General features: G+C 43.0%; 3 protein-coding genes across 3 annotated transcripts; all 3 read right to left on the bottom strand.

The window, feature by feature from the left end:
• Nucleotides 1–29,743: 29,743 nt before the first annotated feature.
• Nucleotides 29,744–54,460, bottom strand: LOC308611711 (uncharacterized protein; the record flags this gene model as incomplete). Its single annotated transcript, XM_081260391.1, has 6 exons — nt 53,641–54,460; nt 48,698–48,747; nt 45,974–46,054; nt 39,940–40,011; nt 32,141–32,259; nt 29,744–30,120 (listed from the first exon to the last, which is right to left on the bottom strand). The coding sequence occupies exons 1-6, from the start codon at nt 54,406–54,408 to the stop codon at nt 29,744–29,746; spliced, it is 1,467 nt and encodes a 488-aa protein (XP_081116517.1). The 5' UTR covers nt 54,409–54,460.
• A 555-nt stretch (nt 54,461–55,015) lies between these two features.
• LOC308611710 (uncharacterized protein) lies at nt 55,016–80,334 on the bottom strand (the record flags this gene model as incomplete). The annotated part of the gene is made up of 7 exons (XM_081260390.1): nt 79,153–80,334; nt 74,199–74,248; nt 71,475–71,555; nt 65,463–65,534; nt 64,841–64,915; nt 57,658–57,776; nt 55,016–55,635 (listed from the first exon to the last, which is right to left on the bottom strand). Exons 1-7 carry the CDS (start codon nt 79,825–79,827, stop codon nt 55,016–55,018), a joined length of 1,692 nt encoding a protein of 563 aa, XP_081116516.1. The 5' UTR covers nt 79,828–80,334.
• A 195-nt stretch (nt 80,335–80,529) lies between these two features.
• LOC308611709 (uncharacterized protein) lies at nt 80,530–98,089 on the bottom strand (the record flags this gene model as incomplete). Its single annotated transcript, XM_081260389.1, has 7 exons — nt 80,530–81,149; nt 83,163–83,281; nt 90,328–90,402; nt 90,949–91,020; nt 96,919–96,999; nt 97,410–97,606; nt 97,715–98,089. 7 exons carry the CDS (start codon nt 98,087–98,089, stop codon nt 80,530–80,532), a joined length of 1,539 nt encoding a protein of 512 aa, XP_081116515.1.
• Between the last annotated feature and the right edge of the window lie 34,319 nt (nt 98,090–132,408).

Below are 132,408 nucleotides of genomic sequence, written 5' to 3'. Positions count from 1 at the left end.
CTGATCTCCTTGAAGTCTGAGTCCCAGAAGCACTAGGGAAGGGGGCGCTCCCTTAGCCTGGGGTGGTGGTATACAGATCCACCTCCTCTCCCGGCAGGTAGTATTCAGAGTGTGGTGTTACCTGAGATGAAGGAGATGCAGGTAAACAGTTGCCACAGTGGCCAGGAACCCTAAGAGGAAGCCATTGTCTTCACCCTTTCTGGAGGGTCTGTCTTCTCCCAGGAAGAGGCTCAGAGAGATTCCTCAAGGCCTTGGTTCCATAACCAAGACATACCCGGGTGAGAAGTGGCCCTTCACTCCTGTTTCTCAGACAGTTCCTGCTCTCTCCCCCATCCCCTCACCTCTTTGCCCTCATTTAGCTCTTTGGCGAGCAGAAATATCCCATCCAAAAGGGCTGGGATCAGGGAACAGGGCACAGAGCCTGGTCGGGGGACAGGACAGCCGCCCCAGTCATCATCTGGAGATGGTCATGTTGTTAGCAGTTGACCCACAGAGAATATGACGGGGCCTGGTTTCTCACACAAGGACACAGACTAACCAGAGGCCTGGGGCTCCTTCCTGCCACACTCAGGTCGGAGCTCACCTATGAGCTCACTTCCGGGTGGTGTGGTGATCCCAGCCTTCTCACAGAGCCCTTTTTCCTTCTCCTCCCCAGTCCCATCCCACCAGAGGTCATGCCCACGCTGGGGCATCTCCTGGGCACGGATCCACACACGTTAAGACATCTCACCTGGGGAGAGTTTGTGTCCTGTTCACCTGACCTTGGCATGCTGCTTGCTCACTTTGCTTTAGGATCTGCACACCTACTGTGTGTAAGTATGTGTGTACTGTTGTGCCAGCTGTGTACCCCTCACACCCTGGAGTACACTCATGGGCACACGACAGTGGGGACGTCAAGGATGCAATATTTATGGACTGCTGCATGATTCTTAAAAATGAATAAAACTGTTCACAAGGGAAGGAGAGCTATTAATTGTGCAGTTGGCTTATTTGTGAAAGTTTCTGTCCGACTTTCTCCAGCACACTTTTAATACTTTGACTCAATAACAACTCACACTGCAGAAATATAGAAGATCATGAGAGATTACTACAAGAAACTCTATGCCAATAAAATGGACAACCTGGAAGAAATGGACAAATTCTTAGAAATGCACAACCTGCCAAGACTGAATCAGGAAGGAATAGAAAATATGAATAGACCAATCACAAGCACTGAAATGGAAACTGTGATTAAAAATCTTCCAACAAACAGAAGCCCAGGACCAGATGGCTTCACAGGCGAATTCTAACAGACATTTAAGGAAGAGCTAACACCTATCCTTCTCAAACTCTTCCAAAATATAGCAGAGGGAGGAGCACTCCCAAACTCATTCTACGAGGCCACCATCACCTTGATACCAAAACCAGGCAAGGATGTCACAAAGAAAGAAATCTACAGGCCAATGTCACTGATGAACATAGATGCAAAAATCCTCAACAAAATACTAGCAAACAGAATCCAACAGCACATTAAAAGGATCAAACACCATGATCAAGTGGGGTTTATTCCAGGAATGCAAGGATTCTTCAATATACGCAAATCTATCAATGTGATACACCATATTAACAGATTGAAGGAGAAAAACCATATGATCATCTCAATAGATGCAGAGAAAGCTTTCGACAAAATTCAACACACATTTATGATAAAAACCCTGCAGAAAGTAGGCATACAGGGAACTTTCCTCAAGATAATAAAGGCCATATATGACAAACCCACAGCCAACATTGTCCTCAATGGTGAAAAACTGAAACCATTTCCACTAAGATCAGGAACAAGACAAGGTTGCCCACTCTCACCACTTATTCAACTTAGTTTTGGAAGTTTTAGAAACAGCAATCAGAGAAGAAAAGGAAATAAAAGGAATCCAAATTGGAAAAGAAGAAGTAAAGCTGTCACTGTTTGCAGATGACATGATACTATACATAGAGAATCCTAAAGATGCTACCAGAAAACTACTAGAGCTAATCAATGAATTTGGTAAAGTTACAGGATACAAAATTAATGCACAGAAATCTCTGGCATTCCTGTACACTAATGATGAAGAATCTGAAAGTGAAATCAAGAAAACACTCCCATTTACCATTGCAACAAAAAGAATAAAATACCTAGGAATAAACCTACCTAAGGAGACAAAAGACCTGTATGCAGAAAATTATAAGACACTGATGAAAGAAATGAAAGATGATACAAATAGATGGAGAGATATACCATGCTCCTGGATGGGAAGAATCGATATTGTGAAAATGACTCTACTACCCAAAGCAATCTACAGGTTCAATGCAATCCCTATCAAACTACCACTGGCATTTTTCACAGAACTGGAACAAAACATTTCAAACTTTGTTTGGAAAAACAAAAGACTCCGAATAGCCAAAGCAATCTTGAGAATGAAAAACGGAGCTGGAGGAATCAGGCTCCCTGACTTCAGACTACACTACAAAGCTAGAGTAACCAAGACAGTGTTTTACGGGCACAAAAACAGAAAGATAGATCAATGGAACAGGATAGAAAGCCCAGAGATAAACCCACGCACATATGGTCAACTTATCTTTGATCAAGGAGGCAGGAATGTACAGTGGAGAAAGGACAGCCTCTTCAATAAGTGGTGCTGGGAAAACGGGACATGGACATGTAAAAGTATGAGATTAGATCATTCCCTAGCACCATACACAAAAATAAGCTCAAAATGGATTAAAGACCTAAATGTAAGGCCAGAAACTATCAAAGTCTTAGAGGAAAACATAGGCAGAACACTCTAGGACATAAATCCCAGCAAGATCCTTTTGGACCCACCTCCTAGAGAAATGGAAATAAAAACAAAGATAAACAAATGGGACCTAATGAAACTTCAAAGCTTTTGCACAGCAAAGGACACCATAAACAAGACCAAAAGACAACCCTCAGAATGGGAGAAAATATTTGCAAATGAAGCAACTGACAAAGGATTAATGTCCAAAATTTAAAAACAGCTCATGCAGCTCAATAGCCAAAAAACAAACAACCCAATCCAAAAATGGGCAGAAGACTTAAATAGGCATTTCTCCAAAGAAGATATACAGACTGCCAACAAACACATGAAAGAATGCTCAACATCATTAATCATTAGAGAAATGCAAATCAAAACTACAATGAGATATCATCTCACACCAGTCAGAATGGCCATCATCAAGAAATCTAGAAACAATAAATGCTGGAGAGGGTGTGGAGAAAAGGGAACACTCTTGCACTGCTGGTGGGAATGTGAATTGGTACAGCCACTATGGAGAACAGTATGGAGGTTCCTTAAAAGACTAAACATAGAACTACCATATGACCCAGCAATCCCACTACTAGGCATATACCCTGAGAAAACCATACTTCAAAAAGAGGCATGTACCAAAATATTCATTGCAGCTCTATTCACAATAGCCCGGAGATGGAAACAACCTAAGTGTCCATCATCAGATGAATGGATAAAGAAGATGTGGCACATATATACAATGGAATATTACTCAGCCATAAAAAGAAACGAAACTGAGCTATTTGTAATGAGGTGGATAGACCTAGAGTCTGTCATACAGTGCAGTCAGAAAGAGAAAGACAAATACCGTATGCTAACACATATATATGGAATTTAAAAAATGTCATGTAGAACCTAGGGGTAAAACAGGAATAAAGACACAGACCTACTTGAGAATGGACTTGAGGATATGGGGAGGGGGAAGGGTAAGTTGTGACAAAGCGAAAGAGAGGCATGGACATATATACACTACGGAACGTGAGGTAGATAGATAGTGGGAAGAAGCCGCAGAGCACAGGGAGATCAGCTCAGTGCTTTGTGACCGCCTGGAGGGGTGGGATGGGGAGGGTGGGAGGGATGGATATGCATGAGGGAAGGAATGTGGGAACAGATATATATGTATGACTGATTCACTTTGTTATAAAGCAGAAACTAATAAAAAATAAAAATAAAATAAAAATAAAAACAATAAATACTTGGGAAGAAAAAAAAAAACTTTGACTCAAGACAAGCTGGACATGGAGGAGTGAGAGAGGGCAAGGGGTAGAGGGAAAGACATGTTTCTGAGTGGGAGCTGGTGTACCATCCCCTGGGCACAGCTCCTGCGCAGAGGCCTGATAAGGAGCCCTCACCTCCACCCACCCCCTTCAACCAGAGAACTTCCAACTGCTGCTCCTCAATCATTGAAGAGCAGGAAAGCTGGTGACTAGAGGGAGGCTGGGGGAGGGGAGGAGGAAGGACCACAGTCCACCGTTAGTCCGTCACTTAAAGGCTGCTGAAATTAATGGGGCAAATGACCCCAGTCAAAGAATTTGGCAAGTCCACGGCTTTCCTGGGTTTCACCCACCGGCTCTGTTTCCTCGGCTCTCTGGAAAGGAGGGAGAGCACTTGCGAAGAAGCATCTGGAATGTCAGCTTCTGGGAATCTTGCTGAGGACGGGGCGGGGAGGGAGTGCTTACCGGGAAACACTGGATTACCCTAGCCGCCTTGGGGTGTCTGCGACCGGGGCTGCGGTTTCTGCGGACCTGAGCGGCAGGTGGCATCGGAGAGTCAGACCTGCTTGCGGGCACCAAGACGACACTCGGTCGGGAGACAGGGACAGGCCGCAGAAACGTGAGGAAGTGCCACTCGCAGCCCAGAGGAGAGGAAAGGAAAGCCCCAAGCATGGACCCAGCCCTGGCCCCCGCGCCACGGGCTGCGTCCCAGGAGCCGTCGCCACCTCTGAGCAGCGCAGATGGGAAGGGGGTGGGGCGGAGTACGGTTCCCGCGGCGAACTGCTCGCCGAGGGCCCCGGGGCCTCTGCAGGAGCGCCGAGCCGCGCGCCTCTCCGAGCCCGGCGCGGGGCCGTCGGGCGGGAATGCGCGGAGCAGGGACGCGGTGGCGTGTAGGGGACTGGGTCGCGCGCGGGAGAGGGCGGCAGGAGGGAGTTGGAAGAGAGTTACCGCGTGAGAGAGCGGTTAAGAGCCCGCGGTCTCTTTGGAGACGCCCTGGCCAATGGCAGAAGCGGAAGCTGTTTATATGGGCGGGGCGCGCCACGGCAGCAGGAGACGCCTTGCGAGCGGCTACTGAGGGCCGGTCCCTGGCCGCTGGCTTTCAGAGAGGCGCCGGCGGGCGTGAGTGGCGACGAGGATTGCTGGCTGGGCCCTCGAGCTGGGAGCAGAGAGCCGCGGTGAGGGTGGGCGGTGGTTGGAATTTCTTTGAGAACCTTCCTTTGGCCCGGGCTGCTCTCTGAGCCAGGTAAGGGACGGGGAGGGCTGCAGGCTGTGGGAAGGGAGGGCGTCAGTAGCAGCCCGCTCTCCCATCCGTCCCCGACGGAAGTGGTGGGCCCGGGGACTGACATCAGAGGCGTTTGGGGGACACTCACTTCCCGCCCCCTTATAACTCTGTATTGTTTCCTTCCTTCCCCTTGATCCCCATCCTAATATCCATTTTCAAAGATCAGACGAGCTCCCCCGACCACGACCCGTCGTACTGCCCTCCTGGACTCTCTTGCCACATTTCCATTGGTTGTGGACGGAGAGAGGGGGGTTAATTCCCCGCTTTGAGGGAGAAAGTGGTGGCCTCGCATGCCCCTACACTATTCCCTCGTTTGGCTAATTAAGTCTCCTCTAAAAGATCCAAGAGGAAAAGAGCGAGGCGAACCCCATGTGGGTCGAACCCCCGGGCACACCTTCTGTTTCCCAGACCTCGGCATTAAAAGTTCCTCCCCAGCTGCAGGAAGGATTTTAGTAAGAGCCTACCCCTCGCCCATACTCTCCCCTCGGGTGTGGGGAAAGAGGGCTCAGTTCCCACTCTGGTCCCCGCAGGCACCACATTCCGTTTGGAGGAGGCTACCCTCGGATTGCGGGATGGAAGCCCGCTTCCGGGAGGCTGCGTAACTGAAGCCGCGGGAGTCAGCGGGCCGGAGAGCTCGGCGGCCACCCTCGGCTCGGCTCGTGGATGTTGACAGCCCCCTAGGAGAGTCCCCGCAGATATGGCGGAGAGCTGGCTACGCGTCTCGGGAGCAGGGGCAGCGGAGGAGGCCGGACCGGAAGGCGGCCTGGAGGAGTCCAACGCCCTGAATGACAGCCTGACCAGCCTGCAGTGGCTGCAGGAATTCTCCATTCTCAACGCCGAGGTCCCCGCCCTGCCTTCGGGAGACACCGACCCCCATGGCTACCACGAGCTGTCAGGCTCGGCCGAGCCGGGGTCTCCCCTGGCGGCGGACCCCGCCTGCCTGGGGCAGCCGCACACACCCGGCAAGCCCACGTCCTTGTGCACGCCGCGGAGCGCCCCCTCGGGGCTGCAGGCCTGGCCTCCCGACGACGTGGACTACGCCACCAGCCCGCACGGGAAGCCGCCCTACTCGTATGCCACGCTCATCTGCATGGCCATGCAGGCCAGCAAGGCCACCAAGATCACACTGTCGGCCATCTACAAGTGGGTCACGGACAACTTCTGCTACTTCCGCCAGGCTGATCCCACCTGGCAGGTAGGGGAGGCACTCCCTCCCTCCCTCCCCATGCCCGCGTGGACAGGACTCACATCCCAGATCCGCAGGCCAAGTAGGCGCGGTACGGCCAGGGCCCCGAGAGAGGAAGGCCGTCCAGGAAGGACCTCAAGGGAGCCCAGTGCTTGGACTGCTGCCCCTTTGACTTCAGAGACGGAGGAGGGAGGATGTTCAGAGGGCTGCAGGGGTGCTGACATAGAGGTTCAAGTTGGAAGAACTTGTCCCTCATCCGGCAGGCTCAGCCCAAAGACCAGGGCTGAACTATGCGTGGACACAGCCCCCCAGGGTAGGTTGATGGACTGAGGGACACATTTGTGTCCCAAGTCCTGGAATTCCTACACACTACCCTCCTCAAGGTCAGTTTGTCAGGGCCTGACTGGAGGCAGAGCATCTTTCCTGCCAGGCTCTGCATCCCGCCTGCTTTCAGTTGGCTGCAGGGGCTCTGGGAGGGGAGAGGGGCATGCTGCGGGGTGTGGAGGCCATCTGTGTCCCAGTGGAAGGGCTACAGGGCCTTCCAAAAGCTGCTGTGCCAGCTCCCACACCATACCCTCCCTAGTTTCCTGCCTACACTCCTCCCCCTCTTGTCATCAACCTCCCTGTGGGGACAATTACCTCAGCCACGTGCTTTCCACAGGGGCTCTTTCCTCCCACACTGGCTTCATGTTCCAAGTCTCCGGAACCTGGCACAGAGCAGCCAAGGGGCCCAGGCCACCATGTAAACCTCCCAGTCTTGTCAGGGGGCACTACTCACCTGCCGGCCCCACCCACCAGGCCCCAGACCCCTGTGCCCCAGCGTGGTTTGGACTGTGCACCCAGGCGTGAACAAGGCAGGATGGTGATTCAGGCTGGGCACACACTGCCCTGAGCCTCTTCGACCATCAAGATCAGGGGCTACTTGGGGACAGAGACCCTGAGGATGCACAGATCCTTCCCTGTGGCACAGGTCACAGGATCAAAGTTCCTGTGATCACAGCTATTCCACGTTTGCTTGGGCCCTGACCCTGGGGCAGGTACCATTTGTAACCTTGGTGAGAAAGCAGAGACCCTCCACCACCCCCCACCCTACCCCAAGGCTGAGAGGCCCCAGGAATGAGCGCTATGCTCTTGGCTGGGTAATAATCAACTGAGGCCTCAGAGCCTGGGGTGGGAGGAGGGGGACATGGTGGGTGAGGGCCGAGGCCAGCAGCCGGCTCTACAAACAAGGAAAGTCATCAGATCCTCCCACACTTCATCCCCCCCCCACCACACACACACCCTCACACCCACTCACTCATTTCACAAACAGAGAAGGCCAGCCAGGCCCAGGCAGAGGGAGATGGCCGTCCAGGCCCTGGGGGAGTCAAGGCCTTTGACCAGAGGCCGTAAGCGGTGGGGTAGGAGAGGGAGGGAAGGACAGGCTGGCACTGAGAGCCACCCTGCGGCTCAGGGCTCGGATGACTGAGCAGGCAGATATCCTGGCAAACAGGAACAAAAGCCTCCGACAGCACTCCAAGGTCCTGGTGCCCCGTGGCTGGTGTCCCAGAGCCTCCCGCTCGGAGCAGCGCCTCTGTCTCCTTGCCCCCATTGGAGAGAAGGTGGTGGTGGGACTGGCAGTGGCACTAGGAACACCCCATCACTGACCCCACCCACTCTCCCAGCAGTCTTCCTTCTCTCCTACATCCCTGTGGCCAGAACTCCATCCGCCACAACCTATCCCTGAACAAGGGCTTCATCAAGGTGCCTCGGGAGAAGGACGAGCCAGGCAAGGGGGGCTTCTGGCGCATCGACCACCAGTACACCGAGCGGCTGCTGAGTGGGGCCTTGAAGAAATAGCGGCTGCCTCCAGTCCACATCCACCCGTCGTTTGCCCACCGGGCCGCGCCAGAGCCCAGCGCCGCCCCATGGGCCGGGCCACTGACCGTGAGCACCGAGGCCCAGCAGGTGCTGCGGGAGTTCGAGGAGGCCACTGGGGAGGCGGACTGGGGTGCAGGCGAGGGCAGGCTGGGGCGTAAGGGTCAACAGCTCTGCCCAAGCAGGAGGCCAAGGTCCCGCGGCCCTCCAGCCCCCTGCTGCTGACCCAGGAGGAGCAGGGTGAGCAGGAACCCCTCAAGGGCAACTTTGACTGGGAGGCCATCTTGGACGCTGGCACGCTGGACGGGGAGCTGGGCATGCTGGAGACCTCAGAGCTGATCCCGCCGCTGAGCCCGGCCTCACACGGGGATGTGGACCTCACCATCCATGGCCACCACATCGACTGCCCTGTTACCTGGGGGCCTCCAGTGGAGCAGGCTACCGACAGCCTGGACTTTGATGAGACCTTCCTGGCCACATCCTTCCTGGAGCACCCCTGGGATGAGAGCACCCGTAGCTCCCTGCCCCCCGAGCCCCTCTTTGAGGCTGGGGATGCCACACTGGCCTCTGACCTGAATGACTGGGCCAGCCTGGGCGCCTTCTTGTAAGAAGCCAGGCCCTGCCCCACCTCCAGACAGCACCGAAGTCTGGGCCCAGACTGCCCCCCTCCCCGCCAGTGCAGGCCCATGGACACCCTACCGCCCAGGCAGGGGCTGGGCCAGGTCAACCCACCAGGCCACACGGCCCCCAGCCAAGGCCATCCTCAGATTCTAGTCCAGCAGGCTGAGAATTGGGGCCCAGGACCAAAATTGCTGCCTCCGCTCCCCAGCCCCCCATACACACAGTGTTTCATTGATCCACTTCTTCCCTGCCCCAGAGACACGCTAAGGGCCCTGCACTATGAGAGCTGCAGCTTGGAGGGGCCCTGGCCAAGCTGGAAACATCAGTACAGGGCCCGCCCCAGAACACCTTAGCTTCGAAGCTTCTCTCGCTCCTGCTCTCCTCCCCAGGTCTCTATCCAGAGCAAGTTCCCAGGTACAACAAATGCTGATTAGGTGACTGCAAATTAACACCCAAGAGGCCTCTCCCGGCAGTCTGTGAGGAGGAGCAAGGCGGAGGGGGGAAGAGAGAGGAGACAGAAAGGAGGCCAGGGTGCTGGGTGGAGCCAGGAGATTTTCTAAGGCCTCTGGGATCTTCTGGCTTCATCCCTAGAGGTGGGGCAGAGGGTATGTGTCCCTAATCTTTGAGCCCAACTTGAGGCTGAGAGCAGCAAGGAGTCGGGGATCTGGGGGTGAGGGGCAGGGGCAGCCAAACTGCAGAGGGAAAGGGGACAGACAGACTAATGTAGTGAGTGTAGCTACAGCTGAGGCTTAACTGGGAGGGACGCAGTGCTTGCTAGAACCACTGGGACCAGGAATGGGGGGATGGGCCCATGCCCTTGCTTGCAGTCCTGCTCGGGAGTGTCTTGCTCCACCATAAACCCCCTGGGCTGCATCCCACATCCACTCTCCTAACCCTTCGGGCAATTTAACCTTTTTCATAGAAAGTTATATACAATCAAAACATTTTTAAAACTAAAGTTTTAAAAAGTCTCAAAATGGACCTGCTTGCAACTTTCTCTGGGGAAAAGCATGGGCCAGTTTTGGGGAGGCCAAGGCCCAAGGGGGAATGCCTGGGAGCAAGATGGCGGGCACCAAAGGCCTGCAGAGTGTCCCCTGATGCACTCCTCATGATCTCTGTGTCCCCAGAGAGAAAGGGGCTGAGAGGTGGCCCTCGGGTGTCCCCTGCAGCCAGGGCCTCAGCACCTTTATAGGTGCAATGGGGAGACTGTACCCACAGCCCCGAGGAGCAGGCGGCAAAGGAGGCACAGCCCCCTCCCTGGCCCTGGGGACTCACTCACAAAGGCCGTTCCTGCCCAGGGCTCGGCTCACGTTCCCCACCTCGCCCAAGTTGAGGGCCTGCCCAGACTCACCTGCGGTCCTCGCCTGGGCCTGTCTCCAGCTCCTCCCTCCCTTGGTCCCTTCCTGAAGGGACAGGGTGTGAGGTCAGAGGGCCCCAGCCCCTGGGGCCCCACTTGCCAACCTGGGTTTCATTCACCCCACCCAGGGCCTTCCCTCCAATGCAGGTTGGGGCTGAGGGAGGCCATCAGGGCAGATGGAAGATGGGGTGCCTAGACCCTACAGCTCCAGCCTGTGAGGAATCAACGTACCAGAGTTCTGATGGGGAAACTGAGGCACAGCAAATATGTGACACTCAGCAGGCACCTTTCAACCCCCTCACCCCAGCTTTGCCGGGAACCCATCTCTCCCCCGAGCCCACACCTGGCCCCGCCACCACACCCTTGTGGTGCGCAGCCCCTTCCCCCAGCACTCACGTGCACGTGCGCACAGACACACACACACACACACACACACAAATGGGCACTGTCCTACACAATCCTGCCCAGCCTCCACGGGCCCCTTTCTCCTGAAGCCCCTTTCTTTCCTTGCACTTGAGGCTGGCTCCAGGACAACCTGGCATTCCCCCGCCAACTTGCTGCTTTCCCTTGCTAATTATTCCAAATATTTCAGAAGGGTGCACACACTGCAGGGCCAGCCGGGTTGGGGCCTTACAGAGCTCAGGAGGCAGCCCATCCCCTTCCCACCGCTTGCTGAGGAGGCTGCCCCAAACTCCCTCTGAGACTCCCTTCACCCCCTAAGCAACGACTCCCTCCCTCTCCCCACCACCCTCCGGCCTTCCTGCCCACGCTCCCCAGCACTGGGGGAACATGGGGGCTCCAGCCTCTCCACTGGTCCCCAGGCTCAGCCTCCAGCCCCCGCCAAAAGGGGTACACCCTGGATTGACAGGTGGGGCCGGTCACTGTCCCCCCTACTCACCCTCTGCCTGGGCCCATGCTGGGGGAAGAGGGGCAAGGTCAGGGGCTGGCAGAACTGCCTGCCAGGTAAGGAAAGGCTGAAGAAGCTTCTGGCTGCCAGGAAGAATCCCCAGGAGCTCCTGAAAATCCCTATGCTTGGGACTAGCGTCTCTGGGGCTGGGACCCAAACACTGGCACTTTTAAGGGTCCATGGATGCTGCCGACGAGCAGCCAAAGCTAAGAGGGGGCTCCGAAGCGGCCAGAACACAGGGCTTCACACACCCTTTCAGCAGGCAGCGTTTGGGGGTTGGCGGTGGAGGGGGCGGGAAGCGTGAGTGGATCCTGTCCCTCCTATTCATCCCTGCCCCGGCCCTTGGCTGGGTGGCTTTTTCAAAAAACGTTCAGTGACTCCGTATTTATTTAGAGATTCAATGTAATCCCAGTCAATATATAGTTTGCGCCCTTAACAGTAAGTTGCAGACAGGCTGCCCCATTAGCACTAGATACTTTAGTGTGTGTTTCCTTAGAACAAGGACACGCCTCCATAATCCCAGTACCACCATCACAATCAGGAAATGAACACTGACCTGGTAATCCCATGTAACCGCAGACCCCCTTCACGTCTTGCAGATCACCCCAGTAATGCTCCTCTCCATTCCAGCATCCCAATCCAGGACCCCATGTTGCACTGAGCTGTCCTTTCTCTTTTGCCCTCTGTGGCTTTGAGCCCATGACTCAAGCTCTCTGCGCAGGTTTCGCATTTCCTTTGATCTCCACTTTTGAGGTGAGAAGCCCTTCAGCCACTTCACCCTCAGGTGTGGTACAGTCCCTTCCCAAATCAAGAAGCCAGCTTTCTGTCTCCTCACTTTCCACCTCTTCCCTATCCTCCCTCCCCCATGTATCGCCAGCTAGGAAAGGGTTGAGGGGCAATGTTCAAGAACTCAGTCTTTGGGGAACCTCGCCGTCTGCCCACGGGACAGGCCACCCCCAGCTCCAGTGACGGGAAGGCCCCCGGGATGGGATTCCATGCTGGCCTGAAGCAAATGCGCCAGGCCTCCTGAAGAGTTGAGCTGAGGGCAGGAAACACTCACCTCCCCGCTTGTGCCCCCCTCAACATACTGGGGACCCAGACTTGATGAAGGAAGGTCATGTCCATGGTGTCCTCCCAGATCAGCACCGACACCGTCTCCTCCATGTCCGGCTCCTACATCGCCCCTGGCACGGAAGAGGATGGGGTGGCTCTCCCCTGCCCCCGGGCCACCAGCAGGACCCCCTCAGAAGAAGCAGATGTAAGAGAGGAGCATGGGATCGCCCTCGCCGCTCTGCTCTGCTGTGTACTCGAGTCCCAAGGAGCTCAGTCCAGGGCCTGCCAGGGAGACCAACAAAGCCCCCCATTGCTCAGGAGGGGAGCCCTGGAAAACAGGGTACAGTGTCATTGAATCAAAGGTTCCCTCAGATGTGATCTTCCATGTGGCACCACTTCTGTCCTGAGGACTTGGTTTGCGTTTGCTGCCAGGAGAGCTGGGTAGGAGAGCTGGTGGTATCTGCACCTTGACTTCTTTTGCTCCTTTGCAGGTGACGCCAGCGGCGTATCCAGACTGCAACTTTGTGGGCCTCGCCGGCACCGCCGAAGAGCAGGATGCAGAGGTAAGAGCAAGGTGGACGCTGGTGCCCCTCCACAGTCAGAGGGACTGCCGGCGCTGGCACACGATGCAAATAGGATGGGGACTCTTCTGGAAGAAGCCTTCCATGGTGGTGCACTTGGATCTCTTAGAGGCAGGGTGCAAGCAGAGGGACTGTCCGATTAGCAGAGGGTGCTGGTCTCAGCATAATAGGCGTGGGGTGAGTTCTAGAGGGAAGTCTTCAAGGCCAGACCCTTGAGAGAGTGTTTGTCCTCCAATTCACTTAGTATTTACCTGGCACAGGCATCTCACATCTTCCTGGCACTGGGGGACACAAAGACCGAGTGACGTGGCTTTTGCCTGCCCATGCCCCCATTCCACCCATCCCACCCATCCCGGAGCTCCATCTGATGGAGGAATCAGAGTTATAACTCAGCGTGAGAAGTGCTCTGATGGAGGTGTGACCGAAGTACATGGAATGCCCAGCTCCCAGTGGGGACTCTACAACTTTCTCTTGAGCCAGATGTTCTCAAAGGATTATCTGGATGGGATTGGGGATCCTAAAGGGTTGCTGAAAGTTTTATGATCTCACGGTTTGCTTTTTCATTTGACAACTTTTATTTCCACCTGAGAGAAACAGTGTGAGCTAAACTATTACCAAGGCTATTCCTGACAGTCCCACGGTCCCTCTGTAAGGAGCCTCAGACATGGTCCCTCTGTAACGTGCCTCAGACCTGGTCCCTATGGGCTGATCCTCCTTCGCCAAGCAAAATCTGCCTCTGCTGGGACTCCCAGCCATCTCACACGGACAGGAAATGTATGGATACCATGAGGGTGATTAGTTCTGTCTTCTGACAATCAGTAGACTCATTTCACTGCTTTACGGCCTCACAGTGCCTTCCTTCTGTCCTAGGGAAATGATGTTCTAGAAGAAGAGGATGGATCACCCACACAAGAAGATGGAAAAAGACCTGGTCTTTTGCTCACTTTTATTATATTTCTTTCCCGGGTATTCTCTGAAGGGTAGAGAAAGGGGCACTGGTGTGACTTGGTGGCACTGCTCAAGGGTGTGGCTTTGGGGAAAGGTTGTCTCCTTGATGGAATATCAAAGCAAGCAGGGTATCTGAGGACCTCAGCAGCCTTCCTGGCTCTTTCTGGGCCTCTGAGCCAAGGCTGCAGTAGATACATGGAGTTCTCCATCTACGTTGAGTAGATCCTGAAGCTTCTTGGGCAACTGCCATCACCTTCCTTCCTGCTTCAGCTTCTCAGCTGTCTCACAGAACTGCTCTAGCAGCCCCAAAGTTCATCTGCAGCAGGAGAACAGCTTCCTCCCCTTGGGGGAACCGACTGTTAGGCAGTAGGTTTTCCTGCTTTAGTGAAGAAAACGGCTGATGTTACAGTAGCAGAAGGATCACAGCCCTGGCGGCACAGCAAAGGTGAGGTGAAGAGACGTTAGCAGCTCAGCGTGCACTAGTGTTTGTAGGCTATTGGAACGAGTCTCTTTACCATCGTTCAGGCCTCAAGTAGATATTTTTTTTAATTGCAAGTGTTGGTTTACAATGTTGTGTTAGTTTCTGCTGTACAGCCACGTGAATCAATTATACATATACATATATCCACTCTATTTTTAGATTATTTTCCCATATAGGTCATTACAGGGTACTGAGTAGATTCCCCTGTGCTCTACAGCAGGTCCTTATTAGTTATCTATTTTATATATAGTAGTGTGTATATGTCAATCCCAATCTCCCAATTTATCCCTCCCCTCCCTTGCCCCCCGCCATAACCATAAGTTTGTTTTCTACACCTGTGACTCTATTTCTGTTTTGTAAATAAGGTCAATCATAGCTTCAGTCGGAAGAATTTTGTTTCTAGTAAGCCGAGAAGCGAAGGAAGGACCTACATATAGAGCAAGGAAGTGGCGGGGGGGGGGGGTTAGGCGAGCTGGGAATCCCACCTGGGATTGTAGGACCAGGCGTCCCAGGAACCGGTGTCTCTTCCGTCTGCTCCTCTGAGGTGCCTCCACAGAAGGGCAACCTCTAGAGCAAACCTGGATCCCAGCCTGGATGCAGATGTCATGCTAGTCGCTTCTGCTTTGGCCATGGCAGTTGCTTGGTGGGTGGTGTGGTGTGCAGGGGGTGCACATGTGCACATGACCACTCTCTCCTGGCCAAGTAGTGCCGGAGGAGGGGTGGTCGCCCAGGCTGTGCCTCTGTCGCCCGCGCACGCCAACAAAGCCGGGGTTGGGCGCTACCTCCCCTCGGTTGATGTCTTCAGGGAGCAAGGCTCTGAGTTCTCCATTGTGATTGTCGTCCCCAGTAGAATATTTGCTTCTAAAAGGCACAGGGCAGTACGTGGTTTCCGCCTGACATTCCATATGTGGTTTCCACCTGACATGCTGTACACAGTAGATGTATGTTTCTTCCTCTGCCTTTCACCAAGGAAAAAAAAAAACCGGGTGGGGGGCTTGAAAAATAACATCTAAAACTGTCCCCTTCCCATCTTACAACACTGTAGGTTTCTGGTCAGCCCCTTTAAACATCCTCAGAATAGCAAATTAAGTCTCAAAGAAAATAAATCATAATTTTGCAAGTGATGCGATTCTTTGATTTGAGGTGCAAAATTACGGGACAAAAGAGCTTTAATTGCCATTTTATGTATTAGTCATTACGCAGAGCCTTGTGGTCATAAACACACCCCACGTGCACCGACAGACACAGGCCGGAACCCGGGGTCACTTCCCCCGTGGCTCTCCTAGCTCTTCCAGCCTGGCTTAGCTCTGCTCTGGGCCCGGGTCTGTGTGTGCGAAACCCACAGACCTCCCCAGGGTCTGATTTCCCTGGAACGAAGGCTGGAAAGGAGTCAGTTAAGGAAACAGAGCAGAACAGAGCGATAACACAAACGTACCCACGCAGTTTCCTTTATTGTCCACACTCCCCACTTAACTACTGTCTTTTTTTTAACATATGATTTGATGTTTTTTGTCTCCATCCCTACCCCTGGGTCGCAGAATGGAAGCACGCTTACTGGAGGCTGTGTAACTGAAGCCGCGAGAGTCCGCGGGCCAGAGAGCTCGGCAGCCACCCTCGGCACGGCTCGTGAATGTTGACCGCCCCCTCGGAGAGTCCCCGCAGATATGGCGGAGAGCTGGCTATGCGTCTCGGGTGCAGGGGCAGCGGAGGAGGCCGGACCGGAAAGCGGCCTGGAGGAGTCCAACGCCCTGAATGACAGCCTGACCAGCCTGCAGTGGCTGCAGGAATTCTCTATTCTCAACGCCAAGCCCCCGCCCTGCCTTCGGGGGACACTGTCCCCCACGGCTACCACGAGCTGTCAGGCTCGGCCGAGCTGGGTTCTCCCCTGGCAGCGGACCCCGCCTGGCTGGGGCAGCCGCACACGCCCGGCAAGCGCACGTCCTCGTGCACGTCGCGAAGCTCCCCCTCGGGGCTGCAGGCCTCGCCTCCCGACGACTTGGACTACACCACCAACCCGCACGGGAAGCCGCCCTATTCGTATGCCACGCTCATCTGCATGGCCATGCAGGCCAGCAAGGCCACCAAGATCACCCTGTCGGCCATCTACATGTGGATCACGGACAACTTCTGCTACTTCAGCCACGCTGATCCCACCTGGCAGGTAGGGAGGCACTCCCTTCCTCCCTCCCCATGCCCGCGCGGACAGGACTCACATCCCAGATCCGCAGGCCAAGTAGGCGCGGTACGGCCAGGGCCCCGAGAGAGGAAGGCCGTCCAGGAAGGACCTCAAGGGAGCCCAGTGCTTGGACTGCTGCCCCTTTGACTTCAGAGACGGAGGAGGGAGGATGTTCAGAGGGCTGCAGGGGTGCCGACATAGAGGTTCAAGTGGAAAGAACTTGTCCCTCATCCGGCAGGCTCAGCCCAAAGACCAGGGCTGAACTATGCATGGACACAGCCCACCAGGGTAGGTTGATGGACTGAGGGACACATTTGTGTCCCAAGTCCTGGAATTCCTACACACTACCCTCCTCAAGGTCAGTTTGTCAGGGCCTGACTGGAGGCAGAGCATGGTTGCTGCCCGGCTCTGCATCCCGCCTGCTTTCAGTTGGCTGCAGGGGCTCTGGGAGGGGAGAGGGGTGTGCTGCAGGGTGTGGTGGCCATCTGTGTCCCAGTGGAAGGGCTACGGGGCCTTCCGAAAGCTGCTGTGCCAGCCCCCACCCCAAGCCCTTCCTAGTTTCCTGCCGTCACTCCTCCCCCTCTTGTCATCAACCTCCCTGGGGGGACAATTACCTCAGCCACGTGCTTTCCACAGGGGCTCTTTCCTCCCACACTGGCTTCATGTTCCAAATCTCTGGAACCTGGCACGGAGCAGCCAAGGGGCCCAGGCGAACATGTATACATCCCAGTCTTGCCAGGGGGCACTACTCACCTGCCGGCCCCACCAACCAGGACCCAGATCCCTGTACCCCAGTGTGGTATGGACTGTGCACCCAGGCGTGAACAAGGCAGGATGGTGATTCAGGCTGGGCACACACTGCCCTCAGCCTCTTCGAACATCAGGATCAGGGGCTACTTGGGGACAGAGACCCTGAGGATGCACAGATCCTTCCCTGTGGCACAGGTCACAGGATCAGAGTTCCTGTGATCACAGCTATTCCACGTTTGCTTGGGCCCTGACCCTGGGGCAGGTACCATTTGTAATCTTAGTGAAAAAGCAGAGACACTACACCACTCCCCAACCTACCCCAAGCCTGAGAGGCCCCAGGAATGAGCGCTATGCTCTTGGCTGCGTAATAACAACTGAGGCCTCAGAGCCTGGTCTGGGAGGAGGGGGACATGGTGGGTGAGGGCCCAGGCCTGCAGCCGGCTCTACAAACAAGGAAAGTCATCAGATCCTCCCACACTTCATCCCCCCCCCCACACACACACCCTCACACCCACTCACTCATTTCACAAACAGAGAAGGCCAGCCAGGCCCAGGCAGAGGGAGATGGCCGTCCAGGCCCTGGGGGAGCCAAGGTCTTTGGCCAGAGGCCACAAGCGGCGGGGTAATGGAGGGATGGCAGGACAGGCTGGCACTGAGAGCCACCCTGCGGCTCAGGGCTCGGATGACTGAGCAGGCAGATATCATGGCAAACGGGAACAAAAGCCCCCGACAGCACTCCCAGCTCCTGGTGCCCCGTGGCTGGTGTCCCAGAACCTCCCATTCAGAGCAGCGCCTCTGTCTCCCTGCCCCCAATAGAGAGAAGGTAGTGGTGGGACTGGCATTGTCACTAGGAGCGCCCCATCACTGACCCCACCCACTCACCCAGCTGTCTTCCTTGTCTCCTATCTCCCTGTGTCCAGAACTCCATCCACCACAACCTGTCCCTGAACAAGGGCTTCATCAAGGTGCCTCGAGAGAAGGACGAGCCAGGCATGGGGGGCTTCTGGTGCATCGACCCCCAGTACGCCGAGCGGCTGCTGAGTGGGGCCTTGAAAAAGCAGCGGCTGCCCCAAGTCCACATCCACCTGGCCTTTGCCCTCCAGGCCGCGCCGGAACCCAGCGCCGCCCCATGGGCCGGGCCACTGACTGCGAACACCGAGGCCCAGCAGCTGCTGTGGGAGTTCAAGAAGGCCACTGGGGAGGCGGGCTGTGGTGCAGGCGAGGGCAGGCTGGGGCGTAAGCATCAACAGCGGCTGCCCAAGCAGAAGGACAAGGTCCCGTCGCGCTCCAGCCCCCTGCTGCTGACCCAGGAGGAGCAGGGTGAGCTGGAACCCCTCAAGGGCAACTTTGACTGGGAGGCCATCTTGGACGCTGGCACGCTGGACGGGGATCTGGGCACGCTGGAGACCTCGGAGCTGATCCCGCCGCTGAGCCCTGCCTCACACGGGGACCTGGACCTCACCATCCATGGCCACCACATCGACTGCCCTGTTACCTGGGGGCCTCCAGTGGAGCAGGCTACCGAAAGCCTGGACTTTGATGAGACCTTCCTGGCCACATCATTCCTGGAGCACCCCTGGGACGAGAGCACCCGTAGCTCCCTGCCCCCCGAGCCCCTCTTTGAGGCTGGGGATGCCACACTGGCCTCTGACCTGCATGAGTGGGCCAGGCTGGGCGCCTTCTTGTAAGAAGCCAGGCCCTGCCCCACCTCCAGACAGCACCGAAGTCTGGGCCCAGACTGGCCCCCTCCCCGCCAGTGCAGGCCCATAGACACCCTACTCCGCAGGCAGGGGCTGGGCCAGATCACCCCACCAGGCCACACGGCCCCCAGCACAGGCCATCCTCAGATTCTAGTCCAGCAGGCTGAGAATTGGGGCCCAGGACCAAAATTGCTGCCTCCGCTCCCCAGCCCCCCATACACACAGTGTTTCATTGATCCACTTCTTCCCTGCCCCAGAGACATGCTAAGGGCCCTGCACTATGAGAACTGCGGCTTGGAGGGGCCCTGGCCAAGCTGGAAACATCAGTACAGGGCAAGCACCAGAACATCTTAGCTTCGAAACTTCTGTCTCTCCCGCTCTCCTCCCCAGGTCTCTACCCAGAGAAAGTTCCCACGTACAACAAATGCTGAGTAGGTGACTGCAAATTAACACCCTAGAGGCCTCTCCCAGCAGAGCTTCCCTGGGGCTGTGGCCAGCAGTCTGTGAGGCAGAGCTAGGCGGAGGGGGGAAGAGAGAGGAGACAGAACGAGGCCGGGGTGCCAGGTGGAGCCAGGAGATTTTCTAAGGCCTCTGGGATCTTCTGGCTTCATCCCTAGAGTTGGGGCAGAGGGTATGTGTCCCTAATCTTTGAGCCCAACTTGAGGCTGAGAGCAGCGGGGAGATGGGGATCTGGGGGTTAGGGGCTGGGGCAGCCAAGCTGCAGAGGGAAAGCGGACAGACAGTCTAATGTAGTGAGTGTAGCTACAGCTGAGCCTTAACTGGGAGGGACGCATTGCTTGCTAGAACCACTGGGACCAGGAAGGGGGGATGGCCCCGTGCCCTTGCTTGCACTCCTGCGGTGGAGTGTCTTGCTCCACCTGAGGCTTCCTCCTGGGTTGCAGAAGTGTCAGCTTCTCCAAAAGACTCTGAAAGCTGAGCTGGGGTCTCCTGCTTGCTTGTGGCAGGTATAATTTCTTCTCCAGGATGCTCTGGATACTGAGCTGGGGTCTCCTCTTTTACTGAAGGTTTATTATGTGAACTGGCTTCTGGAGTTTGGGCTGGAGCCTCCTGTTGAAATGGCAAAGTTTCAACCTCCTCAGATGGCTGTGAAGGCAGCGTGCGGGCCTCATGCTGGGTTGTAGAAAATTCTGCATTAGTAAGGGGCACTGAGGGCTGAGCTGTAGGCTTGTGCTGATTTGGACAAGGTCCCACCTCTGGAGTGGGTTCTTCTGTGATGGTAAGCTCCACATCTGCAGGTTTGACAGCGACACTGGATAACTTTGAATGCTGAGCATGAGGGTGACTTGGAGGTGAAACTGTCATTTCCTGATGCTCTGGAGCTTGAGCTGGCTGCTCCTGTTGAGTTGGAGAAGGTTCCACCTCCCCTGAAGAAGGCTCTGGAGGCTGAGCTGGTTGCTCCTGCAGGGTTGCAGAAGGTCCTATCTCCGGAGGAGACAGAGCTGGGATCTCCTACTGGGTTGGAGAACATTCTGCCTCATTAGGAGGCTCTAGAGACGGAGCTGAGGCTTCCTGCTGGGTTGCAGAAGTGTCAGCTTCTCCAAAAGACTCTGAAAGCTGAGCTGGGGTCTCCTGCTGGGTTGCTGCTTTCACCTCCTCAGGAGGCTCTGTAGGTTCCGAAGGCCGAGTCGGTTGTTCTTGTTCCCTTGGAGAAGGCTCAGCTTCCACAAGAGGCTCTGGAGGCTGACCTGTTGGCTCCTGCTGGGTTGGAGAAGGTTCAACTTCCCCAGGAGGCTCAGAAGGCTGAGCTGGCTGCTACTGCTCCCTTGACGTCTCATCCTCTCCAGGAGGCTCTGGAGGCCTAGCTGTGGTCTCTTGTTGGGTTGGAGAAGATTCTGTCTCCTCAGGATGCTCAAGAGGTGGAGCCAGGGCCTCCTGCTGAGCTGTAGGAAACTCAGCTTCCGTAGTGGCCTCTGGATTCATGGTAAATTCCAAATCCAGAGGTTGCAGTGGAACACGGGGCAAGTTTGAAGGAGCGTGACGCTGAACGCCAGGTAGAGACGCTACCTCATCAGTCACTGGAATTTGAAGTACATACTCAGTAGGGAAAGCTGGAGCCTCACTTGGGGCCTCTTGATGGAGTAGACAAGGATCAATCTCCTCAGGGTGCTCTGGAGGCTGAGATGGGGTCTCCTCCTGGACTGGAGAAGGTTCAACCTCTTTAGTGACCTGTGGATTTATGGGAAGTGCCAGAGCCAGAGATTTAACAGTGCCATTGCACAAGTGTGACTGCTGAGCTTCATTTACCCCGTGATGTGCTTCTAGTCGAACTACAACCTCCTTAAGTGTCTCCAAAGGCCGGGCAAGGGTCTCCTGAGGACTTGAAGTTTCTAGTTCCTCAGGGGCCTCTGAAGGCTGAGATGGAGCCTCCTGCGGAACTGGAGGTGGTTCTACCTCTTGAGTGGGCTCTGCATGCTGAGCCTGGGCCTCTGCCTGGGGTGAAAAAGATTCAACGTCCTCAGGGGTCTGTGGATGCTGAGCAGGGCCCTCCTGCTGGGTAAAGATTCAGCCTCCTCAGTGAGCTCTGGATGAGGAGTTTGGACCTCCTGCTGGGATGAAGAAATATCTCATCCTCATCAGAAGACTCCCTGTCGTGTAGCTTTTGTGCCATGTGTTCCTTGCGTGTGGCGCTGAGAGGCCTATACATATCCCTAAGCCAAAGTGGCCGCCTTCTCCCGAAAAAGCCCTCCTAGAACACAGAAAGGGAAATATTAATTCTGCATCTCCCCTGCAGTACTTTACCCTCCTCACATCTAGCTGACTCTCACTTTCCCCTGAGCTTCTCTTATGCAGCAGAAATCAAAAAAAGGCCCTTGGAGGAAAACACACACAGTTAGTGTTACATGTCACTTTTCATCTCTCTCACAATGTGTCATGTCTGCTTTCATTAGGACTAAATGGGTACCTCAGTTCATAATCACAATGAGCAAAATCACCACAGACCCGGGATCATGAAAATCATTGCATGCATGCTGGCCTTCCAGAAGTTCTCTGTGTCTGTCCAAAATGGACCCCAAGTGTCTCTGGGGAGACGTTTGTATGTGGCTTAGCATGGAGCATAGGCAGGATTTTCAGCCCCGTTCACCTTTCTTTGCCCTTGGCCAACTGCCCTCGTGCAGTGAAAACACTGCACAACGGCACTGGGCAGAAACTTGTTACTCCCTTAGACGCGCTTCACAGCAGTCCGCTTCGCACTTAGTCGCACATGCAGCATTTGCTGGGGGTGTGGGTGTGGGGAGAAGGTGATTTTATTTTCCTGGCTGCTCTATCCTATAAGTTGAATCACACCAATTAAACACCTGAACCCAACGAGCAAAGTCATCTATAGCTCTCTGACTTTCACTCTGCAGGCTGTCACTCAGGTGTCAGTGAATTGTGGAATCCGTTTAAAGGCCATGACCAGCAGGGAAGCACAAAATACTCTTTTTGAATACAAATAGAACAGAAAAAATTCACAGTGCACAATAAGTTTGTTTCAGAAAATACTTATGTCCATATATATGTGTCTACTCAACTGTGACATAAAACGTAGCTCACAGCCCAAGCATAATGTGATCAGCGGAGAAGCCCTCAGTGGAAATGGACCATCTTCTTCTTGGTAATCACTAGCAGTATGACCATGGGGCAAGATAGTTTCCCTTTCTCTTTCTCCATTTACTTATTACAAAAGGAAGAGACAAACTAGTGTCTAAAGTTTCTCCCGGTTAAAATCCTATGAGGTTTGGATAAAGGGAATAGAGAGTAGGGGCCTGAAAAACAGTAGGATGAGAAGGGAAGTTTTCTTGCCACTTTCCAGGAGGGACTCATATGTTCTACCTTTCGTCAGCTTTGAGTGAGGCCAGCCCCTAAATCCCCAACCATGTGGCCCTCCCTACCCCAGAGCCTCCTAGAAGGCCTCTGGCCTGGCCTGATGCCTAGGAACCAGGCATCAGCACAGCAGGAACAGGTACAACCAAAACCTCTCCCCGTCCACCCTCTTTCCTTAAAGGACTAGTGAGAGCAGATGAATGTGTGCCACTCCTCTTCTAACTCAGCTTGGGCTGGGGAGCTAATTCTGCTGATAAATAAACTAGTGTAAACCTTTAGGGTAATTAAACATTCCTCCTGCCTTTGGTGAGGAAACTGAAATAGATGAGTTCTAAGTTCTCCTCTAGTTGTAAAATTCTGCTTTCAAAGACCAATATTTACCTTCTGCTTCTTTTTCTATCTTCCTCTTTTGCAATTCTATGAGAAGAAATCTGTTTTGAAAGAAAACAGGATCATGATTATCCATTACAACTATTTCCAAATCCTTATTCATTCCTTTTTACTTTAAATCTTATCTATCCAGTAAGATGATAACTCTTTCAAGGAAAGGAATTCTACCCTGTTTAAGAATCCTTTGACTCTTCCACAGTACCTAACTTAGGGTCTTGCATGCAGCTGCTGATATATTTTATTGACTGTTTTAGATAATGTTCAACAGATAATTCCTAATAAAAACTCTTAGAAGTAGGAAAAGAAAATAAAAGTATCTGGCAGAAACCTAAGCATTGTTTTAAAGTCAAGAACAAGAGTAGGATGCCCAATCATTACTGCTACTATTGAGCATTGTGGAGGAGGTCTTAATCAGTACGATAAGAAAAACGAAGCATTGGAAAGAAGAGACAAACATATCTGCATATGAAACAAGGGACCCCAAAAGACCAGAAGAATCAACTGAAATTTTATTGGAAGTAACATGAGTAAGATGGCTCCATACAAAATCAAGAGATCAACATATTAGCCTCAATAGCTTTCCCATATACCACAAATAAGTAAATAAAAAACAGAAGAAACATCCCATTTACTATATCAATAAAAAATGCATAAAGTACCTAGGAATAAATTTAGCCACAAATTTGTAAGACCTATGTGATGAAAATATAAAAACTTTTCAGAAAGACATTAAGAAGTACTTACATGGTACGAGATACCATCCTCCTAGAATGTTTTAAAGAGGACAGTTCTGAAATGAAACTAAAAATTCAATGTAATCCATTTTATAGCCAAAATAATTTCTAAATAAAACCTGGCCTGCTGACATTTGATAGAGAATATATGTTAGAATAGTTATGAAATGTATGCAAAAGAAGGTCAAAGAGTAGGAACTTGCCCTACCAGATATAAAATATGTCAGAGAGCAACTGGAATTAAGCAGTGTGATATCAGTACTGGTACAGGACAAGATAACTGGATCACAGAACAGCATCCAGATGAAGATAGCATATTAGACCAGGGAAGAAAGAATAAACCATTCAGTGAAAGATTTGAAAAGAATCAGATCTTCATGTAGGGGGAAAAAGTTAGACCCCCTACCTCAACCACACGAACAAACAAATACAACAAATTCTGGACAGATTATAAAAGTACTTGAAGAAAATATTAGAGATGATTTTTACGTCACGAGGTGACAAAGGCCTGGCTAACAAAACCCACCCCACATGAGCCATGAGGAGACGACAGGCAGATATGGTGGCAGACTGTCAACACACCTCCTACTCTTCACAGCCCTTGCCCCCTTTTCCCCTGGACTGTTTGTCTTCTTCTTGTTGACTTATAAAAGTCTTGGGAGTTCCCTGGTGGTCCAGCGGTTAGGGCGTGGCTCTTTCACTGCTGTGGCCCAAGGTTCAATCCCTTGTCAAGGGACTAAGATCCTGCAAGCTGCACAGCATGGCCAAACCCCACCACTTCGAAACAAACAAACAAAAACTCTTTATGGTAAAGAAATACTGGCTTTCATTGAATTTCAGTGTTTCGAATATTTCCAGTGTTTTTGTCTCTAAGGAGACAAGACAAAAGAGTGGAGGAGGGAGCACCAGCTTTGCAGTCGGGTGAAACTGCCTTCTGCTTTTGGTTTGGCCGCTGGGGCCTTACACTGATCTCCTTCATCTATGAGGGGGGGATAGTAATATTATCCTCACAGGACTGTGGGCTTTAAATCAGACAATATATGGAAAACTCTTCATCTTACGCTTGGCATGAATCAGTGCTAAGCTGGTGTCACAGACAAGATGGTGGAATATATCAAAGGCTCTGCTTGTGGCATCAGCCTCTGCAGGCTCTTTCCCACCAGAAGATTATAGAAATATTACTTTTATTTTCTTCTAATACCTTTATGTGGTCTTTTTTCACATTTATGGATATATGTTTATTTAACATGAAACATGGGGATCTGCTATTTACCCCCCCAAATAGTTAGGCAGCTATTCTATCACCATTTATTCATTTTCTTCCGCTGATTGCAATATTAAAACATGACATTTCAAAAGTCTTAAGAACACAGGGGTCTATTGCTGGACTCTATCCTACTTCAAATAAATATTCGGTTGCATTATTCCTCACTGTGGAATTGACATAACGCCTCATCTCTCTTCCGCTGAACACCATTATTGTCTACCATAGGAAGAACACTGCATGGCCCCTGTCCTCCAAAAGCTTATCGTATATGTGGGGAGAGGAAATAATGGTTAGGACTCCTCACTTTCACTGCTGAGGGAACAGGTCCAATCCCTGCTTGGGGAACTAAGATCACACAGGCCCAAACAAAACTAAACAAAACAAACCAAACACAAGAAGTTAAAAACAATAAAAAGGGGACTTTACAGAAATTCTAAAAATGCCAAAGGCCATATGCCACCTGAGATGTAGAGGGTACAGTCTGGGCAATGGCCAATGACTAGCAAGCTAGTCCCCAGCCTCCTAGGCTCAGAAATCACACTCTTCCTCACCAAGCGAGAACTGACGTCTTCCTGTTGTGGCAGTCTCACTTTAGCAATATCACAGGATGGATCAAACATCAGAATGCCAAATTATTACTTGACAATGAGAAATACATCTGTTCTACACACAGGGCATCTGTGTCTACACAATCAGAGAATTACCTTCTGTGGGGACAGGCCTCCGTGGCACACTAAAGCACAATCACAGAATCGAAGGCCACTTGGTGACAACAGAATTAGAAAAGGAATCAGCTGAATCCAGAATTTAATGGGAAGGCCTGAGGTAACTGGATCCATCCATCTCCTCAACAGGCAGCCTGGCTAGTGGGCCTGACTCTTCAGTTATGCTGCCTAAGGTGCCATCTCTACTCTTGGGCAATGTGAGGATGGGCACTGCCCATGTTGGTCTCTCCTCACCTTTTCTATGCTTTCACTAGTGACCAACCCTCCTGCAGATAGACACATTTCTCTTTAGAAGTTAGTACATCATGCCAGGTTTGATTCAAGTGTGATAGGCCAGGAAGCCATTGGTCCTTACACGTCTCTGCTCAGCTCCATGATGTGCTAACCTTGGTGGCTCTCTCCTGGGGGGCTGCCTTTCAAAACACTGCTTACCACTTTTGTGAGTTCTGAGGGGAGGGGACTGCTTTGCTATGGCCCCTAAGAAATGGTGACAAACCTCACAGGACTAGGATCAGGAGGGCTGGAGTATTCAGGGAAGGCTTTACAGAGAAAGATATCTGAACTTGAGTTGGCTTTTCAGAGATTCATAGGAGTTCCACAGGCAAAGCAAAATAAAGGAATTTTCGATGGACAAAGGCACAGACAAAAGTAGGAATGGGTATGGTGTAACTAGCGTATAGTGAGGAGCTGCTTTGGCTGGAATGGAGGGCTGCCATTACAGGAGAAAAGATAACTAAAGTAATGTGGAGTGGTAGGGTAGAATCAAGACTGTCAGCCTATTAAAATCACTCTTTTAATGTTAGCAACTGCCTGCTGGGAAAAGTAATCAACCACTATGTAACTGAACAAAAGGTAAACAGGCTAGCTCCACGAACAGGCTACTATAAATATTTGAGGGTAGCCTGCTGCAAGATTTTACTTGCAGTGTTTTAATGGAACCTATCTACACAATTCCTAATACACCGGAGAAGAAAGCTGCTAAGTAAACCTGAGGAATTGACGAGATCACACTTTTGTCTTTCAGGCATGTCCTTTTAGCCCTCCCAGGGTGACTGATAGCTCCTTGAGTATGGAGATCCTATATCTCTCATCACTTCAGCCAAGAAGGAAAGAAATCAACGGTAGAATGAGAGTGACTGGTGAGTACCTCAAATCAGCATACTTTGTTGAGTTGAAGAAAATTTATTATCATGTCAACTCTGGCCTTCTTATAAACTTCACTTGTCAAAAGAGTCCAATAGCTTGTTATCAGGGATCCAATTCCATAGGGATCTCCTGGGAGTGAAGTTCCTTTTAAAAATCCTGTGGGGACTTCCCTGGTGGTGCAATGGTTAAGGATCCGCCTGCCAGCACAGGGCACACAGGTTCGACCCCTGGTCTGGGGAGGTCCCACATGCTGCGGAGCAACTAAGTCAGTGTGCCACAACTCCTGAGCCCGTGCATCTACAGCCCGTACTCCACAACAAGAGACGCCACCTCAGTAAGAAGCCCATGCACCGCAATGAAGACCCAACGCAGCCATAAAAAAAAAAACACACACACACAAAAAAAACATCCTGGGAATATACTTTTCATTAAAAGAACAAAGTGTATGTCAGTCCTCATGGCTAAAGGGAAGAATCAGGTAGTAGCAGGTGGAAAGGTGGATTTGATTCTCAGTTTCTGGGTTCTGAATCTGAATTAATTATTGTCCTTACCTCAATGAGACAGAGAATTGTAACACAAATCGTCACTACTACAGGTACAGATACTGCCAAGATGAGTTTGTTGTTATAGTCATAACCTGGAACTTCTTTTGTGAGCTAAAGAAATATATCACAATTTTTAAAAACAAGGAGATAGAAGGGATGAAAACTTACGATTCTTAATCCTATTCTAAACGATAGCTAACTATTCTTAAACTACTATGAAACCCAATCCTTTCAGGCGAGTAGCTTGTATAAGAACAAGCCAAATTTAATGTTATTAGTCTTATCATTAGCATTTTCTTCTACAATTTATCTACAATTTATTTATCTTGTGTTATGTTCTTTTCGCGTCTACCCTAGGAATAGTGACACACGCTCTCAATGAGCAAAGTTGGAGATCACTGTCTTAGCCCGTTTCATGGCTGAAGATAAGATACTGACTAGGAGCCCGTGGTATTCCCGCTTGGGCACGTTAATGGCATGTCCTAAACTCAGTAAAAGTCCAAGTCCCATGTGTCAGGGGTTATCCTCACCTCACTTGACTCCTGCTCTTTCTGCTCACTCTGGGCTTCTGTGCTCTCACTGATATAGCTGTCAGCTTTCCACTGGTCCATATCCCATTCCGCTTTGGACACATTTACTTCTTGCTGCTTGCTGAGAAGCTTCATCAGGAGTCCTGTTCTAGAGATGAGGTTGGCACAGGCCAGCTGCACGTGGGTGTCCGAGCAGTCTATTTTCAAAGTCTGGATAACATGAGAAATGAGCCTTTGCACGTCATTGTTGGGGATGAGGGACCAGAGCTGCTGGTTTAGCTGAGTTTCAACTTGATCACCCGGGGATGCGAGCCCTGGGAAAGTGAAGCCTGTGGGCTTAGAGGATAATTCAGTGACCATGTTGTGGTGCTCCCATTGTGTTTTGTTGCTGTGTTGAACAGCTGGCATACTATTGCCTGCAGCAACAGTAGAATGTGCAGTGGAGACGTTCCTATGGCTAGTGTTTCCAGGGCCGGTTCCTCCTGGCAGAGTAGCGTTTCCTGTAGAAATAATTGCTTCAGAAACATTTTGTGCAGTATTGTTTTCTGAAGTAGTGTTTTCTGCAGAAGGGTCTGAAAGAGAAAATAATTCTGGAAAAGGATTTTCCTGAGAAGTCACTTCTCCTGAAGATGAAACAGCCTCTTGTGGAGGGGAATTTATGAGACTCCTCACGACAGAGAACAGAGGGCTTGCAAGCATCATTCTATCAAGTGAAGTTTTCTTTCTGAACTTTCGACTCCCTTTTTTCTTTCTTTTTGTTTCTTTTTGCAGTACATAGGCCTCTCACCATTGTGGCCTCTCCTGTTGCGGAGCACAGGCTCCGGACGCACAGGCTCAGCGGCCATGGCTCACGGGCCCAGCCGCTCCACGGCATGTGGGATCTTCCCGGACCAGGACACGAACCCGTGTCTCCTGCATCGGCAGGAGGACTCCCAACCACTGTGCCACCAGGGAACCCCCTCGATGCTTTTTGAGTTTTCTGTGGACCCGATGAGACCTAAGTTTATGCAAGATGTATTTTTTTTCCAGAATGTGAGATTAATTCGAAGTCCTTAATATTTCTAACTCTTGCCTTTGCATCTTCGAAAACATGAATAGCGTTGGATAAGTCTTTTGATTTGCTTTTAACCTCAGATGGGGATTTTGGCGGGATGGAGGCACAAAGCCTGCCCTTGAAGTACGGTTTCAGGGAAGAGGAGCCTGCGGCCTTGTGTTCCTTTATGAATGAAGACTGCATTGGAGGACTTTCCCACCAGCTTCCTGGGCCTCTGCACCATGAGGAGCTGTTTCAGCTTTCTTGGGGATGGCCTCCTGAGCTTTCATTCTTTGGCAGTGTTCACCACAGATGGCCGGGCATTCTGTTTCCTCCTGACGCTCTCATCTCCCACTGCTTTGAGGTGCATTTTCTGTATGCCCCTTGAGGACCTTGTTCACTCTCAGCAGCTTTTCCTCTATACTCTCCATCTTTGCTAGGCTGTCTTTCTGTGGTTGGGCAGCTTCTAATTTCTTTTGAAAGATGTAGTGTGTAATCATGGCACTTAAATGGTTGGAACGCGTACACGTGGCAGGTTTTTCTTCCTTTTTAACCTCATCAATTTTTTCTTGAGTTTCTGCATCTAACAAATTTTCCACAAAATGGAGTTCCCTCACTTGTTTTTATTAGTTGAATTGTTGGGTACAGGTTTAACAGAAGGGCTCCTTGTATTGTTTTTCAAAAGGCCCCGTGGCATATCTCCATCTTGTGTATTTGAAAAAAGAAGTTGAATGAATGGTAATAATGTTGATTCCACATCTCCTAGATTTCCCTCTGAGATATAAGGCAGTATGTAACTTAGTGCACTGATAATATCACTTTTATTATTAGAGTCCAGCTGCTCATTCATGAAGCCTGACAGGCTGACAGCACTGTTAGGTGAGGACATCCTCTCTGACGCAATAGTCCGCTCGGTGCTGTTGTTCTTCTTCTGGGCTTGTAACACCTTCATCAACGATCCTCCTGCATTCTCTATAGATGTTTCTTCATCTGTCAAAAGAGAAGGGACTGTTTTTGATCATTGAAGACTGATGGGACAGCCTTTTGTCAGTCCACAGCCAAAGAAATTAGGAATCAGTCAAAGTTTGAGTGCCACTTAGGAGAAAAAGAAACCCACACTTAAGCCTATGACTGGCAACAACAAAATGTGAGAAAGGTCTCTCTTGAAAAGGGGGCTATCTACTCAGAAAATTCTGTAGCGTGAAATATAGGAACTATATTCAGGATTACTCCACTGGTTCCCAGGGGCCAGTACTCAAGAAAAGCCAAGGCTGCAAGACAAATATTCCCCTAATCAGCTGGACTCTCTGCAGATCTACTGTGACTCCTCACATTCATATACCCCATCCTGTCCTGCCTCAAAGGCACAGGAGTGTGAGGCTTCCTCTCTCCACCTCTTCAGTGTGCTTGTGTTCTTGCTGCTATCACAGATCTCCACGACAACCACCGCCGCTAACAGGTCGTCATCTGGACATGTCCTTCTCCAACTACCCACTGAGTCCTTTGCTTAGTCCCTGCTTCTATATATCCCAGTCCCCATAACAGAAGGCTCTATACAGAAAAAAACACTATGTCCGCCCTGGCTCTTTGCTAAACTTTGGGCAGGGATCTCGGGTATAAGTTTAGAGATTTGCCAGATTGTATGCCCATGTGGAATGTTCAACAAGTCAATGGAATAATACTTGAGGCCCTAAAATGTAGACGGGAAAAAGCAACTTCTGTCAGATGGCTACTTTGCTTTCAATTCATTTTACTTCTAATATTTCCAGCTCTACTTGGGGAACCATCCAAATCTTCTGACTGTGTGAAGGTAATGTGTACCATTGTGTAGCTGGGCTTGTCGTCCAAAAGGATTAAAAGTATTTTTGGTGAGGGTCAAAGGAGGAGGGAAGGGTCATGAGAAAGGAGGAGCAGAGGCTAGCAGAGAGCCCCAAACTGGGCACAGGAGATCGGGGCACTAGGGTCATAGCACTTAACACCTCTGATCTTCTTTTTCCTCACCTGTAAAAGGAGAGTAAAAATGCCTTTTCTGCCCACTTCTGGGGGAGAAGGGAGTAATATAATTAGTAAAAAAAATGTTTCGGGGAGTTCCCAGGTGGTCTAGTGGTTAGGACCCGGCACTTTCCCTGCTGTGGACCGGGTTCAATCCCTGGTGGGAGAATTAAGATCCCACCAGGTTTGTGGCCAAAGGGAAAAAAAAAACTGTGTTGAAAAATCAGCAATATTGTCTTTATATAAGTGGCAAAGTGTTATTATTTATGATGTGCTCTAGATCACTGAAAGAGACCTGTATTCAAGCTACCTGGTTATGAAAGCACATTTTGGAAGTCATCAAGTTAGTGCCCATAAATCTAATGTATAGAAAAATAGTTGAAAGCCCCTGAGTGTTTTGTGGATAGAAAAACTTGAGATTCAGAGCAAGTTCAGAGCTGGACAGTCAAAGAAATAACTAGCTCTCCCATGCATTAGAAGGGCTTGGTAGCAGCTTCTGGTTATGGAACCAGAAACTCTCAGGCTCCAGATAGGACATAAAACAGCATCACTTGTACTCTTTATAAAATTGCAGAAACAAACCAAATAAACAAAAATATATTTACACCTGTCTTATAAAACAAAGGGTACTTGAGACCTAATGTATATAAAATCAGTTTACAAACTGTGATGTACTATGTGAATAAGTTGTCATTTGCAGAGAGGGAAGCATAGGATATGTGGCCATTAATGTGAATTCCCTTCCCCCTTCCATTCCTTTCTCTGGTTCCTTTATATATGCAGATCAGTTACATTATGAAGCTAATAATGTAACTGAGCTATCATTAGCTTAATAATGTAACCAAGAATCTGATTTTTAGCAAGGGGGTAATTCTTAGAAATTTAGGGAGCTGGAACTCTAAATGAATGTATTAAAATAATGTAATTACATCATTAGTTTTAAAATGTATCATCCTTGATTAAAAATAAAAAATTAAATTAAAAATTAAAAATGTATTATCCCGCAATTGAGACTCACCACAACGTGTGACGTCCCTCAGGCGTTCACTGTCACAACGCAGCTTGACTGTCTCACAGACAACCTCAATAGTATTTTTAAATTGGCAGAGGCAGCAGGCCCTACGGCTGGGTAAGATCCTATAAATGGAAACACAGGTAATTAAATTCGTGGTAAAAGAGTTACCTGAGTAGGTAGAAGAGGTAGGCCAAGGCCACCACAGACCAGTGCAAAAAGGAGTTCTTGGGGCATATGGACTATAGAACTGGATAGGGGCCGGTTGGCCAATTGCTGTCCTTGACTGTTGGAAATAAATATAGAGGAGGAGAGAGGTGCCCAACAGAAGGATTAGGATGGCAGTAGGTATGATATGCCTAGAAAAAAGGGAATAGCGATTAGAATTGGGTGACACTGAACTGTAGTTTAATTCAGAAGTATCTCCTTCCAACCCGAAAGCCTCACTTTGGGTTGAGAGTACACAGGAAGAAGGCAGACTTCTAAGAAGAGTATGAATAAGACCGCACATTCTGGAGTCACTTTCTCAGTTCCTATTTGTGAGGAGTAATATATTAGAAATTATTCTAGTAATAAAAAAGCATCATGTGGCTAAACAATAACAGAGATCGCATTGACCAAATCTGGACAAAAGGAACATTCCAAAGAATAACATTATCATTATAATAAGGTATAACGTAGTTAATTGAAAAAAAAGCACATGAGTTCATAATGATACTCCAAATGAAAAGTGGGGGAGCTCTTCTTTATAGAATAATGTCAGCTAATAAATGCAAAAGGAAGGATAGAATTAGGAAAGTGTTATTTTGCAACTATCAATGTAATAATCGATTCAGTCAAGGATTATCATTGATGCACAGTTGGGTGAAGAGTTGTTTGAAAGTAGGATCTTCACTGATCCCAAGGATCACCCCACATATTATTTATCAATTACCAAGGGGAAAAATAACTTTACAATGGAGAGATATGGAATAGACCACCTTAACCAAGTGATCAAACTTAGCAATGGGCCACCTCAAGTGATGAAGTATGAAGAATACATGACCTATATAGTATTCTTCCCCAAAATGTTTACTTTGAATCTAATGAGGAAACAGACAGATACAGGTTGTGGGGCAATTTACAAGACAACTGGCTTAGACTCTTCAAAAAACCCAATGTCATAAAAGACCAAAAAAAAAATACTAGGGAAAAATTCTAGATTAACGGAAACACAGACATGACATGCAATGCCTAATCTTTAATTGGATCCTGAATCAAAACAAAACAGACTTAAAGAATGTTATTGGCTTCTGGCCAAGATGAAGTACAAGGGCCAACTTAACCTACCACCTGAAACAAGGAAAAAATCAGATGGAACATAATGAAACAACAGTTTTCAAGAAACTGAACCTCAGGCAATAAATTTCAGTGATTCCCAAGGAGATGGGAAATAAATGAAGTGATCCCTATAATTGCCCTTACTTCTCTGAGAGAGTATTCACGTCATGGTACAGGGAAGAGAAGTCCAGACAGAGACTAGTGGGCTCCCTGACAGATGAAATGGAGATAAGAGTCTGGGAGAACCAAGGTAACTAGAGTTCACAAAGCAGAGTATCAGAGAGAAAAGAAGTGCACAGACAGAGAACTCTGGAGATATGCAGAGGGAGCTCTTGAGAATTCAACAAAGTATTGGTCAGTACATTTGTGTGAGGAATAACTTGATGCCAGGAAAAGAACCACATGAAAGGATTAATAAGAAGAACAACTGGATATCACACAGGGTTGTAGGAATAGTACCTGTTCCTACAAGTCAGACTGGAAAACCTCATGATACTCAGAAAGGACTTGTCTCAGTAGTTGCAAATAATGAGCTCCAGACTAAAGGCTACTTGGACTCCTACCCAACGAAACTTAAAAGCTATACCTAAAAGAATACAATTGTTTTGAGTAACCTAATTTCACCCAAAACAAAGCCCAGGCATTTTACAGGAATATAAATATACACAGCACACAATAAACTAAAACTCACAATGTCTGTGATCATATGATAAATTGCCAAGCATGCAAAGAAGTAGGAAAATATGACCCATACTGAGGAGAAAAGGCAATCAATCAACAATAACCCATAATCTATACAGATGTTAGAATTGGCAGAAAAGAACTTTTAAAAAGATATTATACATGAAGAAAAGTTATTATAACTGTATTTCATATGTTAAAACACCCAGACTAAACACTGAAAATGTTAAGTACAGGCATGGATAATGTAAAACAGACCTAAACTGAGCTTCTAGAGATTAAAAACAATGTCTAAATGAAAAAGATATTGCAGGAGGTTAAAGGCTAATTAGACACGGCAGAAGGTCAGTGAACATTAAGGCATAGCAACAGAAACTATCCAAAATGAAACAAAAGGAGTAACAAAACAACAACAAAATGAATAGAGCCTCAGTGACTTGTGCAACAACTTCAAGTGGCCTAATACATGTGTACTTAGAGTCCATGAAGGAGAGGAGAAATATAAAAATTTGAAGAAATAATAGCCAAAAATTTTCCAAATTGGTAAACACTATAAACCCACAAAGTCAAGAAGATCAATGAACTTTAAGCATAAGAAACATGGACAAAACTACACCAAGGCACAGAAAATAATCGAATTGCTCAAAACCAGCAATAAAGAGAAGAATTTAAAAGGAGCCAGAGGAAAAAAATTATACACTACATACAGAGGAACAAAGATAACAATGACAGCAGAATTCTTGCTTGAAAAATCGTAAACGAGAACTCAGTGGAATAACATCTTTAAAGTAGTGAATTGAATTCTATCAAGCTAGAATTTTATACCCAGATCTGTCAAAACAAAAGCAAAATAAAGACTATCTCAGACATACAGAAGCTGAAAGAATTCATTGCTAGTAGACTTTCACAATAAGAAATGTTAAAAGAAGTATTTTTAAGCAGAAGGAAAATGACACCAGATTGGAATATGGATCTACATAAAAGATTAAGAATACTGGCTACATACAACAATGAAGACCCAATTCAACCAAAAATAAATAAACAAATTAAGAAAAGAAGGGAAAAATCATATAATCACTGCAGTAGATGCAGGAAAAGAATGAAAACATCTAACATACATTCCTGATTAAAGAAAAAAAAACAGCCCTCAGTAGACTAGGAATGGAAGGAGACTTCCTCAACTTGATAAATGACTTCTACAAAAAACCTAACATCATACTTAATGGTGAAGGACAAAGTACTTTCTCACCAGGATCAGGAACAAGGCAAGGATATCTGGTCTCATTGCTTATATTTGACATTGCACTGAAGGTTCTAGCCAGTGCAATAGGGCAACAAAAAGAAAAGACATATTGAGAATGGAAAGGAAGAGGTAAAACTATCTTTATTTGCAGATAACATGATTATGTAGAAAACCTGATAGAAGCTACGAAAATGCTACTGGAACTAATAAATGAGTCTATCAAGTTTGCAGGGTACAAGATCAACATACCAAAAGATGAATTTGTCTCAACAAACAATCAGAGATCCAAGTTTTAAAATGCTACTTATAAAAGAATCCAACATATAAAATACTTAGAATAAATCTGACAAAAGACTTGCACACTGAAAACTGTAAAATATTGCCGGGGGAAATTAAGAAAGACCTAAATAAATGGAGAGATATAAAGTATTCATGGATCAGAAGATTCAATATTGTTGAGACATCAATTCTCCCCAAATCGATTTATACATCAAAACCCCAGTAGGCTTTTCTATAGACATTGACAAGCTAATTCTAAAATTCATATGGAAATAAAATTTAGAATAACTAAAACAACTTTGAGAAGGAACAAAGTTGAAGAACTAACAGTAACTGATTTCAAGGATTATGAAGCTACACCTTCAAGACATTGTGATAGTAGTGTAAAGATAGGCAAAAAGACCAAAGGAACAGAATACAAAGTTCTGAAGTACAGAGATGTGGAGAACTGACTTTCAGGTTCAAAGGCATTTCAGTGGAGAAATGATAGTCTTTTCAACAACTGATGCTGGAACAACTGAATATCCAGGTGCAAAAAGAAAAAAAAAAGAACTTCCATCTAAACCATATACAGAAGTGAACTCAAATTGGTTCAAAGATCTAAATGTAAAACATAAAACTATAAAACGTCTAGAACAAAACAGGTGAAAAATTTTATGACCTTGAGTTCGGCAAGATTTCTTAGATACAACACCAAAAGCATAATGCATAAAAGAAAAAAATAGATAAATTAGACACCATCGAAATTAAGAATTTCTGCCCTGCAAAAGACACTCCTGAGTGAACGAAAAGATGAGTCACAGAATGGGAGAAAATACCTAGCAACTTACCTATTGGATAAAGGACTAATTTCCAGAATATATAAAGAACTCTTAAAACTCCAGAAACATATAGATAAAAGATTCAAAGATATACAGATGGAAAATAAGCATATGAAAAGATGTTTGACATGATTAATCATTAGGGATGCTACAGTGAGATACAACTACACACCTATTAAACTATCTAAAATTAAAAATACTGAGCATAGCAAATGTTGGCCGCAACGTGAAGAAAATGCAGCTCTCATAGACTGCTGGTAGAGATGTAAAATGATCAAACCACCATGGAAAATAGGTATTTTTTAAAAACTTAAACATACACTTACCAATGATGCAGCCATTCTACAGGCAGGCATTTACCCAGGAGAAATGGAAGTAAACATCCATACAAGACTTGTACACAAATATTCATAGCAACTTTATCTGTAATAGACAAAGACTCAAACAACTCAAATGTCCATCAATGGTCAATACATAAATGGTGGTACATCCATATAAAGGAATGCTATTCAGCAATAAACAGAAATGAATTGCTGATATATACCACAATATGGATGAAGATTAAAATAATCATGTTGGGTTAGAAGCCAGTTAGAAAAAAGTATACACTGCATGATTCCATTTACATAAAATTCTAGAAAATGCAAACAGAAAGCAGATCAATGGTTGCATGGCGATTGGGAAGTGCAAGGAACGATGGGAAGGAAGAATTACAAAGAGACATTAAGAAAATTTCTGAGATGATGGACATTTTGATTTTTGTGATGTCTTCATGGTGTGTATGTATGTGTGTGTGTGAACACAGATTATTGCATGTCAATTCTACCTCAAAAAGCTGTTAAAAGAAATGATATTATATAAGAGAGACAATTGGGGAAATTTGAATAGCAACACTTTATTAGGTAATATTATTGTGTAGGAATTTAATTTCTTCAATACTTTGTATTAACAGTATCGTCGTTACACAGGGAAATAGTTTTTAATATCCAGAGAGGAGGGCATCTAGCTGACAAGAGAGGGATCGCAATTGTGGCAGATGCTGTGGGATGCTGAGGAAGATGAGGCTAGAGCAGTGACCAATGCGTGACGGCACGGTGAAAACAGTCATTTGTCAGGTGATCTGACAAAGACGGTTGGAACAGACTGCTAAATGCAGGGCCGTTTCCGCATACTAATCTCACGCAATCCCCTCAACTAGCCTTGGCGTAACAGAAAGTTTCTAGTAGCTTGCCATATTGGAGGGGGGATGGCACAATTTAAGGTGCAGTAGTTTGTGTAATAAACTGTCACAATAGGGTCCTACAGAAATAGTTTCTTAAACCGCAAAAAAATAAAACTTGACCCTTCCCTCACAACGTATATGAAAATTAACTCAAAATGAATCATAGACCTAAATGTAGCTATACAACGTCTGGAAGAAAACGTAGGAGAAAATCTTTGTGATTTTGGGTTAGACAGTGGGGTCTCAGAGAAAGATTTCTTAGATTAAGACGCAAAAAAGCAGAAACCATCTAAGAAAAATTGCTAAGGGACTTCCCTGGTGGTTAAGACTCCAAGTTCCCAATGCTGGGGGCCCGGGTTCGATCCCTGGTCAGGGAACTAGGTCCCACATGCATGCCTCAACTATGAGTTCGCATGCCAGATCTAAGAAGCCCATGAGCCGCAACTAAGGGGCCCATCTGCTGCAACTAAGACCCAGCACAACCAAATAAATAAATTAAATAAATATGAAAAATTAAGAAAAATTGCTAAATTAGAGTTCATCAAAAATTTAACACTTCTAGTTTTCAGAGACGCTTTAATATAATGAAGATAAGTCACAATCTGGGAGAAGATATTTACTAAACACATATCTGAGAGCAAGGACTTTTTCCATTGCTTTTTATATAAAGCACTCTTAATTCTCAATACAAATATCCAATTAAAAATGGATTTGAACAGACACTTCATTTAAAAAGATATTTGCACATGAATAGACACTCAACATCATCAGCTATTACAGAAATGCAAAATGTGGCAAAACCCACGAGATTCAACTATACACCTACCAGAAAGGCTAAAATGTTTTTTAAAAAACAAATATAAGGATCAGGTGAAGATGTAGAGCATCTGCAACTCTCATAGACTGCTTGTGGGAAAGCAACATGGCACAGGCACTTTAGAAAACAGTTCAGCAGTTTCTTAAAAAGTTCAATAGGCACTTAGCATATGATGAAGCAATCCCACCCTGAGGTATTTTACCCCAAAGAAATGAAAACATATGCTCACACAAGACATATGTTCACACACACATGTGAGTGTTTTCAGAGGCTTTGTTCATAATAGCCAAAAAACAAGAAGAAACTCAAATGTGCATGAAACAATGAATGCGTAAACAAACTGCGTATCCACACAACTAGAATACTGCTCAGCGCTCAAAAGGAATGAGCTACTGACAGGTGCAACAAAACAGATGAATCTCCAAAGAGACTGGCTAAGTGAAACAAGACAAAAACAAAAAGCTACATACCACATGATTTCACTTATCAAATATTCTGGAAAAGGCAACATTATATGGACAAAAATCAGATTGGTGGTTGCCAGGGGCTGGTAGTGACAGGAGGATGGATTGACTACAGAGGGACAGGAGGGGTCTTTTGGGAGTGCAGAAGTTTTCTTTACCTCAAATGTGGTGGTGGCTATAGAACTATACGTTTGTCAAAACACATCACACTGTATATTTAAAAAGAGTGAATTTTGTTACATGAAAATTATACATAAATAAACCTGACTTAAGAAGATAATCAAACAAACCTAAAAATACAATTGAGTGAAAATCAATGTAAGAAAAATCAACTTACAGTGTTTCCAATTCAAGGGTCACCATGAGGATGCTTTCAATTGCTGTAAGTGACACTTGTGCTGCTCCCATGTCTCTGAAGGAGAAGCCCAAACATGTATGATATAAAACCCAAAGACAAAATTTCTAAACTGAAGAAGATACTTAACATGTGATTACTTCCACTTTGGCTTCTTACTTGCCATAGATGATAATTCCAAAGAGCTCTTTCGGAAGAAATTTAAATTTGCATCATCAAATTAATGACCTTGGTGCTGAACAGTACAATCATTTTCTATTATCCTCACTTCTCATTTTCAATTGCATCTACCTCTTTGGATCACTCTTTTTTTAAAAAAATAATGTACTCCTTATTCCTTTTTGCTTTCTTGGATAAATACTATTCCTATATGCATCTTCATGTTCCATATCTATATGTGTTCTTTAACACTGTTCTCATCCTCTGCTGGCTCTCTTACCCATATATATTCTTTCTTAATCCTTTTCTTTGCCAATAACTCTTATTTTCAATAACCCAGTTAAAATCTAAATTATGACTGTTTAGCCAAAGTACTCAATTTTTGACGAAAGTAAAAAGGAGCAGAAATTATCTCATGAGCCATGAAACTGTTACAATAATTACAAATAGTTTAATGCTGGCACTTTAAAAAGACAAGAATCTTCAACTGTTGGCAAAGGATTACGATTGAGAATTCTGAAAAATGGAATGGAATTAAAATTATCTGCATTTTCAATTACTTCCATGAAAGTTTTTATTCATTTTTTTTGGTATGGAACTTGAAGGTTAAAAAAATCATTTTCTGTCTTTACCTATATATCACCCTTAGAATCTGTAAAGCACTCTTTCACTGGGAACTACCCAGGTCTCTAGATGATAAAGTGGAGAAGAGAAACAAACAAACAAACAATAAAATAGAAAAAAAGTGGCTAGCAAAGAAAAAATATGCCAGAGTACTTTTCACGTTAAAAACCCTTGAAGTGACTATGCTGGTAGGAAGCCCTTGCTCTGTAAAAAAGTACTATTTCTAGTGTCTTCCATAATTCAAGGTGTTTTTCTTTCATCTCTACAAATTTTGAAAAATTTCAAGATTTAAACTACTCAGCTAAAGACAAAAATAAGGCTAATTCCTTAGTTCTGGAGCCAAAGAAGAGATAAATCCAAGAGCAACTGGTGAAAGCAATACTCTCATCACATAGTCCCGTGTGTATTCTTGTGCCATAGCCTTTGTTACTGTGTATGTAATCAACTGTTTACTTGTCACTCTCCTAGATTGTCAGCAACTGGAGAGCAGGGACCGCACTTTATTGTCATTATTATTCCTGTGCCTGACATAGTGCCTAATATTTACTAGGCATTTAATAAATGTTTGCTGAATAAATAAATAACATTTTATTTATATATCAATAAAATAAACAAATTAATTTTGGGGAACAAAATTTTATTCCAAAATGTTGGAATAGATTTTCTTCATAGTTCTTTCTTTCTTTCTTTTTTTTCCCCTTAGTTCTTTAAAACAAATAAGGGGGAAAAAAAACAGAAAAGAAACAGGAAGAAAGAAGAGAATATCTGACTTTAGGTTAACTCTACTCAAGAATTATTAGTGTACTTTTGCAGAATATTATAAAGATAATTATCAAAACTAATATCTTTTGGGTTGCCATGCATATGTGATCAGCATTTAACATTTCATCCTCACAGTAACCTTATGTGATATATATATTACACAATTGTACAAATGAGGAAACTGAGGCACAGAGAAGTTACATAACTTGTCTTAAGTCATCAAGCTCGTAAGAAGCAGAGCTGGAATTTGAACTCAGTTCTAACTCTAAAGCCTGTGTTTAACCTGAATGAAAAAAAAGGGTTTTTTTTTTTTTTTGACACATCTGTTACTTTAACCTTAATTTTGACAGCACTAAATATAGAAATACATTTTCAAACTTCATCTACCCATCTGGGAAAGCCTCTATGAGAATTATATTTTCTCTTTCTATTTATTTATTTATTTATTTCTCTTTTTATTTATTTTTTCCTTAATCATCTCTCGTGATAAATATTTAATCAGCCTACGGCCATTGAGACTTTATAGATTTTTTTAAAAAATTGCAGGAAAATCAGTAAAAATGATGGAGGAAGGACATCTGAAAATTCATCCCTGCATAGAAGCAACAATAACAACAACAACAAAACTGGCAAAAATGGTCAGAATCAACTTCTTCTGAACTCTGGAAACTTAACCAACATGCTGGCAGTAAATGGGGGAGCAATTTATTCAAGGAAAACAAATTAATTTCTGTAAGAACAACGAGATCTGTGTTGCTTTAACTTGCCCTCGACCTTTGGTCTCCATGCCAGTGGTAGCCTTGAAAAACAGCCCACATCCCTGGTACCAGAATGAGCAGCATGGACTGGGAGGTCCTTCAAAGCCTCATTCCCAAAGAACTGTCATTGTTTTACATGTCTGGTGGTCCCCTGGAAGACCTCACTTGAAAGGCTTGCCTTTGACCTGACTGAGGGCTGTCTAGTGAGAAAAGCCTCTGCTCAGGTGGCATTTCTGGAAAACATTTTCAAGCAAATATTTTAACATGGCGGTGGCATGAGGCAATGGATAACAGTTTGGGGCAAAAAACAACCCAACCGCAAAGCTTTAAAAGAAAAGCTGAGGAATGAGATGTCCACAGACACTTTGAAATATTCCAATGTATTCCTGGGAAACTGGAAGACCACAAGACATATTCCTGGGCATCTAGGAAAATAACTGTTAGCATTAATAAATGAGTTCAGCAAGGTTGTAGGATATAATATCAATATTATTTCTACACACCAGCAATGAGTAATCGAAAAATGGAATTTAGAAAACAATTCCATGTGGAACAGCATCAATACAAATATAATACTTAGGGGAAAATATTACCAAGTAAGTGCAAGATTCACACTGAAAAGTACAAAACTGTTGAAAGAAATTGAAGAAGATCTAAATAAGTATAAAGACATGCTGGATTCATGGACTGGAAGATAATCTTATTAAAATTTCACTACTTCCCAAATCGACCTACGGTTCCATTGCAATTCCTATCAAAATCCCAGCTGACTTCTTTCCAGAAATTGCCAAGCTGTTTCTAAAATTCCTATGGCAATTCAAGGAAACAGAATAACCAAAACAATGTCAGTAAAGAACAAAGTGGGTGGACTCACACATCCTGGTTTCAAAACTCAGTTCAAAGCTACTGCAATCACAGTGTGGTACTGGAATAAGAACAGACATGGAAATCAATGGAACAGAATTGACAATATAGAAATAAACCCTCATATTTATGGTCTATTGATTTTCAACAAGGGTGCCAAAACAATTCAATGTGGAAAGAACAGTCTTTTCAAATGATGCTGGGACAACTGTACATCCACACACAAAATAATGAAGCTTCACACCGTATATGAAAATTAACTCCAAATGGATCAAATATCCAAATGTAAATGCTAAGGCTATAAAACTCTTAGAAGAAAACACAGGAGTAAATCTTTATGACCTTGCTTTAGAGAACAGTTTCTTCGATATGATACCAGAAGCACAAACAACCAAAGGAAAAATAGATGAATTGGATTTTATAAAATCTAAAAAGTTTGTGCTTCAAAGGACACTATCGAGAAAGTGAATAAACATATAGAATGGGAGAAAATACTACAGATGGGAAGAATAAGATGCAGTTGGGAGAAGAAAAGTATAGTAGTTGCTAGGTGTGACAATCTCAAAATTTTGACCTATTACAAATAAAACAGCCACCCTGAATCACCCCAAAGGGCAGACCCAAGTTATTTTTGCTTTTAGTGTTTATGCCTTTCTAAATCTGAGAAGCTGCCAGGATTCTAGTACATAGCAAAAAGTGAGGACAACACCCTCAAGTGTGTAAGCTTTTGTGTGTACATAGCTATGTAAAGGAAACCAATGCTAGCTGACTGGGGGAGCATTAGGGCGGCTCTGTGACCGCAGCTCAATTTGCCTTCATAGTGTGGCCACACCTCCCACACTGATATTCTCAACAATGGGGTAAATAATTCAATAGGGATAAGGCTTTGATTTTCCTCTTATTCTCTCTTCGTGCTTATGTTTTTGGTACAATATTGATGTACCACGGACAAGCCAGCATGTGAATGTGCTCTGTCTGCTCAAGTTATATATAGCCTTTCTACATTGTAGAGTCCTTCAGTTTCTAAAATCATGGAGCTTGTATTGTTAGATACAATGAAGTGACTAAAAGAATTTTTAAAAATAAGCCATCAGTCTGGACGTGCATAGGTGAATGAAGGAGAAACACTTTACAGTCAGAGAAAAAAAGCATACTTAACATTTAGGATTATCAACCACTGCCGGTTTTCCATAGTATATTTCATTCCTGATTTTATCTGAAAGAGATATGATTACTACCACCATTCAAAAAGTGGTACTTTATTAATAAGATCTTGGCTCATTTTTGAGGGAGATTTCGGATTTAAAATAGACTACCACACTGCTAACTACTTCACCTGATATTTCTCAATAACATAGAGGCTTCATTCAAGAAACCTACTGACTTATAATTACCTGACACCCGGTGATGAATCAAGGATTTGTGGGGCCTGAACCTCATCTACTTTGGGAAATCCTATCTAATAAAAACAGGCAAAGTTATAAATCGAAAAATCGCTAGGACCCCTCTCAAGACCTTGGAAGTGACCTATGCAAGTGAGGAGCCCTGAAGCCTAAGGTTCATTGAATTCATGATAAATCCACCTCAGCTGGGGCCCTTTTCCAAACTTATTTAATGCAGGCAACTTATAAACACCCCAGTAATATGTCATTATAGGTAGTAAAATGATTTAGCTCGAGGGTGGCATCTTCCCTTGGTGGCTTGCCTTTGGTAAGAGATGCAATAAAGTTTAGATCTCACCATGGCAAATGTTTCCTAAAGCAAATTAGCTTTGTCTATTAGAAAGACTTAGTCCAAAACAAAGACTTACTCTACTGTGACAATCTTTTGAAAGTAACTGTGAATGAGTTTTCGGAGTACAGTACTAATTTATTTACAACACCAGGTAGTTCTGATTCTTTCACTACCTTTTTCTGTCATTTAAGAGGAGCACAAATTCCAAAGGAACAAGTTGGTGCCTCTTCCATTACAAATCTTTTCTAACCTACCACCCATTTTCTACTTCATCACACCCCTCCCTCTCCTTGTTACCCTGCTGCATAGATGCTAGAATGGCTCTCATATATGTTTTCCCATCAACATCCATATTTCTCCTTCCAGTATGAAAGCTTCTTGGGGACAAAGTCCCTGCCCTATGCGTCTTTGTATCCCCAGCACTTAGTACAGTGTTCACAGACAGTGGGCAAGGCACTCAGTGAATGTTTTGGAATGAATTCATTAATTTTTAAACTGTGATTTATTTATTTATTTCCACAATGTATTGTCCTGTGTTGCCTACATAACTATAGTGAAACTCTGATTCTTATAAGGAACTCTTGGTGTTCTAGGATGTTTAGGAAAGGTGGTGAGTTTAAGACGTTGTACTGACGCTACTAAAACCTCCTGGTGAAGGGACCTCACGAGCCTGCTCTCCGGTGTGCTAACAGAAGAAAAACCGACCCTTGGTGCTCTCTCCCCAAGGTAGGCGTCAGCAAACTAACAAGGGAAAGGAAGGAGGCCGCTAAAGATAGGCATCTGCAGGAATTGTTAATCCAGCTCCAGACACAGCCTCAACACCTTCATTAACCCAAAATGTGGGAACTGTGTGAAACTGGATTTCTGAACCACAAGACAGGTAAGAGAGTCTTTTCCAAAGCCAGGTGTAGAAGAGCTCTTTACCTTGAGTCTAAAATCGCCTTCGGGCCATTGAACGTACCCACTATCATTTCCTTGTGTCATGAGAAATCATAGAAGTTTTGAGCTGAAGGGGTGTAAAACCCACACTTCTTATTGAAGAGTAGTCAGCAAAGAAAACATATTGAATTAGGCCACAGCAAAGTATTTTCTTTATATTTTTCACACTACAGCTGAACACAAACAACGTCTTTTTCCATACCTGAAAGGTTCCTATTGGCCACAGATAATTCACTTCAGCAATATATGCTTTTTTGAAAAATAATGTTCTGGGTGGCTGGGGAGAGCCCTGTGGTGGGTGTTCAGGAATTCTTTCTGCTTTACCATTTAAAAGAGCTAATGATGGGTGGGGAAGCACCCACACCCACTGAACCACACCCTGCTAAACTTAGTTCTCTGCAGCTCTGTGTTGCATACATTTTAAGCAGTTAGGAACTTTGCACATGAAAAGGAATCAAAGTGAAATTCAAAAGTGGAACTTCCTGGACCATTCGCATAATGGAGAGGCATCCGTGGGATTCCATGACAATGCTAATCTGAGTGTTTTTCTTTGGTGCCTTTAATTGACCATGCCAAAGATCAGTACTATGGAAAGCAGAGCCTTTCATATATATGAGTTAAACAAGTCTCTTGGCCTCTTTGTACCTTAGTTGCCTCATTTGAAAAAAATAATCAATGGCTCTCAAGACATACTTTCCAGAATTCATACTGGGCTTACTTACACCCAGCTAACAAATAACTGCACGATTGTTTTTACACACAGTTGTTTACATGTATTCATCTTCTATTTCACTTACAACTTGTGTAAAAACTGCATTCCATGCCAGGCCTGAAACGTTCCAAAGCTCAGTTCTGGGAGTAAATTGCAACCAAGATTTCTACAAAAAAAGACACAAGCAAAAGAATTAGAAAAATAGATATTCTTTCAGAACATTTATCCTTTGGCAAGAATTCTAATTTATATATGATGAAACATAACATCACTACTCCCTCCATACACTAAAGAAATCTCACTGTGGGAGATATTATGATTAATACTTTCATGATTATATATGTGCTGCATTAGATACCAAATACTAAATGCTCATTAAATACTTGTGTTAAGTGATCTTTATTTCTCTAGCTAGGCAGCACTACTGACACTTTGGGCTGGATAATTCTTTGCTGTGGGAGGCTCTCCTGTACACTGTTGGATGTTTAGTAGCATCTCTGGTCTCTGTCCACTAGATGCCAGTAGCATATACAGTTCTGACAAGCAAAACTGTCTCCAGACACTACCAAATGTCACCTGTGTGCACAATCACCCTGGGTGAGAACCACTGCTCTTGATACTGGCTGATGTTGGGTGCTCAGCACGGTCCTGCTCTGTGCTGGATCTGTCACCTCGGGATACAATGGAGACTGAGCTACAACTTCCGTAAGGAGCTCTGGAGGCTGAGATGGGGGCTTCTGCTGGACTGGAGAAGGTTCAACCTCTTTAGTGACCTGTGGATTTATGGGAAGTGCCAGAGCCAGAGATTTAACAGTGACATTGTACAAGTGTGACTGCTGAGCTTCATTTACCCCATGATGAACACATGGTCAAACTACAACCTCCTTAAGTGTCTCCAAAGGCCGGGCGAGGGCCTCCTGAGGACTGGAAGTTTCTAGTTCCTCAGGGGCCTCTGAAGGCTGAGATGGAGCCCCCTGCGGAAGTGGAGGTGGTTCTACCTCTTCAGTGGGCTCTGCATGCTGAGCCTGGGCCTCTGCCTGGGGTGAAAAAGATTCAACGTCCTCAGGGGTCTGTGGATGCTGAGCAGGGGCCTCTTGATGAGGTAAAGATTCAGCCTCCTCAGTGAGCTCTGGAATACGAGTTTGGGCCTCCTGCTGGGATGCAGAAATATCTCATCCTCATCAGAAGACACCCTGTCGTGTAGCTTTTGGGCCATGTGTTCCTTGCGTGTGGCGCTGAGAGGCCTACACATACCCCTAAGCCAAAGTGGCCGCCTTCTCCCGAAAAAGCCCTCCTAGAACACAGAAAGGGAAATATTAATTCTGCATCTCCCCTGCTTTCTCTGGCCACAGTACTTTATCCTCCTCACATCTACCTGACTCTCACTTTCCCCTGAGCTTCTCTTACGCAGCAGAAATCAAAAAAAGCCCCTTGGAGGAAAACACACACAGTTAGTGTTACATGTCACTTTTCATCTCTCTCAAAATGTGCTATCTGTGCTTTCATTAGGACTAAATGGGGACCTCAGTCCATAATCACAATGAGCAAAATCACCACAGACCCGGGATCATGAAAATCATTGCATGCATGCTGGCCTTCCAGAAGTTCTCTGTGTCTGTCCAAAATGGACCCCAAGTGTCTCTGGAGAGACATTTGTATGTGGCTTAGCATGGAGCATAGGCAGTATTTTCAGCCCCGTTCACCTTTCTTTGCCCTTGGCCAACTGCCCTCGTGCAGTGAAAACACTGCACAACGGCACTGGGCAGAAACTTGTTACTCCCTTAGACGCGCTTCACACCAGTTTGCTTCGGACTTAGTCGCACATGCAGCATTTGCTGGGGGTGTGGGTGTGGGGAGAAGGTGATTTTATTTTCCTGGCTGCTCTATCCTATAAGTTGAATCTCACCAAGTAAACACCTGAACCCAACGAGCAAAGTCATCTATAGCTCTCTGACTTTCACTCTGCAGGCTGTCACTCAGGTGTCAGTGAATTGTGGAATCCGTTTAAAGGCCATGACCAGCAGGGAAGCACAAAATACTCTTTTCGAATACAAATAGAAGAGAAAAAAATCACAGTGCACAATAAGTTTGTTTCAGAAACTACTTATGTCCATATAGTATGTGTCTACTCAACTGTGACATAAAACGTAGCTCACAGCCCAAGCACAGTGTGTGATCAGTGGAGAAGTCCTCAGTGGAAAGGGACCATCTTCTTCTTGGTAATCACTAGCAGTATGACCATGGGGCAAGATAGTTTCCCTTTCTCTTTCTCCAGTTCCTTATTACAAAAGGGAGAGACAAACTAGTGTCTAAAGTTTCTCCCGGTTAAAATCCTATGAGGTTTGGATAAAGGGAATAGAGACTAGGGGCCTGAAAAACAGTAGGATGAGTAGGGAAGTTTTCTTGCCACTTTCCAGGAGGGACTCATATGTTCTACCTTTCGTCAGCTTTGAGTGAGGCCAGCCCCTAAATCCCCAACCATGTGGCCCTCCCTACCCCAGAGCCTCCTAGAAGGCCTCTGGCCTGGCCTGATGCCTGGGAGCCAGGCATCAGCCCAGCAGGAACAGGTACAACCAAAACCTCTCCCCGTCCACCCTCTTTCCTTAAAGGACTAGTGAGAGCAGATGAATGTGTGCCAGTCCTGTTCTAACTCAGCCTGGGCTGGGGAGCTAATTCTGCTGATAAATAAACTAGGGTAAACCATTAGGGTAATTAAGCGTTCTTCCTGCCTTTGGTGAGGAAACTGAAATAGATGAGTTCTAAGTTCTCCTCTAGTTGTAAAATTCTGCTTTCAAAGACCAATATTTACCTTCTGCTTCTTTTTCTATCTTCCTCTTTTGCAATTCTATGAGAAGAAATCTGTTTTGAAAGAAAACAGGATCATGATTATCCACTACAACTATTTCCAAATCCTTATTCATTCCTTTTTACTTTAAATCTTATCTATCCAGTAAGATGATAACTCTTTCAAGGAAAGGAATTCTACCCTGTTTAAGAATCCTTTGACTCTTCCACAGTACCTAACAGGGTCTTCAATGCAGCTGGCGATATATTTTATTGACTGTTTTAGATAATGTTCAACAGATAATTCCTAATAAAATCTCTTAGAAGTAGGAAAAGAAAATAAAAGTATCTGGCAGAAACCTAAGCATTGTTTTAAAGTCAAGAACAAGAGTAGGATGCCCAATCATTACTGCTACTATTGAGCATTGTGGAGGAGGTCTTACTCAGTACGATAAGAAAAACAAAGTATTGGAAAGAAGAGACAAACATATCTGAATATGAAACAAGGGGCCCAAAAAAATCAACTGAAATTTTATTGGAAGTAACATGAGTAAGATGGCTCCATACAAAATCAAGAGATCAACATATTAGCCTCAATAGCTTTCCCATATACCACAAATAAGTAACTAAAAAACAGAAGAAACCTCCCATTTACTATATCAATAAAAATGCATAAAGCACCTAGGAATAAATTTAGCCACAAATTTGTAAGACCTATGTGATGAAAATATTAAAACTTTTTTGAAGGACATTAAGAAGTACTTACATGGCATGAGATACCATCCTCCTAGAATGTTGTAAAGAGGTCAATTCTCTTCAAATGAAACTAAAAATTCAATGCAATCCATTTTATAGCCAAAATAATTTTTAAATAAAACCTGGCCAGCTGACATTTGGTAGAGAATATATGTAAGAATAGTTATGAAATGTATGCAAAAGAAGGTCAAAGAGTAGGACCTTGCCCTACCAGATATAAAATATGTTATAGAGCAACTGGAATTAAGCAGTGTGATGTTAGTACTGGTACAGGACAAGATAACTGGATCACAGAACAGCATCCAGATGAAGATAGCATATTAGACCAGGGAAGAAAGAATAAACCATTCAGTGAAAGATTTGAAAAGAATCAGATCTTCATGTAGGGGGAAAAAGTTAGACCCCCTACCTCAACCACACGAACAAACAAATACAACAAATTCTGGACAGATTATAAAAGTACTTGAAGAAAATATTAGAGATGATTTTTACGTCACGAGGTGACAAAGGCCTGGCTAACAAAACCCACCCCACAAGAGCCATGAGGAGACGACAGGCAGATATGGTGGCAGACTGTCAACACACCTCCTACTCTTCACAGCCCTTGCCCCCTTTTCCCCTGGACTGTTTGTCTTCTTCTTGTTGACTTATAAAAGTCTTGGGAGTTCCCTGGTGGTCCAGCGGTTAGGGCGTGGCTCTTTCACTGCTGTGGCCCAAGGTTCAATCCCTTGTCAAGGGACTAAGATCCTGCAAGCTGCACAGCATGGCCAAACCCCACCACTTCGAAACAAACAAACAAAAACTCTTTATGGTAAAGAAATACTGGCTTTCATTGAATTTCAGTGTTTCGAATATTTCCAGTGTTTTTGTCTCTAAGGAGACAAGACAAAAGAGTGGAGGAGGGAGCACCAGCTTTGCAGTCGGGTGAAACTGCCTTCTGCTTTTGGTTTGGCCGCTGGGGCCTTACACTGATCTCCTTCATCTATGAGGGGGGGATAGTAATATTATCCTCACAGGACTGTGGGCTTTAAATCAGACAATATATGGAAAACTCTTCATCTTACGCTTGGCATGAATCAGTGCTAAGCTGGTGTCACAGACAAGATGGTGGAATATATCAAAGGCTCTGCTTGTGGCATCAGCCTCTGCAGGCTCTTTCCCACCAGAAGATTATAGAAATATTACTTTTATTTTCTTCTAATACCTTTATGTGGTCTTTTTTCACATTTATGGATATATGTTTATTTAACATGAAACATGGGGATCTGCTATTTACCCCCCCAAATAGTTAGGCAGCTATTCTATCACCATTTATTCATTTTCTTCCGCTGATTGCAATATTAAAACATGACATTTCAAAAGTCTTAAGAACACAGGGGTCTATTGCTGGACTCTATCCTACTTCAAATAAATATTCGGTTGCATTATTCCTCACTGTGGAATTGACATAACGCCTCATCTCTCTTCCGCTGAACACCATTATTGTCTACCATAGGAAGAACACTGCATGGCCCCTGTCCTCCAAAAGCTTATCGTATATGTGGGGAGAGGAAATAATGGTTAGGACTCCTCACTTTCACTGCTGAGGGAACAGGTCCAATCCCTGCTTGGGGAACTAAGATCACACAGGCCCAAACAAAACTAAACAAAACAAACCAAACACAAGAAGTTAAAAACAATAAAAAGGGGACTTTACAGAAATTCTAAAAATGCCAAAGGCCATATGCCACCTGAGATGTAGAGGGTACAGTCTGGGCAATGGCCAATGACTAGCAAGCTAGTCCCCAGCCTCCTAGGCTCAGAAATCACACTCTTCCTCACCAAGCGAGAACTGACGTCTTCCTGTTGTGGCAGTCTCACTTTAGCAATATCACAGGATGGATCAAACATCAGAATGCCAAATTATTACTTGACAATGAGAAATACATCTGTTCTACACACAGGGCATCTGTGTCTACACAATCAGAGAATTACCTTCTGTGGGGACAGGCCTCCGTGGCACACTAAAGCACAATCACAGAATCGAAGGCCACTTGGTGACAACAGAATTAGAAAAGGAATCAGCTGAATCCAGAATTTAATGGGAAGGCCTGAGGTAACTGGATCCATCCATCTCCTCAACAGGCAGCCTGGCTAGTGGGCCTGACTCTTCAGTTATGCTGCCTAAGGTGCCATCTCTACTCTTGGGCAATGTGAGGATGGGCACTGCCCATGTTGGTCTCTCCTCACCTTTTCTATGCTTTCACTAGTGACCAACCCTCCTGCAGATAGACACATTTCTCTTTAGAAGTTAGTACATCATGCCAGGTTTGATTCAAGTGTGATAGGCCAGGAAGCCATTGGCCCTTACACGTCTCTGCTCAGCTCCATGATGTGCTAACCTTGGTGGCTCTCTCCTGGGGGGCTGCCTTTCAAAAAACTGCTTACCACTTTTGTGAGTTCTGAGGGGAGGGGACTGCTTTGCTCTGGCCCCTAAGAAATGGTGACAAACCTCACAGGACTAGGATCAGGAGGGCTGGAGTATTCAGGGAAGGCTTTACAGAGAAAGATATCTGAACTTGAGTTGGCTTTTCAGAGATTCATAGGAGTTCCACAGGCAAAGCAAAATAAAGGAATTTTCGATGGACAAAGGCACAGACAAAAGTAGGAATGGGTATGGTGTAACTAGCGTATAGTGAGGAGCTGCTTTGGCTGGAATGGAGGGCTGCCATTACAGGAGAAAAGATAACTAAAGTAATGTGGAGTGGTAGGGTAGAATCAAGACTGTCAGCCTATTAAAATCACTCTTTTAATGTTAGCAACTGCCTGCTGGGAAAAGTATTAAACCACTATGTAACTGAACAAAAGGTAAACAGGCTAGCTCCACGAATAGGCTACTATAAATATTTGAGGGTAGCCTGCTGCAAGATTTTACTTGCAGTGTTTTAATGGAACCTATCTACACAATTCCTAATACACCAGAGAAGAAAGCTGCTAAGTAAACCTGAGGAATTGACGAGATCACACTTGTGTCTTTTAGGCATGTCCTATTAGCCCTCCCAGGGTGACTGATAGCTCCTTGAGTATGGAGATCCTATATCTCTCATCACTTCAGCCAAGAAGGAAAGAAATAAACGGTAGAATGAGAGTGACTGGTGAGTACCTCAAATCAGCATACTTTGTTGAGTTGAAGAAAATTTATTATCATGTCAACTCTGGCCTTCTTATAAACTTCACTTGTCAAAAGAGTCCAATAGCTTGTTATCAGGGATCCAATTCCATAGGGATCTCCTGGGAGTGAAGTTCCTTTAGAAAGTCCTGTGGGGACTTCCCTGGTGGTGCAATGGTTAAGGATCCGCCTGCCAGCACAGGGCACACAGGTTCGATCCCTGGTCTGGGGAGGTCCCACATGCTGCAGAGCAACTAAGTCAGTGTGCCACAACTCCTGAGCCCGTGCATCTACAGCCCTTACTCCACAACAAGAGACGCCACCTCAGTAAGAAGCCCATGCACCGCAATGAAGACCCAACGCAGCCAAAAAAAAAAAAAAACCACACACACACAAAAACATCCTGGGAATATACTTTTCATTAAAAGAACAAAGTGTATGTCAGTCCTCATGGCTAAAGGGAAGAATCAAGTAGTAGCAGGTGGAAAGGTGGATTTGATTCTCAGTTTCTGGGTTCTCAATCTGAATTAATTATTGTCCTTCCCTCACTGAGACAGAAAATTGTAACACAAATCGTCACTACTACAGGTACAGAACTGCCAAGATGAGTTAGTTGTTATAGTCATAACCTGGAACTTCTTTTGTGAGCTAAAGAAATATATCACAATTTTTAAAAACAAGGAGATAGAAGGGATGAAAACTTACGATTCTTAATCCTACTCTAAACGATAGCTAACTATTCTTAAACTACTATGAAACCCAATCCTTTCAGGCGAGTAGCTTCTATAAGAACAAGCCAAATTTAATATTAGTCTTATCATTAGCATTTTCTTCTACAATTTATCTACAATTTATTTATCTTGTGTTATGTCCTTTTCGCGTCTACCCTAGGAATAGTGACACACGCTCTCAATGAGCAAAGTTGGAGATCACTGTCTTAGCCCGTTTCATGGCTGAAGATAAGATACTGACTAGGAGCCCGTGGTATTCCCGCTTGGGCACGTTAATGGCATGTCCTAAACTCAGTAAAAGTCCAAGTCCCATGTGTCAGGGGTTATCCTCACCTCACTTGACTCCTGCTCTTTCTGCTCACTCTGGGCTTCTGTGCTCTCACTGATATAGCTGTCAGCTTTCCACTGGTCCATATCCCATTCCGCTTTGGACACATTTACTTCTTGCTGCTTGCTGAGAAGCTTCATCAGGAGGCCTGTTCTAGAGATGAGGTTGGCACAGGCCAGCTGCACGTGGGTGTCCGAGCAGTCTATTTTCAAAGTCTGGATAACATGAGAAATGAGCCTTTGCACGTCATTGTTGGGGATGAGGGACCAGAGCTGCTGGTTTAGCTGAGTTTCAACTGGATCACCCGGGGATGCGAGCCCTGGGAAAGTGAAGCCTGTGGGCTTAGAGGATAATTCAGTGACCATGTTGTGGTGCTCCCATTGTGTTTTGTTGGTGTGTTGGACAGCTGGCATACTGTTGTCTGCAGCAACAGTAGAATGTGCAGTGGAGACGTTCCTATGGCTAGTGTTTCCAGGGCCCGTTCGTCCTGGCAGAGTAGCGTTTCCTGTAGAAATAATTGCTCCAGAAACATTTTGTGCAGTATTGTTTACTGAAGTAGTGTTTTCTGCAGAAGGGTCTGAAAGAGAAGAAGTCACTTCTCCTGAAGACGAAACAGCCTCTCGTGGAGGGGAATTTATGAGACTCCTCACGACAGGGAATGGAGGGCTTGCAAGCATCATTCTATCAAGTGAACTTTTCTTTCTGAACTTTCGACTCCCTTTTTTTTTTTTTTTTGCGGTACACAGGCCTCTCACCGTTGTGGCCTCTTCCATTGCGGAGCACAGGCTCCGGATGCGCAGGCTCAGCAGCCATGGCTCACGGGCCCAGCCGCTCCACGGCATGTGGGATCTTCCCGGACCAGGACACGAACCTGTGTCTCCTGCATCGGCAGGCGGACTCCCAACCACTGTGCCACCAGGGAAGACCCTCGACTCCTTTTAAATTTGGGCTTTCTGTGGACCCAAGGAGACCTAATTTTATGGAAGATGTATTTTTTTTCCAGAATGTGAGATTAATGCAAAGTCCTTAATATTTCTAACTCTTGCCTTTGCATCTTCGAAAACATGAATAGCGTTGGATAAGTCTTTTGATTTGCTTTTAACCTCAGATGGGGATTTTGGCGGGATGGAGGCACAAGGCCTGCCCTTGAAGTACGGTTTCAGGGAAGAGGAGCCTGCGGCCTTGTGTTCCTTTATGAATGACGACTCTGCATTGGAGGACTTTCCCACCAGCTTCCTGGGCCTCTGCACCATGAGGAGCTGTTTCAGCTTTCTTGGGGATGGCCTCCTGAGCTTTCATTCTTTGGCAGTGTTCGCCACAGATGGCTGGGCATTCTGTTTCCTCCTGACGCTCTCATCTCCCACTGCTTTGAGGTGCATTTTATGTATGCCCCTTGAGGACCTTGTTCACTCTCAGCAGCTTTTCCTCTGTACTCTCAATCTTTGCTAGGCTGTCTTTCTGTGGTTGGGCAGTTTCTAATTTCTTTTGAAAGATGTAGCGTGTAAACATGGCAGTTAAAAGGTTGGAACGCGTACACGTGGCAGGTGTTTCTTCCTTTTTTACCTCATCAATTTTTTCTTGAGTTTCTGCATCTAACACATTTTCCACAAAATGGAGTTCCCTCAGTTTGTTTTTATTAGTTGAATTGTTGGGTACAGGTTTAACAGAAGGGCTCCTTGTATTGTATTTCAAAAGGCCCAGCGGCATATCTCCATCCTGTGTATTTGAAAAAAGAAGTTGAATGAATGGTAATAATGTTGATTCCACATCTCCTAGATTTCCCTCTGAGATATAAGGCAGTATGTAACTTAGTGCACTGATAATATCACTTTTATTATTAGAGTCCAGCTGCTCATTCATGAAGCCTGACAAGCTGACAGCACTGTTAGGTGAGGACATCCTCTCTGACGCAATAGTCAGCTCGGTGCTGTTGTTCTTCTTCTGGGCTTGTAACACCTTCATCAACGATCCTCCTGCATTCTCTATAGATGTTTCTTCATCTGTCAAAAGAGAAGGGACTGTTTTTGATCATTGAAGACTGATGGGACAGCCTTTTGTCAGTCCACAGCCAAAGAAATTAGGAATCAGTCAAAGTTTGAGTGCCACTTAGGAGAAAAAGAAACCCACACTTAAGCCTATGACTGGCAACAACAAAATGTGAGAAAGGTCTCTCTTGAAAAGGGGGCTATCTACTCAGAAAATTCTGTAGCGTGAAATATAGGAACTATATTCAGGATTACTCCACTGGTTCCCAGGGGCCAGTACTCAAGAAAAGCCAAGGCTGCAAGACAAATATTCCCCTAATCAGCCGGACTCTCTGCAGATCTACTGTGACTCCTCACATTCATATACCCCATCCTGTCCTGGCTCAAAGGCACAGGAGTGTGAGGCTTCCTCTCTCCACCCCTTCAGTGTGCTTGTGTTCTTGCTGCTATCACAGATCTCCATGACAACCACCGCCGCTAACAGGTCGTCATCTGGACATGTCCTTCTCCAACTACCCAGTCAGTCCATTGCTTGGTCCCTGCTTCTATATATCCCAGTCCCCATAACAGAAGGCTCTATACAGAAAAAAAACACTATGTCCGCCCTGGCTCTTTGCTAATATTTGGGCAGGGATCTCGGGTATAAGTTTAGAGATTTGCCAGATTGTATGCCCATGTGGAATGTTCAACAAATCAATGGAATAATACTTGAGGCCCTAAAATGTAGACGGGAAAAAGCAACTTCTGTCAGATGGCTACTTTGCTTTCAATTCATTTTACTTCTAATGTTTCCAGCTCTACTTGGGGAACCATCCAAATCTTCTGACTGTGTGAAGGTAATGTGTACCATTGTGTAGCTGGGCTTGTCTTCCAAAAGGATTAAAAGTATTTATGGTGAGGGTCAAAGGAGGAGGGAAGGGTCATGAGAAAGGAGGAGCAGAGGCTAGCAGAGAGCCCCAAACTGGGCACAGGAGATCGGGGCACTAGGGTCATAGCACTTAACACCTCTGATCTTCTTTTTCCTCACCTGTAAAAGGAGAGTAAAAATGCCTTTTCTGCCCACTTCTGGGGGAGAAGGGTGTAATATAATTAGTAAAAAAAATGTTTGGGGGAGTTCCCAGGTGGTCTAGTGGTTAGGACCCGGCACTTTCCCTGCTGTGGACCTGGTTCAATCCCTGGTGGGAGAACTAAGATCCCACCACCTTTGTGGCCAAAGGAAAAAAAAAAAACTGTGTTGAAAAATCAGCAATATTGTCTTTATATAAGTGGCAAAGTGTTATTATTTATGATGCGCTCTAGATCACTGAAAGAGACCTGTATTCAAGCTACCTGGGCATGAAAGCACATTTTGGAAATCATCAAGTTAGTGCCCATAAATCTAATGTATAGAAACATAGTTGAAAGCCCCTGAGTGTTTTGTGGATAGAAAAACTTGAGATTCAGAGCAAGTTCAGAGCTGGACAGTCAGAGAAATAACTAGCTCTCCCATGCATTAGAAGGGCTTGGTAGCAGCTTCTGGTTATGGAACCAGAAACTCTCAGGCTCCAGATAGGACATAAAACAGCATCACTTGTACTCTTTATAAAATTGCAGAAACAAACCAAATAAACAAAAATATATTTACACCTGTCTTATAAAACAAAGGGTACTTGAGACCTAATGTATATAAAATCAGTTTACAAACTGTGATGTACTAAGTGAATAAGTTGTCATTTGCAGAGAGGGAAGCATAGGATATGTGGCCATTAATGTGAATTCCCTTCCCCCTTCCATTCCTTTCTCTGGTTCCTTTATATATGCAGATCAGTTACATTATGAAGCTAATAATGTAACTGAGCTATCATTAGCTTAATAATGTAACCAAGAATCTGATTTTTAGCAAGGGGGTAATTCTTAGAAATTTAGGGAGCTGGAACTCTAAATGAATGTATTAAAATAATGTAATTACATCATTAGTTTTAAAATGTATCATCCTTGATTAAAAATAAAAAATTAAATTAAAAATTAAAAATGTATTATCCCGCAATTGAGACTCACCACAACGTGTGACGTCCCTCAGGCGTTCACTGTCACAACGCAGCTTGACTGTCTCACAGACAACCTCAATAGTATTTTTAAATTGGCAGAGGCAGCAGGCCCTACGGCTGGGTAAGATCCTATAAATGGAAACACAGGTAATTAAATTCGTGGTAAAAGAGTTACCTGAGTAGGTAGAAGAGGTAGGCCAAGGCCACCACAGACCAGTGCAAAAAGGAGTTCTTGGGGCATATGGACTATAGAACTGGATAGGGGCCGGTTGGCCAATTGCTGCCCTTGACTGTTGGAAATAAATATAGAGGAGGAGAGAGGTGCCCAACAGAAGGATTAGGATGGCAGTAGGTATGATATGCCTAGAAAAAAGGGAATAGCGATTAGAATTGGGTGACACTGAACTGTAGTTTAATTCAGAAGTATCTCCTTCCAACCCGAAAGCCTCACTTTGGGTTGAGAGTACACAGGAATAAGGCAGACTTCTAAGAAGAGTATGAATAAGACCACACATTCTGGAGTCACTTTCTCAGTTCCTATTTGTGAGGAGTAATATATTAGAAATTATTCTAGTAATAAAAAAGCGTCATGTGGCTAAACAATAACAGAGATCGCATTGACCAAATCTGGACAAAAGGAACATTCCAAAGAATAACATTATCATTATAATAAGGTATAACGTAGTTAATTGAAAAAAAAGCACATGAGTTCAAAATGATACTCCAAATGAAAAGTGGGGGAGCTCTTCTTTATAGAATAATGTCAGCTAATAAATGCAAAAGGAAGGATAGAATTAGGAAAGTGTTATTTTGCAACTATCAATGTAATAATCGATTCAGACAAGGATTATCATTGATGCACAGTTGGGTGAAGAGTTGTTTGAAAGTAGGATCTTCACTGATCCCAAGGATCACCCCACATATTATTTATCAATTACCAAGGGGAAAAATAACTTTACAATGGAGAGATATGGAATAGACCACCTTAACCACGTGATCAAACTTAGCACTGGGCCACCTCAAGTGATGAAGTATGAAGAATACATCACCTATATAGTATTCTTCCCCAAAATGTTTACTTCGAATCTAATGAGGAAACAGACAAATACTGGTTGTGGGGCAATTTACAAGACAACTGGCTTAGACTCTTCAAAAAAGCCAATGTCATAAAAGACCAAAAAAAAAAATACTAGGGAAATATTCCAGATTAACGGAAACACAGACATGACATGCAATGCCTAATCTTTAATTGCATCCTGTATCAAAACAAAACAGACTTAAAGAATGTTATTGGCTTCTGGCCAAGATGAAGTACAAGGGCCAACTTAACCTCCCACCTGAAACAAGGAAAAAATCAGATGGAACATAATGAAACAACAGTTTTCAAGAAACTGAACCTCACGCAATACATTTCAGTGATTCCCGAGGAGATGGGAAATACATGAAGTGATCCCTATAATTGCCCTTACTTCTCTGAGAGAGTATCCACGTCATGGTACAGGGAAGAGAAGTCCAGACAGAGACTAGTGGGCTCCCTGACAGATGAAATGGAGATAAGAGTCTGGGAGAACCAAGGTAACTAGAGTTCACAAAGCAGAGTATCAGAGAGAAAAGAAGTGCACAGACAAAGAACTCTGGAGATATGCAGAGGGATCTCTTGAGAATTCAACAAAGTATGGGTCAGTACATTCGTGTGAGGAATAACTTGATGCCAGGAAAAGAACCACATGAAAGGATTAATAAGAAGAACAACTGGATATCACACAGGGTTGTAGGAATAGTACCTGTTCCTACAAGTCAGACTGGAAAACCTCATGATACTCAGAAAGGACTTGTCTCAGTAGTTGCAAATAATGAGCTCCAGACTAAAGGCTACTTAGACTCCTACCCAACGAACCTTAAAAGCTAGACCTAAAAGAATAAAATTGTTTTGAGTAACCTAATTTCACCCAAAACAAAGCCCAGGCATTTTACAGGAATATAAATATACTAGCACACAATAAACTAAAACTCACAATATCTGGGATCATATGAAAAATTGCATGCAAGCATGCAAAGAAGTAGGAAAATATGACCCATACTGAGGAGAAAAGGCAATCAATCAACAATAACCCATAATCGATACAGATGTTAGAATTGGCAGAAAACAACTTTTAAAAAGTTATTATACATGAAGAAAAGTTATTATAACTGTATTTCATATGTTAAAACACCCAGACTAAACACTGAAAATGTTAAGTACAGGCATGGATAATGTAAAACAGACCTAAATTGAGCTTCTAGAGATTAAAAACAATGTCTAAATGAAAAAGATATTGCAGGAGGTTAAAGGCTAATTAGACACGGCAGAAGGTCAGTGAACATTAAGGCATAGCAACAGAAACTATCCAAAATGAAACAAAAGGAGTAACAAAACAACAACAAAATGAATAGAGCCTCAGTGACTTGTGCAACAACTTCAAGTGGCCTAATACATGTGTACTTAGAGTCCATGAAGGAGAGGAGAAATATAAAAATTTGAAGAAATAATAGCCAAAAAATTTCCAAATTGGTAAACACTATAAACCCACAAAGTCAAGAAGATCAATGAACTTTAAGCATAAGAAACATGGACAAAACTACACCAAGGCACAGAAAATAATCGAATTGCTCAAAACCAGCAATAAAGAGAAGAATTTAAAAGGAGCCAGAGGAAAAAAATTATACACTACATACAGAGGAACAAAGATAACAATGACAGCAGAATTCTTGCTTGAAAAATCGTAAACGAGAACTCAGTGGAATAACATCTTTAAAGTAGTGAATTGAATTCTATCAAGCTAGAATTTTATACCCAGATCTGTCAAAACAAAAGCAAAATAAAGACTATCTCAGACATACAGAAGCTGAAAGAATTCATTGCTAGTAGACTTTCACAATAAGAAATGTTAAAAGAAGTATTTTTAAGCAGAAGGAAAATGACACCAGATTGGAATATGGATCTACATAAAAGATTAAGAATACTGGCTACATACAACAATGAAGACCCAATTCAACCAAAAATAAATAAACAAATTAAGAAAAGAAGGGAAAAATCATATAATCACTGCAGTAGATGCAGGAAAAGAATGAAAACATCTAACATACATTCCTGATTAAAGAAAAAAAAAAAACAGCCCTCAGTAGACTAGGAATGGAAGGAGACTTCCTCAACTTGATAAATGACTTCTACAAAAAACCTAACATCATACTTAATGGTGAAGGACAAAGTACTTTCTCACCGGGATCAGGAACAAGGCAAGGATATCTGCTCTCATTGCTTCTATTTGATATTGCACTGAAGGTTCTAGCCAGTGCAATAGGGCAACAAAAAGAAAAGACATATTCAGAATGGAAAGGAAGAAGTAAAACTATCTTTATTTGCCGATAACATGATTGTGTAGAAAACCTGATAGAAGCTACGAAAATGCTACTGGAACTAATAAATGAGTCTATCAAGTTTGCAGGGTACAAGATCAACATACAAAAAGATGAATTTGTCTCAACAAACAATCAGAGATCCAAGTTTTAAAATGCTACTTATAAAAGAATCCAACATATAAAATACTTAGAATAAATCTGACAAAAGACTTGCACACTGAAAACTGTAAAATATTGCCGGGGGAAATTAAGAAAGACCTAAATAAATGGAGAGATATAAAGTATTCATGGATCAGAAGATTCAATATTGTTGAGACATCAATTCTCCCCAAATCGATTTATACATCAAAACCCCAGTAGGCTTTTCTATAGACATTGACAAGCTAATTCTAAAATTCATATGGAAATAAAATTTAGAATAACTAAAACAACTTTGAGAAAGAACAAAGTTGAAGAACTAACAGCAACTGATTTCAAGGATTATGAAGCTACACCTTCAAGACATTGTGATAGTAGTGTAAAGATAGACAAAAAGACCAAAGGAACAGAATACAAAGTTCTGAAGGAGAGAGAGGTGGAGAACTGACTTTCAGGTTCAAAGGCATTTCAGTGGAGAAATGATAGTCTTTTCAACAACTGATGCTGGAACAACTGAATATCCAGGTGCAAAAAGAAAAAAAAAATGAACTTCCATCTAAACCATATACAGAAGTGAACTCAACTTGGTTCAAAGATCTAAATGTAAAACATAAAACTATAAAACGTCTAGAACAAAACAGGTGAAAAATTTTATGACCTTGAGTTCGGCAAGATTTCTTAGATACAACACCAAAAGCATAATGCATAAAAGAAAAAAATAGATAAATTAGACACCATCGAAATTAAGAATTTCTGCCCTGCAAAAGACACTCCTGAGTGAACGAAAAGATGAGTCACAGAATGGGAGAAAATACCTAGCAACTTACCTATTGGATAAAGGACTAATTTCCAGAATATATAAAGAACTCTCAAAACTCCAGAAAAATATAGATAAAAGATTCAAAGATATACAGGTGGAAAATAAGCATATGAAAAGATGTTTGACATGATTAATCATTAGGGATGCTACAGTGAGATACAACTACATACCTATTAAACTATCTAAAATTAAAAATACTGAGCATAGCAAATGTTGGCCACAACGTGAAGAAAATGCAGCTCTCATAGACTGCTGGTAGAGATGTAAAATGATCAAACCACTATGGAAAATAGGTATTTTTAAAAAACTTAAACATACACTTACCAATGATGCAGCCATTCTACAGGCAGGCATTTACCCAGGAGAAATGGAAGTAAACATCCATACAAGACTTGTACACAAATATTCATAGCAACTTTATCTGTAATAGACAAAGACTCAAACAACTCAAATGTCCATCAATGGTCAATACATAAATGGTGGTACATCCATATAAAGGAATGCTATTCAGCAATAAACAGAAATGAATTACTGATATAGACAACAATATGGATGAAGATTAAAATAATCATGCTGGGTTAGAAGCCAGTTAGAAAAAAGTATACACTGCATGATTCCATTTGCATAAAATTCTAGAAAATGCAAACAGAAAGCAGATCAATGGTTGCATGGCGACTGGGAAGTGCAAGGAACGATGGGAAGGAAGAATTACAAAGAGACATTAAGAAACTTTCTGAGGTGATGGACATTTTGATTTTCGTGATGTCTTCATGGTGTGTATGTAAGTGTGTGGGTGAACACAGATTATTGCATGTCAATTATACCTCAAAAAGCTGTTAAAAGAAATGATATTATATAAGAGGGACAATTGGGGAAATTTGAATAGCAACACTTTATTAGGTAATCTTACTGTGTAGGAATTTAATTTCTTCAATACTGTGTATTAACAGTATCGTCGTTACACAGGGAAATAATTTTTAATATCCAGAGAGCAGGGCATGTAGCTGACAAGAGAGGGATCGCAATTGTGGCAGATGCTGTGGGACGCTGAGGAAGATGAGGCTAGAGCAGTGACCAATGCGTGACGGCACGGTGAAGACAGTCATTTGTCAGGTGACCTGACAAAGACGGTTGGAACAGACTGCTAAATGCAGTGCCGTTTCCGCATACTAATCTCATGCAATCCCCTAAACTAGCCTTGGCGTAACAGACAGTTTCTATTAGCTTGCCATATTGGAAGGGGGAAGGCACAATTTAAGGTGCAGTAAGTTGTGTAATAAACTGTCACAATAGGGTCCTACAGAAATAGTTTTTTAAACTGCAAAAAAATAAAACTTGACACTTCCCTCACAACGTATATGAAAATTAACTCAAAATGAATCATAGACCTAAATGTAGCTATACAACGTCTGGAAGAAAACGTAGGAGAAAATCTTTGTGATTTTGGGTTAGACAGTGGGGTCTCAGAGAAAGATTTCTTAGATTAAGACGCAAAAAAGCAGAAACCATCTAAGAAAAATTGCTAAGGGACTTCCCTGGTGGTTAAGACTCCGAGTTCCCAATGCTGGGGGCCCGGGTTCGATCCCTGGTCAGGGAACTAAGTCCCACATGCATGCCTCAACTATGAGTTCACATGCCAGATCTAAGAAGCCCATGAGCCGCAACTAAGGGGCCCATCTGCCGCAACTAAGACCAGCACAACCAAATAAATAAATTAAATTAATATGAAAAATTAAGAAAAATTGCTAAATTAGGGTTCATCAAAAATTTAACACTTCTAGTTTTCAGAGACATTTTAATATAATGAAGATAAGTCACAATCTGGGAGAAGATATTTACTAAACACATATCTGAGAGCAAGGACTTTTTCCATTTGCCTGTTATTTAAAGCACTCTTAAATCTCAATAAAAATATCCAATTAAAAAATGGATTTGAATAGACACTTCATTTAAAAGGATATTTGCACATGAATAGACACTCAACATCATCAGCTTTTACAGAAATGCAAAATGTGGCAAAAACCACGAGATTCAACTACACACCTACTAGAAAGGCTAAAATTTTTTTAAAAAACAAATATAAGCATCAGGTGAAGATGTAGGTCATCTGCAACTCTCAGAGACTGCTTGTGGGAAAGCAACATGGCACAGGCACTTTAGAAAACAGTTCAGCAGTTTCTTAAAAAGTTCAATAGGCACTTAGCATATGATGAAGCAATCCCACCCTGAGGTATTTTACCCCAAAGAAATGAAAACATATGCTCACACAAGACATGTTCACACACACATGTGAGTGTTTTCAGAGGCTTTGTTCATAATAGCCAAAAAACTAGAAGAAGCTCAAATGTTCATCAAACGATGAATGTGTAAACAAACTGTGTATCCACACAACTAGAATACTGCTCAGTGCTCAAAAGGAATGAGCTACTGACAGGTGCAACAAAACAGATGAATCTCCAAAGAGACTGGCTAAGTGAAACAAGCCAAAAACAAAAAGCTACATACCACATGATTTCACTTATCAAATATTCTGGAAAAGGCAACATTATGCGGACAAAAATCAGATTGGTGGTTGCCAGGGGCTGGTAGTGACAGGAGGATGGATTGACTACAGAGGGACAAGAGGGGTCTTTTGGGAGTGCAGAAGTTTTCTTTACCTCAAATGTGGTGGTGGCTACAGAACTATACGTTTGTGAAAACACATCACACTGTATATTTAAAAAGAGTGAATTTTGTTAAATGAAAATTATACATAAATAAACCTGACTTAAGAAGATAATCAAACAAACCTAAAAATACAATTGAGTGAAAATCAATGTAAGAAAAATCAACTTACAGTGTTTCCAATTCAAGGGTCATCATGAGGATGCTTTCAATTGCTGTAAGTGACACTTGTGCTGTTCCCATGTCTCTGAAGGAGAAGCCCAAACATGCATGATATAAAACCCAAAGACAAAATTTCTAAACTGAAGAAGATACTTAACATGTGATTACTTCCACTTTGGCTTCTTACTTGCCATAGATGATAATTCCAAAGAGCTCTTTTGGAAGAAATTTAAATTTGCATCATCAAATTAATGACCTTGGTGCTGAACAGTACAATCATTTTCTATTATCCTCACTTCTCCTTTTCAATTGCATCTACCTCTTTTCATCACTCTTTTTAAAAAAAAATAATGTACCCCTTATTCCTTTTTTGCTTTCTTGGATAAATACTATTCCTATATGCATCTTCATGTTCCATATCTATATGTGTTCTTCAACACTGTTCTCATCCTCTGCTGGCTCTCTTACCCATATATATTCTTTCTTAATCCTTTTCTTTGCCAATAACTCTTATTTTCAATAACCCAGTTAAAATCTAAATTATGACTGTTTAGCCAAAGTACTCAATTTTTGACGAAAGTAAAAAGGAGCAGAAATTATCTCATGAACCATGAAACTGTTACAATACTTACAAATAGTTTAATGCTGGCACTTTATAAAGACAAGGATCTTCAACTGTTGGCAAAGGATTACGATTGAGAATTCTGAAAAATGGAATGGAATTAAAATTATCTGCATTTTCAATTACTTCCATGAAAGTTTATAGTCATTTTTTTTGGTATGGAACTTGAAGGTTAAAAAAATCATTTTCTGTCTTTACCTATAAATCACGCTTAGAATCTGTAAAACACTCTTTCACTGGGAGCTACCCAGGTCTCTAGATGATAAAGTGGAGAAGAGAAACAAACAAAACACAATAAAATAGAAAAAAATGTGGCTAGCAAAGAAAAAATATGCCAAAGTACTTTTCACGTTAAAAACCCTCGAAGTGACTATGCTGGCAGGAAGCCCTTGCTCTGTAAAAAAGTACTATTTCTAGTGTCCTCCATAATTCAAGGTGTTTTTCTTTGATCTCTACAAAGTTTGAAAAATTTCAAGATTTAAACTACCCAGCTAAAGACAAAAATAAGGCTAATTCCTTGGTTCTGGAGCCAAAGAAGAGAGAAATCCAAGAGGAACTGGTGAAAGCCATACTCCCATCACATAGTCCCGTGTATATTCTTGTGCCATAGCCTTTGTTACTGTGTATGTAATCAACTGTTTACTTGTCACTCTCCTAGATTGTCAGCAACTTGAGAGCAGGGACCGCACTTTATTGTCATTATTATTCCTGTGCCTGACATAGTGCCTAATATTTACTAGGCATTTAATAAATGTTTGCTGAATAAATAAATAACATTTTGTTTATATATCAATAAAATAAACAAATTAATTTTCAGGAACAAAATTTTATTCCAAAATGTTGGAATAGATTTTCTTCATACTTCTTTCTTTCTTTCTTTTTTTTCCCCTTAGTTCTTTATAACAAATAAGGGGGAAGAAAAACAGAAAAGAAACAGGAAGAAAGAAGAGAATATCTGACTTTAGGTTAACTCTACTCAAGAATTATTAGTGTACTTTTGCAGAATATTATAAAGATAATTATCAAAACTAATATCTTTTGGGTTGCCATGCATATGTGATCAGCATTTAACATTTCATCCTCACAGTAACCTAATGTGATATATATATTACACAATTGTACAAATGAGGAAACTGAGGCACAGAGAAGTTACATAACTTGTCTTAAGTTATCAAGCTCGTAAGAAGCAGAGCTGGAATTTGAACTCAGTTCTGACTCTAAAGCCTGTGTTTAACTTGAATGAAAAAAAAGGGTGTTTTTTTTTTTGAAACATCTGTTACTTTAACCTTAATTTTGACAGCACTAAATATAGAAATACCTTTTCAAACTTCATCTACCCATCTGGGAAAGCCTCTATGAGAATTATATTTTCTCTTTTTATTTATTTATTTATTTATTTCTCTTTTTATTTATTTTTTCCTTAATCATCTCTCGTGATAAATATTTAATTAGCCTATGGCCATTGAGACTTTATAGATTTTTTTTTAATTGCAGGAAAATCAGTAAAAATGATGGAGGAAGGACATCTGAAAATTCATCCCTGCATAGAAGCAACAATAACAACAACAAAACTGGCAAAAATGGTCAGAATCAACTTCTTCTGAACTCTGGAAACTTAACCAACATGCTGGCAGTAAATGGGGGAGCAATTTATTCAAGGAAAACAAATTAATTTCTGTAAGAACAACGAGATCTGTGTTGCTTTAACTTGCCCTCGACCTTTGGTCTCCATGCCAGTGGTAGCCTTGAAAAACAGCCCACATCCCTGGTACCAGAACGAGCAGCATGGACTGGGAGGTCCTTCAAAGCCTCATTCCCAAAGAACTGTCATTGTTTTACATGTCTGGTGGTCCCCTGGAAGACCTCACTTGAAAGGCTTGCCTTTGACCTGACTGAGGGCTGTCTAGTGAGAAAAGCCTCTGCTCAGGTGGCATTTCTGGAAAACATTTTCAAGCAAATATTCTAACATGGCGGTGGCATGAGGCAACGGATAACAGTTTGGGGCAAAAAACAACCCAACCGCAAAGCTTTAAAAGAAAAGCTGAGGAATGAGATGTCCACAGACACTTTGCAATATTCCAATGTATTCCTGGGAAACTGGAAGACCACAAGACATATTCCTGGGCATCTAGGAAAATAACTGTTAGCATTAATAAATGAGTTCAGCAAGGTTGTAGGATATAATATCAATATTATTTCTACACACCAGCAATGAGTAATCGAAAAATGGAATTTAGAAAACAATTCCATGTGGAACAGCATCAAAACAAATATAATACTTAGGGGAATATTTTACCAAGTAAGTGCAAGATTCACACTGAAAAGTACAAAACTGTTGAAAGAAATTGAAGAAGATCTAAATAAGTATAAAGACATGCTGGATTCATGGACTGGAAGATAATCTTATTAAAATTTCACTACTTCCCAAATCGACCTATGGTTCCATTGCAATTCCTATCAAAATCCCAGCTGACTTCTTTCCAGAAATTGCCAAGCTGTTTCTAAAATTCCTATGGCAATTCAAGGAAACAGAATAACCAAAACAATGTCGGTAAAGAACAAAGTGGGAGGACTCACACATCCTGGTTTCAAAACTCAGTTCAAAGCTACTGCAATCACAGTGTGGTATTGGAATAAGAACAGACATGGAAATCAATGGAACAGAACTGACAATATAGAAATAAACCCTCATATTTATGGTCTATTGATTTTCAACAAGGGTGCCAAAACAATTCAATGTGGAAAGAACAGTCTTTTCAAATGATGCTGGGATAACTGTACATCCACACACAAAATAATGAAGCTTCACACCGTATATGAAAATTAACTCCAAATGGATCAAATATACAAGTGTAAGAGCTTAGAAAACACAGGAGTAAATCTTTATGACCTTGCTTTAGACAACAGTTTCTTAGATATGATACCAGAAGCACAAACAACCAAAGGAAAAATAGATGAATTGGATTTTATAAAATCTAAAAAGTTTGTGCTTCAAAGGACACTATCGAGAAAGTGAATAAACATATAGAATGGGAGAAAATACTACAGGTGGGAAGAATAACATGCAGTTGGGAGAAGAAAAGTATAGTAGTTGCTAGGTGTAACAATCTCAAAATTTTGAACTATTACAAATAAAACAGCCAACCTGAATCACCCCAAAGGGCAGACCCAAGTTATTTTTGCTTTTAGTGTTTATGCCTTTCTAAATCTGAGAAGCTGCCAGGATTCTAGTACAGAGCAAAAAGGGAGGACAACACCCTCAAGTGTGTAAGCTTTTGTGTGTACATAGCTATGTAAAGGAAACCAATGCTGGCTGACTGGGGGAGCATTAGGGTGGCTCTGTGACCGCAGCTCAATTTGCCTTCATAGTGTGGCCACACCTCCCACACTGATATTCTCAACAATGGGGTAAATAATTCAATAGGGATAAGGCTTTGATTTTCCTCTTATTCTCTCTTCATGCTTATGTTCTTGGTACAATATTGATGTACCACGGACAAGCCAGCATGTGAATGTGCTCTGTCTGGTTAAGTCATATATAGCCTTTCTACATTGTAGAGTCCTTCAGTTTCTAAAATCATGGAGCTTGTATTGTTAGATCCAATGAAGTGACTAAAAGAATTTTTAAAAATAAGCCATCAGTCTGGACGTGCATAGGTGAATGAAGGAGAAACACTTTACAGTCAGAGAAAAAAGCATACTTAACATTTAGGATTATCAACCACTGCCGGTTTTCCATAGTATATTTCATTCCTGATTTTATCTGAAAGAGATATGATTACTACCACCATTCAAAAAGTGGTACTTTATAAATTAATAAGCTCTTGCCTCATCTTTGAGGTAGATTTCGGATTTAAAATAGACTACCACACTGCTAACTACTTCACCTGATATTTCTCAATAACATAGAGGCTTCATTCAAGAAACCGACTGCCTTATAATCACCTGACACCCGGTGATGAATCAAGGTTTTGTGGGGCCTGAACCTCATCTACTTTGGGAAATCCTATCTAATAAAAACATGCAAAGTTATAAATAGAAAAATCGCTAGGACCCCTCTCAAGACATTGGAAGGGACCTATGCAAGTGAGGAGCCCTGAAGCCTAAGGTTCATTGAATTCATGATAAGTCCACCTCAGCTGGGGCCCTTTTCCAAACTTATTTAATGCAGGCAACTTATAAACACCCCAGTAATATGTCATTATAGGTAGTAAAATGATTTAACTCGAGGGTGGCATCTTCCCTTGGTGGCTTGCCTTTGGTAAGAGATGCAATAAAGTTTAGATCTCACCATGGCAAATGTTTCCTGAAGCAAATTAGCTTTGTCTATTAGAAAGACTTAGTCCAAAACAAAGACATACTATACTGTGACAATCTTTTGAAAGTAACTGTGAATGAGTTTTCGGAGTACAGTACTAATTTATTTACAACACCAGATAGTTCTGATTCTTTCACTACCTTTTTCTGTCATTTAAGAGGAGCACAAATTCCAAAGGAACAACTTGGTGCCTCTTCCATTACAAGTCTTTTCTAACCTACCACCCATTGTTTACTTCATCACCCCCCTCCCTCTCCTTGTTACCCTGCTGCATAGATGCTAGAATGGCTCTCATATATGTTTTCCCATCGACATCCATATTTCTCCTTCCAGTATGAAAGCTTCTTGGGGACAAAGTCCCTGCCCTATGCGTCTTTGTATCCCCAGCACTTAGTACAGTGTTCACAGACAGTGGGCATGGCACTCAGTGAATGTTTTGGAATGAATTCCGTAATTTTTAAACTGTGATTTATTTATTTATTTCCACAATGTATTTTCCTGTGTTACCTACATAACTATAGTGAAACTCTGATTCTTATAAGGAACTCTTGGTGTTCTAGGATGTTTAGGAAAAGTGGTGAGTTTCAGACGTTGTACTGACGCTACTAAAGCCTCCTGGTGAAGGGACCTCACGAGCCTGCTCTCCGGTGTGCTAACAAAAGAAAAACCGACCCTTGGTGCTCTCTCCCAAAGGTAGGCGTCAGCAAACTAACAAGGGAAAGCAAGGAGGCCGCTAAAGATAGGCATCTGCAGGAATTGTTAATCCAGCTCCAGACACAGCCTCAACACCTTCATTAACCCAAAATGTGGGAACTGTGTGAAACTGGATTTCTGAACCACAAGACAGGTAAGAGAGTCTTTTCCAAAGCCAGGTGTAGAAGAGCTCTTTACCTTGAGTCTAAAATCGCCTTCGGGCCATTGAACGTACCCACTATCATTTCCTTGTGTCATGAGAAATCAGAGAAGTTTTGAGCTGAAGGGGTGTAAAACCCACACTTCTTATTGAAGAGTAGTCAGCAAAGAAAATATATTGAATTAGGCCGCAGCAAAGCATTTTCTTTATATTTTTCACACTACAGCTGAACACAAACAACGTCTTTTTCCATACCTGAAAGGTTCCTATTGGCCACAGATAATTCACTTCAGCAATATATGCTTTTTTGAAAAATAATGTTCTGGGAGGCTGGGGAGAGCCCTGTGGTGGGTGTTCAGGAATTCTTTCTGCTTTACCATTTAAAAGAGCTAATGATGGTTGGGGAAGCACCCACACCCACTGAACCACACCCTGCTAAACTTAGTTCTCTGCAGCTCTGTGTTGCATACATTTTAAGCAGTTAGGAACTTTGCACATGAAAAGGAATCAAAGTGAAATTCAAAAGTGGAAGTCCCTGGACCATTCGCATAATGGAGAGGCATCCGTGGGATTCCATGACAATGCTAATCTGAGTGTTTTTCTTTGGTGCCTTTAATTGACCATGCCAAAGATCAGTACTATGGAAAGCAGAGCCTTTCATATATATGAGTTAAACAAGTCCCTTGGCCTCTTTGTACCTTAGTTGCCTTATTTGAAAAAAAAAATTAAATGGCTCTCAAGACATACTTTCCAGAATTCATACTGGGCTTACTTACACCCAGCTAACCAATAACTGAATGATTGTTTTTACACACAGTTGTTTACATGTATTCATCTTCTATTTCACTTACAACTTGTGTAAAAACTGCATTCCATGCCAGGCCTGAAACGTTCCAAAGCTCAGTTCTGGGAGTAAATTGCAACCAAGATTTCTACAAAAAAAGACACAAGCAAAAGAATTAGAAAAGTAGATATTCTTTCAGAACATTTATCCTTTGACAAGAATTCTAATTTATATATGATGAAACATAACATCACTACTCCCTCCATACACTAATGAAATCTCACTGTGGGAGATATTATGATTTATACTTTCATGATTATATATGTGCTGCATTAGATACCAAATACTAAATGCTCATTAAATACTTGTGTTAAGTGATCTTTATTTCTCTAGCTAGGCAGCACTACTGACACTTTGGGCTGGATAATTCTTTGCTGTGGGAGGCTCTCCTGTACACTGTTGGATGTTTAGTAGCATCTCTGGTCTCTGTCCACTAGATGCCAGTAGCATATACAGTTCTGACAAGCAAAACTGTCTCCAGACACTACCAAATGTCACCTGTGTGCACAATCACCCTGGGTGAGAACCACTGCTCTTGATACTGGCTGATGTTGGGTGCTCAGCACGGTCCTGCTCTGTGCTGGATCTGTCACCTCGGGATACAATGGAGACTGAGCTACAACTTCCGTAAGGAGCTCTGGAGGCTGAGATGGGGGCTTCTGCTGGACTGGAGAAGGTTCAACCTCTTTAGTGACCTGTGGATTTATGGGAAGTGCCAGAGCCAGAGATTTAACAGTGACATTGTACAAGTGTGACTGCTGAGCTTCATTTACCCCATGATGAACACATGGTCAAACTACAACCTCCTTAAGTGTCTCCAAAGGCCGGGCGAGGGCCTCCTGAGGACTGGAAGTTTCTAGTTCCTCAGGGGCCTCTGAAGGCTGAGATGGAGCCCCCTGCGGTAGTGGAGGTGGTTCTACCTCTTCAGTGGGCTCTGCATGCTGAGCCTAGGCCTCTGCCTGGGGTGAAAAAGATTCAACGTCCTCAGGGGTCTGTGGATGCTGAGCAGGGGCCTCTTGATGAGGTAAAGATTCAGCCTCCTCAGTGAGCTCTGGATGAGGAGTTTGGGCCTCCTGCTGAGATGCAGAAATATCTCATCCTCATCAGAAGACTCCCTGTCGTGTAGCTTTTGGGCCATGTGTTCCTTGCGTGTGGCGCTGAGAGGCCTACACATACCCCTAAGCCAAAGTGGCCGCCTTCTCCCGAAAAAGCCCTCCTAGAACACAGAAAGGGAAATATTAATTCTGCATCTCCCCTGCTTTCTCTGGCCACAGTACTTTATCCTCCTCACATCTACCTGACTCTCACTTTCCCCTGAGCTTCTCTTACGCAGCAGAAATCAAAAAAAGCCCCTTGGAGGAAAACACACACAGTTAGTGTTACATGTCACTTTTCATCTCTCTCAAAATGTGCTATCTGTGCTTTCATTAGGACTAAATGGGGACCTCAGTCCATAATCACAATGAGCAAAATCACCACAGACCCGGGATCATGAAAATCATTGCATGCATGCTGGCCTTCCAGAAGTTCTCTGTGTCTGTCCAAAATGGACCCCAAGTGTCTCTGGAGAGACATTTGTATGTGGCTTAGCATGGAGCATAGGCAGTATTTTCAGCCCCGTTCACCTTTCTTTGCCCTTGGCCAACTGCCCTCGTGCAGTGAAAACACTGCACAACGGCACTGGGCAGAAACTTGTTACTCCCTTAGACGCGCTTCACACCAGTTTGCTTCGGACTTAGTCGCACATGCAGCATTTGCTGGGGGTGTGGGTGTGGGGAGAAGGTGATTTTATTTTCCTGGCTGCTCTATCCTATAAGTTGAATCTCACCAAGTAAACACCTGAACCCAACGAGCAAAGTCATCTATAGCTCTCTGACTTTCACTCTGCAGGCTGTCACTCAGGTGTCAGTGAATTGTGGAATCCGTTTAAAGGCCATGACCAGCAGGGAAGCACAAAATACTCTTTTCGAATACAAATAGAAGAGAAAAAAATCACAGTGCACAATAAGTTTGTTTCAGAAACTACTTATGTCCATATAGTATGTGTCTACTCAACTGTGACATAAAACGTAGCTCACAGCCCAAGCACAGTGTGTGATCAGTGGAGAAGTCCTCAGTGGAAAGGGACCATCTTCTTCTTGGTAATCACTAGCAGTATGACCATGGGGCAAGATAGTTTCCCTTTCTCTTTCTCCAGTTCCTTATTACAAAAGGAAGAGACAAACTAGTGTCTAAAGTTTCTCCCGGTTAAAATTCTATGAGGTTTGGATAAAGGGAATAGAGACTAGGGGCCTGAAAAACAGTAGGATGAGTAGGGAAGTTTTCTTGCCACTTTCCAGGAGGGACTCATATGTTCTACCTTTCGTCAGCTTTGAGTGAGGCCAGCCCCTAAATCCCCAACCATGTGGCCCTCCCTACCCCAGAGCCTCCTAGAAGGACTCTGGCCTGGCCTGATGCCTGGGAGCCAGGCATCAGCCCAGCAGGAACAGGTACAACCAAAACCTCTCCCCGTCCACCCTCTTTCCTTAAAGGACTAGTGAAAGCAGATGAATGTGTGCCAGTCCTGTTCTAACACAGCCTGGGCTGGGGAGCTAATTCTGCTGATAAATAAACTAGGGTAAACCTTTAGGGTAATTAAGCGTTCTTCCTGCCTTTGGTGAGGAAACTGAAATAGATGAGTTCTAAGTTCTCCTCTAGTTGTAAAATTCTGCTTTCAAAGACCAATATTTACCTTCTGCTTCTTTTTCTATCTTCCTCTTTTGCAATTCTATGAGAAGAAATCTGTTTTGAAAGAAAACAGGATCATGATTATCCATTACAACTATTTCCAAATCCTTATTCATTCCTTTTTACTTTAAATCTTATCTATCCAGCAAGATGATAACTCTTTCAAGGAAAGGAATTCTACCCTGTTTAAGAATCCTTTGACTCTTCCACAGTACCTAACAGGGTCTTCAATGCAGCTGGCGATATATTTTATTGACTGTTTTAGATAACGTTCAACAGATAATTCCTCATAAAAACTCTTAGAAGTAGGAAAAGAAAATAAAAGTATCTGGCAGAAACCTAAGCATTGTTTTAAAGTCAAGAACAAGAGTAGGATGCCCAATCATTACTGCTACTATTGAGCATTGTGGAGGAGGTCTTAATCAGTACGATAAGAAAAACAAAGTATTGGAAAGAAGAGACAAACATATCTGAATATGAAACAAGGGGCCCAAAAAGACCAAAAGAATCAACTGAAATTTTATTGGAAGTAACATGAGTAAGATGGCTCCATACAAAATCAAGAGATCAACATATTAGCCTCAATAGCTTTCCCATATACCACAAATAAGTAACTAAAAAACAGAAGAAACCTCCCATTTACTATATCAATAAAAATGCATAAAGCACCTAGGAATAAATTTAGCCACAAATTTGTAAGACCTATGTGATGAAAATATTAAAACTTTTTTGAAGGACATTAAGAAGTACTTACATGGCATGAGATACCATCCTCCTAGAATGTTGTAAAGAGGTCAATTCTCTTCAAATGAAACTAAAAATTCAATGCAATCCATTTTATAGCCAAAATAATTTTTAAATAAAACCTGGCCAGCTGACATTTGGTAGAGAATATATGTAAGAATAGTTATGAGATGTATGCAAAAGAAGGTCAAAGAGTAGGACCTTGCCCTAGCAGATATAAAATATGTTATAGAGCAACTGGAATTAAGCAGTGTGATATCAGTACTGGTACAGGACAAGATAACTGGATCACAGAACAGCATCCAGATGAAGATAGCATATTAGACCAGGGAAGAAAGAATAAACCATTCAGTGAAAGATTTGAAAAGAATCAGATCTTCATGTAGGGGGAAAAAGTTAGATCCCCTACCTCAACCACACGAACAAACAAATACAACAAATTCTGGACAGATTATAAAAGTACTTGAAGAAAATATTAGAGATGATTTTTACGTCACGAGGTGACAAAGGCCTGGCTAACAAAACCCACCCCACATGAGCCATGAGGAGACGACAGGCAGATATGGTGGTAGACTGTCAACCCACCTCCTACTCTTCACAGCCCTTGCCCCCTTTTCCCCTGGACTGTTTGTCTTCTTCTTGTTGACTTATAAAACTCTTGGGAGTTCCCTGGTGGTCCACTGGTTAGGGCGTGGCTCTTCCACTGCTGTGGCCCGAGGTTCAATCCCTTGTCAAGGGACTAAGATCCTGCAAGCTGCACAGCATGGCCAAACCCCACCACTTCGAAACAAACAAACAAAAACTCTTTATGGTAAAGAAATACTGGCTTTCATTGAATTTCAGTGTTTCGAATATTTCCAGTGTTTTTGTCTCTAAGGAGACAAGACAAAAGAGTGGAGTAGGGAGCACCAGCTTTGCAGTCGGGTGAAACTGCCTTCTGCTTTTGGTTTGGCCGCTGGGGCCTTACACTGATCTCCTTCATCTATGAGGGAGGGATAGTAATATTATCCTCACAGGACTGTGGGCTTTACATCAGACAATATATGGAAAACTCTTCATCTTACGCTTGGCATGAATCAGTGCTAAGCTGGTGTCACAGACAAGATGGTGGAATATATCAAAGGCTCTGCTTGTGGCATCAGCCTCTGCAGGCTCTTTCCCACCAGAAGATTATAGAAATATTGCTTTTATTTTCTTCTAATACCTTTATGTGGTCTTTTTTCACATTTATAGATATATGTTTATTTAACATGAAACATGGGGATCTGCTATTTACCCCCCAAATACTTAGGCAGCTATTCTATCACCATTTATTTATTTTCTTCCCCTGATTGCAATATTAAAACATGATATTTCAAAGGCCTTAAGAACACAGGGGTCTATTGCTGGACTCTATCCTACTTCAAATAAATATTCGGTTGCATTATTCCTCACTGTGGAATTGACATAACGCCTTATCTCTCTTCCGTTGGACACCATTATTGTCTACCAAAGGAAGAACACTGCATGGCCCCTGTCCTCCAAAAGCTTATCGTATATGTGGGGAGAGGAAATAACGGTTAGGACTCCTCACTTTCACTGCTGAGGGAACAGGTCCAATCCCTGCTTGGGGAACTAAGATCACACAGGCCCAAACAAAACTAAACAAAACAAAACAAATGCAAGAAGTTAAAAACAATAAAAAGGGGACTTTACAGAAATTCTAAAAATGCCAAAGGCCATATGCCACCTGAGATGTAGAGGGTACAGTCTGGGCAATGGCCAATGACTAGCAAGCTAGTCCCCAGCCTCCTAGGCTCAGAAATCACACTCTTCCTCACCAAGCGAGAACTGACGTCTTCCTGTTGTGGCAATCTCACTTTAGCAATATCACAGGATGGATCAAACATCAGAATGCCAAATTATTACTTGACAATGAGAAATACATCTGTTCTACACACAGGGCATCTGTGTCTACACAATCAGAGAATTACCTTCTGTGGGGACAGGCCTCCGTGGCACACTAAAGCACAATCACAGAATCGAAGGCCACTTGGTGACAACAGAATTAGAAAAGGAATCAGCTGAATCCAGAATTTAATGGGAAGGCCTGAGGTAACTGGATCCATCCATCTCCTCAACAGGCAGCCTGGCTAGTGGGCCTGACTCTTCAGTTATGCTGCCTAAGGTGCCATCTCTACTCTTGGGCAATGTGAGGATGGGCACTGCCCATGTTGGTCTCTCCTCACCTTTTCTATGCTTTCACTAGTGACCAACCCTCCTGCAGATAGACACATTTCTCTTTAGAAGTTAGTACATCATGCCAGGTTTGATTCAAGTGTGATAGGCCAGGAAGCCATTGGCCCTTACACATCTCTGCTCAGCTCCATGATGTGCTAACCTTGGTGGCTCTCTCCTGGGGGGCTGCCTTTCAAAACACTGCTTACCACTTTTGTGAGTTCTGAGGGGAGGGGACTGCTTTGCTATGGCCCCTAAGAAATGGTGACAAACCTCACAGGACTAGGATCAGGAGGGCTGGAGTATTCAGGGAAGGCTTTACAGAGAAAGATATCTGAACTTGAGTTGGCTTTTCAGAGATTCATAGGAGTTCCACAGGCAAAGCAAAATAAAGGAATTTTCGATGGACAAAGGCACAGACAAAAGTAGGAATGGGTATGGTGTAACTAGCGTATAGTGAGGAGCTGCTTTGGCTGGAATGGAGGGCTGCCATTACAGGAGAAAAGATAACTAAAGTAATGTGGAGTGGTAGGGTAGAATCAAGACTGTCAGCCTATTAAAATCACTCTTTTAATGTTAGCAACTGCCTGCTGGGAAAAGTAATCAACCACTATGTAACTGAACAAAAGGTAAACAGGCTAGCTCCAGGAACGGGCTACTATAAATATTTGAGGGTAGCCTGCTGCAAGATTTTACTTGCAGTGTTTTAATGGAACCTATCTACACAATTCCTAATATACCGGAGAAGAAAGCTGCTAAGTAAACCTGAGGAATTGACGAGATCACACTTGTGTCTTTCAGGCATGTCCTTTTAGCCCTCCCAGGGTGACTGATAGCTCCTTGAGTATGGAGATCCTATATCTCTCATCACTTCAGCCAAGAAGGAAAGGAATCAACGGTAGAATGAGAGTGACTGGTGAGGACCTCAAATCAGCATACTTTGTTGAGTTGAAGAAAATTTATTATCATGTCAACTCTGGCCTTCTTATAAACTTCACTTGTCAAAAGAGTCCAATAGCTTGTTATCAGGGATCCAATTCCATAGGGATCTCCTGGGAGTGAAGTTCCTTTTAAAAGAGTCCTGTGGGGACTTCCCTGGTGGTGCAATGGTTAAGGATCCGCCTGCCAGCACAGGGCACACAGGTTCGATCCCTGGTCTGGGGAGGTCCCACATGCCGCAGAGCAACTAAATCAGTGTGCCACAACTCCTGAGCCCGCGCGTCTAGAGCCCGTACTCCACAACAAGAGATTCCACCTCAATAAGAAGCCCGTGAAACGCAATGAAGACCCAACACAGCCAAACAAACAAACAAAAAAACCACAAAAAAACATCCTGGGAATATACTTTTCAGTAAAAGAACAAAGTGTATGTCAGTCCTCATGGCTAAAGGGAAGAATCAAGTAGTAGCAGGTGGAAAGGTGGATTTGATTCTCAGTTTCTGGGTTCTGAATCTGAATTAATTATTGTCCTTCCCTCACTGAGACAGAAAATTGTAACGCAAATCGTCACTACTACAGGTACAGAACTGCCAAGATGAGTTAGTTGTTATAGTCATAACCTGGAACTTCTTTTGTGAGCTAAAGAAATATATCACAATTTTTAAAAACAAGGAGATAGAAGGGATGAAAACTTACGATTCTTAATCCTATTCTAAACGATAGCTAACTATTCTTAAACTACTATGAAACCCAATCCTTTCAGGCGAGTAGCTTCTATAAGAACAAGCCAAATTTAATGTTATTAGTCTTATCATTAGCATTTTCTTCTACAATTTATCTACAATTTATTTATCTTGTGTTATGTCCTTTTCACGTCTACCCTAGGAATAGTGACACACGCTCTCAATGAGCAAAGTTGGAGATCACTGTCTTAGCCCGTTTCATGGCTGAAGATAAGATACTGACTAGGAGCCCGTGGTATTCCCGCTTGGGCACGTTAATGGCATGTCCTAAACTCAGTAAAAGTCCAAGTCCCATGTGTCAGGGGTTATCCTCACCTCACTTGACTCCTGCTCTTTCTGCTCACTCTGGGCTTCTGTGCTCTCACTGATATAGCTGTCAGCTTTCCACTGGTCCATATCCCATTCCGCTTTGGACACATTTACTTCTTGCTGCTTGCTGAGAAGCTTCATCAGGAGGCCTGTTCTAGAGATGAGGTTGGCACAGGCCAGCTGCACGTGGGTGTCCGAGCAGTCTATTTTCAAAGTCTGGATAACATGAGAAATGAGCCTTTGCACGTCATTGTTGGGGATGAGGGACCAGAGCTGCTGGTTTAGCTGAGTTTCAACTGGATCACCCGGGGATGCGAGCCCTGGGAAAGTGAAGCCTGTGGGCTTAGAGGATAATTCAGTGACCATGTTGTGGTGCTCCCATTGTGTTTTGTTGGTGTGTTGGACAGCTGGCATACTGTTGTCTGCAGCAACAGTAGAATGTGCAGTGGAGACGTTCCTATGGCTAGTGTTTCCAGGGCCCGTTCGTCCTGGCAGAGTAGCGTTTCCTGTAGAAATAATTGCTCCAGAAACATTTTGTGCAGTATTGTTTACTGAAGTAGTGTTTTCTGCAGAAGGGTCTGAAAGAGAAGAAGTCACTTCTCCTGAAGACGAAACAGCCTCTCGTGGAGGGGAATTTATGAGACTCCTCACGACAGGGAATGGAGGGCTTGCAAGCATCATTCTATCAAGTGAACTTTTCTTTCTGAACTTTCGACTCCCTTTTTTTTTTTTTTTTTGCGGTACACAGGCCTCTCACCGTTGTGGCCTCTTCCGTTGCGGAGCACAGGCTCCGGACGCGCAGGCTCAGCAGCCATGGCTCACGGGCCCAGCCGCTCCACGGCATGTGGGATCTTCCCGGACCAGGACACGAACCTGTGTCTCCTGCATCGGCAGGCGGACTCCCAACCACTGTGCCACCAGGGAAGACCCTCGACTCCTTTTAACTTTGGGTTTTCTGTGGACCCAAGGAGACCTAATTTTATGGAAGATGTATGTTTTTTTCCAGAATGTGAGATTAATTCGAAGTCCTTAATATTTCTAACTCTTGCCTTTGCATCTTCGAAAACATGAATAGCGTTGGATAAGTCTTTTGATTTGCTTTTAACCTCAGATGGGGATTTTGGCGGGATGGAGGCACAAGGCCTGCCCTTGAAGTACGGTTTCAGGGAAGAGGAGCCTGCGGCATTGTGTTCCTTTATGAATGAAGACTCTGCATTGGAGGACATTCCCAACAGCTTCCTGGGCCTCTGCACCACGAGAAACTGTTTCAGCTTTCTTGGGGATGGCCTCCCTAGCTTTCATTCTTTGGCAGTGTTCGCCACAGATGGCTGGGCATTCTGTTTCCTCCTGACGCTCTCATCTCCCACTGCTTTGAGGTGCATTTTATGTATGCCCCTTGAGGACCTTGTTCACTCTCAGCAGCTTTTCCTCTGTACTCTCCATCTTTGCTAGGCTGTCTTTCTGTGGTTGGGCAGTTTCTAATTTCTTTTGAAAGATGTAGCGTGTAAACACGGCAGTTAAAAGGTTGGAACGCGTACGCGTGGCAGGTGTTTCTTCCTTTTTTACCTCATCAATTTTTTCTTGAGTTTCTGCATCTAACACATTTTCCACAAAATGGAGTTCCCTCAATTTGTTTTTATTAGTTGAATTGTTGGGTACAGCTTTAACAGAAGGGCTCCTTGTATTGATTTTCAAAAGGCCCAGTGGCATATCTCCATCTTGTGTATTTGAAAAAAGAAGTTGAATGAATGGTAATAATGTTGATTCCACATCTCCTAGATTTCCCTCTGAGATATAAGGCAGTATGTAACTTAGTGCACTGATAATATCACTTTTATTATTAGAGTCCAGCTGCTCATTCCTGAAGCCTGACAAGCTGACAGCACTGTTAGGTGAGGACATCCTCTCTGACTCAGTAGTCCGCTCGGTGCTGTTGTTCTTCTTCTGGGCTTGTAACACCTTCATCAACGATCCTCCTGCATTCTCTATAGATGTTTCTTCATCTGTCAAAAAAGAAGGGACTGTTTTTGATCATTGAAGACTGATGGGACAGCCTTTTGTCAGTCCACAGCCAAAGAAATTAGGAATCAGTCAAAGTTTGAGTGCCACTTAGGAGAAAAAGAAACCCACACTTAAGCCTATGACTGGCAACAACAAAATGTGAGAAAGGTCTCTCTTGAAAAGGGGGCTATCTACTCAGAAAATTCTGTAGCGTGAAATATAGGAACTATATTCAGGATTACTCCACTGGTTCCCAGGGGCCAGTACTCAAGAAAAGCCAAGGCTGCAAGACAAATATTCCCCTAATCAGCTGGACTCTCTGCAGATCTACTGTGACTCCTCACATTCATATACCCCATCCTGTCCTGCCTCAAAGGCACAGGAGTGTGAGGCTTCCTCTCTCCACCTCTTCAGTGTGCTTGTGTTCTTGCTGCTATCACAGATCTCCACGACAACCACCGCCGCTAACAGGTCGTCATCTGGACATGTCCTTCTCCAACTACCCACTGAGTCCTTTGCTTAGTCCCTGCTTCTATATATCCCAGTCCCCATAACAGAAGGCTCTATACAGAAAAAAACACTATGTCCGCCCTGGCTCTTTGCTAAAATTTGGGCAGGGATCTCGGGTATAAGTTTAGAGATTTGCCAGATTGTATGCCCATGTGGAATGTTCAACAAATCAATGGAATAATACTTGAGGCCCTAAAATGTAGACGGGAAAAAGCAACTTCTGTCAGATGGCTACTTTGCTTTCAATTCATTTTACTTGTAATATTTCCAGCTCTACTTGGGGAACCATCCAAATCTTCTGACTGTGTGAAGGTAATGTGTACCATTGTGTAGCTGGGCTTGTCTCCCAAAAGGATAAAAAGTATTTTTGGTGAGGGTCAAAGGAGGAGGGAAGGGTCATGAGAAAGGAGGAGCAGAGGCTAGCAGAGAGCCCCAAACTGGGCACAGGAGATCGGGGCACTACGGTCATAGCACTTAACACCTCTGATCTTCTTTTTCCTCACCTGTAAAAGGAGAGTAAAAATGCCTTTTCTGCCCACTTCTGGGGGAGAAGGGAGTAATATAATTAGTAAAAAAAATGTTTGGGGGAGTTCCCAGGTGGTCTAGTGGTTAGGACCCGGCACTTTCCCTGCTGTGGCCCGGGTTCAATCCCTGCTGGGGGAACTAAGATCCCACCAGCTTGGTGGCCAAAGGAAAAAAAAAAACTGTGTTGAAAAATCAGCAATATTGTCTTTATATAAGTGGCAAAGTGTTATTATTTATGATGCGCTCTAGATCACTGAAAGAGACCTGTATTCAAGCTACCTGGGCATGAAAGCACATTTTGGAAGTCATCAAGTTAGTGCCCATAAATCTAATGTATAGAAAAATAGTTGAAAGCCCCTGAGTGTTTTGTGGATAGAAAAACTTGCGATTCAGAGCAAGTTCAGAGCTGGACAGTCAGAGAAATAACTAGCTCTCCCATGCATTAGAAGGGCTTGGTAGCAGCTTCTGGTTATGGAACCAGAAACTCTCAGGCTCCAGATAGGACATAAAACAGCATCACTTGTACTCTTTATAAAATTGCAGAAACAAACCAAATAAACAAAAATATATTTACACCTGTCTTATAAGACAAAGGGTACTTGAGACCTAATGTATATAAAATCAGTTTACAAACTGTGATGTACTATGTGAATAAGTTCTCATTTGCACAGAGGGCAGCATAGGATATGTGGCCATTAATGTGAATTCCCTTCCCCCTTCCATTCCTTTCTCTGGTTCCTTTAAATATGCAGATCACTTACATTATGAAGCCAATAATGTAACTGAGCTATTCTTAGCTTAATAATGTAACCAAGAATCTGATTTTTAGCAAGGGGGTAATTCTTAGAAATTTAGGGAGCTGGAACTCTAAATGAATGTATTAAAATAATGTAATTACATCATTAGTTTTAAAATGTATCATCCTTGATTAAAAATAAAAAATTAAATTAAAAATGTATTATCCCACAATTGAGACTCACCACAACGTGTGACATCCCTCAGGCGTTCACTGTCACAACGCAGCTTGACTGTCTCACAGACAACCTCAATAGTATTTTTAAATTGGCAGAGGCAGCAGGCCCTACGGCTGGGTAAGATCCTATAAATGGAAACACAGGTAATTAAATTCGTGGTAAAAGAGTTACCTGAGTAGGTAGAAGAGGTAGGCCAAGGCCACCACAGACCAGTGCAAAAAGGAGTTCTTGGGGCATATGGACTATAGAACTGGATAGGGGCCGGTTGGCCAATTGCTGCCCTTGACTGTTGGAAATAAATATAGAGGAGGAGAGAGGTGCCCAACAGAAGGATTAGGATGGCAGTAGGTATGATATGCCTAGAAAAAAGGGAATAGCGATTAGAATTGGGTGACACTGAACTGTAGTTTAATTCAGAAGTATCTCCTTCCAACCCGAAAGCCTCACTTTGGGTTGAGAGTACACAGGAAGAAGGCAGACTTCTAAGAAGAGTATGAATAAGACCGCACATTCTGGAGTCACTTTCTCAGTTCCTATTTGTGAGGAGTAATATATTAGAAATTATTCTAGTAATAAAAAAGCGTCATGTGGCTAAACAATAACAGAGATCGCATTGACCAAATCTGGACAAAAGGAACATTCCAAAGAATAACATTATCATTATAATAAGGTATAACGTAGTTAATTGAAAAAAAAGCACATGAGTTCATAATGATACTCCAAATGAAAAGTGGGGGAGCTCTTCTTTATAGAATAATGTCAGCTAATAAATGCAAAAGGAAGGATAGAATTAGGAAAGTGTTATTTTGCAACTATCAATGTAATAATCGATTCAGACAAGGATTATCATTGATGCACAGTTGGGTGAAGAGTTGTTTGAAAGTAGGATCTTCACTGATCCCAAGGATCACCCCACATATTATTTATCAATTACCAAGGGGAAAAATAACTTTACAATGGAGAGATATGGAATAGACCACCTTAACCACGTGATCAAACTTAGCACTGGGCCACCTCAAGTGATGAAGTATGAAGAATACATCACCTATATAGTATTCTTCCCCAAAATGTTTACTTCGAATCTAATGAGGAAACAGACAAATACAGGTTGTGGGGCAATTTACAAGACAACTGGCTTAGACTCTTCAAAAAAGCCAATGTCATAAAAGACCAAAAAAAAATACTAGGGAATAATTCTAGGTTAACGGAAACACAGACATGACATGCAATGCCTAATCTTTAATTGGATCCTGTATCAAAACAAAACAGACTTAAAGAATGTTATTGGCTTCTGGCCAAGATGAAGTACAAGGGCCAACTTAACCTCCCACCTGAAACAAGGAAAAAATCAGATGGAACATAATGAAGCAACAGTTTTCAAGAAACTGAACCTCACGCAATACATTTCAGTGATTCCCGAGGAGATGGGAAATAAATGAAGTGATCCCTATAATTGCCCTTACTTCTCTGAGAGAGTATTCACGTCATGGTACAGGGAAGAGAAGTCCAGACAGAGACTAGTGGGCTCCCTGACAGATGAAATGGAGATAAGAGTCTGGGAGAACCAAGGTAACTAGAGTTCACAAAGCAGAGTATCAGAGAGAAAAGAAGTGCACAGACAAAGAACTCTGGAGATATGCAGAGGGATCTCTTGAGAATTCAACAAAGTATGGGTCAGTACATTTGTGTGAGGAATAACTGGATGCCAGGAAAAGAACCACATGAAAGGATTAATAAGAAGAACAACTGGATATCACACAGGGTTGTAGGAATAGTACCTGTTCCTACAACTCAGACTGGAAAACCTCATGATACTCAGAAAGGACTTGTCTCAGTAGTTGCAAATAATGAGCTCCAGACTAAAGGCTACTTGGACTCCTACCCAACGAACCTTAAAAGCTAGACCTAAAAGAATAAAATTGTTTTGAGTAACCTAATTTCACCCAAAACAAAGCCCAGGCATTTTACAGGAATATAAATATACTAGCACACAATAAACTAAAACTCACAATATCTGGGATCATATGAAAAATTGCCAAGCATGCAAAGAAGTAGGAAAATATGACCCATACTGAGGAGAAAAGGCAATCAATCAACAATAACCCATAATCGATACAGATGTTAGAACTGTCAGAAAAGAACTTTTAAAAAGTTATTATACATGAAGAAAAGTTATTATAACTGTATTTCATATGCTAAAAAACCCAGACTAAACACTGAAAATGTTAAGTACAGGCATGGAAAATGTAAAACAGACCTAAATTGAGCTTCTAGAGATTAAAAACAATGTCTAAATGAAAAAGATATTGCAGGAGGTTAAAGGCTAATTAGACACGGCAGAAGGTCAGTGAACATTAAGGCATAGCAACAGAAACTATCCAAAGTGAAACAAAAGGAGTAAAAAGACAACAACAAAATGAATAGAGCCTCAGTGACTTGTGCAACAACTTCAAGTGGCCTAATACATGTGTACTTAGAGTCCATGAAGGAGAGGAGAAATATAAAAATTTGAAGAAATAATAGCCAAAAATTTTCCAAATTGGTAAACACTATAAACCCACAAAGTCAAGAAGATCAATGAACTTTAAGCATAAGAAACATGGACAAAACTACACCAAGGCACAGAAAATAATCGAATTGCTCAAAACCAGCAATAAAGAGAAGAATTTAAAAGGAGCCAGAGGAAAAAACTTATATACTACATACAGAGGAACAAAGATGACAATGACAGCAGAATTCTTGCTTGAAAAATCGTAAACGAGAACTCAGTGGAATAACATCTTTAAAGTAGTGAATTGAATTCTATCAAGCTAGAATTTTATACCCAGATCTGTCAAAACAAAAGCAAAATAAAGACTATCTCAGACATACAGAAGCTGAAAGAATTCATTGCTAGTAGACTTTCACAATAAGAAATGTTAAAAGAAGTATTTTTAAGCAGAAGGAAAATGACACCAGATTGGAATATGGATCTACATAAAAGATTAAGAATACTGGATACATACAGCAATGAAAACCCAATTCAACCAAAAATAAATAAACAAATTAAGAAAAGAAGGGAAAAATCATATAATCACTGCAATAGATGCAGGAAAAGAATGAAAACATCTAACATACATTCCTGATTAAAGAAAAAATAAAACAGCCCTCAGTAGACTAGGAATGGAAGGAGACTTCCTCAACTTGATAAATGACTTCTACAAAAAACCTAACATCATACTTAATGGTGAAGGACAAAGTACTTTCTCACCAGGATCAGGAACAAGGCAAGGATATCTGGTCTCATTGCTTCTATTTGACATTGCACTGAAGGTTCTAGCCAGTGCAATAGGGCAACAAAAAGAAAAGACATATTCAGAATGGAAAGGAAGAAGTAAAGCTATCTTTATTTGCAGATAACATGATTATGTAGAAAACCTGATAGAAGCTACGAAAATGCTACTGGAACTAATAAATGAGTCTATCAAGTTTGCAGGGTACAAGATCAACATACAAAAAGATGAATTTGTCTCAACAAACAATCAGAGATCCAAGTTTTAAAATGTTACTTATAAAAGAATCCAACATATAAAATACTTAGAATAAATCTGACAAAAGACTTGCACACTGAAAACTGTAAAATATTGCCGGGGGAAATTAAGAAAGACCTAAATAAATGGAGAGATATAAAGTATTCATGGATCAGAAGATTCAATATTGTTGAGACATCAATTCTCCCCAAATCGATTTATACATCAAAACCCCAGTAGGCTTTTCTATAGACATTGACAAGCTAATTCTAAAATTCATATGGAAATAAAATTTAGAATAACTAAAACAACTTTGAGAAAGAACAAAGTTGAAGAACTAACAGCAACTGATTTCAAGGATTATGAAGCTACATCTTCAAGACATTGTGATAGTAGTGTAAAGATAGACAAAAAGACCAAAGGAACAGAATACAAAGTTCTGAAGGAGAGAGAGGTGGAGAACTGACTTTCAGGTTCAAAGGCATTTCAGTGGAGAAATGATAGTCTTTTCAACAACTGATGCTGGAACAACTGAATATCCAGGTGCAAAAAGAAAAAAAAAATGAACTTCCATCTAAACCATATACAGAAGTGAACTCAACTTGGTTCAAAGATCTAAATGTAAAACATAAAACTATAAAACGTCTAGAACAAAACAGGTGAAAAATTTTATGACCTTGAGTTCGGCAAGATTTCTTAGATACAACACCAAAAGCATAATGCATAAAAGAAAAAAATAGATAAATTAGACACCATCGAAATTAAGAATTTCTGCCCTGCAAAAGACACTCCTGAGTGAACGAAAAGATGAGTCACAGAATGGGAGAAAATACCTAGCAACTTACCTATTGGATAAAGGACTAATTTCCAGAATATATAAAGAACTCTCAAAACTCCAGAAAAATATAGATAAAAGATTCAAAGATATACAGGTGGAAAATAAGCATATGAAAAGATGTTTGACATGATTAATCATTAGGGATGCTACAGTGAGATACAACTACACACCTATTAAACTATCTAAAATTAAAAATACTGAGCATAGCAAATGTTGGCCACAACGTGAAGAAAATGCAGCTCTCATAGACTGCTGGTAGAGATGTAAAATGATCAAACCACTATGGAAAATAGGTATTTTTAAAAAACTTAAACATACACTTACCAATGATGCAGCCATTCTACAGGCAGGCATTTACCCAGGAGAAATGGAAGTAAACATCCATACAAGACTTGTACACAAATATTCATAGCAACTTTATCTGTAATAGACAAAGACTCAAACAACTCAAATGTCCATCAATGGTCAATACATAAATGGTGGTACATCCATATAAAGGAATGCTATTCAGCAATAAACAGAAATGAATTACTGATATAGACAACAATATGGATGAAGATTAAAATAATCATGCTGGGTTAGAAGCCAGTTAGAAAAAAGTATACACTGCATGATTCCATTTGCATAAAATTCTAGAAAATGCAAACAGAAAGCAGATCAATGGTTGCATGGCGACTGGGAAGTGCAAGGAACGATGGGAAGGAAGAATTACAAAGAGACATTAAGAAACTTTCTGAGGTGATGGACATTTTGATTTTCGTGATGTCTTCATGGTGTGTATGTATGTGTGTGTGTGAACACAGATTACTGCACGTCAATTGTACCTCAAAAAGCTGTTAAAAGAAATGATATTATATAAGAGAGACAATTGGGGAAATTTGAATAGCAACACTTTATTAGGTAATATTATTGTGTAGGAATTTAATTTCTTCAATACTGTGTATCAACAGTATCGTCGTTACACAGGGAAATAGTTTTTTATATCCAGAGAGGAGGGCATGTAGCTGACAAGAGAGGGATCACAATTGTGGCAGATGCTGTGGGACGCTGAGGAAGATGAGGCTAGAGCAGTGACCAATGCGTGACGGCACGGTGAAGACAGTCATTTGTCAGGTGACCTGACAAAGACGGTTGGAACAGACTGCTAAATGCAGGGCCGTTTCCGCATACTAATCTCACGCAATCCCCTCAGCTAGCCTTGGCGTAACAGACAGTTTCTATTAGCTTGCCATATTGGAGGGGGGATGGCACAATTTAAGGTGCAGTACGTTGTGTAATAAACTGTCACAATAGGGTCCTACAGAAATAGTTTCTTAAACCACAAAAAAATAAAACTTGACCCTTCCCTCACAACGTATATGAAAATTAACTCAAAATGAATCATAGACCTAAATGTAGCTATACAACGTCTGGAAGAATACGTAGGAGAAAATCTTTGTGATTTTGGGTTAGACAGTGGGGTCTCAGAGAAAGATTTCTTAGATTAAGACACAAAAAAGCAGAAACCATCTAAGAAAAATTGCTAAGGGACTTCCCTGGTGGTTAAGACTCCGAGTTCCCAATGCTGGGGGCCCGGGTTCGATCCCTGGTCAGGGAACTAGGTCCCACATGCATGCCTCAACTATGAGTTCGCATGCCAGATCTAAGAAGCCCATGAGCCGCAACTAAGGGGCCCATCTGCTGCAACTAAGACCCAGCACAACCAAATAAATAAATTAAATAAATATGAAAAATTAAGAAAAATTGCTAAATTAGAGTTCATCAAAAATTTAACACTTCTAGTTTTCAGAGACGCTTTAATATAATGAAGATAAGTCACAATCTGGGAGAAGATATTTACTAAACACATATCTGAGAGCAAGGACTTTTTCCGTTGCTTTTTATATAAAGCACTCTTAATTCTCGATACAAATATCCAATTAAAAATGGATTTGAACAGACACTTCATTTAAAAAGATATTTGCACATGAATAGACACTCAACATCATCAGCTATTACAGAAATGCAAAATGTGGCAAAAACCACGAGATTCAACTACACACCTACTAGAAAGGCTAAAATGTTTTTAAAAAACTAATATAACGATCAGGTGAAGAGGTAGAGCATCTGCAACTCTCATAGACTGCTTGTGGGAAAGCAACATGGCACAGGCACTTTAGAAAACAGTTCAGCAGTTTCTTAAAAAGTTCAACAGGCACTTAGCATATGATAAAGCAATCCCACCCTGAGGTATTTTACCCCAAAGAAATGAAAACATATGCTTACACAAGACATATGTTCACACACACATGTGAGTGTTTTCAGAGGCTTTGTTCATAATAGGCAAAAAACAAGAAGAAACTCAAATGTGCATCAAACAATGAATGTGTATCCACACAACTAGAATACTGCTCAGCGCTCAAAAGGAATGAGCTACTGACAGGTGCAACAAAACAGATAAATCTCCAAAGAGACTGGCTAAGCGAAACAAGACAAAAACAAAAAGCTACATACCACATGATTTCACTTATCAAATATTCTGGAAAAGGCAACATTATGCGGACAAAAATCAGATTGGTGGTTGCCAGGGGCTGGTAGTGACAGGAGGATGGATTGACTACAGAGGGACAAGAGGGGTCTTTTGGGAGTGCAGAAGTTTTCTTTACCTCAAATGTGGTGGTGGCTACAGAACTATACGTTTGTGAAAACACATCACACTGTATATTTAAAAAGAGTGAATTTTGTTAAATGAAAATTATACATAAATAAACCTGACTTAAGAAGATAATCAAACAAACCTAAAAATACAATTGAGTGAAAATCAATGTAAGAAAAATCAACTTACAGTGTTTCCAATTCAAGGGTCATCATGAGGATGCTTTCAATTGCTGTAAGTGACACTTGTGCTGTTCCCATGTCTCTGAAGGAGAAGCCCAAACATGCATGATATAAAACCCAAAGACAAAATTTCTAAACTGAAGAAGATACTTAACATGTGATTACTTCCACTTTGGCTTCTTACTTGCCATAGATGATAATTCCAAAGAGCTCTTTTGGAAGAAATTTAAATTTGCATCATCAAATTAATGACCTTGGTGCTGAACAGTACAATCATTTTCTATTATCCTCACTTCTCCTTTTCAATTGCATCTACCTCTTTTGATCACTCTTTTTTAAAAAAAATAATGTACCCCTTATTCCTTTTTGCTTTCTTGGATAAATACTATTCCTATATGTATCTTCATGTTCCATGTCTATATGTGTTCTTCAACACTGTTCTCATCCTCTGCTGGCTCTCTTACCCATATATATTCTTTCTTAATCCTTTTCTTTGCCAATAACTCTTATTTTCAATAACCCAGTTAAAATCTAAATTATGACTCTTTAGCCAAAGTACTCAATTTTTGACGAAAGTAAAAAGGAGCAGAAATTATCTCATGAGCCATGAAACTGTTACAATACTTACAAATAGTTTAATGCTGGCACTTTAAAAAGACAAGAATCTTCAACTGTTGGCAAAGGATTACGATTGAGAATTCTGAAAAATGGAATGGAATTAAAATTATCTGCATTTTCAATTACTTCCATGAAAGTTTATAGTCATTTTTTTTGGTATGGAACTTGAAGGTTAAAAAAATCATTTTCTGTCTTTACCTATATATCAGCCTTAGAATCTGTAAAACACTCTTCCACTGGGAGCTACCCAGGTCTCTAGATGATAAAGTGGAGAAGAGAAACAAACAAACAAACAATAAAATAGAAAAAAAGTGGCTAGCAAAGAAAAAATATGCCAAAGTATTTTTCACGTTAAAAACCCTCGAAGTGCCTATGCTGGTAGGAAGCCCTTGCTCTGTAAAAAAGTACTATTTCTAGTGTCTTCCATAATTCAAGGTGTTTTTCTTTCATCTCTACAAATTTTGAAAAATTTCATGATTTAAACTACCCAGCTAAAGACAAAAATAAGGCTAATTCCTTGGTTCTGGAGCCAAAGAAAAGATAAATCCAAGAGGAACTGGTGAAAGCCATACTCTCATCACATAGTCCCGTGTGTATTCTTGTGCCATAGCCTTTGTTACTGTGTATGTAATCAACTGTTTACTTGTCACTCTCCTAGATTGTCAGCAACTTGAGAGCAGAGACCACACTTTATTGTCAGTATTATTCCTGTGCCTGACATAGTGCCTAATATTTACTAGGCATTTAATAAATGTTTGCTGAATAAATAAATAACATTTTATTTATATATCAATAAAATAAACAAATTAATTTTGGGGAACAAAATTTTATTCTAAAATGTTGGAATAGATATTCTTCATAGTTCTTTCTTTCTTTTTTTTTCCCCTTAGTTCTTTAAAACAAATAAGGGGGAAAAAAAAGCAGAAAAGAAACAGGAAGAAAGAAGAGAATATCTAACTTAAGGTTAACTCTACTCAAGAATTATTAGTGTACTTTTGCAGAATATTATAAAGATAATTAGCAAAACTAATATCCTTTGGGTTGCCATGCATATGTGATCAGCATTTAACATTTCATCCTCACAGTAACCTTATGTGATATATATATTACACAATTGTACAAATGAGGAAACTGAGGCACAGAGAAGTTACATAACTTGTCTTAAGTCATCAAGCTCGTAAGAAGCAGAGCTGGAATTTGAACTCAGTTCTGACTCTAAAGCCTGCGTTTAACCTGAATGAAAAAAAAGGGTGTTTTTTTTTTGAAACATCTGTTACTTTAACCTTAATTTTGACAGCACTAAATATAGAAATACCTTTTCAAACTTCATCTACCCATCTGGGAAAGCCTCTATGAGAATTATATTTTCTCTTTTTATTTATTTATTTATTTCTCTTTTTATTTATTTTTTCCTTAATCATCTCTCGTGATAAATATTTAATTAGCCTATGGCCATTGAGACTTTATAGATTTTTTTTTAATTGCAGGAAAATCAGTAAAAATGATGGAGGAAGGACATCTGAAAATTCATCCCTGCATAGAAGCAACAATAACAACAACAACAAAACTGGCAAAAATGGTCAGAATCAACTTCTTCTGAACTCTGGAAACTTAACCAACATGCTGGCAGTAAATGGGGGAGCAATTTATTCAAGGAAAACAAATTAATTTCTGTAAGAACAACGAGATCTGTGTTGCTTTAACTTGCCCTCGACCTTTGGTCTCCATGCCAGTGGTAGCCTTGAAAAACAGCCCACATCCCTGGTACCATAACGAGCAGCGTGGACTGGGAGGTCCTTCAAAGCCTCATTCCCAAAGAACTGTCATTGTTTTACATGTCTGGTGGTCCCCTGGAAGACCTCACTTGAAAGGCTTGCCTTTGACCTGACTGAGGGCTGTCTAGTGAGAAAAGCCTCTGCTCAGGTGGCATTTCTGGAAAACATTTTCAAGCAAATATTTTAACATGGCGGTGGCATGAGGCAATGGATAAGAGTTTGGGGCAAAAAACAACCCAACCGCAAAGCTTTAAAAGAAAAGCTGAGGAATGAGATGTCCACAGACACTTTGCAATATTCCAATGTATTCCTGGGAAACTGGAAGACCACAAGACATATTCCTGGGCATCTAGGAAAATAACTGTTAGCATTAATAAATGAGTTCAGCAAGGTTGTAGGATATAAGATCAATATTATTTCTACACACCAGCAATGAGTAATCGAAAAATGGAATTTAGAAAACAATTCCATGTGGAACAGCATCAAAACAAATATAATACTTAGGGGAATATTTTACCAAGTAAGTGCAAGATTCACACTGAAAAGTACAAAACTGTTGAAAGAAATTGAAGAAGATCTAAATAAGTATAAAGACATGCTGGATTCATGGACTGGAAGATAATCTTATTAAAATTTCACTACTTCCCAAATCGACCTATGGTTCCATTGCAATTCCTATCAAAATCCCAGCTGACTTCTTTCCAGAAATTGCCAAGCTGTTTCTAAAATTCCTATGGCAATTCAAGGAAACAGAATAACCAAAACAATGTCGGTAAAGAACAAAGTGGGAGGACTCACACATCCTGGATTCAAAACTCAGTTCAAAGCTACTGCAATCACAGTGTGGTACTGGAATAAGAACAGACATGGAAACCAATGGAACAGAATTGACAATATAGAAATAAACCCTCATATTTATGGTCTATTGATTTTCAACAAGGGTGCCAAAACAATTCAATGTGGAAAGAACAGTCTTTTCAAATGATGCTGGGACAACTGTACATCCACACACAAAATAATGAAGCTTCACACCGTATATGAAAATTAACTCCAAATGGATCAAATATCCAAATGTAAGAGCTTAGAAAACACAGGGGTAAATCTTTATGACCTTGCTTTAGACAACAGTTTCTTAGATATGATACCAGAAGCACAAACAACCAAAGGAAAAATAGATGAATTGGATTTTATAAAAACTAAAAAGTTTGTGCTTCAAAGGACACTATCGAGAAAGTGAATAAACATATAGAATGGGAGAAAATACTACAGGTGGGAAGAATAAGATGCAGTTGGGAGGAGAAAAGTATAGTAGTTGCTAGGTGTGACAATCTCAAAATTTTGAACTATTACAAATAAAACAGCCACCCTGAATCACCCCAAAGGGCAGACCCAAGTTATTTTTGCTTTTAGTGTTTATGCCTTTCTAAATCTGAGAAGCTGCCAGGATTCTAGTACATAGCAAAAAGTGAGGACAACACCCTCAAGTGTGTAAGCTTTTGTGTGTACATAGCTATGTAAAGGAAACCAATGCTAGCTGACTGGGGGAGCATTAGGGCGGCTCTGTGACCGCAGCTCAATTTGCCTTCATAGTGTGGCCACACCTCCCACACTGATATTCTCAACAATGGGGTAAATAATTCAATAGGGATAAGGCTTTGATTTTCCTCTTATTCTCTCTTCGTGCTTATGTTTTTGGTACAATATTGATGTACCACGGACAAGCCAGCATGTGAATGTGCTCTGTCTGGTGAAGTTATATATAGCCTTTCTACATTGTACAGTCCTTCAGTTTCTAAAATCATGGAGCTTGTATTGTTAGATCCAATGAAGTGACTAAAAGAATTTTTAAAAATAAGCCATCAGTCTGGACGTGCATAGGTGAATGAAGGAGAAACACTTTACAGTCAGAGAAAAAAGCATACTTAACATTTAGGATTATCAGCCACTGCCGGTTTTCCATAGAATATTTCATTCCTGATTTTATCTGGAAGAGATATGATTACTACCACCATTCAAAAAGTGGTATTTTATAAATTAATAAGCTCTTGGCTCATCTTTGAGGTAGATTTCGGATTTAAAATAGACTACCACACTGCTAACTACTTCACCTGATATTTCTCAATAACATAGAGGCTTCATTCAAGAAACCTACTGCCTTATAATTACCTGACACCCGGTGATGAATCAAGGTTTTGTGGGGCCTGAACCTCATCTACTTTGGGAAATCCTATCTAATAAAAACATGCAAAGTTATAAATAGAAAAATCGCTAGGACCCCTCTCAAGACTTTGGAAGGGACCTATGCAAGTGAGGAGCCCTGAAGCCAAAGGTGCATTGAATTCATGATAAGTCCACCTCAGCTGGGGCTCTTTTCCAAACTTATTTAATGCCGGCAACTTATAAACACCCCAGTAATATGTCATTATAGGTAGTAAAATGATTTAACTCGAGGGTGGCATCTTCCCTTGGTGGCTTGCCTTTGGTAAGAGATGCAATAAAGTTTAGATCTCACCATGGCAAATGTTTCCTGAAGCAAATTAGCTTTGTCTATTAGAAAGACTTAGTCCAAAACAAAGACTTACTATACTGTGACAATCTTTTGAAAGTAACTGTGAATGAGTTTTCGGAGTACAGTACTAATTTATTTACAACACCAGATAGTTGTGATTCTTTCACTACCTTTTTCTGTCATTTAAGAGGAGCACAAATTCCAAAGGAACAAGTTGGTGCCTCTTCCATTACAAATCTTTTCTAACCTACCACCCATTTTCTACTTCATCACCCCCCTCCCTCTCCTTGTTACCCTGCTGCATAGATGCTAGAATGGCTCTCATATATGTTTTCCCATCGACATCCATATTTCTCCTTCCAGTATGAAAGCTTCTTGGGGACAAAGTCCCTGCCCTATGCGTCTTTGTATCCCCAGCACTTAGTACAGTGTTCACAGACAGTGGGCATGGCACTCAGTGATTTATTTATTTATTTCCACAATGTATTTTCCTGTGTTACCTACATAACTATAGTGAAACTCTGATTCTTATAAGGAACTCTTGGTGTTCTAGGATGTTTAGGAAAAGTGGTGAGTTTCAGACGTTGTACTGACGCTACTAAAACCTCCTGGTGAAGGGACCTCACGAGCCTGCTCTCCGGTGTGCTAACAAAAGAAAAACCGACCCTTGGTGCTCTCTCCCCAAGGTAGGCGTCAGCAAAATAACAAGGGAAAGCAAGGAGGCCGCTAAAGATAGGCATCTGCAGGAATTGTTAATCCAGCTCCAGACACAGCCTCAACACCTTCATTAACCCAAAATGTGGGAACTGTGTGAAACTGGATTTCTGAACCACAAGACAGGTAAGAGAGTCTTTTCCAAAGCCAGGTGTAGAAGAGCTCTTTACCTTGAGTCTAAAATCGCCTTCGGGCCATTGAACGTACCCACTATCATTTCCTTGTGCCATGAGAAATCAGAGAAGTTTTGAGCTGAAGGGGTGTAAAACCCACACTTCTTATTGAAGAGTAGTCAGCAAAGAAAACATATTGAATTAGGCCGCAGCAAAGTCTTTTCTTTATATTTTTCACACTACAGCTGAACACAAACAACGTCTTTTTCCATACCTCAAAGGTTCCTATTGGCCACAGATAATTCACTTCAGCAATATATGCTTTTTTGAAAAATAATGTTCTGGGAGGCTGGGGAGAGCCCTGTGGTGGGTGTTCAGGAATTCTTTCTGCTTTACCATTTAAAAGAGCTAATGATGGTTGGGGAAGCACCCACACCCACTGAACCACACCCTGCTAAACTTAGTTCTCTGCAGCTCTGTGTTGCATACATTTTAAGCAGTTAGGAACTTTGCACATGAAAAGGAATCAAAGTGAAATTCAAAAGTGGAAGTCCCTGGACCACTCGCATAATGGAGAGGCATCTGTGGGATTCCATGACAATGCTAATCTGAGTGTTTTTGTTTGGTGCCTTTAATTGACCATGCCAAAGATCAGTACTATGGAAAGCAGAGCCTTTCATATATATGAGTTAAACAAGTCTCTTGGCCTCTTTGTACCTTAGTTGCCTCATTTGAAAAAAAAATTAAATGGCTCTCAAGACATACTTTCCAGAATTCATACTGGGCTTACTTACACCCAGCTAACCAATAACTGCATGATTGTTTTTACACACAGTTGTTTACATGTATTCATCTTCTATTTCACTTACAACTTGTGTAAAAACTGCATTCCATGCCAGGCCTGAAACGTTCCAAAGCTCAGTTCTGGGAGTAAATTGCAACCAAGATTTCTACAAAAAAAGACACAAGCAAAAGAATTAGAAAAATAGATATTCTTTCAGAACATTTATCCTTTGGCAATAATTCTATTTTATATATGATGAAACATAACATCACTACTCCCTCCATACACTAAAGAAATCTCACTGTGGGAGATATTATGATTTATACTTTCATGATTATATATGTGCTGCATTAGATACCAAATACTAAATGCTCATTAAATACTTGTGTTAAGTGATCTTTATTTCTCTAGCTAGGCAGCACTACTGACACTTTGGGCTGGATAATTCTTTGCTGTGGGAGGCTCTCCTGTACACTGTTGGATGTTTAGTAGCATCTCTGGTCTCTGTCCACTAGATGCCAGTAGCATATACAGTTCTGACAAGCAAAACTGTCTCCAGACACTACCAAATGTCACCTGGGTGCACAATCACCCTGGGTGAGAACCACTGCTCTTGATACTGGCTGATGTTGGGTGCTCAGCATGGTCCTGCTCTGTGCTGGATCTGTCACCTCGGGATACAATGGAGACTGAGCTACAACTTCCGTAAGGAGCTCTGGAGGCCGAGATGGGGTCTTCTGCTGGACTGGAGAAGGTTCAACCTCTTTAGTGACCTGTGGATTTATGGGAAGTGCCAGAGCCAGAGATTTAACAGTGACATTGTACAAGTGTGACTGCTGAGCTTCATTTACCCCATGATGAACACGTGGTCAAACTACAACCTCCTTAAGTGTCTCCAAAGGCCGGGCAAGGGCCTCCTGAGGACTTGAAGTTTCTAGTTCCTCAGGGGCCTCTGAAGGCTGAGATGGAGCCCCCTGCGGAAGTGGAGGTGGTTCTACCTCCACAGTGGGCTCTGCATGCTGAGCCTGGGCCTCTGCCTGGGGTGAAAAAGATTCAACGTCCTCAGGGATCTGTGGACGCTGAGCAGGGGCCTCTTGATGAGGTAAAGATTCAGCCTCCTCAGTGAGCTCCGGATGACGAGTTTGGGCCTCCTGCTGGGATGCAGACATTTCAGCTTCCTCAGGGGGCTCTGGAGGTTCATCTGGGCTCCCCAGAAAATCCCTAGCTATGCTCTCCTCAGGATAAAAGGCATCCATACTGGGATGTAAATAATCACCCTGCAACTGTTGTTCTAGACCCTGAGTGTTTTTTTTCAAATTGGCCTATAGTTCCAACAACAACTTTGGCAAGCCGTCGATGCTGAACTGGATCTTTCTTCAGGTTTGGGGGTGAAACAATAAAGCTCATTGGTTTTGAGCTCTTACTACCTAGAGGTGGAACAAGTATTTCAAATGATTGGTGACCTTCAGCCTGATCTAGACCTATGTGTTTAGTCTTACTTTTGTGTCGAGGAGGCACAACCAAGGGCTGATTCTGATCCCACTCTAGCACTGGAACCGCCTCTGGGAGCTTTTGATGTTGGATTTGCTCGTTATTCAGATACGGATGTGGAACAGCAAACTGATCTGGCCCTATAGGCAGCTCTACAACGGAATCCGTGTCCGGGTATGGAGCCTCAGTCTCACTCAACTCCTGATGAGGCGGGGCCAACATCTGGACTGGAGACGAGGACGTCAAGTAATTAAAGCCCCCGGCTTCTGCCACGGGTGTAAGGGCATGGGGCAATTTGGGAGGGCTGTCTGAGGTGTATGAAGACCAAGTCTCGGTCAGGCGCGGGGGTTAGGGGGTCACCTGGACGCAGCCCAGGGCCCACTCCGGAGGCTGAACTGCCTGGACTAGAAGCCACAGTCGTTGCCATGTGAGGAGGAGCCGTGGGGCGCAGCAGCGACACAGAGGCACAGCCAGGACATAACGTGGCGGCTCCCAGGCACAGCGACCCAGGCCAGCGAGAAGCCAGAGCCACATCCTCCTTCAGAGCCGAACTGGACCGTTATGCCAGCGCTGCAATGCAGGGCTCACGGCTAGCAACCGTTAGCAACCACGTGTCCCTCCCCCACCTAATGTCCCACCCGTTATTTATGACATCTGTAGTTACTCCACCTTTATTAGGCTCCTGCGGAGATCCAATGCATGCCACCAGAGTGAGCCTTTTTCCCAGAGTCCCCAGGGCACAAGCCACCCTTCCCCTTGCAAAGGTGACAATTACCTCCTGCCAGGCCCCCTTCCCAACCCCGCCCTGCCCTCCCAGGCCCCAAACAATGAGGCGGGATTTGGGCTGCAGACCCCAGTGGCCCCAAACTCCAGCAGCCCAGGGGTGGAGGGGGGTTGGGAAGGATGCAGAGCTTCCCGAGGAAACCACAGGATGTGGCATTCTGGGAAATTCAAAGTGCTAGTCCAGTTCTGGCATCTGAACTCTTCCTCCTTGAAGCTGAAGTCTGAGAGACATTCTTCCTCCCTTTGGCTACAGGGCTGACATTTTGAAGCTGACCTTCAAAATGAGCACCAGTCAGGGTGGCGGCAGGGGAACACACCTTACAATTATTCTAAAATGTTGCCATTTCCTCCAAACTCTCAGTATTCACGTCTCATTATTAATTCACCACTCTGTCATCAGAGGTTACCACTGAATCAGTGATGACTCCAGAACTTCTGTAGGAGGGGTTTGGGGCAGGTGAGCAATTCATTCTGGGAAAGAGTGTCTAAAACCAAGTGAATGGCCCTTTATATTAGCATGGGAAAACTTCTCCCATCCCACCTTGTCTCAACAGAACCATTAATCTAGAAAAAACTACTGTGTCACTTTTCAGAGGTCTACCCTGTGTGCAGACATGGAGAAGACACTTAGAATATTAAAGTCAGCATGTTAAGTAGTTTTCTCCAAATACTGTAACTAGCACCCAGTTTACTTTCTTCACAGTCCTTTTCATAATCTATTTAATTTTAGTCCTTTTTAATTGTCTGGTACACCTGTAACACCTAAACTCCAAGAGAGAAGGAGCTTCATCTTATTTCCAGTGCCTGGCACATAATGGTTTCTCAATGGAACCGATTCCAAGATGGGTCTCATTTAGGAATGGATCTGTTGTTATAATCAGTTTTCCGAAATCTTTACTATCAATACGGAGTCCTTTCCTCTCACATTTCACAGGAAGCTAGACTTCTTAATGTCCAAACATGGATACGTTTGAAGTTTCCTTGACTGATTTAAATTGAATTAAAATAATTATTTCGTACAGGAAAAACTTTCAAAATTTTTACATTTTTCAGAACATAACCACCTTTTCTTTCTCTACTTTCTTCCCTTCAAAACAAACTTTGCAACGTTGGGGTGAGTTAAATAATCAGAAAACTAGCCCCAAATTAAGCTCTCAATGACATGAAACACATTTTTTGCTCCTTTTTAATAAAAATCCTATATACAGTACATTAATGTTTTCTTTTAGAAATTACGTTGACAACTTAATCCCTAATTCGAGGCATCCATATAATTGGTTTACAGAAAGGTGCTTCGGCAAAATATTTAACACAAGATATATATGAGATGCTGAGATCGGGGTAATATACGTTACTTGAAAGGCATGAATAGTTTTAAAACACTGTAGCATAATCACACTTAAGGCCATAGTTACTTTGTTCCCAAATCCCTGCAATTCTATTTGAGGGAAGTTCTAAAGGGCCTGTGTCTTCTCCTGTGTCCACAATTGTAGACGTACACTGATGGCCCTCAATCCTGCTCTCCAAACTTCAAATAATGGGCCAGAGACAAGGCTCGGGACTTGGAAATGTCCTAGAAATTCCCTGCCTCAAAAGCAGTTTCAGAGTTCACATTTTCCTAAGGAAGACACAGCTGAGTAGACATGCCAAAGTCTTCCAAATCCTGCTGCTTGTTTTGAATTATGGCTACACTGGCTGTGTACCCCTTGAGTTTGTATCTCCACATACTTGAATTAAATCCTGTAGTTCCTCTTTGGTTCTAGCATCTGTGACGTCTTCACAGAGTCTATATGCCACGGCTGTTTTACCAATTTCTGAAATAAAGTTAACAAGGATCAATTCAGAAGTTTTCTTGTTCTAAAACTTCCTGTATACAATGGTAGCACCCAATAATTAGACATTCTTTTGATTTCTAAAAGCAGAAAATAAGAGCATTTTCCTAGAAGTTCCCTCATCTGACACTCCAGTTTTTATCATAATTATTTGTGAAAAAGTATATAAGAAGTATCAACTTTGGTTCAAAAACCTTTATGATCTTAGAAATAAGAACTAAGGAATAATGACATAGAAAGTAAAAGCTGTGGAAACAAAAATGTTCAATCACAGTAGAATGAAATAGGAAGGCATTAGGTGGGGGTCAAAATGAGTTCAAACCTGGAGAGATACCACTGGACTATAATAGATACTTCATATTAGAAGCAAGGCAAGTGCCTACTCCTTGGGATCAAACTTCTACCAGATACAATGAACAAAGCTTTGGAGACAGAGACAGAGAGAGACAGCATTTGAACACTCTACTGGCAGAAACTACCCCATGTACCTTTTGGACAATACAGCTTTCCTCAAGGCAAGCTAGAGCCACCAGGCTTTTGGGTCTAAGGAGTTTGGAGTACATATAAGGAATACCTTGGCATATTAGGGACAAACAACCCAGACATTTAGTTTGGTTCTTAAAGGTTGTTACCCACAGTTGACAGCTGATGGAGATTCTGCCTGATGACCAGGGAAGTCAAACTTCACTGGAAGGACTGCCCAGGCTGGAAGGCCAAGACCAATCCAGGGTCAACTCTTACAAGCAAATAAGGTCTCTGACAACTTAGCTCGGATTTTCTCTAAGCCTGCAGGGCTGTGAAGCAGGGGAGCAATTCTGTTCCAGGAATCTACTCATCATAAAGTTTCCTTTGGGCACAGCCTGTGACATTCTCACTGCTGTATAACTCGATAGGGAACACAATCAACACTATTCAATAGCATGACCACTTTCAAGGCTCACAAAAACGTAGCCAATTATTATATAAGAATCATATTCACCCAATATAGCAGAAATGAAAACTGAAATTAAACTGATTTCAAAAACATAATCTAATAAACTCTTCAACAAGAAAACAACGATAATAATAATAGTCAATATATTTTCTCTGCTTACTATGTTTCAGGCATAGTTCTAAGCTTTTTACATTCATCATCTCATTTACTCTTACAATATCCTCCATTAGGTGATAAGCTGTATTACTAATCCTATTTGCAGATAAAGAAATTACAGCTTAGAGATATTAAATACCTTCAAATGTCTCTGGCTAGAAAAACCTAAAATTGCAACAACAACAACAACAACAAAATCTAAGAGACAAAGTTAGGACTCAAATACAGGTGCCCAAGGCTTATAATCACTGCACTATTCTGTAAGATAAGCAAGCAATTGGGGAAGAACTGGATCAAACACTTTCTGTATGAACTGAGGCAAGTCACTCTACATCTAAACACTGGGGACAATAATATTTGCTGTCATGTTTCTCATAAATGCCACAGAGAACACATTTAAGACTGCTGCTGTGAAAGCATCTGGTGAACGAAAGAATATGTAATGTTTTAGACAACCATTATTTTCATCCAATTAACTTTTCAAGTAACTTCATTTGCTCACTGAAACTGAAGTACTTCAAGGACAATCAAAAAGGTCTTACCTAAGGCCACAATCAGCAGTTTCTGGAATGCGTCTGTCATAGCCTTCTGAATAGCAAGCTTCTGGGTTACCTTCCTTTCCATAAGGAATGATAATGACCCTAAATCCAACCAAAACAGATGAGTTTAAAATGCCTGTCTGCATAACTGATTTCTAGGTTATGTGTGTAAAACTAAAAATGCATCTGTGATTCTTAGATCATTATCTTAGTGATTAAGGGCAGGCACAACACTGGGGTACGGGTGAATGTCTCTGTTGCAGGTATACCCTGGCATGGCACAATTTTACTGCTCAGATCTATTCTGGAAGTTCCTAAAATACTCGATGGGAAATGCAAACCAAGAACGTGGCACAAACCTCATACTACTCACAGATTTCAAATGGACAAGCTGAGGCTGCACTGCTACAGACCCTGCTCTCCTGTGCGTAAAGGGCTGGATTCATACAGTGAGATAGATTTGGCGGTAGTGCCGATGATCTGGCCTCTCCTCAACCATCACCCACTCAGGTGGATGGTGGAGCCTCCTCCACTCCATTCGCTAACAGCTCTGCCTCTGAGTTAAAACCCTAAGCCCAAGTGCCATGGATTCTAGGAAAAAACTCAGTACCAATCGGAATCCCCTTTCTAGGGATCTACATTAACTTTTTCTGCTCAGGCCCTTCTATAGGAGGCAAAGGACTGAATATTTACACAAGAGTTTATTTCAATCTTTAGACAATGATTTTCTTGGGATAACTGAAGGCCAGAAGACATCTGTATTTGAAGGAATATTTTAGCACATAACAAATTATTAACAATAACAACAACAAAAACTCACTCATTTTCCTTCCTCCTAAGCTTCTTGGCAGGCGGTCAGTTCTAAAATTCTAAAGTTTAAGGTGCTGTCAGGTATTGCCTAAGATAAAAACCTATATTGTCAGGCAGAAAAAATCTGCCCAGGGCTTTAGTGGCTTAGAAAAGTGATGATGTATCTGAAAAGCTGAGTTTCAGAAAGAAAGGAAAAAAGAGAAATCCCACTCCCTCACCTCCCCACACATAAACATACTGGAAAACAGACCTTCCTCCAACTTATGCAAAGGTTCCTCAGCCATGACAACTCCGGGACTCCTGCACTCATGGGAGGGCAACACCACCTCTAAAGCACAGAAGAACTTCAGGCTTTGCTTCTGAATTGGTGTCACAATAGCTTCATTTTCCCTTTCTTCAAGGTTAGAAAGATCCTGAAGCTCTTAGGATTATGAATTAAAGGCTAGACTTCAAAATATCCTGTTGTTAGAAATAAAAACAAAACTCCAGCAATCCCAGGTAATAGTTTAGGTATGCAATAGCTTCAAAATCAAGTTGGGACTTGCAAATGAATGACTATTTATGGACAACTATTTTTTATCATATACCATACAAATACTGGCGAAAATTATGGACACCGCCATCCAAGTCATTGAGATTATCACTAATTCTAGGTGGCAGGCCAATACTCACATACTTCCATGTGGAAGGCTCTCACATCTCCTCCCCATAGCCCTGTTCTATTCTTCTCTCTAAAGTCTAGGAGTTCAATGTTGAAAGGAGTCTGGTTAGTCAAAGAAAATCTACAGAGTTCACCTTGATGATCCTTCTTGACCACCCATTGAAACCAAAGTAGTGATTTGCCAATTCTTGGCATCTGGAGCTGTTTAGGGCCAGCGTATTATGTTGAACCGCCTTATGTCTGGTGCCAAGATGAACCTAAAGACATAAAAGTCCTAAAAATATCAAAATCCTACATAGAGACTTGTTTTGGATATACCTGAGATTTATCAATACCAATTTCCTAGAGTGGTTGTGAAGATTAAGTAGGACATTTTAAGCAATGAGCTCACAGTCAGCCCTAAATAAATGTTATTTATTATTTTTAAGTCAGTACTTTTCTGCATCATTTCCAGGGCCCCTGATTAACCGGAAGGTTCCCTGACCTCTGGTGGTGAAAGTGATGATGAAAACAACCAAGGAAGCCCAGCAGAAGCCTATCATGGGGCTGGGGGTAAGCAAAGGAAGTGAACTGTTTTACTCGTCTCATCCTGTAGCTCCTGCTTGAGAATATGACCTGAAGAGGAGGTAAGATGGACCTGCCACTGAATCAGGACCTTAATCTGTAGCACCCCCTCCCCAAGTTACTAACCCCTGTTAGAAGAGGGAATACCTATACCTCTATAAATGTAAATAAAGCAACCAAAAGAAGTAGGGGTTCATCTGCATGAACAAGCTTCTTGGAGAGTGCAAATATTTCCAGTCTTAACTCTCTAAATAACTTACATATTACTGTGGATTTTTTACATCACTAGTTCTTTCTTAAATATCTCTTTCCACTTTGAACAGGGTGTAGTATATAAATATACTCATAAAAATTCAAATAATACAAATAAAGTCAAAGCATTGTTAATTCTTTATTGATTGGTTTGTGCATCTTCCTCTGTCACTAGTTTATGAGCTCCTTAAGTGCTTGAAGGAACCATATATTATTCTTTCCTTGTTACCAGAAGCAAGCATAGATCTTGGCATATAATAGAGGAGTGATGGTCTGTTGACTGAGTGAATGAACGAGTACATAAGAAAATGAAATTACTTTCTCCAACTGAAGCTGCCTGCTGGGAAGGAGAAATGAAGACTAATTTTTAAATGTTGAGTGTCGCATGAGAGGCTAGGCCCTGTACGGTGAGTCATAATGGAGCTGTCCTGGACAATTAGGAAGCTTCAGAAGGGCTCTGAGCCCCTGGTAGTAGAGACAGTTGACATCTGGGATAACCTTGCCACAGTTCTTGCTGGCAAACATTTCCCTTCGTGCTACTGAGAAAAACTCAGATACATTAGGCCTTTCCTTCATTTTATTTTAAGATGTTATTCACTTTTCTGTATTTATAAAAATACAGGGGGAAAATGATAAGAATTATGTATACATGCCAATGAATAAAGGAACACATAACTGGAACTTCCCTGCTGGTGCAGTGGTTAAAACTCTGTGCTCCCAATGCAGGGAGCCCGGGTTCGATCCCTGGTCAGGGAACTAGGTCTCACATGCATGCTGCAACTAAGAGTTCACACGCCACAGTTCAGGAACCTGCGAGCCGCAACTAAAGGAGCCTGCCTGCTGCAACTGGGGAGCCCTTGAGCCGCAACTAAGGAGCCAACCTGCTGCAACTAAGACCCGGTGCAACCAAATAAATAAATAATTAAAATTTAAAAAGAACACATAATTAAAGTAGGTAACAATATCGGGGGTGTGGGTTGTAAACTCAGGCTCTGCATTAACAAAAGAAATCTAGGGCTTCCCTGGTGGCACGGTGTTTGAGAGTCCGCCTGCCGATGCAGGGGACACGGGTTTGTGTCCCGGTTCAGGAAGATCCCACATGCCGCAGAGTGGCTGGGCCCATGAGCCATGGCTGCTGTGCCTGCGCGTCCAGAGTCTGTGCTGCGCAACGGGAGAGGCCACAACAGTGAGAGGCCCGCGTACCGCAAAAAAAAAAAAAAAACAGAAGGTGCAAAACTGTTTCCTATCCCAGACTCCTATCTTCCGTCGTACAATACTGTAACTGACACTTCAGAGAATCAAAGTCCACACCGTGTAGGATTTTTCCCACCAGTACAAAACACTGGCTCAAGGGCAAGTTCGAACTGGCTATTAATTCAGTTCAGCAAACATTTCCTGAGGCCAGGCCCTGTGTTAGCAGCACTATAAGCAAAGAGGAAGCAGGCCATCACTGCTTTCAAGAAACTCAGATTCTAGCAAGACAGGCAAAGCACAAATGGAAAATAGCAAGAAATACCTTCCATCTGCCGAAAGGCATGAGCTGCCCTCAAAAGAAGAACACAAGTTCACTGTGCAGAGATGATAGGGAGAGCACAGGGGAGTTTATCAGAGAGAATGCACAAGAAGTCACCAAGACAAGAAAAAGCACATGATACACTCCAGGTGTGTCAGAGAAAGAGGGAAAGGAGCTAAGAATGCCCTCCAATGCCACAAGAAGTGAGGGCTTTATTCCATAGCAATGGAGCATGATGGGAGGTGTTTAAATAAAGGAGGAACCTATCGGGCAGTGCAGTGGTTGGGACTCCGCGCTTCCTCCATGGCGGAAAGGGGTGGGGGGAGGGTTTGATCCCTGGTCGAGGAACTAAGATCCCGCAGGCGGCATGGTGTGGTCAAAAAAAAAAAAGAAGGAACCTATCATGTAGAAGTCCTGTGAACAACTGGTGATAAGCAGGCATTGCCATTAATAACAGACCACTAAGCAGTCCAAGTAATAGAGATTGAGAATTCAAGTGCAGCCTCTCCTGAGCTATACCACTCATAATGCAGGGAGCAGCAATCCTGGGCAAAGAAGACCTAAGATCCTCTGACCTGACAGTCACAACACTGCTCCGGCGGACCACGCTTGCAGACCTCCCACCACCATCTCTGTCGGTTCCGAGACTGCTCTTCTTGCCTCTTCCCACCCTCGCTCACTCTCCCCACTTTCTACCTCACCAAACGGCCCCAAGGTACAGGTCTCCTCCATCCTTCCAAAGCTCAATTTATGCCACTTCGCTTTTAAGAAAGACCCACGTTAGTGCCTGTTTTCCCAACCAAAAGAAATCCAAAGAGGTATCTATTTTCACAAAAAAGGGGGGAAAATGAGAACAGTGCCCGGCACGTGTTGTGCAGCAGCCCGTACAGAGGCAATTCGCACTGTGCACTGCAAAAGCGGGTGCAAGGGGCACCACCCAGCTCCTTTCTGGGAACCACACTCAGCACCTCAGCATCAAGCCACCATAGCTTTGAACTGTCACTGAGCTTCTGTACTTTAGCTCAATTTATTTTGTGCATCCGTTAGCAAGATGTGTCCGATGGTCACTGCTTCTTCGCTTTACGCCACTTCGGCTTATGAAAGGTTTCATGGGAACGCTTTGCTTTCAGTCATTGGGGGGAACCCATACTTATTGTCCTCCCGCCTCCCTCCAGCCTACGCATCCACTCTCGGCCTGGCCTTTCCAGCTTTGAAAAGACAACCTGGCTCCGCCCTCTACCGCCTATATACTGCAGTGAAAGATGAGGGGAGAAGCTGACAGGCAGACAAAAGGCAGCAGCAGTGAGTGAGGCCTGACGACAGACAACGGAAGAGTTCCAGGCCCCTTCAACTTTTGAGATGTTTGGTATAATAAAAAATGTAGAAACACCTAAGGGATGGGATGAGAAAGAGCTCAAAATGCACTTCAGTATTTGTTAGCATTTGTTAAATATGGGTGGTACATACACGGGGTACAATGTAATATTCTCCACTTTTCTCAGCATGAAATTTTTAATTAAAAAAATACCAAATCATGGTTTTAAAAATTACAGGATATTTAAAATGTTTATACATTTGACAAGTTAATACAACACAAAAAATGAAATCTAATTGTGTAATTCACAAGGTAATCCAACAAATATTTAGAGTATTGTATCCTCAGGCATTACATGGCCTCCCTTTAAACTTCCTCAGCTCTCTCTCAGTGGGCTATAATTCCCAGTTTACTTTAAGGGAACTTCAATATTTAAGTTATGGTTGGTGTTTATGTCCCTTATACAAACATGCATTAATTTGGGGAAATCAATTATCAAACAAACATCAAAAGTAATCATTTCTACATTACTAATGTGACTTTGCCCATTAGAGATCAGAATGGCATTACAAGATCATCAGTCACTTATTCTATAGGCCAGAGTTGATGCTATTGACATTTTGGGCTGAACAATTCTTTGTTGCGGAAGGCTGTCCTGTGCTTCATAAATGTTTCAGCAGCATCCTGGCCTCTGACCACTAGGTGCCAGGAGCACGTCTCCTGACTTACGACAACTAAAGATGTCTGTCTCCAGACATCAGCAAATGTCCCCTGGGGGGCAAAATCATTCCTGGTTGACACCTACTGATATAAACAAGCATATAGTGTTTGCTTGCCAAATAACAGCAACAGAAGATGGATAAATCCATGGATTCCAAAGGTCCTAGAATTAGCAAATCTTCTCTATAAAACTCCTAGCCCACATCTAGAGAATATTACAAAAAGAAGCAAAATGAAAAGAAAAACTAACAACACATGAGCTAAAATCTTTACTAGGGACAGAACACAGCATAGTGATCCAAAGCACAGACTTGGAGCCAGAGGACTTACATTCAGAACTCACCAGCTGTCACTCACCAACTGTGTCACTCACCAGCTGTGTGACCTGGAGCAAATGACTTAGCCTCAAGTATCTCAACTTGCTCACCTCTAAAATGGCAAGCAGACAACTAATACCTACCTCCTATGGTTATTTATTTTCACTTAAGAATTAAGCGAAATAATACGTGTAAAGTGCTTAAAAGAATGCCTGGCATACAGTGAGTGCTCAGTAAGTGTTAGCTATTGTTATTTCACTAAAATTCCATATTTTCAATTTATACAAAGTGGAAATCACTTTACAGATTTCAACATACAACACTCTATTTTTAGAAAATAAAATATCATGCTATGTAACTACTTTATCTACTTGACAGAGGAATTATTTTCACCCATTTTCACCATCTCGGTAAAATAATAATGGTTATGATTATGCAATCATAAGAATGATTATGCTCTCCAATAGCCATTGGAGAAACAAGTGTACTTGTACATCGCTGACAAACACAAGCTAACCCCTAAAACTGGCTCTGAGGGGAGATCACAAAGCCTACCGTCAACATTAATCACCAAACATATTATAGCCAGGGATATCTCAATAAAAGTAACACAGAAGTAGAGATTAGGGACAGAATTACTAACTCCGGGAGCTATGGGGGGAAGTGACTTAATTTCAAGAGTTAATGTCTCTGATATGTAGGCTCAGGTGCCCACCTCAGCACTGGATATGAAGATGCCTACCACAATTAATCAGGTCCCAACAGTTCATTTCTAACTGCAGTCTCCCTGAACCTCACTGTGGGTACTTCTGTAGCGTAGCTCTCCATACAAGGCAGGTCTCTGGTAACTGCCTTCTCTGGTTCTTCAGAAAACAGCATGACCTGGCTACACATACTCCTGAAGAAGTTCAAGCGTCTTCTTGAAAAACATAAAACAGAAACTGCCAGCCGAAGTCAAAGTGAGACAATGTCTCAAGCCACACTAAAATGGACTATAAAAAATACAGAGATCTAGAAACGACCTCTAAACGACGCCAGCACCAGACACACCTCACCATGTAGCCAACACTCTTGGCCAGGATACACGGATACACCCGTGTCTACAGCACGCAACCCTGCCATGTAGCGGACAGACACTGACCAAGCTGGGTCTTGTACAGCCTCTGCCACGGGGACAGAAAGGCCCGGAGAAGGGCGCTGAGTCGCTTAAACCCACCAGTGTGGGAAGAAGCACCACGTCCACCCATTGAGAACGCCACCCCTATTTGCCTTGACTCTTTCTCTTCCTGTTAAAAATTATCCAACTTTCACCAAAAGAATACACAACACTAACTTTCTGCAAACTCCTGCCCCTGTGGGGAACGGCATTCCTGGAGACAAAAAAGCTGGAATCAGTAACCAAGGTTCTAATTCAAATCCACTCTAATTCAAATCCATTAACCCCTGTGATCCGTTGCCGATCTACAAAAAGAGCCTAACAGCACATTAGTCGTTTGACCAGCCAGCGTCCATCCCTTTTTCTGGTAATAAAAGCCCACAAATTCCCTCAGAGTAGGTACCTCTCCCCGCCTCTCAGTCAGCGTGGCTCCGGTGGGCTCGACTCTGCCAAAGAGCCACGGGTGACACGTGACCAGAACTGGCCAATCCCAGTCTCACAGCCTCAAACAGCGATTGGCTCCAGGTCAGACATGTGACCCCATAAGAGCCAATGAGACATCATGAGACTTTTGCTGAGGCTTCTGGGAAAGAGACAGGCGCTCTTTCCGGCTGAATCTAAACACTGACAGGCTACAGGGGGTGAATATGCTACAGCCAAGTTTCTAACATACAGTTCCTACAACTGAAGTCCATACAGGAAAAGGCAGAGTTGACTCGTGGGGAGAACCTGAGTCCTGATGACTTTACTTGAGCCCTGAATCCAGCTAGCTGTGCCTGACTTTGCAGTTAGGTGAGCCTAACTCAAATTTCTTTCCAGCTTAAGCCAATTTAGGTTGATATTTCAGGCAGCTGAAGCAAACTGATGTATATGTGTATATCTGATTAGTACCTCACAAGATGTGAAAAATGGAATGAACTGATAGCTGGCTTGTAAAACAGTGTATATATACATGATTATTAAAAACACTGGTCACAGGTATTGATTAATAATAACAAGTGCAAAGAGAAAAAAGTGGGCATGGGAGAGAAATGACTTAGTGTGATATGTGGTTATTCTGACTCTTGAAAATATTCCAAAACATTTGTTTAAACAATTTTATCATAAAGCTATTTCAGCAATAATAAGAAGAAGAATAACAAGAGCCATTTGCTGAATGCTTCCTGTGGGCCAGAGGCCCTTGAAATGACTATATTATGTAATCTGCTTGAGTCCTCATAATGACCTTACAAGGTGGATGTTATTATTATCATTCCCACTAACAGATAAGGAACCTGAAGCACAGACAAGTTAAGTTACTCACCCACAGTTACACTATAAATAAAAGGCAGGATTCAAATGCAGACATTCTGATGCAGCTCGTGCTTTTAGCCATGACACTGAATCTGAACCTACACTCAGAGTTCTAATGCTGTTCCAGTGAAGCAGAAACTCAAACTCAGGCACTCCCCAAAGCATCAAATGGGAATGTAATATACCACTATTTTAACCCTGGAAGAGTCTTAAGGACTAATTCCTACATAGTTCTGCATTATGAAAGTATACATATTTAACCACATTAGTGATTATCATTTTTTTAAAAAGTGTGAAAACCCTCACAAACCTCAACCAATTGCATCCTTTGGTTAAACAAAAGTCCTAGATGTTCCCAAGACTAAGAGGTATATTAATTAGTACTACCTTTCCAGAAAATAACATTTGCACCTTCCACAAAGTCAACTTTATGAGGACATTCCCATCACTAAGTTACTTTTCACCGCTTTTATAGAACAGAAACTTATTTTAAAATCTACCCATCTTAGTATAATATAAAAAAGAAAAAAATTTATGAACTGGACTTTCTCAAAATTAAACCTTTTTCCTCTTTGAAAGACACTATTATGTTAGAAGGATACGAAGCCAAGCTAAAGACTGAGAAAAAACCAACGGCAAATCACATACCTGAAAAAGGATTTGTATCCAAATATATAAAGAATTCTCAAAACTCAACAGTAAGAAAACAACCCAATTAAAAGCTAGGCAAAAGATTTCAACGGCACTCCACTAAGAGGATCTAATGATGGCAAATAAGCACATGAAAAGATGTCCAATGGCATTAGTCATCAGAGAAATGCAAATTAAAACCATGATAAGATGTTACCACATACCTATTAGAATGGCTAAATTAAAATCACTGATAGTGTCAGTGATGTGGAATAGGTGGAATTCTCGTACATTGCTAGTGGGAGAATATAAAATGGTACAGACACTCTGGAAAAAGGGTTGACAGTTTCTTATAAAGTTAAAAATATACTCACTATATCACCCAGCAATCCCCTCTCCCCAGAGACAGCTACCCTAGAGATAGAGAAATGAAAACTATGTTTGCACAAAAGTCTGTACACAAATGTTTACAGCAGCTCTATTCTTAAATGTTAAAAATTGGAAACAATGCAAATGTCCTTTAATGAGTGACAATGGAAAACTACTCAGTAATAAAAAGGAATAAACTTTCAATACATGCAATAACTTAGATGAATCTCAAAGACAGAGTAAAAGAACCCAGTCTCAAAAGCTTACATGTATGATTCCATGTATAGGACATTCTCAAAAAGACAAAACTATAGGGATGGAGAAAAGGTCAGTGGTTGCAGAGGTTATAGGATGGGGACAGTTAACTATAAAAGGATAGCATCAGGGAATTCTGGGGGGTGATAATATTATTCTGTATTCTGATTGTAGTGATGGTTGCACAAACTACACGTGTTAAATTAACAGGATAAAAGAAAAAAGTTAGTTTTACTGTATGATAATTTTAAGAATAAAATTTTAAAATTATTTTTAAATATGAATCTCAATGTCACAATGGACACGGTTTTTAAAAACTGGAAGGAAATAAAGAAGGATAAGTTTGTTAATAAAAGGAAAACCTGGGCTTCCCTGGTGGCGCAGTGGTTGAGAGTCTGCCTGCCGATGGGGGGGACACGGGTTCGAGACCTGGAATGGGAGGATCCCACATGCCACGGGGCAACTGGGCCCGTGAGCCACAACTACTGAGCATGCGCGTCTAGAGCCTGTGCTCCGCAACAAGAGGGGCCACGGCAGTGAGAGGCCCACGCACCATGATGAGGAGTGGCCCCCGCTCGCCACAACTAGGGAATGCCCTTTCACAGAAACGAAGACCCAACACAGACAAAAATAAATAAAAAATAAATAAAAATAAATACATTTAAAAGGAAAACCTATACATTTCCCTTTCTGCAAATGTAGGTTTTCGAGGCAAGAGTAGAGCCTCAGAAAGAATGTCTGCAAACAGAACAATCACTAGTTCACTAAGTACAAAATGTAGGATACTTTTGAAGAATCCCATCACAGCTAGATAACTGGTCCAGAACCAAAAGTAAATACTGGAAGAAAAAGGAAATCAACAGTGTTCCACAGAGGTGGTAGGCAGACTGGCCTGGACTAACACATGTTCAGTCATAGATAATAAGGGTGCTGATTTGTAAGCATCATTCTCGTCCCACTGTGGACTTCCTTCTGCGACAGTATAAGGATACCACCAGATCATCTTGAAATCAAGTCATGAAATGTACTTTTATATTTTTAAAAATCAATTCTTGTCCTTAAATTAACTTTTCTTATTAGTTTAGTCATGGTCCTCTATTACTTCTAAAACATTAAATCTTATTTGATTAGAGACAGACTTCAAAAAATAAAAATAAACTGTGATCAAATAGCAGGAACAAAGAGTAGTAACTAAAATTTCTTCAATCTAAACTGAAGATGATTTCTGTATCTCTGTCTTTTACATTTGCCTCCATTAAGGGAAAAAAATGATGTGAGTCATAATTAACTTGGCTGGAATGAATCAGACTGCATTTGTAAAGGTTTCAGAAGACCAATGAGCTGTGCTAAACAGTACCACTATCCACCTGAGCAGAAATTACTATCCATAAGTTTCTTTACATAACTAATGAAACAAAAATTTAAACAAAAGAAGAACTACTAGAAAAATATTAGAGATGCTTTTTTTAAGTCAATAATTTGCCTCATACTTTATTATTTTCCCTGTGGAAACCCAATTATTACCCTGAAAACAAGACAACGTTAGAAAGTAAATGCATTGTGACAAAAGAAAGAAAAGGCAGATTGATACATTATTAAAATAACTCACACGCCATACCCTGAGGAGTAAGGAAGCCATGGCAGAGCAGGCCCCTTTCTCCTCAATGGACAGCACAGCTGTGGGGAAGACACTGCAGCTACCACAAGCGTGTCACACTTCTTCAGGGAGGAAGCAAGTTACACACCGCTCTAGAGAGGGCGCCCATAAACTGACAGCCACGCTCATTACCCAACGTCCAGGCCACCCACAGGCTGACTGCAGCCCAACTTTCCCACCATTCCCACACAGGCCCCAGGAACCGTCAGGCCTCTGAGGCTCTGCCAATGCCCTTCCCTCTACCCAAATATCCTTTCCCTCCTCTCTCCGGACCTCAATCCTGCCCAGCTCTAAATGAACACACCAAGGCCTATTTCCCTAAGAATGCCTCTCTCAAAACCAGAATTACTTCCTAGACAATGATCTGCCTCTTACCCATCCATTATCTTGGATTAAATACATCATGTAAGATGCCTTATCTGACCAACAGAACTATTTTATAAATAGGAGTCATGTTTTATATCATCTATGACATGACATGACAACCAATCAGCTCACTAAAACCATTCAATAAATACTCTAATTGAATTTCCCAAAGAGTTGACCTAAAATAACCTAAATGCTAAGCATTTCAAGAACTGTCCTGAACCAAATTCACTTCTCATTTGAATGCCAATGTCATAGATAGGGATGTTGTATTGTCTTTAATGTACTTGCCTTTATCCAAAACTAGAATCTCTGATGAATCTATGGGACACACATGTAAAATATTTTGCAAAGGAAAAAAGCTTTATTTATTGTACTCTGCTTAATATTCAGCCAGACTTGCATTTTTCTCTAAAACTTATACAATTACTGAGTATGCAAAAAGCATTAGAAGAGAGACTAAGTCTATTGAGAAGAAAACTGGAAGCGAAGGTCATCAATCATTTTCTACTTTGAATAATCTCTTTCATAAAGAGGTAAATTCTCCTAAATTCCAGAATGAATGGAATTCAATACAGCAAAGTAAAATGCTTTAAATACATAAAATAAATATCTTGATGGACCTTCCACCATCTGTTTTAGTAACTTAAATTATAAAAAAGAACCCTAAATTTAAGAAAAGTTATATCAAGAGCTAAAATTGAGATTTTTTTTCCATCTATTACTTTGATTTTCCTGACCCATTTTTGAGAACTGTCAGCATTCTGGATCAATAATTCCAAATTATTTCTTGAAGAGAGTGAGATTCCTCCCAAGTCATTTAATATGCTTACTAATCAATAAAGATATGAAAAAACAAAAAATCCATATTTATGAAGCAAGCAAATTATATTAAAAGACTGACTTTGAGAAAAGGTTGCTGCTTGCCAAGAAAATTTTATTATTATAAAACATTTTCTGTCATTTGTATTTCTTCATTTTCCCTTCCAGATTATCTGTGTAGCCTTGTAAACACATCATAATCCAAAGCAGTGGAGCTTTATAAATAAAATGTAAATCAACGCAAGAGAGCCAACTGCATAATTAAAACAAAAGTGTACCGGGCTTCCCTGGTGGCGCAGTGGTTGAGAGTCTGCCTGCCGATGCAGGGGACACGGGTTCGTGCCCCAGTCTGGTAAGATCCCACATGCCGTGGATCGGCTGGGCCCGTGAGCCATGGCCATTGAGCCTGCGCGTCCGGCGCCTGTGCTCCACAACAGGAGAGGCCACAACAGTGAGAGGCCCGCGTACCGCAAAAAAATTAAAAATGGGCATCCCTGGTGGCGCAGTGGTTGAGAGCCCGCCTGCCGATGCAGGGGACACGGGTTTGTGCCCCGGTCTGGGAAGATCCCACATGCCGCAGAGAGGCCTGGCCCATGAGACATGGCCACTGAACCTGCGCGTCCGGAGCCTGTGCTCCACAACGGGAGAGGCCACAACAGTGAGAGGCCGCGTACTGAAAAAAAAAAAAAATAGCATACCACCATCATCCCAACCAGATTACAAAATAGCAAGCAGATTATAAAATAATAGTCTACAAGCATGCTTTTTAAAATATATATCTATATGCACTGAATATCTTATATAAAAAGCCAAGAGAGAGAGATGAAACAAAATATTAAAAGTAAACATCTCCGGGGCTTCCCTGGTGGCGCAGTGGTTGAGAGTCTGCCTGCTAATGCAGGGGACAGGGGTTCGAGCTCTGGTCTGGGAGGATCCCACATGTCACGGAGCAACTAGGCCTGTGAGCCACAACTACTGAGCCTGCACATCTGGAGCTTGTGCTCCGCAGTAAGAGAGGCCTCGATAGTGAGAGGCCCGCGCACCGCGATGAAGAGTGGCCCCCCCTTGCCACAACTAGAGAAAGCCCTTGCGCAGAAACGAAGACCCAACACAGCAAAAATAAATAACTTAATTAATAAACTCCTACCCACCCACCCACCCCCCCAAAAAAAGAAAAAGACCCTGTCTAGTTCATTAAAAAAAAAAAAAAAGTAAACATCTCCTTCCCCAAAACCCTAACTCCATTCCAGTCATGAGGAGAACATCACACAAACCCAAGTTGAGGGACAGTCTATGAAATACATGAACCAGGACTCTTCAAAATTGTCATTAAAAAAAGGAACGTCTGGGACTTTCCTGGTGGTGCAGTGGTTAAGAATCCATCTGCCAATGCAGGGGACACGGGTTCCACCCCTGATCCGAGAAGATCCCACATGCCGCAGAGCAACTAAGCCCGTACGTCACAACTACTGAGCCTGCGCTCTACAGCCTGCGAGCCACAACTACTGAGGCCACACGCCGCAACTACTGAAGCCCACGCACTCTAGGGCCTGTGTGCCGCAACTACTGAGCCTGGGTGCTGCAATTACTGAAGCCCGCACACTTAGAGCCCGTGCTCCGCAACAAGAGAAGCCACCACAATGAGAACTCTGCGCACCACAATAGAGTAGCCCCCACTTGCCACAACTAGAGAAAGCCTGCACGCAGCAACAAAGACCCAACACAGCCAAAAATAAACAATAATAAAAATAAATAAATAAAGGCATCATCACATAAAAACAAATGAGGAAATAATTTTTTTATAAAAGAATAACTGGTGGGGCAGTGGTAAAGAATCCGCCTGCCAGTGCAGGGGACACGGGTTTGAGCCCTGGTCCGGGAAGATCCCACATGCTGCAGAGCAAGTAAGCCCGTGCGCCACAACTGCTGAAGCCCACACGCCTAGAGCCCGTGCCCCACAACAAGGGAAGCCAACACAGTGAGAAGCGCGTGCACCGCAATGAAGAGTAGCCCCTGCTCGCCGCAACTAGAGAAAGCCCACACACAGCAACGAAGACCCAACGCAGCCAAAAATAAATACATTAAATAAATTAATTTTAAAAAAAGAAACTACAGAGTCAAAAACAAACTAAAGAAATAAAATATATTTTGGGAAGAAATAGGAAAAAATTATACATGGACTTGGTATCTGATAGTATAACTATTAGTATTACTGAATTATCTTCTTAGGTGTGATAATGGTATTATGTTTATGAAGAAATATGTCCTCAATCTTAGGAGACACATGATGAAGTATGAATGAAATGCCATGTAAGATGTCTGCCACTTACTTTCAGCTGGCTCAGGAAAAAAAATTTCTATCTATTTGACAGAGAAAGGGAGACAAGGCAAATTATGACATAACGCTAACAATTGGGTATTGATTATACTATTCTTACAACTTTGCTGTAGGTGTAAAGATTTTCATAATATAAATTAAACTAACAGTTTTCTTTAACTTAAAAATGATTCAAAACCCAAACTAATCCAGAAGTTATAATCTTCTCGTAAATACAAAATATATTTTATTTTATGCTGCTTAACTCATCTCCTCCAAATTAAAAAAAAATTGAAAAGGGGTGACTTATTTTCCATAGTAAGGAATTATAGCTAACATCCAGGAGTAATATTTAGGTTTCCTTCAAATTGATATTGAATAGAGTCTTTTTAATCATCTGAGCAGTTTATACTGATCTTGGGCTCATTAATTGCTAACCTACCTAGTTTTTTTAAATAAAAATGTTTATTTGAATACAATTACCTTATCCCTTAAAGAAGCTGGAAAGAAGATTAAATAACCCAGAAGACACAGTTGGAAACTGTAAAGAAGTATAAGAAAGAGAGTCACTGGCAGAAGAGCAGATCTCTGGCAAAGCTGCATTCCATGTACCCTGCCTAGGTCAGACATAGTTCATCTTGAGCCGAAGATCCAGTAGAGACCCATCTGCCCAAAATGCCTTTCTCCAACTGAGAAAGAAGTGAAAATGCTAAGACATATGAGAACATTTGTTGCTGTCTACAGCTAATTGAACCAGAAATCTTTAATACCATTTCCAGTCCTGAAATTCTATTATTCTACATAAAACACCTTTAAAAACAAGTATATATTATCATTTCACACCCATTAGGATGGCTACTATCCAAAAAAATAGAAAATAACTGTTTGCGAGGATGTGGAGAAAGTGGAACCCTTTTACATTTCTGGTGGACATCAAACGGTGCTACTGCTATGGAATACAATATGGGGATTCCTCAAAAAATTAAACACAGAATTACCATATGATCTAACAATTCTTCTGGGTATTTCCTGAAAGAACTGAAAGTAGGGACCTGAACAGATATGTATACACCCAAGTTCACAGCAAGATTATTCACAACAGCCAAAAGGTGGAAGCAACCTGAGTGTCTATCAAAAACTGGATGGATTTTTAAAAATGTGGTATTTACATACAATGGCATAGTATTTAGCCTTAAAAAGGAAGAAAATGCTGCCACATGCTACAATATGGATGAACCTTGAAGACAGGCTAAGTGAAATTAGCCAGTCACAAAAAGACAAATATTGTATCAGTGCACTTATATGAGGTACCTATGGTATGAATGGACCCTATTCAAATTCTTAGAAACAGAAAGTAGAATGATGTTTGCCAGGTGCTTGAGGGAGAGGGGGATGGAAGGTTAGTGTTTAATGAGTACAGACTTCAATTTGGGAAGATGAAGTTCTGGAGATGGATGGTGGTGATGGTTGTACAACAATGTGAATGCACTTAATGACACTGAATTGTATGCTAAAATGATTAAAATGGTAAATTTTATGTTATGTATATTTTAACAATATTCCAAAAAAACCCCACAGGTATGCAAGCCATAATACCCTCCTAACCGTCCTTAAAAGGAGTGAGGCCCATGTCCTAATCCTGATGCAAACTTAAGGAATGCTCACTGCCCATTTCCCCATCTTCCCTGCCCAGGAAGAAGAACCACGAGCTGGCAAGGCAGAGCCAGAGCCAGAGGCGGGAAATTGGTCCTGACGTTAGTCCCGCTGAAGAAACTCAGAAGAGCCACAACAGAGGGTAAGGCCCAAGAAGACGGACAGAGGCAGGCTAGGGAAGAGAAGGCAAAAGCAGAAGGAAGGAAATCCCTGAGAACATGGGCAGCTGATGACACTGGGAAGGGACACCACAGCTGTGAGGAAAAGGAGGATCAGACAACAGGGGAAATCAGAGAAGGGAACTGCCCCAAGGTAAGGAAAGAGAGGAGTAGGAGAAAAAAGAAGAATTGTAAGCAAGAAGGAGATTCATTCAAGAAGAGACTCTTCCCAAGTACCAGCAGGAAAATGACTTCGTTCCACTGAGGTGGCCATTTGTATCAAAGAAACCAAGAAAGTTGCTGAAGCCTATAAAAAGTTAGGAAGAAACATTCTTTTCTGTGTAAGAATACTAATATACCCCCATCCACAGAGAACTGTGTACTGCCATTTTTTTCATTTGGTTTTGTCTTTTTTTTCTCCCTCAAGAAGAGAACACTTACTTGTTTAGGAATAATTTCAATCAGGGCCTACCTTTTTTATTTGTACCAAACACTAGTACGCCATGAATGAGCTAAAGCGTTTTAATGGCACAGGGGTAAGAGTACAGGCTTGAAGCCAGCTCTGCCTGAATCTGAATCCTGGCATTGTGACCTGAGGCAATCTGCTTAAAAATCTGCTTTGATTTCCAAATCTGCAAAATGGGAATAATAACAGGGCTACACTTCAAGGCATTACTGCAAGAATTAAATAGGGTAAAATATGAAAGCACTTAGAACAGTGTCTGGCCCACACTAATCACTATTAAGGTATTAGCTTCCTTTTATACTCCAGACCTAGAACATGAGTTCCAGGAGAGCTGAGATTTTGTCTGTTTTGTTCCCTGTTGAAGCCTCAGGTACCTCACATAATTCTTTGTTGAATAATAAAAATGTATTGAATGCCAGCAACACAGAAGCCCGGAGGAATAGCACTACCTTTCTGTTATTACCAACAACTAAAATCTGCATAACACTTCAGGCTCACAGTTCACAGAGGGTTTTCTATACCTTATCTCAGGTGATTCTGTGACGCTGCCATTATTACCTCCGTCTCACAGACAAACGAAGGCTCAGAAGACGTAAGTGACTTGCCCAGGAATTCTGGCAATTAATGCTACTTCTGTTCACTCTAGACCCCCACCCAGAAAGCTCAGAACATACCCTACTGAACTGTTCAATTCTCCTTAACTACAGATACCCAGAGTTCAAGTTCACCAAAACACTTTATCCGATTTGCTTCAATAGAATTGATGGAGAGGGAGGAAACAGATGAAACAACATTACTAACTATTAAAGTTGAACAATGGGTACAGTGGGATTGATTATACCCTTTCCACTTCTATACATCTGAAATTTTCCATAATAAAAAATTGTAATTAAAAAATAAACTCTTCACTCCCAACATAAGCTCTGCCACTTCCAACTTCCTATTGAGCACACCTGGGTGCGAGGAAAACACCACAGCAGAGAAGTTTCTCAGTCTGAGGCACTGAAGAGAGTGCTGCACTGGGAATCAGGAAGCTTCAGTCTTCACTCTGCTTTATCTAACTGTGAGACCTCACTGGTCCCTCTAGCTCCTCTGGGCCCTGAACTTCCTCATCTGTTCCTTCCAGGGTTAAGATGCTGATTTCACCTTTCTACTAGTTCCTTAAACTCAACACACAAAACCAAAATCATCTTTTCTCTATTCTAAACCCCTAAGACCTGCTCTTCCTCCTGACTTCTGTATTCCTGCTGTCCCATTCTGCCAGCCATCCAACCACAAACACTTCAGCATCATCTCTGACTTAAGACACAGAACTGACTGTTCCTTCCCCTCCTACCTAATCAGTCACCACATCTCTCTGTTCAACCTCCAAAGTACCTCTTGACTCCACCACCTCCTTTCATTCCCAAGCACACTAACTCAGGCACTCATCATCCCTCACCTGGAGTAGTGCCATGAACTCGACTGAAAACCCTGTCTCTAGTTTCTCCTCACTCACAGTCCATCATATGCATTCTCCAAAACCCAGTCATGACCTCTCAACAGCCTCACTGTCCACTATGTTCTTTCATGTATCCCAGGGTCCGGGTAATTTGGATACTCAGTTTCCGGACATCCACCTCATTTCCAACACCACCCCTCAGCCTTTGCTCAAGCTACCCTTCCCTCCAGAATGCGCTCTTCTTGCCCTGGCGCCTCAATTTCACAGTGGTGCAATTTAAATGCCACCTCCTCAGTTGAAGTGTTCCCTTACATCCGCAAGGGGGCAGTATCACTCCCTCCACTGAACCCCTAAGCACCTTGTCTGAACCCCTCTTACAGCACCCTTCAAATTCCTATTAGTCCTTTCTTGTTTTGGTGCCCCTACTCTCTCTACTAGATGATTCGCTCCTTGTCAGAGGAAATGATGCTTTATTCGTCTTTGTATCCTTCAGAACAGAGCTTCTCAAAGACTGTGCCGTGGCACTGTGGTATGCCATGAATGAGCTAAAGAGGTTCTAGTCAGTCATCCCCTCAGCCCTCCACAAAGAGACTTCAGCAGCCAAAGTCCCACAAGTCAAGCCTCAAGCAGCCTCAAGCAGCCTCCTCCTTCAGCCAAGTATACGCCACGATGACTTGAGAAGCACTAAGAGGACGCAACACGTGGTACACAATGGATGCGCACTAAACATGTGCTGAGCTGAACCTTGGAATAACTCACCCGTTCCCCTTCAACCACTATGTTCTCAAGAAAACGTACCATCCAGACTAGACTCTCTCTGAACACTCTCTCTGAACAGGTTCTGATCATCTTTTTAATAATCACCTGTTTATTAGCTGGTTATACTTGCCTTACCATCCAAAGCCCACATTGATAGTTTACTAATTAAAATAGCAAAGGATATGAACAAACAATTCACCATGAAGAGACTCAAAGAGAAAAATTCAACATTATAGAACAAAGAAGTACAAATGCCACTTTACACTATTAAATAAGCAAAAACTTTTAAGGAAACAATGTATTTATATCCAGTTATGGCAAAACAGGTACATCTGTATATCTCTTAGTAGTACAAACTGGTATAACATTCTTGAAAAACAGTATGGCGATATATATATCAAAAGCCATAAAAACATTCATACCATTTAACACAATAATGCATTCAAAAATTTATCCTAGAGATATAATTAGCCAGAAGAAAAGTACAATAATATCTACAATAATGTACATTAAAGTATTAACTGAAAACGAGCCAGCAACATAAATAACTAACATAAAAAGAGTTAAGTAAATTATTGACGGCATGACTTGGTGAAATATTTTGCAGCCTCTCAAAGTGTAATCATGTCAATTAAAATTGTGACAACTATAACATGGAAATGTTTCATAATCTAATAAGTAGGAAAAATTCAAATTATATACATTATAATTAAAAAGGAGTACAATAATCTATGTGTGTGTGTATGTATATATATATAGATCTAGAGAGATATATATCTCTCTATATATATTTTTAACAGAATGCCAAAAATAAAATCAACTGTTTTAGGGGTAGTAACCCAAATATTTAACAATTAACTTAATAACAATTCTTAAATTATTTTATAATTTAAGAGAGAAAGTTCTACCATACTGAGCAAACTTAGGGGTCCCAGGATGCAAACTCGATATAGTCTCAGGAAGAGGTCCACACCTCTCTTTTATTGCTCACTTTGGCCTTAACTGAGAACGCTCATGTACTTCTTATCACAATGACCTATGACAGCCCAGACCCCAGCTTTCCAAGGACCAAGAAACCAGCTCAGCTAGCCTTCTGATCATCCCCATGAACCTGTGGGGGATGAATCGTGCAAACTACCCTAACTCAAGAAACAAAGAACCCCTACAACAATGTTTTACTTTAGCAATCAATAAGTAGCCAAGCCTAAGTTTAATTATAAACCCTAAAAGTATATATATAGCATTGTCTCATTAAAGTCTCTGGGACTAGCATTAAAAATACATCCAAAAATAATTTTAGCACTGATGCCCCACAAGGACAATATTAGAACAGTCTTCTAATTGTTTTTCTGTAGTATTACCATTTTCTTAGTTTAATACTGAATGGCCAAGATACTATAATGGACCAAGAAGATTAATTACTGTGAAATACTAAATACTCAAGACTAAAGTGTCATTCTTAGGGCATTTCAGCAATAAACAAATAATTTGAAGGACTAATACAACCATTAGGAAAAAAGTTTAACCTTCTGTTTCCATTGATATGTTCCTGGTATCCAGATCCTCAGAAATGCAGATATATAGTCATTCATGACAATGCACACATAGTAGATAACAGGAAAAACAGACAATTTAACACTTAACCTGTTCATCAGAGCACTGGGCGATCAACACTCAAGAATGTTGACACAAAAACTGAAGGACCTCTGAAGATCCAATCATATGCAGATAGGTTGAATCCCTGTGCAGTTACTCATTCAAAACAGAAGTGGAAGATTAACCTACCCTCCCTTCTCTTCAAACAAACGGACAAAGCATCAGGCAGTCTGTTTGGAGTAGGTTCACCATCATCCAGTCGGCCCCAGAAGTAGCCAATTCAGTCAGGTCACCGCTGCTGCAACAGGGCCCTACTTCCTCCACCTTGTCCCAGCTCATCTTGCTGACCAGACACCCTCCTCTAGATTAAGTCCCTTTTGTCTTTTCCTCAGGCATTACCAAGTCCTTGCTTTGTAAAGAAGGCTCTCCCAGACCTTACTCACCTGCAGTTCACTGCACTGGGTATCACCCAAAGAGCCCATCAGAGCTCTTTATAATTTCTGAAAGAGAGAGAAGGAACCTTTTAATACATACTAGAAAACACCACTGCTGATGTATCAGTTCTGAAGCATTTGTATCCAGTGGTCACAGCATATGGTCCTTTGGTCCACAGTACTTCAGTAAAATGTAGCATAACCAGCCAGGACCAAGAGTCCTGAGATAAGGGTCCAGAGATAAAAGTTTGGTTTAATGTTACTACTGATCAGCTGTATGACCTTGGGAAAGTCACTTGACTTCTCCAGGCCTCAATTTCCTCATCTGGAAAATAAGACAGACTAGATAGAAGCAGCAGAGCATACTGCAGTGGAAAGAGAACACCCTTTCCAAGGCACAACGCCAGCACCACTACTTACTGGTCTTGCGACATTATGTTCGTTAATTCACATTTAACCTAAATTTCCTCTGCAAAGCAGAAATAACAGCTATCTTGGAGTTGTTCTGAAAACTAAAGGAAACATAATGAGTTATAAAAAGCCTAGAGTAAGTATACTGTGCATCTCATCATAAAATTCCACAAATGATAATTACCAACATTACTCCCAGCCCTAAGGTTACGTGAATTCAATTTCCAAATAGTTATTTCCTTACAAGATCAACAAATCAAAACTTTACCAACCTGACAATGCAATTAACTGTTTGAGTGTTTCACTAACAATTCAATTACAGTTATCTTAAACTAATGGAAGTTTAAGATTATCAATATTAATTAACATCACAGGAAATAAGGGTGGAATACCTGCCTAACATCTAAACGGGTTCCGTGGCCATGCCTTCCATGACTTCTCCCTCTGCTTTCACTACTGCCCGCGCACCGAGTCAAGAGAGGTCTTCCAAACACCAAGTAACACCAACTGCTTTCTACGGTCAGATTAGGGGGACATGGCTAACGATGGAGGAAGGAGAGCAGAGGCTTTTTATCTTTTTTCCTATATACACTTAGCACTGCTTGGATTTGTTTACCATAGCATGCATCAGTTTTACATAAGAATAAATAAGTTTTTAAACTATATTAGTTACACATATTGCCTACTGAAAGGAAGCTCGCCTCACAGGAATATTTTCACCACTAGGAGAATATCGACAGAAGAAAGCAAAAAGGCAAATTCAGATGTTCTGAGAACACCTAAAATATGGCACAGAAATAACAAAAATCACAAACATTCACACGTCACAATGGTTTACTCAAAAAAATGTGCCTGCATTCTTTGAAGAACCTAATGATGAATCAGGGTTTCTGGGGGTCAAAACAAGTTGAACACACAAATTCTGGCTTTACCAGACAACCTCCTGCCCTTGGAGAAACTGACCCCGTACAATTTACACCGGTAAACAAGTTGGTATGACTCTCTAGTAGTATGCTGAAAAACGTTCAATTTGCTTTAGACAATTGGTAGCTTTTAAAATAAAGATAGATGCGTATATAAATATATATGCACACACACATATATAGACATATAAATTAAAAATCTTCATGTTATGTCTACTATTTATTCTTGAAAGAGGAATATGAACCTTATTGAATTCAGGAAGGCTCAGAAGCATAATCCCAGCCACCGGTGAAGTGACGGACCACTACGTTTTACGCGGCTCCGAGCCAGGGCTACCGACGTCACCCTGACTCCAGCCAGCAATCGGAATGGACTACAAGCTGCTGCGGCCACACCCTCCACACATATCATACTTCTCTCCTAGAAAACAACTCAAACTATTATTTAGAAATCAAATTATATTGGCACATATACTTATCTAAGTTGATGGAAATAAACAGCCATAACACTTCGTTTATAATTTTTAAGTAGCTCCTCCCCATCTCTTGTTTATTGCCAAGTTGATAAACTTGGCCCCAAATCTACTATGCATTTAAAACTGTTAAGCATTTAAAACAACAGGCAAAGGACCTTACTTCTTGTGCTGGGCCTGTATTTAGAATCTTAAATAGAGTCTGACAGATAATTATAGACTAATTTGCATTTAATATCAATACCATGCCTACTTCTTAAACAGAGGACAAAAGTGCATGTGTAAGATCTGGTCTACTTAGTTGTACGTCCCTCTGCAATATTCTTAGCCTTTCATGAATATGCTCTATATTTTTAAACTACACAAGGTCCTCTGCAAGTAGAAATGATTTCCCCTGTTATTTTGGCATCACTCCCTGCTCCAGTAAAACACTGGACTGTCCATAAATGTATACAGACTTTAAAACAATGTAGATTGAATACTTACGGTATTAGAAATGAAACTTCTTGCTAACAACTGCAAAAATCAAGCACACCAGCTGATAGAGAGGCACTTACTGACTCCCCAAAACTCCCGCCTTACCTAAAAATAGTGTCCCAGCTTCCCAGCCAAAAGGACAGACTAAAAAAGCTATGTGTTCAAAGACACAGACCCTCGCTTCACCACAAACTTCAGTACTATGGCATTTCCCATTTTAGAATGCTTCGTGTGACAACCTATTCGGTGGCCAACCACCAACTTCACTTTGAAGTGAATACTAACACTTCACATGGTAATATGTATTAAAACTAATATGTATTAAAAAAGGTCCAGAGGCCCGCAGACCGGTCCCCCCCTCCCCCGTACTGGTTGCCTTTAAAACCGCCCCCCGCCATGTTTAAAAACGTGGCTTTGGGTCTTTCCCCTCGCTCCCGCCCAGGCCTCCCTTCCCCCCACCCTTCGCCTCCACGCCGGTTCCCTCTACCCCGCCGCCCTCCTGTCCTGGCAGACACCCCGCGTCTGCATTTAATCAGCCCGAGGTTTCCCTGCTGCTGGCAGCAAAGAGCCGCTCATTGGTTTATTTATGCGTCTGTTATTGCTCTACATCTTCGGTGCCCGGAGGCGGGCTTCTGCTTCCGGCCCCCGGGCAGACGGGGGTCGCCCTCGGGGCCCCCGAGCCCGGCAGCCCTGCAGGCCAAGCGGCGCTCTGACTGCAGCATCCGCGTATGGAAAGATACCTCTGTCCTGCCAAACCGTTCCGGGGCGGACACTGTGTCCCCGAGCCTACCGGCATCGCAGCGCGTAAGGGAGGGGGAGGGGGAGTAGTAAGCGAAAAGAAACTTTTACCTCTGTTGACTCTCCCTTCCGCTGTCTCTTCCCCTCGGCCGGTAATGCGATCTGCGACCCTCTAGATGGGGACCCCACCCCTCCCCTAGAAATGTGGTTTGGGGCTCTGCCGAATCCACCCTTTTACAGTCCCGGCTGCTTGCGAACTGGGACTTCCCGAGGCAGGTAACTCGGGGGCGCAGATGGCGAGCTCTGGCCGGGGAGCAGAGGCGCGCCAGGGCTCGAGGGAGGGGCCGGGGCCGGAAGGAGGGTGCGCCCGCCGCAGTCCACCTGCCGGGTCCCAGCCGGGCGGCGAGCGCCGGCGGCCGGGCGGCGGGTGGCGGGCGCCGGCGGCCGGGCGGTGGGCGCCGGCGGCCGGGCGGCGGGCGGCGAGCGCCGGCGCGGGCGAGCGGAAGACTGCGGGCAGCACTCCAGCCCAAGGCTGGTTGGGGGACGCTCAGGTCGCCTGGCTGTGACGGGGCGCGCTGGAAGTAGTGGCGCCGAGATGCCAGCCGGAGAACCAGGCGAGCGACCCCGCAGCCCACGCCCGCCGCCTGGGCCTCTGCTCCTGCCCGAGGGCTCGCTGCAGGGGAGCTGAGCGCTCTCGCGATACTCGCCGCCCGCTTTCGGTTGCGCGGGCGAGTAGAGCTTCGGCCCGCGCCCTCGCGCGGTGGTCCCCTTGCCCCGGGGCCCGTTGGTCAGTCCGCCGCACTCTCACCTCCCATTGCCACTGGTCTCTGCTTTGCAGACTTTGGGGGCCTACTCTGGTTGCTTGTTTGTTTTCCCCAAGCACATTTTGACCAAGAGGTGTCCAAGGGAAAATTCCTCCAGGACACCAAGACTTGCGATATTGTATTCGGTATAAAATGCTGTTGAAAGGCTCTGAAATTAGAAGACTGCACAGGCATTAAAGCCCTCCTTCAGTGCACGGGGAGGGCCTGGGGCCTTCAGGTCCACCCAAAGGTTTTACGCTCCACCAGCCCCTAGGAGAAGCCTCTCTCGAGGAACCTGGACGGTTGCTGACAGAAGCCCTGCACCCGGGGAGCTAAAAACTCCACCAGGCAATTGTCCCGGCCAAGTGAGAAGAGTGGGGTGTAGACTCCTTAAGGGATTGGCCCGGGGTCAGCGGTGAGGGAGGGAGCGAGGTGGTGAGTCACTGCAGGCCGGCTGAGAACGCGGCGTGTCGGGAAGGCCCTCGCCTTTGTCACCGCTTCTCTGAGCTCCGAGTGAGTTGGGAAACTGGAGCCCGGAGCCAAGTTCTTGGACAATCCAGGCCCCGCCGCCACGCGGGGCCGTGGGCTGGGGGTGGGGAGGCAGCGCTGCTCGCGACCCTCTGCCGCTGCCCGCTGGAAAATGAGCCGCCCCGCCCGTCTGGAGAAGGCTCCAAAGTCTCCCCTTTACGCGGTAGCCAGTTACTGTTTCCAGTCCCCCTTCTGCACCTAGTCAGCCTCTCCTATGCACTGACTTACTGGTTGCTTTGTGTTTACCCGGCACCTTAATATGTGTGGTCTGAGTTTCCTGTAATTCAGCGTTCAGTAAACTGAGGGCAAGGACTGCACCTCGCTCATGTTGCTTTAGGAGGTGCTTTTCTTGGCCTTGCATAGGCCTGGACCCAGAGAAGAGCTTGATATATGTATGACTGCCTGACCCAACCGTTCGTTCAAGACAACGTGCATCCTGGCCCATCCTAGTGCAAGATGCCACCTGTGGCCTCAGCTCGAAAACCCTCCTAACTCCTTTCGCTGCCTCCACTCTGCCCCCTACTGTCTGCTCTCCATCTGACCAACCCAGTGAGGTCTGTGAAATGTTGTCACGTGAGTCCTCTGCTTAAACCCACGGGAGGTGTCCTCGTCACACTTAGAATAAAACCAAATTCCTAACCATAGCCTACAAGGTCCCATGTGAGGGGGCTCCTCACCATGATCAGCACACTGGCCTTCAACATTCCCCTGCAGCACTGCAAGCCTCCCTCCAGCCAGATCCTTGACCCCCAGATCTGATGGCCATCATCCTTTTAGCGCTCAGGTCTCAGCTCGGATGTCCCCTCGTGGAAGAGAATTTTCATGATCCCCTTCACCAAAGCAGGGCATTTTCTATTCTTTTACCCTGGATTAGGAATGTTCTTGTTTGTCTATTTGTTGATTGTTTATTATCTGCCCCAGCCCCCTTATGGAGTATAAGCTCCAGAAGGGCACAGGCCTTGTCTAGCTTGTTCACTCAGGGCCTGGCACATATATAGGCATTCAGCAAAGATTTGTTGAATGAATGACCAAACCTTTATGAGAGCGAGGGGTGGTGTTGAAAGAGTGCAGAAGCATGGAATGAGCAGCTGATGGCCCTGCCCATCATCAGACCACTGGGATTGTACACAGCTAGAGGCAGGCAGGTAGGAGTGGAGTTGGGGGGAAACAGACCCCTTGGTCACCATTAATGGTGCTCCATTCTGATTCTGATCTGATGAACCACAGCCCCAAATAATTCCCCACTCACGCCCGCTTCCTTCCCTCACTTTTTTTCTCCCCATCCCCAGCAATGGCCACATCTTATTCTGTCCAGACCTAAGGCACAGTCCTTGGGTCTCTCTTTTTCAACTACACTGCCTGCCCTTCTCTTTCGCTCTCAAGGCTTTGAGTAGCGTCTTTACCCTGAGAAAGGACTCTAAACCTGTAGCTCAAGCCCAGGGCTTTCTCCTGAGCTTCATACCCTAGTCCAGCAGCTTCTTAGCATCTCCACGTGAAACTCTCATGGACGTCACAAGCTCAACATGTCTAGAGGTGAGTTCTTGAGTTCCCCCCACAAACGTGCTCCACCATGGTCTTCCCTAGCTCCATCTCTTAATTGCTCAGGCCACAGTCACTCCTGTCTTTCTCTCAAACTCCATCTTCAATCCATCTACAAATCCTGCTTTGCCTTCAAATTGTATCTAGCAATCTACATCTCTCATCACCTCCATTGTTGCCACTCTGGTCCCATGCACTTTTATCTCCTTCCCTTTGCCCCCATGCAGTGTATTCCCAACGTAGCCACCACACTGGTCTCAATAAAGTGCAGATCAAATCCTAGCTCTCCTCTGCTCACACCCATCTGATTCTTCTCGTCTCATTCAGAGGATAAATCTAGAGTCTCACACGATTTGCCTCTGATTTGTTTGAGCTCATCTCCTGCCTCTCTCCGCTGGCTCTGTTTCAGCCATAATGGGCTCCTTTTTGAGTGTTTCCTCTTCCAGTCACACCGTCTCCCCTATATTCACATGGCTCACGCCTCTGCTTCCTTCAAGCTTTGCTCAGCCCAGTGAGTCCGTCTCTCACCAGTCTATTTAAATTTTCAATACTCCCCCCCTCCCAGACACTCTATTTCTTTCCTGCATTTTTCCCATAGCATTTATCACCTCCGAAAGTAATAAATAATTTGTTATTCAGTTTCTTGTCTGTATCTTTCCATGTGAAGAATCAGTTTGCTGATCACCAAAGACTTGTGTTTGTTACTGGGAACTACATTTCCCAGCCATGCCCTTGCCTTTTGGGCCATGTGACTAGTTCTTGCCAATAGACGTGAAGCAGAAGTGTGACTCTGAATGAGCAGGGCAGATCTGCATGACCAAAAATACATGCAAGGACTCTCAGCTGAGCAGACAACAGACCTTTATTATGTTAACCTGCTGAGAAGTTGTGATCTGTTTGTTACAGCATTTAGCACCTCAATCACTGTACCTTGGGTACAGTGGCCCACTAGAACAGAAGTTCAGTGAGGGCAAGGGCTTGTGTAGGTTTTGTTCATTTGTTTCTCCTCAGTGCCCAGAACAGAGCTTGGCATATAGTGGATACCTAATAAATATTTGTTGAGTGAATGAATTAGTTTCCTTTTTCCACGACCAGTCATGAAAATAAGTGAATGGTTGGCAAGGAAAGGACAATGTGAAAGGAATTTTTTGTTTGTTTGCTTGTTAAGCAGGTAGTAACTCTGGATTTCTACAGAAGCGCTGGCTACAGGTCTTGGTCAAACTAAATGGAGCTTCCTTTAATTCTGTTCTCCCCGCTTCATCTTTCTCTTTTCTTTTTCCCGCTTTTCTGCCTTCTCCATCTCTATCCCTCTAGGTCCTCCTTCTCTCTCCCTTTCTTCTTCCACTCCTTTTTCTCCCATGGATTTTCTTCTCTTTTTATTCCCACTTAATCTAAAAAAAAAATTCACTGCCTGTTAATGTGAGCTACTGCGAGTACTCAGCCAGGATATCTACTCCAGGTTACTTAAAATATAGACGTGGGAAATAATAACGTGGGTTAAAAAATAAAGAAATATTAAATCCATGGACTCCTACTCTCCTTCTACCTTTAAGGCCCACTTCATTTCTTCTTGAAATACAGAAAAGAAGTGATGGTGGTCCAGATAATTCAGACTAACCCCCCCCCACTAAGGACTACTAAAACAAAATAGACAATGTATTCCTCAAAACATCTGCTTGGAAACATCTGGTAGGTTAATAAGAGTGAAAACTATCAGGGGTAGACAGAACAGGGAGGTGATTCTAAGATTTGGGGTCCTTGTGCCCTAAGGTCCTTTGCTTTTGACAGCAACTTAAGTCCAGAGTAAGTATCACCTCGCACACATTTAGACAACTGTTATCAAAACCAAAACAAAAAACAGAAAATAACAAGAGTTGGCAAAGATGTAGTGAAATTAAAATACTTGTCCATTGCGGGTAGGAATGTAAAATGGTGCAACCACTATGGAAAACATTATGGCAGTTTCTCAAAAAATTAAACAATGACCATATAACCCAGCACTTCCACTTCTGGGTATATAACCAAAAGAATTGAAAGCAAGGACTCAAACAGATATTAAACACTCATGATCATAGCAGCATTATTCACAATCACAAAAAGGTGGGAGGAACCCAAGCGTCCATCAACAGATGAATAGGTTTTTTTTATTGTGGTCTATACACACCATGGAATATTACTCAGCCTTCAAAAGGGAGGAAATGCTACACATGCTACAACATGGATGAACCTTGACAACATTTTGCTATGTGGAATAAACCAGCAGCAAGAAACAAATAACTGATTGTATTTGTATGAGGGCATCTAGAGTAGACAAATTCTTCAAGAGTAGGAAGGGTGATTGCCAAGCAGGGGGTGGGAAGGAAGGATGGGGAATTGTTAACTGGATACACATATAGCGTCTTCAGTGTGGTAAGATGAAAAGAC

The sequence above is a fragment of the Mesoplodon bidens genome, assembly GCF_964165515.1.
Source record: "Mesoplodon bidens genome assembly, contig: HAP1_SCAFFOLD_297, whole genome shotgun sequence".
Classification (NCBI taxonomy): domain Eukaryota; kingdom Metazoa; phylum Chordata; class Mammalia; order Artiodactyla; family Ziphiidae; genus Mesoplodon; species Mesoplodon bidens.
This window is presented reverse-complemented; position numbering and strand designations above follow the sequence as displayed.